Source organism: Cucumis melo, chromosome 1 (genome assembly GCF_025177605.1).
Source record: "Cucumis melo cultivar AY chromosome 1, USDA_Cmelo_AY_1.0, whole genome shotgun sequence".
NCBI classification, from domain to species: domain Eukaryota; kingdom Viridiplantae; phylum Streptophyta; class Magnoliopsida; order Cucurbitales; family Cucurbitaceae; genus Cucumis; species Cucumis melo.
In genome coordinates this window covers 33516224-33659565 of record NC_066857.1, presented here as the reverse complement: position 1 = coordinate 33659565, position 143342 = coordinate 33516224, and the positions used below count along the sequence as shown (strand labels likewise).

The window sequence follows — 143342 nt, the reverse complement described above, 5'->3', positions numbered from 1 at the left end:
CTTTGGAAAGTCCAGTGGAAAAAGTCAAAAAATTGAAAAGACTCCTTCTTTCTTGTTTGACTGGGGCGGATTGGAATTTTTTAAAGAAAAGGGGATTTCCCGGGATTGTGAGAGATGTCTTTAGTAAGTGAAGAAATCCACTTATTCTTAGCGTTGGGAAAGATCTTCACTGGAAGCTGCTCGAACTAAGCAAAGAAAGAGTGACACAAATATGAGAATCTCGGCGCTTTCTTTTCATCTTTTTCAGTTCAAAGGATTTTTGGATCAGAATTGGTGGGACATCTGTACTCTTTCTTATCTATGTATTTTTTAATTTCATTCATTCACCTTTGGCAAGGCTCAAAGTAATAGGTTGAATAGTCCAGAGGACGTCCGAACGAGTATATAGCGTATGAGGAGTCTGATTCCACTAAAATCAATGACATCCATAAATAAATAGGGGAAAATCTCAATTCAAACTAGGCCTACGTTTCATTAATTGCTTAGCACATTCATTCTGAGATCCAAAAGAGAAAGACAAGAACAAGAAAGATAGAAAAAGCTAGAACTACCGAGAAATTGAGTGATTCTATTTTGAGTCGAGTTATTTCATAATATAAGGGCTCCCACCTAATAAGGATAATAACTTTCGCTTCTTCCCTCTCCTCTATTTTGAGTCGAGTTATTTCATAATGCACTCCTTTGAAGAAAATAATGAGTTCGCTTCGCCCCTCTCCTCTCTTTATCAGTCGACTTTCTTCGAACCTCTATTTTGAGTTTAGTTATTTCATAATGTACTCCTTCAAAGTCGTTTTGCTTCGTGCCTTATTCCGCCTCTCTTTCTCTTTTTCTTCTTATTCTGAGTGGGTAAATCAAATTGAGACTTGGGACATTCACATTTGAATCTATTTCAAAGGAATGATAAGGCCTTGGCCGTGTAGTGGGGATCTCATGAAAGAGTGAAGATGATGTCCAAGGAGAAGACCTTTTCTCAACCGTTCGGCCATCAACTTTGAAGAAGAGCGAGGTCCCTAGTAATCAATCCTATTCGCAAAGCTGATTACTCTCCCTCTTTCCACGGGTGATCTCTGGGTCCCCTCGGTTCGCCTTCTTGATTCGCACCTTGTATTCTTTTTATGGGCTAAGAGACATCCTCCGTCCATTTATTATCTCTTTTTTTACTGGAAAGAAAGGGGAGGGGCGAAGGTCTAAAACCCGTCAAGTGAAAGAGGCAGAGGGAGTGGCAGTCTTCCTTGGACTAAGGCAGAGGTACGAAGGGCGGGGTCAGGTGCAAGTCTTCCCTTCTCCTTTGTAAACTCACTCTCACAGCTAACTCCTTCTTCTTACAGTCGAGCCGCTTTCGCTCCTTCTCTTTACAGTTGAACCCTTTTTGCTCCTTCTCCTTCGTCATTCGATGTGCTGGTGGGCCTCTCTTCTACGATCATTATTAGCTTCTGCCGATGTCTTGGGTCGAGTGAAATGAAACTACTGGGGACTTTTTCCTCATCCCTATTTCATCCTCGTAATTGATGAAGAATTAGATCGTCTTTTTATTCACGTCCAAGCCTTTCTCTTTATTAAGAGTTTGCTCTCTTCTGGATTCCTATTAATCAGTCCTACCTTGGTACTTCTAAAAGCTATCACACGGTCTTGGAACCTTTATGTCTAAACTACAAATTCCTATGAGAGACTGGCCCTGATCGCTATGTCAACTGGGATGAAAATGAATGGAGATCGCCAAGGACATCAATTCACGAGCCACATATGCCTCTTCTAGATAGTCTATCTCCTTCTTCAATCTCTTTGTCACATTCGTCTGGTTCGAGAACCTCAGCCCGCCACTTTCTCTTTTTCAATCTCCTCTTCCACTTTTGGCTCCTGAAAGAGGAAGGGATATCGAAGAAAAGGAACAAGATCTTGCCCTCTTCTTCCAGTCCTTTCTAGGGCAAAGAATGAATTCAAATTCCCAAGACTAGGCCCACATTCAGTTAGAAAGGTCGACCTCTTGAATGAAAGAGAAGTAGACGGAGAAGTAGATAAAAAGAAAGAATAGGATCACTCGTAGGAAGAAAACCAAGGTTGGCAGGAGAGATAATATGCTAAGCAACCCCAGATCTCCATCTTGGCTGGAATGGGAGACCTCGATTCAAAGGCAGAAAGAGAAAGAGAAAGCTATCACTCATCTTCCTCAGTAGGGTAAGAAGCCCGGAAGTAAGGTAACTTTCGGACTAGCCGATCTAAGCCCACTACGCACTTGAATAGGCAGGCTACTCCCACTACACGATAGGAGTTGAAGAAAGGCGATTTCATAGGTTGAGGAATGAGGCCGGACAAAGACCTTTATCTTTGAGAAAGAGTATTCCAAAGATTAAGTAAAGTGAAAACTATTAATCAACTCTGCGGTGCAGATCGGAACCCGCTAAACCAGTTTACCTGAAAAGGGCTGAAAGGGGCAAAGTCTCGGTTGAAGAGGAAGCCTTTTTCGGAAGTTCTTCTCTCTCTTGACTGTTGATGAGGATTTCCTAAGGCCTGAGGATAGGCTAATGAAAGGATTTCCTATCCATATCCACCAATCCTCTGACAAGATTGAAGAATGTGATTTCACTGATTTTCATTGATTTTTCTCATGATTTAGTAGTAGAGTATTTTGGATTCAAAAGAAGGGAGAGGAAAATCAAGGCCAAGGTGAGTCTTCCATGCATAATGAGATGAAAAGAAAATCGCGGGTGGGAGGTAAGGAGACTAATTCGTCCCTCCCACAAAGTAGAGACCAAAGCGAATCGGAGCAGAGCAAAGCGAAGAAAGTCGATTGAGCCGCCTTTGCTCTGGCTGAGTTAAGGAAGAAGCCGTCGGGGAATAGTTGAGGATGAAATTATAGAAGAGAAAGTAGAAGAAGAAGTGGGCGAGTCTCTTAATGAAATTTTCTTGATCTTACAGAGGCAAAGATCGGATCGATCTGGTAGGGAATATGCTCGAGGTCTGGCTAGGCCCACCCAGGAGAAGGTTATTGCGAGACTGTATAGCAAAGCAGGACCAGAGGGTCGGAGGAGACAGAAAGGGTCGGAGGAATAAGTATGAGTAAGAGTCCGCTCTCTCCCGTTCTTTAAATTTTGACGAGGAAAGAGCCCATGGAACGGGTTACAGGGATATAGACGAGGGCTAGGTTGAGCTACTCTATCTGAAAGGTATCCCGTCAGGATCGTAAGGGCTTTCTAGATAGCCGAGGAACCCAAGCATCAAATTCAGGTCGTCGGGGAACCTTCTGATCCTGATTGAGTGGGGTCCATCAATCCTTCCTCCTCGAAAGGGCTTACCCAATGCCGCTAACCCAAGTGGAGTGGAAGAAAATAGCGAGAGAGTAGGAGCTCTTTTCTTGAAAGTAGAACTAGCCAACCTTTGTGGAAGCTGTCAGAATGGGGCCGGTATTCAATACGCACCTCTTCTTCTCATTGCCCCAGCTACCCGAGCCAGCGATCAGTTCTTCCATCTCATCAAAGAGTACGGGCACACCCTGGAATGAAGCTGCTCCACTACGTAATAGGGTAGTATAAGAGGCTCGATCTAAGAAGTTGTAGGGGTTGTAGAAGTTGAGATCAGAAAAAAGACCATAAAGCCACGGAGCAGAAGAGAGACTCGTATTCGCTGAAGACCTTACTAGCGCTTCCTGACTCTAACCTCTATCCAGAACTAGTTGGGAAGTCAAAAACTTCTCATGAGCGACCGAATAAGGAAGGATCAGCTGCAGAAAGGGAGAATGCTATCTGGTCGCTCTCTCCCGATTCGTGGTAGTTTAATTCTGGTCTCGCTCGTAAACTAAGAATGAATGAGAATTCTCGAGTGCTTATTCATCCCTCTCTCTTGGGAAACTGATCAGCGATCATATGGATCATATAGTCAATCTGGGGGGCTTCGCTTCTTCCTCTTTGCATGCGGGTCGAGCCTCGATTCCTTTATGCCTCGTGCTTTTTGCATAGTGGGTTACAAAATTTTCTTATCCATCTGTATTTCATCCTATCATGACTAAAACCAATTCAAGAATCTGGAGAATGCTAAATTGGAAAGCCTAAGTCAAGGAATGCCTTCCATCTTGCTTCCGAGTTCAGTATTCCTCCCCTATTCTGGGATAGCTTCTTCTTCTTCTTAGCTCATAACCTATCAATAGGGAAGTCTTCCACTTATTATTAGACACGTGTCTACCTGTATCAACTTCAACAGCTACTGCAAGAAGACTAGATGCATCCAGGATTTCACGAAGTATGTGTCCATATAGCCCAAAGTCTCGATAGTTAGCTCTCGATCTTCCGTTTAAAAGGTCGAGCTTGCTTTCTTCTTTATCCAATTCCTTGATAAGACCTCCTCCTCCGTCTGACCTTTCTTCCTTCTGCCTTCTTGATTGACAGATTTTTCTTATTCAATGGCCAAGCCTTTCATCTGAGACTTTCTCACTTCCTATGAAACTGGGTGGGATATTACGATTAGGTTGAATACAGCTCCATGGGTTCAACTAAGTAGATAAGGAAGAAGAGAAGACCCAAGTCTCGCACCTCTCCCAACCGCTACGTGGGCTCCTCTTTCTCTTCCCGAGAAAACTAGGTCTAATTCATACTTTTCTGCTGACTCGACTAATAAATGAAACTTGCCCTTATTCCCTACTATCTGGGGGAGCCTTCTCTCCTTTCCAGTCTCGCTATTGTATAACCTAATTGGTCTCAGACTTAGGATCTTTCCTAGCCTCTTCCCCCTTTTCATACTAATCTACGAAAAGAGACTGATTTCTACAAAAAGATCATTTCATTTAAGTGGTTTTCAAGTCATAAGAGGCTCGACTGAAAGGAGAGAAGAGGAAAGCCTAGGAAGAAAGATCAAAGCAAAGGTCCAGATTAGTTTAATTTGAGGTTATGAGCTTTCTTCTTGATTATCCTGCTCCCTCTTCCTATGGTCAAGCTACTTCCGTCCGTCCTCAGTCATAGTCTGAAAACCTTTACCCCTTCTAGAAAAGTAGGACCAGTCTTGTCTTCTTCTTCTTCTTTGAGATATTATGTCCTTCAAGACTAAATAGGAGGTTAACGAAGATAGGCTTTCTTCTTCTTCTTCTTCTTTTTTTTTGGGATTTGAGTATCATAAGAGGATATTTGAAGAATGAAAGGAAGAAAGCGGAAGACATAGGAGATTCCCACAGGGCAGAATCAAACTCTTAGGTTTTCTTATGTCTTTATGGTTGAGCCTTCAGTTATAATAAGGAATCAGACTCAAGGATAGGCTTTCGGGTAGTAGCTTTTTCGTAGTGGGCTTAAAAGCTTGAACTTCTTTTAATGTAAACGCACAAGATATCAGCCTAGGGATAGGCTTTATCTTCATAACACAGGCTTCTATACGGGCCTTCAAAGGATGAGAGATTGAAGAAGATCATAATCAAGGCCTTTCATTCATTAAGAATGCTCCAAGGATGCGTAGCAAAGAGCACCTTGCGAGCACTCTTGTCCTATTCGTGAGCATGTATAAGAAGTCAAAGGCTAAAAGCTAACTGAGCATCAAAATAGAGAGAAAAGATTAGGCTAGGCGTAATTTAGGAAAGTCAAAGTTCTAGGAGTTTGAAGAGTTGTAGTAGTTGAGATCAGAAGCTCGACACCCACGGGGCAGAGAGGATAGAAGGAGCTCTTCTTGGCAAAGGAAGACTGAATCATCTCTAGGCATTAACCATGCATACCAAGGAGCCGTTGGGAAGGATGGGGTCAGCTCTAAACCTTCTTCCATGGGGATAGAGGTTACAACCGGCACATACCTAGCTATATATAAAAGAAGGGAAGAGAGGAGGAATTCTATCAACCACCGCCCTCACAGATCTAAGGTCAGAGGGAGAGAGAATAGTAGTGAATGTGGCCTTTGTCATGGGAGCCGCAACTTGGACACTGAAAACAAAGACATGTACAGCCGTATTACAGCAGGATCCTTGGCCCGTATCGAAAAGGAATGAGAGTTTTGATTTCAGACTTGGTTGTGGAGACGTATACAGTCAAATGAGGTAATCTCGTCTCCGACATACCTCAAAGGTCCTACTACGCTTTAAGTAGAAGGCTAGGCTTTCCTTCCACTAGACTTACCTTGTTGCGGGACTGATTTATGGAAGATAGACCAAATAGTAGGTTCACATTGAATTGGTAATGAGATTCAACTCAACGAACATTTTTTCATCTCAAATTCGCTCACAAATTCTTTGCGTCTGTCCGAAAGTCTTTAATTTCGAGCCTCTCCTTTCCTAATTCTTTGCTCTTACGGAGCCTTACTTTTCTGATGATAAAAGCTCTTTTTTTCTTGTTAGTGGATCTGGATAGGTTTCTTGAGTTGGGTTCTGATCCCTCATCTAGAGCTTTTGATCTCATTCAACGAGCTTTGATCTTTTCAGGTGAATATGGATTTCTGACTCGTCTTACGTAGCTAGGTTAGTGGAATTTCATGAGTCCTCCGGACCCTCAACTCCTCTCAAATTCTTTGGACCTCAGTAGCTTAATTATTCAATCTACCATATTCATTTTTCTTATCTTGAACCTACTTAAATAAAAGGAAGAAGACGAGAGGGAGTGCAAGCGGTTATTTGATTTCATGCTTTCAAGGGTCCGGCAAGTCAAATCTCGCACTGCGCACCCTAGCGCTATCGATCTCAGGTTAATTCCCCATTACACGGTAAAGAAGGTGGTCTGGTCTATCTTCCAACTTCAAGAGAGACTGAGGAAAGCGAACCACCCCTATTAGGGGCTTTCCCCAACGCTTGCTTCGTAAACAGACAAAGGAGGGATGAAATTCCATAAATCAATGCTCTCTTTTTTATAGGCCTCCTAATCTTAGTTCCCTTTCCGCAAAGATCTAGCTGCCGACCAGAAAGAAGGGAGAACTGAGTCTCGAGCTTTAAAGGTTCCGACTTCTCCAACTTCTCTTTTCAAGTTCAGTGCCACAACTTCAATTCCAGAATTGATCTTCTTCCTCTTGCTGGGGCCTCTCTCCCTCTGCCGGCACTGGGACTAGAACAAGTTGACTATCTTACTCATTAATCGTATAAATGGCTTCAAAAGAAAGGACTCCAACAGGGAACAACAAGAGTAAGCATGGCAGAAACGACACCCACGCTATTTGTCCACACCTGCCTCTTTCATTCTCCCTTTTGGTTTCAAGGTAGCCCTTTAGCTTCGGATCGTAATAGTCATGACGTCTGTTTGAGATCTTTCTCTTTACCTGATTATTGACTGAATTGCATTCCCCACTAAAGTCTACCGTTTCATTACATGTTTTCAACGTTCAAAGATTGATTTTCTTTGCCTCGAGATATTACAAGCGGAAAGAAGGATTTTCACCTTTGCTTGTCCTCAACCAGCAACCACTTATGCATCCTACACTGGGACAGGAAGACCCACAGAGTGGGCTGAATTTCCCCTTTCTTCTCCATCCGAAGTCCTTTACTCAATACCTAGGAGTGGGGACAGAAGTTTGAGTGGTCTTACATCCCTCTTCCTATGGTCGAGCTACTTCTATCCCTCCTTCGAACTTTTTTTAGTGGAGAATAAAGAAGAGGGGGTCAAATCCCTCAATAAAGAAAGTGAATTAAAAGAGCTCAAATTCTTTGAGCCTTAGTTGCACTCCTTCACATTGGAAGAATAAGTCTTTATTCAATGAGCTTTTAACCTCTCCTTTCAGTCGAGTTATTTCATAACATCCGAATGTCTTTCATTTCGAGACCTTTGGACTCAGAAATCCATATGAACCTTATGTGGTCTTCTTGACTCATTTTCTCTGATTTTCTTAGAAATGCGTCTCGAATTCTTTGAGCCTTTGCCGTTGTAGGTGATGAAGTTCTCAACTGGGGCTGATTTACTCTCTCACTTTCAGTGTATTCCCCCAATTTTCTAGCTTTCCTCGGCCTCTAGAGGAAAGGGGAGGGTAAAACTACAAAAACCTCTGGGGGTTGAACTGCACGTCTCAATTCTTTTTCAACTTTCTATTCCGAAAGGAAAGAGAGTATTGAGTTCAGAGCTGGAAAAAAGAGATTGAGCTCCTTTTCTCACTGCACGCTGATAACCTATGCTTTCTCTTCCCTTTCCTATTCCACAGATAAGGGGAGAGGGTCCGAACTGCACACTTGAAATATATCTTTCTGATCCTTAAGACTTGATTTCCCTTGCTGCCGAGACAGACTGGTATTCCCATCCCTATTAAGCTGCCTAAGTCCAAACGTCTTTCATTTAATCGAGCTGCTTGCTTCACTCCTCTCTAAATCAGGAAAGAAGGTTTCCAATTGAGCGCCCTGACCCAAGTCAACTAGGTCTCGTGACTCCTCTTTACTAAGTACCAGAAAGGAAGGGTGTGCGGTTAGCAAGGTCAGATCTCGGAAGGCTCTTAGATATTATGTATCTTGTGTATGAGATCTTTCATATTATGAGAAATAAGGCAAATGCTGACTGAGAGATGTACATGTCCCATTTGTGACTCGATTTTACTCTGTATTCCACGTGCAAAGGAACTATGATACAAGGTCCTAAGCCGCGGAAAAAGTTGGGAAGGATCCATTTTTCGACCCTTAGCTGATTATCTGACTCCAAGTTCTTGCCTCCCTTTCTTTCTTCTATCTCGCTCGTAAACTCAATCTTCCGTTTTGCAAATTCTTTGCGGCTTGTCAGTCGCTTCACACCTTGCCGTAGTAGGTTGATTAAGAGACGAGGCCAGCTGAATTAAGGACAGCAACCTTTGTCTGCCTCACCTTCTTAGTCGAGTTGTTTCTATCCTAAACAGCCTTTTCCCTTTCTTCCTACCTACTTATGGGTTCCTCCTCAAGGATGAAGCCGACTCGAACCTTGAGTCTCCTATCAAATCATAGGGTATGAGCGGGAGCTAACCTGTCTGCCTTGGTCCCTCTTCGAGCTTATCCTTCCCGTCGATGCTTTGTCCTTATGGTTGGGGAGCTTGTCGCAGAAGTCTTCCTTTTATTTCAGGATGAAAGTCAGATAATAAGAAATCTGCACTTGCGCTTGCACGAGTATTCGCCCTTGTTCATTGACTCCTCTCCTTCTCTTTAAGTTTCATCTTTTCTTTAATGGAATGAATGCAAAGCAACAACTTTTGGAATTGAATTAGTCCTTCGGACTACTCCTCTCTTTATCAATAATCTCCTCTCCTTATCAGTCAAGCCTCTATCTGAATTTTTGGTGCGACAGAGGTCTCGACTGCTAAATGAAAGACGTTCAGACTTTCGAAAATATGACGAATAGTCACCTGGACCTTTGTTTTTTAGTATTAAGACCGCTCCTTAAATGACTGAGACTTTCTTTTTATATGCAAGTCATTCCATTCTAGTTCGAGGAGAGGCGCAAAGAATATTGCCCTAAGAAAGACAGGAGAAAGTGCTTACTAACGAGAATGAAAGAAGCGTCTTTCAAGGCAACAAAACAAAGGCAGGGATCTTGTAGTCTTCACCCATTCATTTCGGTAAGAGTTGACTTCGTAGGGAGAAGAAAGTCAAGAAAAGAGAGCTCATTAACCGAAGATGCACATAAAGAATTCCCTATAAAAGAAAATCAGCTCATTAACGCAAAGATGCACAGGTTAATATCTTTCCTTATCAATGATCTTTGGTCCTCCCTAGCTTAATTGGACGGGAGGGATCCGATCAATGAAAACATCCTAACTCAATTCATTTGATAGATACATGTACATCCACGAATTGAAGATAGATAGGAGAAAGTGGCGAGAAAAACTCTTTGAAATAACTTGTTGATCCCTCTCTCTTCGCAAATTCTTTATGCCTCTCCTTTTTGTTTTTGAATTTCTTGGCTTTAGTGGCCTTTAGTTAAGGCTAAGGAATAGGTTTGGTCCCTCTCGACCTATCGACCTTTAGTTAAAGGAGGTCCCTATCCGATCTCCGATCTCGAATAAGGGAAAGCCCACTCAAGGCCTCTTGACCTTTGGGAAGATTCCCCCAAAGCTCCTCGGATCCAGGGAAAAAGGGAAAGCTCACTGCCTATCAGCCTTGACATTCCTTCAGTGCCTATCGAAAACTTCCTTGATTTAAAGAGGAACATTCTCCACACAGAATACAAAAGGGAACTACTTAAAGGGGAAGGTTTCCCCACAGCATAAAGATAAGGGGGAAGACAAAAGCCCAAGCGGATATTAATCTGATCTACGATCTCCTCGGATCTACCACAAACTAAGGTAAAGGCCGTTGGCCGGAAGGAAGACAAAAGAGAAAGCCAGATAAAGTCAAGGGAGAGGATTCCTCCATAGGAGAAAGAAGGGAAGGAGTCGAGGCCTATTGGCAACTTCCTTAATTGAAAGGGGAGGATTCCCAGAGGAAAAAGAAGGGAACTACTTAAAGGGGAAGGTTTCTCCAGAGGAAAAAGAAGGGAAGAAGGCCAAAAGGCCCCTAGGTAAAGGGGAATTCCCCAGAAGAAAAAGGTAAGGGGAAGGTTTCCCCACAGGATAAAGAGTCGAGGCCTATCGGCCCCTAGGAAAAGGGGAATTTTTTGGATGATAAATAGAAGAGGGAGAGGATTCGCCACAGGATAAAGAAGGGCATGACTCTCGGCCTCTCGGTCCCTAAGTCAATGACAATTTACCAGATAAAGAAGAAAAATCAAAGGCAAAGCCGATACCGATCTCCAATCTCGAAGAAGGGAATGACGATACCGAGCTAGTACCTCTCGGCCCCTAAGTCAGTCAAGGGGAATTTACCAGATAAAGTCAAGGGGGAGGATTCCCCGAACAAAGAAGGAAAATCAAAGGCAAAGCCGATACGATCCGATCTACAATCTACTCAGATCGAGAAATCTTAGATAAAGTACTCATAATCAAAGGCACAACCCAGTCACAGTTCAAGGGATCTTTCCGGGAAAGTCGGATAAGGGGGAAGATTCCCCAAAAGAAAAAGAAGTGAATGCCAGAAGGAAGACGATTCAGAGCATGAAATCTCGTCTTCTCGTCTAATCGTCTTGCCAAAAACCAACCTGTGTTAAGTAAAGAAAGATGAATCGGAGGGTAGATTATCACTTGGCGGAAACTCGGGAAAAAGGCTTAAAATGACCTTTTTTGGCTCTTTTCTCAACTCTCTCGTTATAAAGATAATCTTTCTTTCTTGTCTGATTTTTCTTCTTTTTTTGGTGCTAGCATAGGCGAAAAGTGACTCACTCCCTAGTCAAAGAGTTCCTAATCACTTCAAAAGACTGATTCATCAACCAATTTCCAACCATTGAGGATTGAGAAATTCTTCATCAAAGATTTCATGCTTTTCTCGTGAATGAGTGAAATTGAGAATGAAAGGATGTTTTATTACTAGATTTGAAAGACAAATCTCCCTCCGTTAAGAGTCTGAAGACCGGAGGACTCAAGGATTCCTTGCCTCTGGTGGTCTTATCATCTTATCGTCTTACCTACTAATACTAAAAGTCAGAACAACCTATGGCAAGGTACAATGTAATATGAGATTTTGAAGACGATTCGGAAGAGGATTCCATATCATTTGATCGTCTTATCGTCTTATCGTCTTCTTCTTCTTTGTAATAGTCTGACTTACGGTATCTTCTTTTCGCCCCTTACCTCCAGTTCTGTCGTAGGTTTAGTAGGTTGTCGCTTCGCGCCTTAAGTCTTATCTGACTTTTGAGTATGTTCTTCCTTATTGTCGGCTACGACTAATTTTTTGACTTCGGAGTTTGACCTTTCTTTCTTAAAGAACATGGAATCATGAAATAGTCAAATCACAGTATTAAAGACTAACCAACAGGGACATTACAATCCCAAGATTTCTTGTTTTAAGCCTTGATATTTGCCTTGCTTGGGCAAGAGAGATAGCAGCCTCAATTGTCAATGTCCACTACCACTTATTCAACCGGAACAAGAAAAGCTAGAACCTCTCCTTCAACCACTGAAGAAAGAGCAAAAATAGCAACTTCCACAGCAACAAAAGCTGCCACTTGTCTCTTTCTCTCTCGTTCTACAACTTTGCGCAAGATTGACCCTTTCTCATCTTCTTCGTAAACTCAGTATGTGCCCTTGAACATCGAGCTATTACTTCCTATTCCTTTGAGACTAATAACCTCTTGATCGAGGAGACGATTTCAGTGCCACCAGTGGGATCCCTAGCTTCTCATGGAACTACTTCCGGATAAAGTCTGATTCAAGTGATCGTACGCACTATAATTCAACTTCTCATTTCTTAGTTTGCCTCTTTCTTTTCATTTGCCCTCTGATTTCATGACATCTCCTCATTTCGATTCGTCCTACCGAATTATGCTAAGAAGGAGCTGATCTCATTATTAATATTAAGAAACTAACTGCATAAATAAAGAACTAATTTCTTCACATAACTCAAAGAATTTCCACATGGCTTTCTGTTTTTTAGAGGTCCGGTCTTTCGTCCATTTGTGCTCCTCTAAAGTCGTTTGGCTTTGCCCCTTGCCTCCGATTGTCCACTAAAAGCCTTAGAAGGAGTCGTAGTTAGGACTCTGAAGACCTAAGGACTCTGAAAGCCAACTGGTAAAGCTTCTAGCCAAGAAGACAATCAGACGATATGGAATCGTCTTCCGAATCTAGTAATATGGAAGTGGTACCTACGACAAAGAATTTGATAGTTTCTTCTTTCATTCTCTAGGTTTAGCGGGCTCATTCTGCTTGCTTTTATTAACAACACATATACAGGGGAAAGCCTATAAGAAGAAGACAAGTCCGCAATAGTTTGATTTGAGTCCCTCCGCTTCGCACCTTCAGAGGCATAGTGCTTTCTTTTCTCATCAAGTGAATTTTCTTCGTGTTTTTTTAGTCTAGCCTACTGTATAGAAAAGAATGCATTGGATGGATGCCCAGAGATTAAGAAGAAGGACGCTTTCAGAGGCGAAAGGCCATGGGGAGATCTCGTCTGTGATCCATGGATCTACGATCGGGAAACCGTATCCAAGCTCCGTGGCTAGTCTGCGCTTTTTGAACTTTTCAAACTTAGCGAACTGAAACATCTTAGTAGCTAAAGGAAGGGAAATCAACTGAGACCCCGTTAGTAGCAGCAAGCGAGAGTGGATTAGGGGTTTTTAGAAAAAGAAAGACGAGGCTTTGTTCATTGACTGAAGTCGATCTTCTTCGAACCGCTCTGTGGGGTCGAGCGAGTTCCTCAGCAAAGTGTGAACGTGAACTTCTTTTTCTTTTTCGCCAGGTTTCATTCGATTTGTTGTGGATTGGATGATGGAAAAACCAGCAAGCCGCTTGACCTTTCATACGAGGTCAAGGGTCAAAGAATTTGAGTTGTGAAAAGGTTGGAAGATTTGGCCAAAGAAGGTGATAGCCCTATAGATTCGTTTCAATGGTTCGATCCTTTCCAGTTAAACACGGCATGTTCGAATTCTAATCACTTTTACGTGAGAAAGGGGGACCACCCTCTAAGCCTAAGTATTCCTCAATGACTGATAGCGTACAAGTACCGTGAGGGAAAGGTGAAAAGAACCCTATTTAGGGAGTGCAATAAAGAACCTGAGATCTGATGCTTTCAATCAGTCGAAGGAGCGGCAAGCCTTGACTTGAGATTCTCTTAGTCAAGCTATCTCACTCTAACGGTACCTTTTGCTTGACGGGTCAGTGAGAAAATGGGAACTACAGCTTAAGCCATTAGGTGTAGGCACTTCTCAGAGGTGGAAGATTCTCGTTCTTCCTATTTGACCCGAAACCGATCGTTCTAGCCATGAGCAGGTTGAAGAGAGCTCTAACAGCCCTTGGTGGACCGAACCCACGTCTGTGGCAAAATACATGGATGACTTGTGGCTAGGGGTGAAAGGCCAACCAAGATCGGATATAGTTGGTTTCCTGCGAAATCTATTTCAGTAGAGTGTATGATGTCGATGGCCCGAGGTAGAGCACTCAATAAGCTAGGGTGGCCCCATTTTCGCCTTACCAACCCCAGAAAAATTCCGAATATAGGCCTAGATCGTTTGTACAAACAGACTTTTGGGGTGCTAAGATCGAAAGTCCAGAGGGAAACAGCCCAGATCGTACGCAAAGGTCCCTAAGCAATCACTTAGTGGAAAAGGAAGTTCTCGAGCGATGTCAACCAGGAGTGGGCTTGGAAGCAGCCATCCTTTAAATAAAGCGTAATAGCTCACTGGTCTAGTTCCAAGGCACCAAAAATGTCTCAAGGCTCAAGTGAATCACCGAAGCGATGAGACCTTGAAAGCAACTTTTTCAAGTGTCAGTAGCGGGACGTTCTGTCAATCGGGGAAGGTTTTTGGTGACAAGACCTAGAGATATCAAAAGTGAGAATGCTGACATGAGTAACGAGAAATCCTGTGAAAAACACGATCGCCTGCCAGTGGCAGACTTTCCGCGTTCAGTCAATCTACACAAAGTGAATCGGTCCCTAAGGAATCCCCGAAAGGGCTGTCGTCCGATGGGTACACGAAAGTGACGAAGTAGCTTTGACTACAGAACCATGCCTGTTTGTTGGAGCGAATAGGATGATCGGGTCGAGGGCTCCCCATTTTCCCCTCACTCTCCTTTCCTGCTCCGTAGGATTCACCTTGAGTCATCAAAGCCTTTCTGACTCGGCCTGGTACGGTCGCCCTACACAACTAGCCGACCGAAAGGCAAAACTATCGTCTCCTTTTGGCGACCGCTACGTGGGGGGCGAACACCTTTTTTTGTTATCTTAAAACATTGACTCTAAAGTGGGCTTTGACTTGACCCAAGGGGCGAGGCGGGTTCCGGCTCGACGCACCTGCCGACACCTTTTTCAGCACTTGAGAGTGTGCACTTTCGTTTTTTAATGTCTTGTTCAGCCTCACGAGTCTACAAGCCTTTCTCATTCCAGTGCTCGCCTTTAATTAGGGGTCCCAAGAGAGCATACCGCAATAGTCGTGAGTCTTTTTATACTCGTGACTCTTGTCATAGTGAACAAGGTTTCAACTTCCAGGAAAAAACTTCTTTTTGGGAGCGCGATCCTCCCGGTGAACTCAGCAAAATGACCCCGTAACTTCGGCAAAATGACCCCGTAACTTCGGAAGAAAGGGTGCTCTCCTATCTTTTTCTTAGGAAAAAGGCACATACCAAGGGGTAGCAACTATTTATTAAAAACACAGGACTCTGCTAAGTGGTAACACGATGTATAGAGTCTAACACCTGCCCTGTGCTGGAAGGTCAAAAGGAGAAGTGTGATAAGCTTTGAATGGAAGGCCCGATAAACAACGACAGTAAATCTAACTGTCCTAAGGTAGCAAAATTTCTTGTCGCATAAGTAGCGACCTGCACGAATGGTATCACGACTGCCCCGCTGTCTCCGACATGGACCCAGTGAAATTGAATTCTCCGTGAAGATGCAGAGTACCAATGGCTAGATGGTAAGACCCCGTGCACCTTCACTATAGCTTCGTAATGACAACCTTGATCGAATGTGTAGAATAAGTGGGAGGTGGTGACAAACAACGACTAATCCTGAAAGACCACTCTTTCGTCTAAGGATGCCTAACCGCTGCATCGAGTTTTCGGGGGGGGAAGGGGGGACACTGCAAGGTGGGTAGTTTATCTGGGGTGGATGCCTCCTAAAGAGTAACGGATGTGTACGAAGGTAGGCTCAAGCTGAGATTCTGCTCGTGAGGGTAATGGTAGAAGCCTGCCTGACTGTAAGACCGACTGGTCGAACAGAGACGAAAGTCAGCCATAGTGATCTTGGAGTTCCGTGTGGAAGGGCTCTTGCTCAACAGATCAAAGGTACGTTGGGGATAACATGCTGATGACTCCCAAGAGCTCTTATTGACGGAGTCGTTCGGAACCTCAATGTCGACTCATCACATCCTGGGGTTGAAGAAGGTCTCAAGGGTTTGGTTGTTTGTCGATGAAAGTGGTACATGAGTTGGGTTTAGAACGTTGTCAGACTGTTCGGTTCCTATCTACCGTTGATGTGAAAGGGAAAACTGCGATGAGCCAACCCTAGTACGAGGTGTTCAGCGATCTCGTACTAAACGAAAGGACTTGCACTTTCCCCATAACCAAAATGAAAGAAAGTCAACCTATTCCTGCAATTGCGGTCAGTCTCACTACCTCTTTAGTTGCTACCCCCTACTTGCTCGTTCAAATACCACAAAAAAGTAGCTCTTATCTCTAAGGGAGCTTATACCACAAACATGGACATCAGTCCTATTACGTTTGGAAGATCTTGAGGGCTCCTCGCTGGCGCGATTTTTTAGATTAATTAGAAGTCCATTGTCCATTTTTTTCCTTTTGAAATTGAAAGGAGGGAAGGCGAGGACGAGGTTTTGTTCTTGTTCTTGTTTGCATAGGATCAGCTATTCCCCGAAAATGTTGTTTTTCTCGTTGGGGGTCCCAAATCAAATCGTCCTTACGATTCTTCCTTCTTTTTTTTTGTTTTGAGTGTAGTATAACAACCTTAACCGCACAAGTCTGGGCTTGGCCTACCTCCATTCATATGGATTTCTGACTCGTCCTACGTAGCTTAAGACTTCAATCATTCTTTGAGCCTTAACATTTGAAGAATAAGGAAGGAGTTTCGCTTTCAAATTCTTCGATAATTCTTTGATCCTTATCATATTCATATGGATTTCTGACTCGTCCTACGTAGCTAGATTAATGGAATTTCGTGAGTTGCACTTCAGAATAGAAGAAGGAGTTTCGCCTCAAATTCTTCGATAATTATTTGGTCCTTATCATTTGGAGAGTTATTTCTAAAAATCAAGGGCTCCTTCTTTTATTATAATTCAGTCGTTTCACCTGATTGAACCCTTATTATCATCATTGACTCCTTATCACTCAACTTTCTTCAAACCCTATTGTTTATTTTGAGTCGAGTAATTTCATAATGCACTCCTTCTTTTATTATAATTCAATCGTTTCGCTTCTCCCCTCTCCTCTATTTGGAGTCGAGTTATTTCATAACCTCCGAACCTATTGAATGACAAATATGAATTCAGCCTCCGGACCACTCAAAGCCGATTGATATATGGAATTTCATTCTTGCGCCAGAGAATGAGGACTTCCATTGACTTTTTCTTCCGTTTCGGATTGTCGAATTGTTGCGAGATAGGCTTTCCTTTTATGGAATATATTCTTTTGGACTTTTAGAAGTGATTAAAGATCTAATTCATTCTGGGACGGATGCCCCTACCTACCTCTTACTCAACCGATACGGTCCTATTCCACTGAAAGATCTTCTTCTGCCTCTGATGTTCGGGATAAGGACCCGTCCTTTTGAGTCTAAAATCTACCATATTCACGAGCCTCCCCCTATGATGAGAAGTTCTAGCTTTAGGGTAACCCACGGAGCGGTCTACTCGTCTTGGAAATCCTCATTTTCAACCATAGATAAGAGCAATTCCTATCATGTCCTACCTTCCACTAACCCGCAGAGTTGAAGACAAGATTGACTTCGGCCAGGAGATTGATAGAAAAACCATGCCTTTCCTTTATAGTACTTAATGGGATAGGATAAAGATCAACCACCCAGAGGATACTAAACCTTAGATGGAAGCCCTTCTATTCAGCCAGGGAAGTTGGTCAATCTTTAGCCAAAAGGCGAGAGGTAATCTAGCTTTCACTTTTCATATTATAAACCCTCAAACTATTCCAATCTTGGGGATTACATCGCTTCGACCTATCTAGAGCCCTACTTGGTGTAGGGGAGGACAAATGGTCGGCCCATCAATTATCAATTGCAAGCAGGGTAGTAACCCTTCTTTTAGTAATCTATGATTTCTTTTATCTTATTGAAAGCCAACCTTGAGAATTCTAATCCTCGGTAAATAACAAATAAGAAGTCAGTCCCATGTCCAGCCGGAGTCATATCAGAGTGGAGTTCTGGTAAGAGGGGTGGGATCGCTACGTGGGTTTCCCTACCAATTTCCTTCCAATATTTATTTAGTTTAGAGTTCACATTACTGAAGAGAAGAGGTATTATGCGCTTACAGGTAATAGTGAAAGGGAAAAGAGTGAATAAGCCTCGATCCGCCTTCTTTCCTGCACCTTTCCCGTACGTCTCCTGTCTTCGTACCTTGTAAACTACTCAGAAATAGGCCTTACTTCTAACCTTCCCCTCTCCTTGGAGGCTGAAGAATTTTGATATAATAATCTCTATTGCTAGGTCAAGCATATTCTAACCTTCTTTTCTAGGTACAAGGAAATTCAATCTGATCCTTTATGGACTGCTTCAGAGCCAATTAGTCATTGACTAAAGAAGGCGATAACAATTAATTGAGATTCAGACTGATTCAATTCAGGGTACCACTGCAGGTTCTGGCACCGGTCAGGGATTCTACTTCCACTACATCAAATACTACAGCACCTAAAGGTAAGTGCTGGCCGAATCTGCTTCAGTCTCTTAAGCTAGAGAGGAGGATTAGGATATCACAGAGGATTCCCAAAGCCTGAGTGAGAATGGACTATCTTGAACCAGAAGATTCAGCGACTCGTCAAGGGAAGATAGGATTCAGAGTTACTACGCTGTCAGCGGATTATAGCACAGCCGATTCCTACTCTAACATTTTGGAAGTCGAAGGGCATAGATTCACCAACTAAAGCAAGCCAGGAAACCTTTTTCTCAGCCTTTTCCCTTTCCCTCATGGAAGACTGAAATTAGTCAAATTCAAGTCTTAATTAAGTAAAGAGAGTCTACTCTAGCAAGTCCCGGCTGAGACAGGCCAGAAAGTGAATAAGATCATCCAGACAGAAGAGGTAGTAAATACCTCGCCACTGATCCTGGCAGAAAGAGATTCTTTGACCCATCTTTACATAGTAACCGCAGTCGTACTCCCGCACCTCTCTCTTATATTAGAAGAATGGTTGCAAGGAAAAGACCGTGGATAGCTTTTTTTTCCAAATGAGTGAAGGAGAGAGCTGCTCAGTTCTTCCATTTATTCATCAAGTTTGAGTATTCTTTTGGAAGAGGATTTCGCATTTGAAAATACATGCTAATTTCTCATTTCCATTTTTCTCGGAATAGAAAGACCTATCTTTGCTCTGAATCGTCAGTTTCCTCGTATGCACTAAATACGCATATTTCTAACAAAAAAAAGCCAAAAAAAACTTCTATGAAAAAGAATCATCCTACTACTATATTTGTATGTCTATCGGCTGCCTTTCTTTTCTCGATTTGCGATTCTTGTTGGTAGTCAGTGAACATCTGACTGACCTTTTTATTGGACGATACACAAACTACGAACAAAGAGATCGAAGACCAATTCGATTAATGCATCCCGAGAAGGTATCAAAGATCCCAAGGTGGGTCCATGCATGTACTACACGCACGGCGATAACCACCTTCCTACACCCTTCTCGAACATGCAAGGGGGCGCCATATTTATGTCAGAACGGAGAGATTTCCTCGAACGTGCAAGTGGCACGACTGCATAGGGCATGTATTATACGAGACAGAGGGAAAGGGTAAAGCATCTTCGATTTACCGTCCAGAAGAATACAAGAAGGCAGAGATTGTGCGACCAAATCGGATCAGTTACACCCCGAAAGCACAGTGAATATGGATAAAGAAGTCCAGAGGACGTCCTTCGGGAGTATATAGGTAGTGGCAGCTTTTTTAGAAGAAAGAATGGCATCACTAGCTGCCATTTTCACACCTTGCTCAATGGTCACACTTACACACTACGGGTGGCGCATGGCTACATCCAAATGGAAGCCTCCTCGGTAGGGAAGTTAGGTTATATCGTATAGTTTTGACGATTAGAATCTAGCGGGCATAAAGCCGAGCTTAGGATAAATAAAGAGGTCGTACGGAAGGTATGGTAGGTGTTGGGAAGTAGTGGACCCCAATAACCCCATGATCTCTCATGCAAATCGACCTATATCCATACAGCAGAAAAGAAGACTGGGATTATCCAAGCCAGGAAAGGGGCAGCGAATAACTCAACCTTTTCTCTGCCTTTTCCCTTGAAGTATTGCAAGAAAAAGACCATCTCCTCTCCAATTTCCTTAAGGAAAACCTCTCATGCGTGCTCATTCATTACAGAAAGGATGTACGTATTTCTCTTTTCGCGCGCACTCATTCAGAAGAAGGAAGTTAGTTTTTTCACTGGATGAGAAGAGAATCAAACCAAGAGTGGTATTTTTTTCTTCTTTAATTAAGCTAGGGAGGACCAACAAGAGGAGAGACGGCCCTCGCCTCCGCAAGGGATGTTAGGCTCAGAAACTTGTTTTATTGGCTGCTAGGTAGTAGGTTGGCTTTACTTCGGGGCCAGGAGGCAGGGACAGATACTAAGGTCATTGTCGTATTAAGAGAACTGAAATAAAGGGAGAGATAAAGGGGTTGATACTTCTAGCATTGCCCGAAGGACTAATACTGGAGTCATTGCCCTACAGATCTAAGAGCTAGAGAAAATCTCAAAAGCTTTTCTCCCTGCTAAAGCCGAAAACCGGACAACAAAGAAAGAACCTATTTGCCACCAAAGCTACCTATTCGGAGACAAAGAAGAAGAAGGAAAGGAAGAAATAGAAGAAGACTAGCGAAGCACATTTCTCTAAGAAAAGAAGAGAAGATGAGTCCTTCGCTTTCCGAGTCCTAACCTTTATATCCGAAGGCTCGACTGAAAGGAGAGCGAGACTAAATCAATGAACAAGGGTTTGAGACAGAAGTGTACCTATCGTCCTTTCCCACAGAGCGGTATGGGCTCTAGGCCGCCTATCTTCCCCGTCCCTCCTAAGAATAATATGGGGTAGTCATAAGGGTGAAACCTGTCAATCTCGGAGCTAACTCAAGGAATAGGTACCAAGCTAGAAAGGCGGAAACCAGAAAGTCGTATTTTGTGTGACACCTAAGTCTGTCGATGCCTGTCGGATTTGGAATTGGAAAAGTGGAACTTCCAAAATTGCTTTTTGCCCTAAATCCTTCAAAGGTCTAGGGAATTTTCCCGGATCTCGTTCCCGAGCTACAGAGGCCTTCCTTCCGGCCTGAAGACTAAGAGGAAGAATATGGAATGAACGCTTTGCTTTCGCCACTAGGGAGTCAGAAGAGGAAAGAACCATACATAGAGGGAACCTCCCTAAATATGAGCTTTTCTCCCTGCTAAAGCCGAAAACCGAACAACTCCGCGGAAGGAACCATACCAACAGGAAATCTCAAAAGCCAAATCTCAAGCCAGGCATCCAAGTCTTCTCCCTTCGATAGAGATACGAAGACAGCTAAAAAAGGTGTTGGGCTATTTCTTGGATAAAGAAGGAAAAGGGAAAGCCGATATCGAGCCAGTATTAGTGCCTCTCTGCCTATCTTCCTCGATCCCTCTAGGGAGTCAGAAGAGGAAAGAACCTATTCGTCGCCAAAGCTACTTATGAGCCGTCCTTCGGTGTTTATGATGATGAAGACTATTACAAAGAAGTAAATGAACAAGGAAGAGAAGAAGAAGCGACTATATATAAGAGACCTATGGCAAGGAATGAACGAGTCAAAAGGACTCCTACGGATCGATTTGCGCTCCCCCACTCCCCCACTCCTACAGAGTAGTCTTATTCCTTGCTTTAGGTCAACCGGAGCTTCGCATACGTCCTTCGTCCTCTTTCCGCTCCCGCTAAGTTCTACGGAGTCCTTTATTTTTCTCTTATATAAACCAATGAAGCTTGGCTTCGCATACGTCCATCAACTCCTTACGGAGCCTTTTCGCGTAGAAGGAGTTGTCTTTCTTCTTTGTCTCTTCTTAGTAGGTCTTCTTCTCTTCAAAGTAATAGTAAAATAAATCATCAAAACCTTGAATTTGATTTTTCATTTCTGTTTTCTCTCTTTTCTTGTTTCATTCTTTCCTTAACACATTCATTTCGTAAAAAGCCCAGTCAAGAAAGAAAAAAGACAGGCGATGTTACGATCCGAGCTTACTGATTCAACGAAAGCTTCTCCAGCCATAAGAACTAAAACGGATGCTGGAACAACTAAGTATACGGACTCCACTTCCCTGTCTGATCAACTTCAATCGACAACAATTCTTCAGGGATTCGACGTTTGAGCTATCTCTGACCTTTTCAGGCCAATAAGTCGTATTCGTCCCTGTGGTCAAGTAGCTTCTAACCTCTCCGGCTCGAGCTCCTTCTTGTAATAGAACTTCTACTAATTGAAGTGAGTCTGAACGTCTTTCATTTGCTTTAAGCCTCTTTCCTTCGCAAATTTTTTGCCCCTACTCCACCTCTTGACTTGTTTATATCCAGTCCTTATCAATGAGACCACTAAAAACTCGAAATTTCATTATTTTTCTTGAGATATAATGTCCACTTAAACTGACTGAACTTTCTTTTGAGGATAGGCTTTCTTCTTTCTGGGAGTCTCCTAAAGGAGGTAAATCAAAAAAGAGGCATTCATCGACAGCAGTCATAGGGGAAAGGCTTTTTTGCGAAAATTCTTGGAAGTCAAGCCTATGGTCTCGAACGAGAACCCTATTCATCCCACTCCCCTTCCAAGGAACGAGGGTAACTAGTTGGCAAAATGAAGTAAGCTCTCCTCGTGGTGGCATGAATCAGAGGAAGTGGCTCTCGCTGTGGCAGAACTTGCGGAAGTGAAAGCAGTTTTGGAGTCAATCAATAGTGAAAGCAGGCAATCTTGACGATCTAACGATACGATCGATCTACTGACCAACTAAGCAAGATTGATCATTACGCAAAAATCAGGCTACTTCAACAAAAACATAAAAGAATCATATTCCGAAAGAGCTTCAAGAAAGGTAGGCAGAAAGGCTAAGACCTTGAGTCCGTGGCTTAGCTCTTTCTCTTTCATATGTCTTCTTCGTATTTCGATCTTCTTCCACGAATTTAGAAAAGGGATTTTTCATGAGATCTTTTCCTAGTTTACTCGGTCTAAAGCAGATCATAGGGTTAGGAATGGAAGAGCTTGACCAATATAGAGAAGGTCTTTAGGGTCCCCTTGCTGCTGAAGCAGAAAGGCTAAGATCTTGAGTCTGAGTAGGCTTCTTTCGTTCTTTCTGCTGAGTTAGGAGAGTTGGGGAGGTAACTTCATGAGAGTAAGACTAGCCTCTACGAAGAACTCTTAAGTAGGGCGCTCAAGAGGAAAGCAGATTGAGTAGGTTTTGGAGCGTAGTCATTCGACCTAGTCTACGAGGAAGCAGAACTGAAGACTTCCACAGCCTCGTTATCCCGTAACTATAGAAGTCCACAAAGGTAACTGAACTTCAAGAGACTGAGTCACTGATCCCTTGCCGAAGAAAGGAGAGAAGGAGCTCGAGGAGAGGATAAAGGAGCGTCAGAAACAAAGCCTACGGGCAATCAATGAACATCCATAAATCAACAGATCGGAATACAAAAAGAGAGAATGAAACTTCATGGAAGGAGGAGCTCTTGTTGAACCCTTGGAGCCCACGTAGCGGTTGAGTCTGAGTCAGTTTCAGAAGCTAATAGGCTTGAGTAAGTAGAAGTAGTCTATCCTGGAAAGGCTATCATATACTTAGTTCACGAGGGAAGAACCAGCCTCAAGCTTCTTAATTGAGCCTACAAGCGCTATCTTTCTCTTTCATTCCTTTCCTTTGACTAAGTTGGCAGCATAAGATCATTCATCAGAGTTCCAGTTCGTATGAGAAGGATAGGTTGCTAGGTAGGTATTAAGCTACTTTCCTAATATTGAGAGAAAGATGCTCCATAAGAAGTTAAATCACTCATCTTATCTTCTTACGGGAAGATCAACCACTAAAAAAAAAGGAAGAAAGCCTAAAGAAGTTCATATGTCCTTATCAATGAGACGCTCAAAGAATTTGAGAAGCGACTAAAAGTTTGCCTTTGAATGTCTCATCCATGGAACTCAAACTGAAGGTCCGACTATCTATTAGTGGAATTAACAAGTCCTTCGGTCTTGAAACTCCTAACAAATGGGGGATGAAAGTAGAAATAGGCTCGAGCTAAATAAAGCGATCGATAACTATTATCCAAGGAAAGAAGTTAGATCTTGAGTCAAGCTACCACTATAACTGTTGAAGAAGCAAATTCATCAATCTCGACTCGATCCGTTGGAAGCATAACTCTTTCACAAGTCACTCCACATACGAGAAAAAGGTCACTTCAATAGATTAACGGTGTCTTGACCTCCACCCACCCTTTTAGCAGGGTCCGAAAGTAGCTCTTATCTACCGTATTAGGTTCTGCAAACTAGCTCTGACCTCCATCTCATCAATCAGTCCCTAAAGCATGAGCAGTGGATATTGTCTAACCTCAAGCAGACTCTACCTAAACTTTCGAACACTTCCTTCTTCTGAAAGAGCTAATTATTCCTCTGTAGTAGGTCAACTTACTTCATCCCTCTTCTTGCAAGCTACCGCTATTGAGAATACCTCATCTAGACACTGAGAGATGTTTTTGTCCATAAAGAAACTTCAGGATTTAGTGGTAAAGGAAGATAGGCTTTCTTCTAATAGTAGAATAAGAGGATATTTTCAGACAAGACTACTCAGAACCTACTAAAGTCCCCTATCTTTATGGCGAATGAAATTTCATCAATTCATAAGATAGGCTTGAATCTAACAAAAAGATTATTATCACTGAAAGGTTCAAGAAAAAAGCTCAAAGAATTTGAGATGCCGCTCCGTCTTTCACGTAGTCAGCTTGGGGAGAAAGAAAGTCTATCCTCCAGAGGGAAGGCAAGGAACCTACCAAAAGGAATTCAGCCTAGCGAGCAAGCCCTTGTTCATTGAGGCAGAAGTTTGAGTGGTTCGAAGTCCATCCTCAGTCGTCTGAAATCCATATGAACCCGTGAATCAAAATGAAGAAAAGAACATTTGCACTCCGTTGAATTGAATTTGAAGGATAAGTCCTTTCGCTTTCATTCCACAAATTCTTTAGGCCTCGCTCTCCTTTCAATCGCCTCTCCTTTGCTAATTCTTTGCTTCTATTTAGCCTTGCTTTTGATAAAAGCTTTTTTTTTCTTGTTAGTGAAGAGAGTCCTTCGTAAATTCATCTAGTGATTTTCTTTTTTCGATCATTCTTTTCTTTTCTTTGGTGTAATTGGACGTTCATGAGAAGATTATGTCAGTGATCCACGTATTCAGTAGAAGCAATCTCTGAAAGACTCCACTTTGGTGTAATTGGGGGAGTCATCAATCTCTCTCACAAAGGCAAGCTAAGGATGAACATCAGGCTGAACATAAGCATTAACATGATATAATGTCCCACCAATTCGTCTCTGAAAGACTCCACTCAATGCCAAATTGTTCTTGGATGCAAACCAGGGTAGACGGTTTGGAGGGCAGAGCTTAGACCACGACCTGAGTACAAGGATACTGAATTTCACAACCTGAGGGCAGTGGTCTAGCTCGTCATCAACTCGGCTTAGCGTCATAGCCATTCTCTTCAATACTCGAAAACTCTTATGAAAGAGAATTCTTCTACGCCGACCAAGCAGGTCTTATCTTTGAGTAAAGAAAAAGCTAATAGGTCATGTGCGGGCGCGTCCGTCGAATCAGTCTTGACGCTTGGAATCCTTCTACTTCTTCTCCTTCGAGATAGAGAAGATCATTATCTATTATATATATATATATATATATAAGTGAATATACTATATAAGCTTTTCAGAAAAGAAAGAACTTTTGCTACGAAAACGGCAGCTCGAGCAGACTCATTCTAGCGATCCGATAACCTCGATCTCTGGGCTTTAAAAACAGCCTACCGATTGATGCCCGTTTACAATGATGTCCCTAGTCGCGATCTTTCGGTTTCGGGCATACACCATTTTGTTTTCATCAATCAATATATGATAAAAGCAAACCTTCCCTCGCTGGTTGGAGCGTAGCGACTGAATCTACTACTTGGAAAGATAGAGCTACCAGTTTTCCCCTTGGAGTGGAACGACTGAATCTACTGCTTGGAAAGATAGAGCTACCCCGAAAAGGTAGTTCCCCTTGGAGCGTCCCCAAAAGGTAGTTCCCCTTAGAGCGTAGCGACTTCAATAGTAGTTCCCCTTCCTTCTTACTTGTGTTTCTGGTGAAGGTGCAAAGAATTTGTATACCCGGATTGGGTTGTGATATGGCTTTCATCCTACTGACTATCCACTGAACCTCTCCTTGATCATAATAGAAAAGAAAGAAGAAAAGAATAGAAGAAGCATTCCTTCAAGAACAAAAAGAAATAAACAAGGGCTCGACTGAAAGGAGAGAAAGCCTTATCTGACTTGCTCCAAACACGGGTGGAACTATCACTACGTGAGGGACGAGGCTCGGATTTCAGAAGATAAGGCGCTATATCTTCATGCCTTTTAGAGCTAAGCTTGGGACCACTCCGTGGGGACACTTCAATCCTCACCTCGAGAAAAAGGGCTACATACGGGGTAGTTCTCCCAGAGGTAGTGCCAGTCTGAGTTCTTCTTCTTTGAGTTCTTCCTGAAGAGAATGTGAGATCATTCGGTCTTGTAGATGAGGCGGTAGAATACGTAATAGTTGAAAGAAGCCCCTTATCATTCATTCACTCATTAAGTGAGTTATTCATTCACATTCTCCAAACTCAGTCTTAACAAGTACACAGTTTCTCGCCAACAAGCAGACGGACAAGGTGGCTCTGAGTTACGAAGCCAGATCCATTGAGGCGGTTTAATCGAAGAAATCGTAAGCTTGGACACATAGTGCATAGCCTTGAGACGAATCTGTTTCGAGTTTACTCATCTGAGGAAGAACAAAGAAAGCAAAGAAATTACCTACGGGCCCGGCTAAAGAGGCAGGTTAATAAGGGTTAAACTGCTGGACCACTTTCCCAAAGTTGGAATCTTATATTCGTTCGGAAAAGAAAGAAGAAGAGAAAGAAGAGAAAGAAGAAAGAAGACAAGACAAAATAAACTACGAAAGCCTAGGCTCCGTAGGAGTTGAGAGAAGCTTTCTTTTCTTGTTAGTAGGTTCCCAGTCCCGATCCGTGGTAGCTTAATTAGTCATTGATCTCTTTTCAAGGGATTCCACCTTCAACCCTTCCCAGTCAAATACCGCCATAAGAAAGGGTTTAGGTCTTTCTCAAAGCGCGTAGTGCATTTCCCTGCCAAATGCTTTAACCTTCCAAGAAATAGGATAGAGGATTCGATAAAGGAATGAACCCCCCATTGACTCAAACTAGGGTCAGACACCCGTGGTGGTTGTGGTTGAGGAAGAAATGATAAACCGATAGGGAAGAGGAATTGACTTGCTCAACCTTTTGGATGAGGAATGAACTCTATGTTCAGGAAGTTGACAGGAAAGATGCGCCCATGATAGCAGTCCTTGGTTCTTTCCCTTTCCGCTTTAGTTCCAGTTGCTCTCACTTTTGTAGTTGACAGAGTTTAGGAAGAGGTTAGAAATTGGAGGTTTCACGGTAGAAAGAAGAGGGATGGATACAATCCAAGGATACCGAGTCAAAAGACATGACCTCACTCATTCATTCACGATTCGATCTCAGACCTTAAAAAAGAGAAAGATTGACCATCAACTTCTTCCACTCCTTTGATCGAGAATATCGATCGATGTAAACTCCTTCGCCCTGTTCGAACATCTTTCATTTCGAACTAGCCCTTGATAGAGCACTGACTCCCCACTGAAGACTTGGCTTTTCTACCGCTAAGTGTGCCAATGAGAGGTTAATATGGTAGATTTCAGAGGACTGAGGGCTCAAAATGAAAGATGTTCGGACGTCTCCACTGAAAGGAGAGACGTCTCGCTCTTGAACTATTCTCAAGAGAATGATCTTCTTTTTCTTATGAGACAGCTTACTCGCTTTATAAGATTCATGATTCATAGTGTTTTTTTCCTCTTGATGTTATGAACTTTTTAGCTTCGGGCTTAAAGAAAGAAAGTATTTTGCGAGCCTATCAATACCAAAAAGAATAAGGAGACTCGAGCAACCCGATTCATGGTAGCTTAATTAGTCGAGTTCTATAGCTTTCCCTTGATTCTCGTTCTCGACCCCTGACTTATTTCGCAACGGATACTTCTGACTCAGATGAACTATGACTCTGACTCAAGAAGAGAAAGACCCCTGACGGTCGAGCGCATATCAAATGATAAGAAGATCGATCGGAAAGATCTCAAACTTTCTCCTATCCCGATTTGTTAACTCGGTTTAGACATTCCCGGATGATCTCTTCTTTAACCTATCCGCTTTCCAGTATGGAGCCATCGTTCTATTTTACCCTTTCTATCCCTCCATAGAAGTCTCAAGAAGACAGATTCCTATCCAAATAAACTCTGCTTCTTTTTACTCAGATGAATATAGTATTTTGACTGGTTCGGATCTCTCAAATTCTTTGATCCTCTTGATTAGTTTATATCCAGTCCTTATCAATGAGACCACTAAAAGCCTAGTCAACTCCTCTCAAATTCTTTGAACCTTGTTCATTGATGGACTTGTTCATTCCACTAAGATTTGTGGATGACTCAAACTTGGAGGCTACGCTTTCCTCTGACTTGATCTTCCTTTAATAATTTTAATTAGTAGGTTTAGAAGGAGGAGTCTGAAGGGAGAGAGATTTGACGTGATCTCATTCAATCGAGAGGCGCTCAAGAGGAAAGCATATAAAGTGGTCGCCTGGAGAGGAAGCGAACCCCACCTCTTGAAGGTATCCTTTCCGTCATCGTAGCAGTTGAAGAGGCAGTCGATGTTGCCGTGAAGTGGAGGTTGAAGTTCTTGTGCCTGCTAAGGATGCTAATATTTCGTAATTCTGAGAACGAGTAGGACGAGGAGTGGATTCACTACGGATTGATTCATCAGACGAGTAGTTTACCCACGTAGCGGTACGAAGAGTTCCCACCTTCAAGCAGAAGAAAGAAACTCCCAAACAGAAGGGAGCTCCCCAATCGTACCATAATCAGAGGCATCGGCAACTAATTAAGCTACCACGGACCGAGAAAGCCTAGGATCTCGCCAGGGAAAGGAGGACTGGCCCTAATTCAGAATAGAGTGGAAGCAGCTTTCCTTCCCCGATGCCCTGTCTCAGTCCCAGTTTAATAGGATCAAAGTGAAAGGAAGAAGTTTGAATGGAATTCAGAGGTTGGCTAATATATAGGATGAAAGTAGAACGAGTGAATATGCCCGAAATGGCCAATATCGCAGATCAAAGGATAGACTTTGGAATCGCAGGAAGAAGTGGAGACAAGAGGAAGTCCAAGAATTCAATCTCAGTTGTTGGAATTAAACTACCATAAATCGGTATGAAGCAGGCTTTACCTAGTTTGAGAGGTCAGATAAATAGAAAGCTTTCCCGATCGGTGCAGGTTAGAAGCCGAAGAGGAAGAGTCAGACTTGGTTTGGGCCCCATTCCAGCTCTGTAGATATGGTAGATTTCATTGAGCTCCACTGGAAATGAACGGTGTAAATATTGCGAGACTTGAAGAGGAAGAAAGTAGCTCTTGAGAGTTGGAGAGAAGAGAAGAGGGTATAACGAAATAGGAAGCTTCATTCGAGGAGCAGCTGAGGCAGCAGAGTTGGAGAGCGAAGCAGCTGGTCAAGTTATCACTATTCACTAGTAGACTAGATTAGAACTAGCCGTCAGATAGAGGAATGAGATCTTTCATCAGTCACTAAACTAAGAAGCAAGGGAGAGGTGTCGAGGAGAAAGGGGTCTTTATAGAATACAATAAAAGGGAATTTGTCTCAGTAAGGCATCCTTAGATTCAACTACGGAGGACGAGTAGTCTTCTGGAATATATATTAGTCACCTGGACCTTTGTTTTTCCATAGATTAATATGGTCTTAGTTCATATGGATTTCAGATGTAAAAGGATCAAAGCTCATTGAATAAAGAGAGAAGGGGAATATGAATATGTCCTTATCAATGAGACCAAAAATAGCCGAAAGAATATTGACGAATTTGAGAGGAAGAAAATGAAGACAAGAAAACTCCAGAAGAAACTAAGGAATAAGACTTAAAAGGAGGCTTCCAAACCTACTAAAAAGATTTAAGCCTATTCTTTATCTAAATCTTTCTTAAGTTTCCTTTAAGCCCTTTACAAGGTAAGGACTTCAAACTCAAAGAAAGAAGTTTCTTCACCAAGGCATGAGTCAAAGAAAATGCTTTCTATATGAATCTAATGCAAGATCCGACGATAAGCTCAGGCTAGGAAGGAAGGCGAATCAGTCCATTCTCTTTTTCTTTCGCCTTCGTCCTCCCGTGCAACCGTCGAGGCCAAACCCTATACTAAGATAGTCGGGCCAGAGGTTGTGCAGCAGCTTCCCGTCGAGCCTCCTACGGATCATCCGCCCGGTTGGGCTCAACCTCAGAGAAAGGTTGAGTGAAGAGGAATCCATATAATAAGGCCTTTCGCCGGCTAATCTCTTCCAAAGAGTATCAGGGGGGTGGAAGGGCAAATTCACCTTTTTGAGGCTCGCCCCAAAGTGCTAAAGCAAAAGGCCTTAGAGCTCCTTCATCCTCCTTTCATTCTAGTGGATGAAGAGTCAGATGTGGGGCTGGCAATCAATCTTCTCTTGGAGAAGAAGATAGGCGACCGCCCTGTGGGATTCCTCTCTAGGGGGATTCAGGCGATTAAGAATGGCAAAAGTCGCTTCGCTCCTTCCCTCCAAATCCCCGATACGCTCTCTGGTAGCACGAATGCGCCTTCTTTACTGGCAGGATCAACTCCTACGGAGCTACTCAAAAAGAGGTTTAACACTCTATGGCCTCATCTCATTTTTCAGTTGTCCCATTTTAGTAGTAATTGCAGAAAGCCTCTTTACAGCATCCATAGCCATACGTGCTAGTACTCAATTTCTTTTATATGAATTTGATGAGTAGCCTCTATTTATTCTAATTGATGTTGAGATCCGTGAATAGTACTTCTTCTTTCATCAGACTAGGACTACTTCCCCTTCCTCTTTCGGTTATCTTTCTCCCAGAGTTGTAGAGGAATCTCTCCATGAAGTAGGAATTAGATGGCTGGCCCGCCCAATTCTGACTACTATAACCACGCTTCCTCTAGAAGAAAGAAACTTTGCAGAACCCTTGAACCTAATCGATCGTGGTTCAGTCAGCAATGGATTCGGTCGATCATCCACGTCACGAATTGGATGGCGGCCCAATTCTGATTAGTTGTCCCCACTACTTTTCTGCAGTGAAAATATTTTGATGTCTATTTAGTGAAAAACTGGCAGGCTCTGGCTACCTTGCTCTACAATGAAAACCCAAATCACACTGCCTAGAAAAAAGGACGAACATTCTTTAAGCCTCCTATGGTCCTCTAGACTTGTTAATGGAACTGATTATAGTAGACGAAGGCAAGACTGAAAGGTGCGAAGCAGCTCAACAAAGAAGGCGTCAATGATGATAATAAGGGTTGAATCAGGGGTAAATCAGGGTCAAGACGACGAAGTGCAAATGTTCATTCCTTCATTTTGCTCTCTTGTTACGGGACTTGTGAATGGAACTGATTTTCATAGGACTCAATATTCTTTGAGCCTTATATGTTATCTAAAACTTTCTTCATCGTCTTTTTCCCTTTTCATACCTGCCCTCAGATCGTAGGTGATGACTTCTTTCTTAGCTCAAACTCAGAAAATGCTAGTAAAAGTAAAGGCGCAAAGAATTTGCAAAGGAGAGGATCTTTCGAAATCTTCATTCCACTGATTTGATAAGACTGATTTTGACATATAAAATTTCTTCTTTTTCTTAGCGAAAATGAACAATTTGCTAGGTTTTGACATAGGTTTAAAAAAATTTCAAGTCAAATGCCTTGTTTTTCAGTTTATTATTTTTATATAATTTATCAATCTGATTTTTTCTCACATTTTGCAAGAAAAAAGTCGAGAAAACGTCAACTTTCTAGGACAAGTTGGATCTTTGAGAATTTGCTTAACACATGAAGTCAGTCCTTATCAATGAGACCACTAAAAGCCTTCTATGCCATAAATCAGTCCAAGAAAAGTGAATGTGGAATCATTCATACATTTTGATATGAGTCGGCTTTGAGTGGCACTAAGCTAGTCCGGACCCTTAATTTAATCCATATTCATCTAAAAGGAGAGGTTCAAAGAATTTGAATGAAAGCGAAACTCCTTCCTTATTCTTAAAAAAAAAGGAGTGCAACGAAGTTCATTCCACTAATATTGTCTGGAGGACAGATGAAAGTATAGGACAAGCCCGCGCCCCACTGGATCGACTCTTTCCCCTTTTTAGTAAGGAATGAAAAAAAGAAAGCTCCAGATGAGTTGAGGACGCACCATCCGGTCTTTACCGAGAAACGAAAAACTCACTCGTTAAGAGGTCTGGTGGCGGAGGTAGAGGTAGCCCTTGTTCATTGAGCCGGTAAGAGAAGTAGCTTATCCTCTACCTGCCTCACTCCTTTACGATAGATCAGAAAAGTGATGAGATAACCTAATTGATAACTTTTTTATTTGCTTATTTTCCTCTCCCTCTCCTTACAGTTGAGTCGTTTTCACTCCTTCTCCTTCCTCTGAAACTATGAATTCCTAAGTCTCAGGTTCAGGTCTAAGAACTCTTCGGTAAGTAAACTCCATCGTCCTCGGTCTTCGTCTTTCGTCCCAAGGCGTGTCTTTCTAAATTCATTTATTTCATGCTGAGGATGAACATTCCTCAAAATCTGATTTGACTGGTGGTTTAGATACGATTTGCACTTGAATCACTCCCAAAACCTGCAGGTCGAACTAATCCACGGGGAGGAAGGAAGGAGTTACCCGGGAGGGCGACAACTTGAGTTCTTTTAGCCGTTGTTGATGGACGATAGGTAATTGGAGTGAAATCAAGGCTTCTCTCAAGGCCCACGGGAAAGGGCGCGGTGAACCAACTGGGGAATCCGCAGCACCCATAGCTGTTCTTGAAAAAGCCCGTACGAAGGGCTTATTTATGGTCCTTTTGATAGGCTTTCCTTCCTCAAATTCTTTGAGCCTATTCCCACTCCTTTCTTCTGAAATTAAGAATAGAGCTCCGACCTGATCCCAACCATACTCTGATGAAAGACTAACCCTATCCTTCTCCGGCCAACTAAAAGGCATAAAAAAAAATTTTAACTAGGTCAATCTAGACTTGCTTCTGCCCCTACTCAATCTGATGAATGAAACTCAGCCAGTATCGCTTCCAGTTACACAGCCACTTTTGAAACTGATCATTGATCCCGATCCAAGAAAGAAGATCGGACACATCGAATTCACTGCAAACAGAAAGACCCAACTCCTCCGCAACTGCTCCTTCTTCGATCATTCTTTGAGCCTCTTTCGTCGTGAAGATGAGAGTACTAATTTCTTCTTCTTTTAGAACTTGTGACTCGGAGGCCTCCTTCCTTCGAACACCCACACTGGGGTTTCAATCTCTCCTTGAGATTCAAATACTCACTTCCTATTTCCCAGGGTTAAAGCCCGTTGAACTGCATACAATGTTGCTTTTCCGATTCCCCTATTTAGACCTCTTCTTAAAGAGTAAACTCAGATTAAGAGATCTGACTGTCCTCTCATCTTTGAGCTACTTCACGCCCCTCAAGCTCAACTATCTTATTCTGCCCCAAAAATAAGAAGGAATTCCCTATTTGGTCCAGTGCCAAGGAGATGTTAATATGGTAGATTTCTTCACAAATTCTTTGCCCCTCTCCTTCTTAGACGAGCTGCTTCGCACCCTCAACCCTTGTTCATTGATTCAGCTTGAATCTTGGACTCCTTTCGTAAATTCTTGGCTTCTGTGAAGTCGCTTCTCAAGCCTTTGTTCATTGACTCCTTCTTAGTCGAGCTGCTTCGCACCTTGAAGGTGAATATGGATTTCTGACTCATCTGAAGCTTTCTTTTAGGACTCTTAACTACGAGGTCCTCCACCTTTCTTATTGAGAGCTTTGACCCTTTATTTTTAGGTCTCACTAACTATGAAAGGAGGACTAAGAACCTATCTCGGTTTCTATTTCTAGTATAGAGATTGAGAAAAGAGAGGGAAAGAAGTCAATGAACAGGGGCTCCTTCGCTCCTTTCTCCTCGGGATAGCTCCTACTCTCTCGCTACTTTCTAGCACTCCTAATTCTCGCTGCCTATTTGGGAATACTCAGAAGATCTCCACAATCCTTTTCCTTACCATGTATGGATCTTTGGTTCTGATTGGTCTTTCTTTTGAGTTGTACGCTCTTGGTCGAGTGACTAGGCTTTGATTCTTGAAAGAGAAAATGGGGTTTATAGTCAAGAAGTTGACTCCACTCTCATCCCAACCTTAAACCTGTCCTATCTATCTTGGTCGATCCGTTTGTGACCAATACACACATTAATATATCTACTCCGGAAGGGGAAAGATTTTAACCTCTATCTGATTCCGCCAATCCAGTCTTTGACTTCTTTCATACTACCGAGGTGGAAAGTGCTTTGAAAGAAGAAGGTACTCCCCCGATCCAGTCGAGTTCTTTCATTCCGATTCCTTTCTTTTCTTCTTCGATCTGATTCTGGTCCTTTTCTTAGCAGTCGGCCAGTTACCACTACCCGATCGATCCAATAAGAGATGGATTCAACCTCTCATGCTTGAGAAATGGTATTGACTGATTTCAGCTTAGACGGAAAGATGACCCCTTCGCTAGCTTCGCACCGACCCTCAATCCAGTCTTTCTCAGGCAAGGGATCCCGCAACTCATCTTCGTCATCTGACTTCTTTCCTTTTTTCAGTGAGACCTCCAACCTTGAATGAGAAAAAGACTGAGACTTCTCCGATGTGGAATAAGTCAAAAAAGAGTGAGATTGCCTCCCCAACTTTTGCTTGTTATGCTTCTCCCCGATTGAAAGACCCGAGTTGTTATGCTTCGTCTGTGTCTAAAGGGAGAATGAGTGAAGGTTGGGAGCTGGTCTTTGAGCTGCTGCGCACCGAGCGTACTCTTGAGCTGCGTTTATCGCTTTGTCCTATTCCCCCCTCTTGTTCTGGCTGTTGAGCTACTTCGTCTGTTGACCCGCTTTGTTCGCTCTGATTTCGAGAACATGATGGGTGAGAAGAACGGATTCTGAGAATGAACTGACAATGAAAACCAGAATGAAAGATCTTGAGAATGAAAAAACACCTTGATCTGTTGAATTAGCTCTTTCGGAAAGTGATCCGTGAGGAAGAGATCTTGAATGAACTAGAAATTTCACTCTCAGATTCCCAACAAACAAGATAGAAAGAAATTGAGATATCTTGAGAAATTCAATATATAATTTGAAGATAGTTGTTGCATCCGAAGGACTGATTTATCCATATTCACTGATTCTTATCTTTTAAAACCCCAAAAAAAAGGAAGGAAGGCTCTGTAGGAGGCCTGCTGGAGGTGATAATTACCATTTACTCATTCAAGAGCGGACACAGCTACTGAAAAAACTGGGACATTATCCCTTAAGTTGTAACCCGAAGAAAGAACTGTGCCTCAACCAACGGCTTCCTCTACCCCTGCCTCTGATTCCGATCTGGAGACGGACTCTTTCAGTTATGCCTCATCTCCGACTGATGAGGGAACGGACCTACGCTGCTGGTTCCAATTGACTTTGGTCTCGTGTTTATCCGCGAGCAGAAACCTAGGAAACTGGGAGGGATTCCTATAACGAAAGAAGGTTGAAAGCTCTTTCCCTTCGCCGATCTTCTTCTCAGTAGAGGTATGGAATTGCTTTTATGAGACTTTATTCGTAAGGAGAAATCTCAAGTTTCCGCTCCTCCAAAATAGAAAGTAGTCGACATTAACGCAGCCGGAGCCAAGAAGGTGAGGGTTCTTCTTGATACAGTTAAACGTCGTAGCATACATCATGAGGTGACCACTGGGCATCCGCTCATAACCAATTGAGAGCTCCTTTACCTATCAATCGACCAACTTATCGGGTTTTGAGAAGGGTGGAATCCTTCTCGCTCTATTAGAGAGATAGGGATGGCTTCGTAGGAGGACTCCTTTCTAAAATCAGCCTTGACCTTGACGACCATATCTGAGCGATAAACAAGGCTCTAAAGGAGTTGACTCTCTCATAGGGTGATGAGAAGACCTTTCCTATCTTTATACTCGACCAATGGCAACCTATCCTTTCATATTCCATCCTTGAGTCCTCTGGACTGGGAAATCTTGTTAACTGGGGAGGAAACCTTTTCTGGGGCGAGCAGCCGATGAGGTTAACTTCCACAGAGAATGCTACTAAATACCCTTCCACGAGACAAGGTTCCCTTCTGACCACCTATTTTGGAAAGCTTCCAGGATTAGGTAGCGCACTCACTTATTCCTATCTTCTGAGACTGATTAGTCTTTTTCTAACCTCCTTTTCGTCTGCTTTGCTCCTTTCCTACCTTGAATCAATGGAAGGTGAAAAGCATTCAAACTAGTCTTTTCCCAGACTCAACCCCTCCGTTAGAAGTATTAAGACCGAAGGACTCATTCATCCATATTCACAAACCATCTCCCGCTCCCTTGATCTTTCCTACTTATCTTAGACGAATCTTTCCTACTTCTCCGTCTTCTTCCTCTTTCTCTACGCAAATGGCCGATCCCATTGATGAGTATTCCAAAGATTACTATCCGGTTCAAATCCCTATCTCCCTTATACCGCATGGAGTGGGGAATTGAGATTTGAGGTGAAGTTCCAATTCTACTCAGCCCAGGATGGCAGATTTTGAGTACTCACATTTCCCTCGCTGTACTAAGAGACGAAGGCGAGGTTACGAAGGAGCTCGACGAGAAGAGGTTTAGTTGCCTCAGTGGCCTTCATGATAAAAGGTAATTGTCAACTAGAAATTTCTTTCTTACCTCGTAGTGGACAACCCCTCTTCCCACTCATACAGATATGTCTGAACCTCTACCAAAACGATATTTTCTTGCGCGAGATCTAAGACAGCAGTCCCATAGAAAGTCCTTCCTTTGTTCATTTTTCATGAATGGAATCAATTAATAGAAAGAAAGCATTAACTCATTAAGGAGAAAAGGAATGAGCACATTCACTCATTCCCAAGCATGAATCATGAGAGATAAGAAGTCGAATTCATAATAGATAGTAGAAGTCGGTCGATTTCCCTCTCCTCTCCAGCTCCACCAATGAGTATCGTGATTAAGAGTTTCATCATTCACGTAGGCCTTCCCTCTCTGTCGTCGGTGGGCGGAGTACCTTGGAGCAGTTGAATGGTTCTTCACTCATCTTAATCAAAAGAAAAGCGTAAAGTCGTTTTCGCAAATTTTTTGCTCGGGTCCAGATGTTATGAAATAGCGAGACTGAATCAATGAACAAAGAGAAGCTCCTTACCTTAACAGGAGTGCAACTAAGGATTCTGGAATATGAATATTAGGATAGGCTTTCTTCCTTGCCTATGGTCCTTTTAATAGGCTTTCTCTTGTTTTTCTTCATTCAGTGGATAGTCGGACTTAGAAATCTAGGAATGAATTTCCTTGTTCATTGACCATTCTTTTCATTCATGAATTGAGAATGAAACCTATGACTTTTTGTAATCAACGACGTTGTAATCCTTAGCTAAAATTCTCAATTTGCTAGGTTTTGGGTATGGTAGGCAACAAGAAATCATTCAAAATCAGTAAAAACAAGGTCTTTTATAGGTCCGAGGACTCAGAAATCCATATTCACCTTCGTCTAAAAACTCACATTTTGCAAGGAAAAAACCGAGAAAAGGCAATGAATGAAAGGAAAAAAGGATCTCAGGGAATTTGCTTAACACATGAATTCAGAGAAAGAGAAAGAGAAGAAGAAGAAAGAAAAAGCTAGAACTACCTCCTAATTGACTTCTTCTATTTCATTTAGAACGAGATTTCTTTCTCTTTTCTTTCATCCTTCTTCAAAGAAGATTGAGAAAAAGTCATGATAAAGCTTGATAAATAGGGAAAATCTCTTCTGACGCTAGGAGCAAAGAATTTTCAAATAATGTCTTATGGAACTGAATAAAGAGGAATTGAACCCTTGTTCATTTACTCGAACATTGATTTGACTTTTTTTAGGGAGGGAAATCCCACATTTAGTCACTTTTGGCTATAGCTGGCAGCAACTTTGAAAGTCAAATGGGTGGTTTTTTACTATATTTGGATATAATAAGAATAGGATCATAAATCGCTAAAATGGTCAAAATGCAATTATATGGATAAACGAGTCCGTTGGTTTTGATGATTTGCATTACTATCTCAAACCTGCGACACAACCTACGGCATTTTAGTGGATAAATAAGTCCTTCGGATGGGTGGAAAAGTCCTCCAAACCGTACTCCTTCTACGCGGTCAAACGCAACTTTCTTTCTCTCTTTCATTTTCATCTTTTTTTGCTTAACACATAAATTCCATTCGAATGTTTTGAATAGTGATCCAAATCATCAAAATGCCTCCAATTTGAGTAGGTTCGTTCCCGTAAGGCCAATTGGCCTATTTCTGTTTTGGTACTTGGATTCTAGCCTCTTTTTTAAGACCCCATAGTAGGAGTCTGGAGTCTTCCTTGCCCTAAATTCTGATGAGTCTCATTTTCTCTTTTTTTTCCTTCCAGCCTTACCCTAGGTTTTGAATCCGGTTCTTTCTCTCTTGCTTTCATATCACGATTTGAGTTCGTCGACCTCTCGCTTGGCTTCTTTCTCTTTTTATTGGGATTTTCATGATTGACACGTATTTCCCAGGTCAGAGAAATGGAAGTGAGGCTATTAGCCGACAAGTGACCATCGTAGCGGTTGTAAAGGGAACGAGGTCCATCTATCCTAATTCAACTACCCGAGTGAACTAGCCTCAAGCCTGAAAGTGGGATCGGACTTCATCTTCTTCTTACTTATGTAGTGGAATGCTCACTAAAGGCTAAAAAGGAAATCGATTGAGATCTAAATCAATGCATTTTTCTGATATTCAAGACCAAAAGAAAGCACCAAGAAGAATGGAAGAAAGAAAACCTTCCCTTTTTGAACTCTGACTGAGACTTCCGGAAGAGAGAATACTAATGGCTTTCTCTTTCTCTTATGCCTCCAACTCTCGCTTCTGCTTGATCTTACTAAGGAGTGCTTGCTCGACCTACTTGTGAGGGAAAGGATGGAATCGAAGGCTAAAGGAGTACTTCCTCCTTTTGCTTTCCACAGGGAAACTGACCACATGATCGACAATAGGCATAGACCCAAAAATCAGATTCACTCCTTCAGCCCTCACTTAGACCCCACGGAGCGAGAGAGACCCCAAAGATAGGATGAAAGGGGTAGGCGATTCCTGAACGGATAAGATGGAAAGAAATTCATTATTTCATTTATTATACTGTCGGAAAGGCCGATACGATAGACCATGAAAGACTGAATTTAAGGATTCCATATTAAGCTTTCTGACAAATAGAAGGTTCTCAATATTCTCCTCTCTCATCTTAACCTCTATTCTCGTCTTATTCCTTGCCCCTGGTATTAACAATGAGTCTGATTCCTTTAAGGCTTTCTCAAATTCTTTGAGCCTTTATATAAAGCTGGATAGAGGTTGATTTTGCAGTCATTTTACATGAGTGCAAAGACTCCTACGTCCAAAGGAGAGGGTCGGAATCAATCTCAGTTTCATGATCAGGAGTCAAAGGGCTTGACTGTGTTGGAGAGAAAAAAGAAGAAAGACAAAGAGAAAATGAGAGTTGATTTAAGTTTCAAAGAAAGAGAAAGAGGTGAGATGATACTCGACCTACGGGAGAGAGAGAGAGGGGAGATGAAATTGAGGAGATCTTGTGCAAGGTTTATGAACGAGAAGAAGAACGAAACAGAGTTCTTTCAGTTTCTCTCAAAAGCTCTCATTCATCTGAACCCACGGAGCGGTGTTCATAACTAATTCAGTTTCATGATCTCTTTAATGATCTCCTAATTCTCTCTTTCCTGTCTTCTTATCTTCTTACCGAGCAGGAAAGGGTTCGAGATGATAGAAAAGCATACAATTCAGCAGAAACAGATCAGATAATTACTCTAATTGCAATTAATTAACAAAAAACCCTAAATTGAAAAAAAATTAAAATTAGGGTTTTTAGGAAAAACTTATGTTCGAAGCATTTATTGATGCTTGAACCATCACTAGGGTTGACCTACTATCCTCTAGACTCAAAACCAGGTTGTAGGACCCGTTGAATGAAGGAAATCGGGAGAGAGAAAAAAATGGAAAAATATGGAAATGGGTTGGGTTTGATTTTTTTTTTAGGAAAAAATAGCCCAATTTTGTTCTTTAGAAAATAAGCCAACCTTTTTCCTTGAGGCCAAAAGAGCCCAATTTATAGAGGCTTTTAATGCAAAGTTGCATGTGCATGCAAACAGACCAACAACACATAACCCACTAATCATTAGTGGGCTTAATCTCATTATAGTTTGTTAACACCTAGCCTACTATAGTTAGTGGGTTTATCCAACAAAATGTTGGATTTTCCCACTAACTTTAGTCAAAGGATAAAATTGTCATTTGGTCAAAGTCAAACTTTGACTTTTCAAACCAAAAAGTCAACATTTTGACTTTTTACAATTTTATCCGTTTTGACTAATTTTGACCTTCCAAGCATGAATCCACATTTATTTTCTCAAGATTCAAATCAGATTTGAATATATTGCCGATCAAAGTTTGATTTTTCAAAGTCAAAAGTCAACATTTTGACTTTTTACAACTTTGACTATTTCCATCTTTTTCGAGCTTCCAGATATAAATTCACATTCATATCTTTAATATTTAAATCTAATTTAAGCATGAAGCTCTATTAGTAATCTAAAACCAACGGCTATATCACATATAATTGTCGGTTTCTCTCTCCTCTCCTCAAACAATTCGACTCATTCCATCATATTGTTCTAAGTTTATTCCATATGAGCTAGCAGAGGAATCTAATGGACCTATAGATCATGGGCTCCAACGATCCGAGATTAACAGGCTAAACTCTTTTATACTGAGATAATCAACATTCGTTAACTAACGGATCATTCCAAGTCCCGTAGTTGCACTTCCCTCACTATAGATATATTTGTGTCCATTTGATATAACCATGATCAATAAGTTAATCCTTCATAGGTTGTTCATAACCTCGGCTGGGTCAAAATACTGTTTTACCCTCGAGGCTACATCTTGTTCCTTAAGTCTCATTGATCCACTATTGAACAATTGGTTTAAGGTCCAACCTGTAAATCGAATCTCTCTCGGACCAATGAGAGAGTGGGGCCCCTTTGTTCAAGACTTGGATTCAGTTCTTAAGAGAAGAACCTATCTACTAACCCTAAAGCGAGTAAGAGTGAATTTCGTCTTGCACCTTATGTTCTCATCTATCCACCCAATCTTACCTCTGAAATGGGAGACTTATTAGGCCAACACTAATGAGTTTCCCTCACCTACAGATATCTAAAGATAATCTCGTGAGAACAAGAGTTCACAGTTAGCTTAGGATTAAGATTAAGTTACCTAGGTCATTAATAATCGATATAGTCAATTTTGAACAGTAAACGACGTTATATCGCAAAAGTGACTATTTCATGGTTCTGTCTTATGTAAACCCCTTACATAGGATGCTCTCACTTTCATGTCTCTACATGAACGATTCAGGATTACATCGTTTGTATTAATTACAAAGCGAGTCGCATCCATAATATCTCTGAATAAGGCGCCCAACCTTTATTTATATACTATAGACTATTTATAGTATCTCATTTCCGCAATAGCTTTTGGAAGCACATCTTTATCCACGGCTCCTTGCTACCCTTCATAGAGTTTCGCACCTTTGTTCATTAATTGTTAACAAAAGATGAAAGACAAAGGGGCTACGAGGTGTCAAATAAGTGTCTTTTTACTTAGAAAAACGAGTTGGGAATCCTAGTAGAAAAAAGGAAAGGCATCTTTCCATTGATCGAACAAGAGCAGCGTCTGAAGCATCGGCTTATCGCACCAAGTATTCTCGTATAAAAGGTAGAGCCTTATTAACTTCAAAAACAAGATCCCACTCTGCGGTCTAGGTCGACCTCTTGTTCATTAAGGCGATAAATTCGACTTGGTCCTTTGCACCTTTCAGAGAAGAGTTCTTCCTCTTTTAGTTCCTCTGGAAAGCTAGTTCAAATTTCTCTCCTCCTTCCCAGCCTGAGGCACTAGGTCGATTTCTTCATCGAGCTGAGCTGCTTTAGGTGTCTTTAGTGCAGCGGGTCTTTATATAGGTTAAGTCTAGGAATGGTTCGATGTCCTTGCTCTTTTACCGCATAGTGGGGCAAGAGACCTCTGGTCTCGTAGCTCGAATGGAAGAAGTCAAGGGATAGTTGTGAGGCTGCTTTGTTGACCAATGGACTTCAGGGTTGAATCACGAAATTCACGGTTTAACTGTGTTCCAGGTGTTCTTAATAAAGAAGAATGCATCAATGAACAAAGGCTCAAAGAATTTGAGAAGCAGAAGCCCGTACAGGAGTGAGAGTCGGCTACGTACCATGCGCCTGATTTTTCTTCTTTTCCCAGGCAAAAGTGAGTGTAGAAACTCTGAAGTTTCAGTTTAGTTGCCCTCAGAAATTGATGTTAGGGTTTCAGCAGATGGGAAAGTTGCTTTTCTCAAAGCTATTATGCATAGAATGTATGCATGAGAAGGAATGGATGAAATAGCTCTACGAAAGAATCAATCTGATAATCTGTACCCAAAGCGCAGTAGAAAGGAAAGGCACTCGACCGACCCAAAGGGTCGCGAAGAGGCAAGGGCATTCAATCTCTAGCATACATGGCAGCCGAGAATTGGTCTTTCCAATGGCGGACGGGGGGAGTCAGGTGTCAGAGGGAAGATCAAGGGCTAGCCCTAAACTTTTAGGTTGTAGTCTTTTTGTTGATGGGAGGTCTAGTCTAGATTTGAATTTCACTCCCTAGGAACTTGCTATACTCAGCTATAAATAGGCATGCATTAGAATGTGGTCCCCTTCGGAATCATGATTTTCCACTTTCATAGATGATAGTCGGTCTCTCTAAGTGGAGGTTGCGGCTGGGGAATCTCTCTAAGTGGAGGTTGCAGTCGCAGGAAGAGTAGTCTGGCCTCTTCACCTACGGAGCGGTCATTCTCAAATAAAAAGTATCCGGTAGTCAAAAATGAGAAGGAGAACTCTATCTAGCATTATGAGAAAGATCGACTTAAGGAAGCAGATAAAGAAAATAGAGGTTTTGCCTATTCATGGATGATGAATTAATCAGAATCGGAAGAAGAAGAAAAAGAGGCAGAGTAGGTAGGATTCTTGAATAGGATCTGTCCCCTTTCTATTAATGGATTCGGAGGCATCCTCATCCCCAACAAGGGCACACTCGCCTAGAAAGGTTATCATACTGATCGATACAGAGTCTAGAGAAGAAGGATCAAGAGAAGCCACGAGAGTGGAGAAGAATAGGTCAGATTCATTCTCAGTTCGGTAGGAAATATGCTCAACCAGATGGAAAAGGATTGATTTGAGCGAGACAGAGATTAGTAGCTCAAGTAGAAGACAGCAGCCGATCTCTTTCGATGCCCACGTAGCTCTTCTTGCAGCAGTTCTAGCTGTAGCTGAAGTAGTGCTGGCTGCTGAGGAAGGAATCACAAAAGTAATTCAGTAATAGAAGCTCCCCCTTCTTGCCAACCCTATAGCCTTAAGCCTGATAGCCTGAGCACCCACCTATTCAGCCATGATGTATTCATTCCTTAGTACTATGCTAGTATTTGTAGACTTTTCTCACTATTGGACTACCTTGCTCGACACATCCTTTCTTGCAAATGAAAGTTGGACCAAGGGTGAACTCTTTATATTGACAGGAATCTGTAGGATTTCGATGCGTCAGGCTCAGCGAGAACAGGAAGAGGACGAAAGGTCAGACCTGTAGATTAAACTACCACAGATCGATGCAGAGAGGGAAGAAATAGCTCGGAATCATAGATAGAAATTAGCATGAGAAGGATGTAATAATAAGGACGTAATCTTATTGAGTGAAAAGGTTGATCATATGCTCTCCCTCTTCTACCCCAAGCTTCTTTTCTCCCAGAGCAGGAGAGAAGGAAGAAAGAGAGAGATAAAAAGAAGAAGTAACATTCATTAAAATGCGAGAGTGGGACAAAGCATCAGACTAAGCCGCCGAGTTCACAAGGTGGATAGAATAGGACCCGAGCTAAGGACCGAGACAGGAGTTAGCTGTCTTGAGGAATAATCAGTAGACGGATCACGAAGAAAAGGAGTTTAGATCTTTCCGCCCTCATCGGTCGGCCTTCCTTCATTCGAAGGCATGAAAGGTTTCCTTTCATCCCTCTCTTTAAGAATCAACACCCCTACTACGTGGTCGTCGCCCTCTTCAAACTCTCTTTCCTTTGAATTACATATCCCACAGAGCGGTAGGGGTATTAGACAAATTATCTTAAGAGTTCGCAGATTTAATGAATAACTAAGAAATGAAATAGAGAAAGGGAAAGCGATTATTCTATGCTTGGCCTCAGTACAAGGACAAGGGTCCAAAGGCGAAGAGTCAAGTTCCAGAGATATAAGGATGAGTTATTGGAAGTCCAAGACGGGCAGCCTATGTTATGATAACTAGAGCACAATCTATCTAACTAAGAATCATTAGTTTCACAACATAATAAAATACATAGATATTAGGTATCACTTCATTAGAGAAGAAATTGAGATAAGAGAAATCGAAGTTGTCAGGATCCATACCTCGAGCAATGCTTCAACATGCTGACCAATTTGTTAGAGAAAACAAAATTCATATGATGCCTTGATGTAATCGAATTTGAACTATTTGACAAATAGACCAAAGTGGCAATTTCCATGTTACTTGTAAAGGTGGGGGACGAAAAGAAACAAAAGCAAAATACCTATTTTCTGATGTAACCATAAGGCTCATTTTTTAAGCATATCCTTGAAATTCCTACATACAAAAGAAGTCAAAAGTGAGGTGTAGAGAGATTTATTTTGTAAAGTTCATCACATATTGAAAAGCAACAAAGAAGATAAACCTAGTCGGAGAACAATCAAGAACAACCTCAAGATTTTCAACAATGGCATGAAAACAAACAACAAAACCTATTAAGAAAGCAAGAATTACCTTAGAGTATCTTAGAATTTCCACCGAGAATTAAAGAACCTATAAGATTACCTTAAATGATTAGAAACAGAGAAGAAGACCTTTGTATAGATTCAGATTCTTTTAAGAAAGAGGAATTAATTCCTAAATCCTCATCCCAACATTCCTCTAAGATTTCAACCCCAACTTTGTTCAAACCCATTCAACATTACAAAAACATGAATCAAGAAAGTTTCCAAGATTCAAAAGCATAATTTGAATCAAACAAAAGAGAAATGCAATTTCATCAAAAATTTCAGGTAAAAAAGACAGTTATTTGCATACTCAATCTCAAATTCAACAAACTTAAATTTTTTTCCCAAAACATTTCACAAGTGCATGCAAAAAGAACCAAGATCGAATCTTATATTTGTATCTCTACTAAACCAACATTAAATTAGGAACTATATCAAACTTACTTTCATGAAGTATTCCAAACCTCTCAACTTAAACAGATTAACATTACCTGTCAAGATCGACATTAACATCGATTGCAAAAGTTTCACAAATGGGAGCCATGGAGTCTCTCTCCCATTTCTCAACAAATCCAGTACTCCTCTTGTTATGGTTCTTCCATTTCATATTAGCTCACCTCCTTTTCTAGCCTACATATTTTAGAAATCAAACTCAATCATGCAATTGGAATGAATAAAATTGGAATTCAATTGAGTCAGTTCATTCTTGAAAATTTGACAGTAAAATTACATGAATTTAGACTCACATATTCACATATATATGTATGTGCGTACTGTTTTTTCTTACTTGTTAATGTTTCCCTTTGTTATGTCACGTTTTAAAACTTGAAATTTTGAAACAACGTTCAAGCTAAGAAAGAAAACTCCATAAAACAAGCAAGCAGAAGTGTTTAATCACATTTTTGTTCAAATAGAGCTTACAATGCCCTCCATGCAAATTTGTCAATCAATGCAAAATTGGAAACACGAAAGAAAAATAAAAGCTTCTTAATATCTCAATCAATATTCATGCAAGCTCTTTAGTTGACAAATAAGTCAAATGTGATGTGGAGATTTCAAACTTTGAAAGCAAAAGAGTTATTGAATGATTCAAAATCAAACAAGCAAAAATCAAAATATATTGTAATAAGTAGAGCATAATATATCTAACTAAGAATCACCAGTTTCACAATATAATAAAACACAGAGATATTAGGCATCACTTCATTAGAGAAGAAATTGAGAAAACAGAAACCTGTGTTGTAAAGATCCATACCTCTGGCAATGCTTCGCCATGCTAACCAAGTTAGTTAGAAAAAAAATCAAAACAAAATACCTATTTTCTGATGTAACCATTAGGCTCATTGTTGAAGCATATCCTTTAAATTTCTACATGCAAAAGAAGTCATAAATGAAGTTGAGAGAGAGTTCATTTGGTAAAATTCTTCACATAGATTGAAAAACAATAAAGAAAATAAACCTAGGAGAACCAGTTAACCTTTGTGTTCTTTCTTCCTTCACTAACCTTTCTCTTCATTTTCTTCTACTAATTAATTGCTCTGTCTTCAGAAATCTTCTATCCCTTCTTTTATGTACAACTGAAACGAAAGAGGAAAAATTTTGAGAGATTTGAGATTTGCATGACTGTAAAGTGGAGAGTAAGTAAGTTGAGTCCTTTGCATTTCAAGATAGAGCACTTGTATGGTAAATGGAAAATTATCGTCGAAGTATCTCTTATACAAAAAAATTCACTTTGGGTATGGACATTTGGGTTTTAGATCCAACAGGAAGAATGGTTGATAATCAACCAAGAAATACTCAACAATGGCATGAAAACAAGGAACAAAACCTATTAAAAAAAGCAAGAATTACCTCAGAGTATCCAAAAATTTCCAATAAGAATTAAAGAACCTACAAGATACCACAACTGAAAGGAAACAGAGAAGAAGATCTTATATAGATTCAGATCCTTCTAAGAAAGAGGAATTAATTCCTAAATCATCATCCCAACATTCCACCAAGATTTCAGACCCTAACATTGTTTCACACCCATTCAACATTAAAGAAACATGAATTAAAAAAAATTCCAAGATACAAAAGAAGAATCTGAATCAAATAAAAAGAAATGCAATTTCATCAAAATTTTAAATTAAAAAAGACAGTTATTTCCATATTCAATCTCAAACTCAACAAACTTTAATTTTTTTTAAGAACATTCCACAAGAATTGCATGCATTCTACTTGACCTAACCAGCTGGACTCTAAGGGCTAGGCAGGTCTGGTTTTGGTTAGGCCAAAAGCGAAGTGTTCCCCACACAAGTTCTGATACTGAGGGAGCCCAACGCATTTTACTCGACCTAACCGGCTGGACTCTAACGGCTAGGCAGGTCTGGTTTTGGTTAGGCCAAAAGCAAAGAGTTCCCCACACAAGTTCTGATACTGAGGGAGCCCAACGCATTCTACTCGACCTAACCGGCTGGACTCTAAGGGCTACGCAGATCTGGTTTTGGTTAGGCCAAAAGCGAAGTGTTCCCCACACAAGTTCTGATACTGAGGGAGCCCAACGCATTTTACTCGACCTAACCGGCTGGACTCTAAGGGCTAGGCAGGTCAGGTTTTGGTTAGGCCAAAAGCGAAGTGTTCCCCACACAAGTTCTGATACTGAGGGAGCCCAACGCATTTTACTCGACCTAACCGGCTGGACTCTAAGGGCTAGGCAGGTCAGGTTTTGGTTAGGCCAAAAGCGAAGTGTTCCCCACACAAGTTCTGATACTGAGGGAGCCCAACGCATTTTACTCGACCTAACCGGCTGGACTCTAAGGGCTAGGCAGGTCTGGTTTTGGTTAGGCCAAAAGCAAAGAGTTCCCCACACAAGTTCTGATACTGAGGGAGCCCAACGCATTCTACTCGACCTAACCGGCTGGACTCTAAGGGCTAGGCAGGTCTGGTTTTGGTTAGGCCAAAAGCAAAGAGTTCCCCACACAAGTTCTGATACTGAGGGAGCCCAACGCATTTTACTCGACCTAACCGGCTGGACTCTAAGGGCTAGGCAGGTCTGGTTTTGGTTAGGCCAAAAGCGAAGTGTTCCCCACACAAGTTCTGATACTGAGGGAGCCCAACGCATTTTACTCGACCTAACCGGCTGGACTCTAAGGGCTAGGCAGGTCTGGTTTTGGTTAGGCCAAAAGCAAAGAGTTCCCCACACAAGTTCTGATACTGAGGGAGCCCAACGCATTTTACTCGACCTAACCGGCTGGACTCTAAGGGCTAGGCAGGTCTGGTTTTGGTTAGGTCATGTTTTCAGCAGCACATATTATTAAGTATGTACAGTGTTCACAATATTCATATAATAGATTACATACATTTTACTCATTTCTAAGCTATTAAAGAACATTCCACAAGAATTGCATGCATTCTACTTGACCTAACCAGCTGGACTCTAAGGGCTAGGCAGGTCTGGTTTTGGTTAGGACAAAAGCGAAGTGTTCCCCACACAAGTTCTGATACTGAGGGAGCCCAACGCATTTTACTCGACCTAACCGGCTGGACCCTAAGGGCTAGGCAGGTCTGGTTTTGGTTAGGCCAAAAGCAAAGAGTTCCCCACACAAGTTCTGATACTGAGGGAGCCCAACGCATTCTACTCGACCTGACCGGCTGGACTCTAAGGGCTAGGCAGGTCTGGTTTTGGTTAGGCCAAAAGCAAAGAGTTCCCCACACAAGTTCTGATACTGAGGGAGCCCAACGCATTTTACTCGACCTAACCGGCTGGACTTTAAGGGCTAGGCAGGTCAGGTTTTGGTTAGGCCAAAAGCGAAGAGTTCCCCACACAAGTTCTGATACTGAGGGAGCCCAATGCATTCTACTCGACCTAACCGGCTGGACTCTAAGGGCTAGGCAGGTCTGGTTTTGGTTAGGCCAAAAGCAAAGAGTTCCCCACACAAGTTCTGATACTGAGGGAGCCCAACGCATTTTACTCGACCTAACCGGCTGGACTGTAAGGGCTAGGCAGGTCTGGTTTTGGTTAAGCCAAAAGCGAAGTGTTCCCCACACAAGTTCTGATACTGAGGGAGCCCAACGCATTTTACTCGACCTAACCGGCTGGACTCTAAGGGCTAGGCAGGTCTGGTTTTGGTTAGGCCAAAAACGAAGTGTTCCCCACACAAGTTCTGATACTGAGGGAGCCCAACGCATTTTACTCGACCTAACCGGCTGGACTCTAAGGGCTAGGCAGGTCTGGTTTTGGTTAGGCCAAAAGCAAAGAGTTCCCCACACAAGTTCTGATACTGAGGGAGCTCAACGCATTTTACTCGACCTAACCGGCTGGACTCTAAGGGCTAGGCAGGTCTGGTTTTGGTTAGGCCAAAAGCGAAGTGTTCCCCACACAAGTTCTGATACTGAGGGAGCCCAACGCATTTTACTCGACCTAACCGGCTGGACTCTAAGGGCTAGGCAGATCTGGTTTTGGTTAGGCCAAAAGCGAAGTGTTCCCCACACAAGTTCTGATACTGAGGGAGCCCAACGCATTTTACTCGACCTAACCGGCTGGACTCTAAGGGCTAGGCAGGTCAGGTTTTGGTTAGGCCAAAAGCGAAGTGTTCCCTACACAAGTTCTGATACTGAGGGAGCCCAACGCATTTTACTCGACCTAACCGGCTGCACTCGAAGGGCTAGGCAGGTCTGGTTTTGGTTAGGCCAAAAGCAAAGAGTTCCCCACACAAGTTCTGATACTGAGGGAGCCCAACGCATTTTACTCGACCTAACCGGCTGGACTCTAAGGGCTAGGCAGGTCTGGTTTTGGTTAGGCCAAAAGCAAAGAGTTCCCCACACAAGTTCTGATACTGAGGGAGCCCAACGCATTCTACTTGACCTAACCGGCTGAACTCTAAGGGCAAGGCAGGTCTGGTTTTGGATAGGCCAAGTGTGAAGAGTTCCCCACACAAGTTCTGATACTGAGGGAACTCAACGCATTCTACTTGACCTAACTGGCTGTACTCTAAGAGCTAGGCAAGTCTGGTTTTAGTTAGGTCATGTTTTCAGCAGCACATATTATTAAGTATGTACAGTGTTCACAAGATTCATATAATAGATTGCATACATTTTACTCATTTCTAAGCTATTAAAGTACGCATTTTCAACATATTTAAGATATTTAAATAATAAAACAATCACAAACCCAAGCTCCATGCTTAAGGGTTAGGCAAACGTGTTTTCTACGCTAAAAAGCAAAGTAGGCATGATATTTATTCTAAGAATAGAGAATTTGAAAATTTTTAAAATTTAGGCATTTTTGGCAAAATGAAAATTTCCCAAAGAACATGGAACATGCAAAGCTACAACCCCACCCCCACTTAAAGTTGTCCTCAAAGCATGTTAAGCAAGATTCTAAGGATGGAAAAATAAAAGAAAGGGAACAGAAAACCTCCCCTTGCTTGCAAAGGTTCCAAGTTTGGTTATACTTCATTTCCCTTTATTCCTACAGAAAGAAAACAAGAACTTCTATCAAATTTCATTAAAGAGGTTAAACTAAAAATTTAAAAAAAAAAAAAAAGTTCTACAAAACTTGAAAGAAAGCAGTTTGCATTGTTAAAGATCGATCATGCAACTGTATTTTCCCTAATTTTACACGGATCAATGACCAAAGGTTTCTCAAATACTTTCAAACCTCACCTGGAAAATCATCAAAACTTTTATTCCATAAGTCTTATCTTTGTCCTTATTTGGGCATTGTCCTTACTCCAAGAACAAAATTGATCGTTCAAACATGTCACTTTTAAAAGTTTTATTTGTTTTGTTCTTGATATATCCAATTCGAAGATAGTCTAGTAAAAAAAATTGTATTATCTGTGAAAGATGAAGAACTTTTGGTGCTATTTCCAACCATCACCTAGTTAAATTCTATCTAAAATGCAATGAAGTCTAGCATCAAAGTCAATTTATGATTTAATGCAGTGAGAAATAGTTAAGCTTTAGAATACTATCATCTTACATAACTTAAAAAAAAGAACAACAAAAAACTCCTTTATTTTCAGTTAAAGGAAAACACTTACCTCTTATCACGCTATTCCTTCACTCAACAGCATTATGCTCTTGGTCTGTCCTCAAAGAACAATCTTGAAATTACGAAAAAGAAAATCAAATTCAAATATAAGATCAAAGCTAAAATGAAAAAATTATTCGTAGAGATAAAAATTTAAGCATCTTCTAACACTACAAGAGCTGCGAAAGAGCCCTTTTCAACCTCTACAATAACTAATTGAATGCTGACCTTCCTACAAATGTGCATATAATGGTTCAATTCAACACAAGCGAAGCTTTTCTGGTATTTTTAAGCCAGTTTCTCAACCTAAGTGGAAAAAAGGATTCATTTCTCGAAATCAATTTATATCTAATGTTTTATAGAACTCGTCAACACTATTATGTGTTAATATCATTCTAAGAGAGGTTACACATGGATGATGGGTCAACAGAACTGCAAACAGTGTTGCTGAACATTCTAACGTCTAAAAAGATAGATTCACATACGACTGCAGATTGTGTGTCTATATATACGTACCTATTTAAAGAGAGAGAAAGAGAGATTTTATTTGTTAATGCACTGTATGGAGTTCATCACTCAGTTCTTAACCAACATGCAAACTTTCAACTCATAAAAAGTAAACCAAATTTTATGTCAAAGTTCAATCTCTCCTATAACAATTGCATAAATTTCTCCTTCCCCTTCTTATCGAAAACTATGATACTTGCTCTCAGTTCCACCCATCCATAATGTAATTTATAACATTTAGTACAGGAGATAGATAAGCCATTACCTCACTTTCTAAGAGTGCAATCTTGTTGGTTGCCTTTTCATGTATCATTTCAAGTTCGTCCAACATCAATTCCATCATCTTATGCTCCTTCAAAGCAGCCTGGAATTGTTTTTGGAGCTCCTTTCTTTCCAGCAAAACATTATCAAACTCGATTTCCAGAAATTGAAAAAATTGTTGCAACTGCATGAAATCAACCATTATCAAGTATAACAAGGGAAAAACAAATTTTGTATAATCTGTCCAAGTAGCCTATGTGATACTCCAATACTACAATCACTTATTGACTGAAACTAGTAAAGTTCCCAGAAGCCACCAACCCATGTAACCAGAGAAAATTCAATTGTCAATCATATGAACTTTCAACTATAGTCACTTGAGACTGATGAATGAAAACGAACAAACAAAATGTTGAACTACACTTGTCCAACTGATGGTAATAAGTAAAATAGTTCAAACTATTGTTCAATAACTCAGGCTGCAAAGAACTCAATGGTACGATTCTGCCTTTCGAAGTCTTAAACAACTTACTAACGTAATATTTTATGCTTTAGAATATTAAGGATTCTCTAATCTTTACTAGAAACACCGTAATTATTTGATCGTTCCAAACTTTTCACTTTAATATCATACCCATTTATGGCTAACATACTAGTTAAAAGTAGTTTGAGTACTCAGTTAACTCCTACTTGCAAGCAAATGAGAGTCATGGAGATGTTGTCTATAAAAAATCTACTACCGTAATTTGAAGAATATTTTGCTTTATACATATTTTCCACAAAGACAAACCTATGATAAAAAAAACAGAGAAAAGAAACACAAACAAAATATATCATTGTTGAACAAGAACAGATGACAATCAAGAAACAATGGAGCGAGAGGGCTAACCTGCCTTCCCCTTCGTAAAGCAGCTAAAATTCGTCCAGGAAGAGAGAATTGCAATTATCCACACAAAGTTGTCCAAAATATGTTTAAGTGAAGACTGACCGAGGTCTTCAACAGCTTCAACCAAGTTTGAACAACAACAACAAAGGTTTTCAAGATAAATGAGCATGTACGCATGAAAAACGAGAAAGGCCTCGTGACCAATAATATTGTAACATTAAGGAATTCTAAAGAAAAGCCATTGAACCCACCAGTACCACTACCTTTGTTGCTGAACTACATGCCAATGACCTTTCCGAAGCTGTAACCAGATTTATTGAACCCAGTTCTGCAAAACAAACAAATCCCTTCAACCAAACTGGACCGAGGAAGCCATATAATCAATTGAGCAGGTAAGAAGTTGATACCAAATTTTCATGAAAAGCTATTCACTAAGATAAGAACTTCATAACAAAAGGATGACAATGAACCTTTTTACTAACTGAATCGTAACATAAAAGACGAAAGAATAAACTAGTATTAAGAATAAGCATGGTTATGACATTATGTATTATCTCACCTTGAAGCATGGTCAAAGATTGCTTTTTGAAACCAGAATACGGATCGATCTTATGCTTTTTCATGTTTATGACATTTTGTATCTTCCCTCCTTTTCTCTTACAAAATTCTAACTAAATCAATCTTTGAGTGTAGTGTAATCCATCTAAAAAAGATGAAAATGCTAAAACAAGCACAAAAGTGGCGATTAACGTACATGGCTTGTAGGCATATAAAGGAAGAGATTGAACGCAGCAAATAGCCTTTACTGTAGATGTTCCTTTGGAAATGAATTCATGGTTCTTAGGTAGGTTAGCTTTCTTCGAATTTACTCTCCTTGAAACTTCAGAACTGGGTAGCTTATGGTTTTTATTTTATCATTTGGGTGGAGTGTTGAGATTTTATTGTAATTATTTGTTTCTATCTTTGGGATGTTTGAATTCCTCGATTGGAAGTTTTCCGTAACTTCCTTAGTTCCTTGGTAATATTTTCATTTGATCAACAAAAATTTTCTGTTTCGATGTTAAAAGAATCAAGGTAATAATGGGACAAATGCGGATAGGGAGAAATGCAAGAGTTCTTATTAAAAGAAAGGGGATGGGGAGAAACTATGGCCTCTGTCAAGGTTCCACCTTCAGTTTGGTGAACTTTTTCTAACTCACGAGCCCCTTAGTGCATAGGATTTTAGAATGTTTTCCCTTCTCTTTTTACTTTAAATAGTATCAAAGAAACTTTTTAGTTCTTTTTATGGGGGAGAAACTTACCTAAAGAGACTTAACAGAGTAACAAAAGAATGCAGCACTAAATGGTGGTTATAACGGAAAGCATGCAGCATTTTCTTTGGCGATAACAACCTCCACTTTTAGAGATATTCCTTTGTTTTACTTGTAACTTTATCCTTTCCCAGCAAGGGTTTGTGTTTTATTTTCATGTATGGTTTGCCTTCTACTTCCCTTTAACAAGCCCTTTTGTAGTCCTTTTAGTGCACTCATGACCTCACGTTAAATGTTTGTTTTCTCCAAATTAAAGTTGTGCCTTCATTAATTCATTAATGAAATAGTAATGAATAAAGGAATGGAAATACCTTATACTACATAAAGCTTAGGGTTTAAAAGCTGTGTTTCTATCTCATACACACACAAATTACCTCAGCACATATTCTACTAACGGTTGAAACGGTTTCTACTGGATGTAATCCACACAATGTCTCAGCCCCAAGAAGAATTGCATCACTTCCTGCAAACTCATGAGAAGACAGGTTATAAAAAAACGTCATACAATCATATCCCCTGTCAAGAATGGAACTAAGAACCCTGATTCATACTAAATAGAATGATACAATTGAACATAAAATAGATAAATTTTAAAAAGTTCAACCCAATCTTCAGCATCATTAAAAAGAACCATGACTTAAAAAATCCCTACATCTTCGGTCTTTAAACAATAGAGATTTAAAAATTGAATAACTCACCATCAAGTACAGCATTGGCAACATCAGTAGCTACTGCACGTGTAGGTCTCAAGTTGTTAGTCATGCTGTCTACCACACGAGTTAAAACAGCAGGCTTTCCAGCCATATTACATCTATAAAGGGCAGTTTTCTGAAACAAAAACACCTGTAACAATGTAGAAAACAGAAATAATCAATCCTAACGTAACCATGGTAAAGAATACGAGTAAAAAGTGAGCTGACAATGACTTACCTCTACACTTTCAATCTTTGCAAATATTTGAGTTTGGTTAAGGTCACCTAGCTTAGAAAGAAATTGTCGAGCCTACATAAAAATTTAATTTAGCAATCAATATCCTCTATTGTAATAATCAACATAGTCAAATCACCCACAATTGATCATTTGTTTAAAGTGAAGACTCAATGCAAGGAAATAATACTTGTCAAACATCTTCCACATGTCTAGCATGTGACAGAGAGAGGAAGTCAATCTTGTTTTTTACTCCCCACGTAGCTATGATCTAAAGTCACCAGTCAGCATCAAAAAATACTATGAGCTACCAATCATGTTAAGGTTGTATAAGCTAATTGCAAGCAATCAAAGAGACTTAACAGACATAACAAACAGGAAACTGAAGAATGTTACTCTTTGCCTTTCTCAGTAAGTGTTGGAAGATCAATGTGAATTTCAGCAGCATGCAAAGTGTACATTGTACCAACCAACGTGGCAGAGTTCTTTACCACACAACCAACATCATCTCCTTTCACTTCGAAAACCTGATAAATCCCCGACAGACATAACTCAGCATAACATCATTTACCACGATTCCTTACAGTGAAAAAAAATTTGAAGATCCCTACCAATATGCCCCATTACCTCCAACCAGACAGATGTTTCACTTCCAGTAAAGAGGTACTGACCAAGAAAAAGGGTGTCTCCTTTCTTAACGACCTATATAAGAAAATTTCAAGTTTAGTAATATGAAGGAGATTATTGTATAATCAATGCAGTGAATGAAAGAACGCCCATCTTTTATAAACTTTAACTTTGCAAAATATCTTATTTGCATAAACTAAAGAATATTAAAATCTTAACCTCTTATCAATTTTTAATGAAAAACTCACGTGTCTTGATACGATGCAATTTTGACTGAGTAAATTGCATCAGGCAACAGACACGATGCAGACAAGTAATTAAATCATTAGTATAGTCAGTTAACATTAGTTTAGTTGATGATTTTAGATTAAATAATAGTTTGGATTTATTTATTTGTTTGTTTTATTTTCTTGTATAACAACAAATAGCCACTTCTAGAAATATACGAGGGGCTTTTCAATATCAATTTAAAATAAAACTTTAATTCATAGAAAGTTTTTCCTGAACTTCAGGGCTACAGATTTTCCTTGTTTGGCTGTGGATTTGGCATGATCTAAAATGTTCCACAAGTAGTATGAAGTTTTATAGTATTTCCCAACCTTTGAAAGTCCACCATAATTTGTAGGTAGCAGCTCCGAAGATGCCTCTAGTTCTTGATTGGGTGTTAGAACAACAAACCCATCTTCCTGAAGAGAGATAGATTTCTCACTTTAGTAACCAACACCTCAGGACCCGCTGTATCCAGCATAACCTGAAAAAAGCAGAAGAATTAGCTTACTTATTCTTTGGCCAAGTTACTAAGAAAATGGTAGGAAAGTTCAAATGATAAAATATACACTCAAACGTATTAAAAACGAACGTACAGCACAAAGTTTCTTGGTGCTTTTAACAGCAATCTTCAAATTTTCCAAAGTCTCTTGATGGTAATCTGGACTGCCCCATGAAATGTCGAACCGAGCAACTAGCAGCCACCAAAGAAAGAATAGAAAAACAAAAGTTCCCTACTATAACTCAAACGCATTACCCACTAGAAACAAAGGGAGAGTTGCTAAGGAAGCCAACCATACCAGACATTCCAGCCGTCAAACAAGCAGAAATAACTTGTACAGATCGAGAGTTAGGACCCAGAGTACCAACAATCTTAGTCATTGTAGGAAAGAAGCTCCAGAAAACAAGAGGGCAACAAACAACAAAATTTCAAGGGGCCTCAAATACAAGAAAAAAATGCAATCTTTTCAAGATATCCCAAACCTTCACTCCTAACTTCTCGATCAAATCTTATGTTTCCAAAACTCGTAAGCTTATCAAAACTAGTAGTAAAGCTTGTTGAAATTGATCTCAATGTTCTCATGAGCGTGTTTCTTCGATAGACGAAGGTTTGCTTTCACTGTGTTGCAGGTGAAAACTTTCTGGACTCCTGGACAGGGGACAAAGCAAGTGGAACAGATGAACCAACAAATACTTCTACTATTTGATTTTGAAGAAGAGAATCACAGGAGATGGGGTACATCAGAAGAATTTCAACCGCACACAGAAAACAGATAAAAAATAGTACAGTTGACAACCCAAGAGCCATTTAACTGAAATATTTCCTAAATGATTAGCTGGTAATTATTTTATCTTAGAAGAGAACTAGAATTCACCCTGGTCTATAGACAATACATAGAGAAATGACAATATGATGTGAGCAATTGTTACTAAAGGAAAAAAATAGTTTACTGACAATGAATTGAAGTAGTCTTTCCTTTGTAATTGAATAATTTAAAGAGTGATCTAATGAATGTTATAAAAAATAAATGAGGGGAGAGAAACTCGACCATGGAGAGAAAATGGACAGTGAATGAAGTACCAAAAAAAACAAACTAGCTAATGCAGTCATTAGTTAAAATAAAACCATCTTCAAAAGTAGTCATAACTCAACCAAATGGCACTATATTTTCTATAAACCCAACTTCTTTTTACTTTAGAAATGTTCAATTTGTGTTAGTTCCTACACACAAAAAGGTTTCGAACTCCTGAAATGGATAGAATTACAGGGCTACAGGTTATAGTATTTTTGTGAACCTAAAGCAATTATGAAGCATAACCAAGTAGCAAACACAAACACAAACACTTGATGAAACTTCTAACAGTCACAAAAACTTTGGAAGTTAGTAGTGCAAAGAAAGAAAGTGAGAGGAGTCAGTTCTGGCTTAAAAAATCCCTTTTGACGCCTTCCCAACTTCCCGGATGCAGTTGAACCCCTTGAAAATGACCATAACTGACTCAAATTACAGTAAAAAATCAAATTGAGTGAACACATGGCAAGTGGGTTCAATTCCTTTTACCACAGAAAACTATAATACAAGTTCTTTCACTTCTTAGAACCCAAATTCCACAACCACAGTTATGCAAGAAGAAGAACAACAACAAAAATGCCTCTTAAACTCCAACGAGAAATACAGAACTTGAATTCCAAAAGGGAAACTTACCTCCGTACTTCCATGGATAGGGGTGCACTTAGGTGCGCATATTAGCACGAGGAAGATAAAAACCTTCATTAGAAGCCGAGTAACGTCTGCCATTGTGGATACACACTCCTCTGTTAAATTTTCTACACCAGATTTTACATCTTCTCTAATCTGTGAGATGATTCAGCATAAGACGAAATTAATTTTTCATATTACAGGAAAATATCATTTCACCACCCAAATTAAAACAAAAATATACCAAAACCCCAATAATCACACCACGTAAACTACCTTCGCAATAGAATCAGACAACCCAGGGATGGAATTCTCAAGAACGGTCTCCATACTGAGCTTCCGCTTAAGTGGGTTAGAAGAGAGAGCAGGCTCTTCAACTTAGTCGGCGAGGGTTTGAAATCGGGAACCATGAATTGGGATCGGACGGTGAATCATTTTCTTTGGAAGACGATGTAGGTTTCCGAGGGGTCTGCCGCCCTTGATTCCGGCGCCGTTAGCGCTAGGAATAGAAGATGGCAGTGGATCGGCGACATGGGTATGGGTTTCTTGGGTGCATGCTTCATTTTAGAGAATGGAAATTGAGAGATAGGAAGAGTGAAGACGAGGAAGACGAGGAAGACGAGGAAGACGAAGGAGACAAGAGAGCGAGAGAGAAGGGGAGGAGGAGAGAGAGGGAGAGGGGAGAGAGAGTGCCGTTGAGAAGAAACGTGAAGAAATTATAAATGAGAGAAGCTGTGAAGGGAGGGTTTCAAAGGAGAGAGAATAAAGGTTTTTTTGAAATTTGAAATAGTGTTAATAGGACTTCTACCGTATAAAGAGCAAAACATTTATTTGTAAACATAAATAAATCTAAATGTTCTGTGATTTTTTTGTTTCATAAAACGCTTTTAAATTTTAATTCAGAATTTATAGGAGCAAATGTAGAACTAATTTAAAATAAATAATTCTAAATATTCTTAAACTTTTAAAATTATTCAAAAATCGTTACTTTTAGATTAAAACCGTTGAAGTTTTATTTCAAAAATACCCTTAGAACTTAAAAAGAGTTCAAGAATATTCTTCTTAATTTAAATTTTATACCAATTTTCTCTCTATCTAAAATAAAAACTTAAATTTTAAGTTAAGATCATAGTCTTAATTTAATTTTTTTATAATTATTTTCATAATTAACACAGCTAATTAATTGTCAACTAAAAATTATATTTGACTATTAACACTCTTTTTTGTTTGACTAATTATAGTATGTTTTAAAGGAAAATTTTCGTTTTGGAAATTTACTCTGATTCTATATGAATAAGAAATACTTTTCTCTAAATTATTGACTATATAATATCAAAGCCATTAGGGTTTACAATATCGTAGTGGGTGGTTTCCTTTTCCATTAGAGTTTAAGTTTAGGACATCGTTGAGTAGTCGGACTCATAATAATGTCAAAACTGCTAAAAATATTTACAAAATAGAAGTCTATTTGATAGTTTTGAGATCTCACTTTCATGAAAATATTAATTTCTATGAAAATTTAAAAAAAAAAGTGATGTAAGTTGTTATAATTAATTAATGAAACTTCTACTGTAACTTAATTAGACTATATATGATTGTCATTTTTAATCACAGTTTCTATAAAGTACGATAACATTTAGATATCTGTTGTAAATGGATGCCTAAACATTGATACAAGAACATAATTTGAAAAAATGGAAAAATAATTATATTACAAAACAATATAAAGTTTAGAAATATTTGAAGGTGTAATAATGAGAAAATTTCTTTTCTCTCTTACTTCCTTCTTTTTATGTACAGTTTTTTTTTTTTTTTCTAAAAAAATTTGGTTTATTCTTTGTATTTTTTCGGATCAACCATGCATCAATTCACTAGGTGGAATGTAAATAGCAGATGTTTCTTTATTATTATTACTATCTTACTTCTTCTTGTCCATAAGTGAAAGAATACACACTAGTTACATATCATATATGTAACCAGAGAATAACCATAATGTTGGTTGTATAATAAGTGTACATATAAAAAGAAGATGACCACTTTCGTTTTGTTTTTTTTTTTTTTTTTTTCTTTAGGATATTTCAATAGGAATTTTCATCGGAGTTAGACTTCGCTTACGTGAATTGTTATTTTGTGGTTTATAAAGATGTTAAAGCATAATTTGTCTTTATTTGGTTAAGAATTTATACTTTGTGTTATATATTACAAAAGTTATCCTAATATTATTATCGTCAATACTAATGTGTAGACTTGTGCATGCTTTAAAATGATTTTTTTTTCTTACAAGGTTTTACAAGAATCCATTGGACTCTTTGATTGAATTATAAGAAATTTCGTAAAGTTAGTGGAAAATTTTTTATTCCAATGTATTTATTTGAGGCTTGTTTAGATTGTACTTAATTACCGAACTTTAGTTACTAATTTGATTGTATTTGTCCCTTTGGGAACATTCCATAGGCTATTTGTACTTAAAAAAAAAACGTTATCTATGTTATATATAAAACGTTATCTATCTTATTGTTATATATGAAACTTTTTATTTACATGTTAATCAGTTGAGGGTGAAAATTATGTGTGTAATGACAAGATTTAAAGAAACTATACAAAACATGTAATACGACATTATAAAAGTTGCATGTATGGATTATGTGACAATAAGTACATGTCGTATCGTGATAGAACATTTGTTGACAAAAAATATTTGTCGTGATTCAAATATTCTTGACAATAAAATGTCACGATTTCCATATTCTCAACCGAAAGAAAAAAAATCATTATATAACCTTCTTTAACGTTTTATAATTGTCATTAATAGACATAATAGTACAAAAAATATTCAATTTTGAATCGATTGATGACAATTATTATATATCATAATATATTTCACAAAATTTTATAATTATCGATAATTATTTTTTTTATGATACTTATTTTTCATCTTGAGAAAACTAATTGTGAAGTTTTTTCTTTTGATAATCCTACCTTTACCAGTGATATAATCATAATGAATGCAAAGAGTTCCCCACACAAGTTCTGATACTGAGGGAGCCCAACGCATTTTACTCGACCTATCCGGCTGGACTCTAAGGGCTAGGCAGGTCTGGTTTTGGTTAGGCCAAAAGCGAAGTGTTCCCCACACAAGTTCTGATACTGAGGGAGCCCAACGCATTTTACTCGACCTAACCGGCTGGACTCTAAGGGCTAGGCAGGTCTGGCTTTGGTTAGGCCAAAAGCGAAGTGTTCCCCACACAAGTTCTGATACTGAGGGAGCCCAACGCATTTTACTCGACCTAACCGGCTGGACTCTAAGGGCTAGGCAGGTCTGGTTTTAGTTAGGCCAAAAGCAAAGAGTTCCCCACACAAGTTCTGATACTGAGGGAGCCCAACGCATTTTACTCGACCTAACCGGCTGGACTCTAAGGGCTAGGCAGGTCTAGTTTTGGTTAGGCCAAAAGCAAAGAGTTCCCCACACAAGTTCTGATACTGAGGGAGCCCAACGCATTCTACTTGACCTAACCGGCTGAACTCTAAGGGCAAGGCAGGTCTGGTTTTGGTTAGGCCAAGAGTGAAGAGTTCCCCACACAAGTTCTGATACTGAGGGAACTCAACGCATTCTACTTGACCTAACTGGCTGTACTCTAAGAGCTAGGCAAGTCTGGTTTTAGTTAGGTCATGTTTTCAGCAGCACATATTATTAAGTATGTACAGTGTTCACAATATTCATATAATAGATTGCATACATTTTACTCATTTCTAAGCTATTAAAGTACGCATTTTCAACATATTTAAGATATTTAAATAATAAAACAATCACAAACCCAAGCTCCATGCTTAAGGGTTAGGCAAACGTGTTTTCTAGAATTGCTCAGCGAGGTCTAAAATCAACAAAAGTTTCAGAAAATCACAATTACTGAAAGCTCGAGTTCAACAACATAATGGAAAAAACATAACCCTTATATAATATAAATCTTTAACAAACAACGCACGCAAGGAAAAGACATAGAGAGAGGGGCGGAAAGACCATGGCCTCGTTGTGGCAGTGGCGACAGGTGAAGATTTGGTCGCAGCATGGAGCTCGGATTTTGCACCGTCTCCTGTAATGCTCGCATCTAAATGAAATCGAAAAGAAGTCACAAGTGAAGGTAGCAATGAAGAAGAAGAGGAAGAAAAAGGAAAAAGGAAAGAGATTGATGATACCCATATTGCAATTTCCCGAAATCTTGTTTCATGGCGGATTGGGGCAGAGGGAAGTGTTCTTCCATTGGAGATCGTCTCCTTGTTTGAGTTCTTCGGTAATAGAGAACAGAACAATTGGAGTATTAACAGAATATTTATTAATTAATTCTTTTACAAATAATTTTTAAGGAGTAAATAAATAAAAAGACTATTTTCGAATATAGACAATAAATTTCTTTTACCTCATTTAAAGTTTTTTTTTCTTTTTATTTTTGTTATTAAAAAAAAAAGTTTGAGGTCTTTTCAAAAGTATAACAAGGTGGCAAGTATTTAGAACAATTTCGAAAACAAAAAAGCACCGACACGCACCGTGTAAAATACAAAAATGACCCATCAATCACGCGTTGTAATATATTTACGATCGTTTAGCGATTGTTTAGATATGACTATAATTTATCATTTCAATTATATCGTTTAATTTTGTTACTCCAATCTAAATGATTTTTTTCAAGATTCTTTAGAGGAAACGAAGAAAAAAGACAATGGAAAGATTAAACGACATAAAAAAAGAATAAAAAAAGAAGAAAGACAATGAAAAGAAATCATAGCAGAAAAAAAAGAGAGAAAAAGAAGAAATACGACGGAAAGAAATCGCAGCAAAAAAAAAAAAAACGAAAGACTACGAAAGAAATCGCGAGTAAGAAAAAATGATGGAAAGACAAACCTATAATATTTAAAAAATGACTAACTTTATGCGCTCTGTAACCGTAAATAGTTTGATGTTTTGTTACATGAAAGTTTTTAAAAAAGTTTCTTAATAAAAATTAAGAAAAATATTAAATTTTTAATAACAAAAAAAATACTAATTTATAGTCTCACGTTAACTTATTTAAATCTTAAATTATTAGACACATTTTCAATTGTATGAACCAAATTTTTTATAAAATATTTACAAAATATATTAAAATTTTTGATTTTATACATTAGTGACATTTATAGAATTATCATTGCTAAATTCATACATTTTATTATATTTTGTAAATACTCTTAGCAGTTTTATTATTTATAATAATTTTTAATTTATAAGTATAAATTTATCCTATCTTCTTCATTTTATTTTATTGGTTAAATTATAAAAAACGCTTATAAACATTATATTTTATATAAAAAATATCCTTAAATTTTTAAAATAAGTTTAAAAAAAAGGCCTTATTGTTAGCTTTAGATTAAAATAGTTAGTGTTCTATGTAAAAAATATTTGTTAACTTTCCAAAAAGTTTAAAATATAACTTTAAATATATATATATAAAAAGAATGATAAGGTTTTCTTTATAGTTGTTTTTTTCTTTTTGTGTTTGGTACAACTAGTCCATTAAAATAGTTTTTGGATGTTAAAATAAATGAAAATGTGATTTGGTAGATGGAAAAATAATTTATTTTACCAAATAGTTTAGGGGTTTTTTAATTCTAAACATGACCTAATTTTCTTTGAAAAAAGTCCCTAAATAGCCGTAACAATACACTTTCTTTTTGTAAAACCGATCTTTGATGAAATTTATATTACATCAATAATTTTAAACTTTGGAGTTTAATTTAGACAAAATCTTAAATTTCAAAACAATATTTGAAAAGAGTGTAAATCGATATATCTACGAACGTTTAAAGTTTAAACTAACAAATTAATAGTTCGAAATCTTAATCTATACAACTACTAAAGTTTAACAAGTTAATGCAGATAAATTTATCGATATTTCTTTTTTACAAGAATAGATATTTTATAAATAAAAAATAAAAAATGTTATTAATAAATAAACATTTTTACAAAATTTCAATCAGTCAAAGAAAAAAGAAATAGTTTATACTATATTCACATCAGTGATTAGTGATCTTTGTTGCATGTTTTATATGTTTCACCGATCGATAATCTATTAGATTGTTGTCGTAGAAATATCGATAAAAATTTAATTCTACAAAATCTGAAAAAATGGATGAGATAAACGGTAGTTTGTATTATATGATGAAAACAACGGTGGAGGTGAATTGTCAAGTACATATCGATATTATTTTTTTTTTTCAAAAAAAAAAAGAGAGTCACCATCAATTTAATAAGAAATATTTGTGACATTATAAGATGACTTTTTCTATAATTTTTTTTTTTTTGTTTTCATATAATTAATAAAATATAAAATCACAAGAAGCAGCCATTGCAAAGTTGTAAGTTTTTGCCATTAAAAAGGATTTGACTTTGAAAAATAAATATAACTTTTTTCCTCTTTTTGCAATAGGCAACACAAATTAATTTTATTTCTTCATATTTTATAAAAGAATTAGAACAATATAGATAAAAACTGAAAAGTGAAAAAAAAAAAATTTGTGGGTATCTTTCTTTTTCAACCATTCTTATTTAAAAAGATCCATATTTGTAGTAACTTCTAAGTTTCACTTTCGATTAACTTTTCACTCTTTATTCTCTTTCTTTTTTCATTATTTTATGAAGTTAATTTACGAAAGATAGCAAAATTATTATCTAAGAGAAAATAACAATTTATACTTCTAAGTTTTGAGGTTGTATAAAATTAAAACTCCCAAATAAATAATTGTATCAATTTAAAGTTTAAACTTTCATAATAGTATCATTTACGTTATCCTAAATTAAATTGGACTAATGTCATACTGCTTATAATTTTAGTTAATTAAATGTTTAGACTTTCTTAAGAGAATAGCTTACAACTTTCTTTATGTTACCTTTATGAAAAGTATCTATGACCTAATTCTCAAACATGTGTATACTTTTTTGATTAAATGTTAATTTTACAAAATGGGTGATTAAACTAAATGTATGGATAATTTCTAAATAAAAATTTGCCTAAGAATCTAAATTTATTGATTTACTAAAGGTTAGGAGTTTAATTAATACAATTGTAAGCTCTATCCAAGATTTTTTCAAACATAATATATTGAAAGGAGTAAATTAATATACTTAAGGAAAATTCAAATTTATTGGAAGAACCTTATCATTTTGAAATTTCGATTAATTAAGGTTTGGAATCTTTTTTTTTAAGTTAATAAGTATTTTTTTATTTGGAAATAATTGGGGAAGTTTTTATTAAACTAAAGTTTGTTGGTTAAGGGAGAAATGTGGGGACCTAGTTGGGGTTAATAAGGAAAATTTCAAGAGATTTGGAGACATAGGAGGTGGTTGGTTTTCAAATTAATTAAAGGAAATAGAAAAAGAAAAAGAAGATAATTTTCTTATATAAAGCAGCTTTGGGACCCGTGTATAAGAAAAACAAAAAAAAAAAAGAGAGGAGCAATTAAAGTCCTTCTTGAAACCCTAGCCGCCGACCCACGCCACACGCCCAGCCGCGCCGGAGATTTCAAACCGAGTCAAGCCACCGCACGCCTAGGAAGAGCTACGCACGTCGCGCCGTGTCTGCAGCCGGAACTCGTCGCACCGCTTCGATCTAAGGTAGAGCAGCCGAGCCGCGTCGCGCCGCTTCGATCTAAGGAGAGCAGCCGAGCCGCGTCGCGTCGCTCCGATCAAGCGCTGAGGAGCCGCAGCTGATCCGTCAGCCAGCCGTGTCCGCAACGCCGTCGTTCACACGTCCAGCCACGTCGCGCCGCTTAGATCCGACGCAGCGCAACCGGAACGTCCGTCAGCCAGCCGTCGCGCCGTCGCGCCGACTGAAGTCCAGCAGCCAACGCCTCGTGCGCCTCCAGCCGTCGAACCCGAACCCGGAACCGCTCCACGCCCGCTCGCCCGAACCCGAAACCGAACCCGCGTCCGTGCCCACACGTGCCCAGCCCTCTCCGCGTGCAAGCCGCGCCTCTTGGCTGTCGCAAGCCGAGCCGCACGCGCAAGATCCCTGCGCCAAGCCGAGCCGAGCCGATCCCTGTTCTCTTTCCAGCCGAGCCGCCAAGACTAATTTGACTCCTTCCACCTAATTTTTGGTAATTAAATTAATTATTTTGGTATTATCCAGTAAGACTCAATGTTTTGGACACTAATTAATTTAATTTGGGACTAAATTAAATTATTTTCCTTAAGGGACGTCTTGGACCAAGTAACTGCTGCAGCGTGGGATTTCTTCAGTAGGAAGTCTTGAACCGTTAGTCGTTGGTGACCTAATTACGAATATTGGCGTATTAAACAGTTAGGACCTCGTCGCTTGGAAAGCATACTGCCTCGCGGTTAGGACTCGTCAAGTAAATCTCCAGGTAAGAGATTCTACTACTAGCTCCATGTTTAGAATTATGAGATCACGTATACCTTCAATTGTGCATGTTGAGGACTAGACTGCACGATGCATGAAATCAGTGATAGTATGATGCAAATGATGGTATGGTTATATTATAGCATGTTGTTGTGATAACGAGAACTATTATGGCTGTACGACGGGTGTCGAGATGGAGAGTGTAATGATGATTTATCTGTTATGTTATATGATGACGCCATGTGTATGTATACTGCGATTAGGGTACCTGTTAGAGTCGTACCTGCATGGGTGTCCTTCGGGATCACCACCTATTTAGGACTGTGCGGTCCGACGGGACACCAGTCTAGCATGGATATAGATATGACTCGAGTGACTCGACGGGGTCCTCGCATCCCGATTGTCCTAGGTGTCCCCCGGGGCACCGAAGACCAGAGTTACGTTCCTACGGGAGCGCATGTTGCACGTGTTCGGGAACGTGCCAGAGATTGGGTACCAGTTACAGGACTCTGACAGGAAGTTAACAGTCACCTAGTGGGACTAGTAGTGGGTCCCTTACTGAGTATTTTATACTCACTCTCTTCATGTCATGTTTTCAGGTAGAGGACGAGGCAAGGGCAAAGGCAAGCTGGCGAGCGACCCGAAGTGACCGTGGCGAGCCATAGGGACTTCTGCTTCCGCTTATTCTTGTTTTTGACTTCAGTACCTGAGTTTGAGTATTCTTCATTACTTACCATCTTTTTATGTAGATAGGGCCCGAGTAGGACTTTAGAACGCATTTCATTTTTTTGCATAACTACCTTGTTTGGATTTTCATAAATAAAATTCCTCAAACCATATGCGTTTTACTAAATCTTATGACTTAAACCACTTGTTCTATATTTAGTAATGACTTCGATTCAGTATAAGAAGTTGGGTCGTTACAGAAAGGAGTAAATTAATATACTTAACATAATTGATACTATTGTTTAAAATTAATACAACCACCTGATTATTATTATTATTATTATTTGAAGAGACAAATTGATATTTTTTCCTAAATATTATTATTATTTTTGGAGTAAGTAAATCAAACCACGAACCTGAATTGATAGTATAAAGCAGTGTGCAATAAATTGAATGCAATTGATTTTATTGTTTATTTCATTCTTCCAAGTACATTTTTTAGTTTGATGAAAAATCAAAAGTCTGGAGTCATTGGTTTTTTTTCCCTTTAAATCATTATCTTAGAGCTAAAATACACACACCACAAAAAAGGAAAACAAAGAGTCCAAAGTTTACATAATTCACAAGAACAATCCCAAGAAAATGCAGATACACAACATAGATCCAACTTCAAAGGACGCTACTCGGCTCCGATTCTCTGCCGATTTGTGATGCATGCCGTTGCTGCCGCTGATTAGTATCGGTCGAATCCGCCTTCTATCTTTTGTATGAAGCTTATTCGACTTCCTTTGGTAGGAGGACTCAACACTGCCATTGACAATCCGATGCGCCACGGTGTGCAAGATGTTCCGGTGAGGAATTCCGGTTAGAGAATGGGAAGTGAGTAGGGATTCGGAGAAGAAGAGAAGAGCCAAGAGAGCTATGGAAACTAGAGGTCTAATGGCAGCCATTTGGAAAATTGAGTTTCCGTTTTTTGGTTGCCATTTCATTTTGATATTATTGTTAGGGTTTTGTCTTATTATTTTCATTTTAAGCTCTTTCATTCATCCACCAACCATTTTTCTCTTATCTTTATCTTTTGTTACTATTTTTTCCTATAGTTCAATCATTGCAATATTCTCTTTTCAATATTTACTTTATTATAACCTTTCACATTAAGTAGGTTATATAGAGTTGGATTGAGTTTAGAATATCGAAGTTTTTTACATCTGAGTTCAACTAATTAATTAAAGCTTTGATGAATGGTGGTGAATGAAATACTCAAAGCAAGATTTAAAGCCGACGACTTAGCCTAGACTCAAATAAAAAAGACCTGAATTGGGATTCACGTATTCTAAAGGTAGTCAAATCTTAAGATTTCGAGTCGATCAACCAAAACAGGTTAATCGGTTCACAAAAAGGGAGAAATGTCAGTTGAACTTGCTTAGGACATCTTGCAACTTTGAGAGAAACACCCATCTTGACATTATTATATTGTATGTCATTGCACATCTCTATAAGAAAGTATGTTATAGTAGACCCATCCAAAACCACCTCAAAGGGTCTAAGTGAGAATATTTAATTTTATTAATATTTAAGCTAGAAGGTAATCCACTTGTCACAATTACTAAAAACTCCCACGCTAACACCCTCCCATCCTTTCCATGTGATTACTCAAACATTTTGGGCAATGGTCACCATTGCTGGGTTGTGTTTTGTCTCCTTTTTATTCTTCATCTTTTTGGGTTTTGATCAATCAAAACAAATGTTTGGGACTTATTTTAAAAGGATTAAAATTATTTTTTTTCAGAATTGTACATAAAATTATTTTAATTATGAAAAATGTATTCAAAGTTAGTAAAATTAATCTTAATAATGATGAAAATTAAGAACTTAAAATTTAATTAATTAATAATAATCTTTTAATTTTTTGAAATTAAATAAGTAGAAATTAAAGTGATAAGTGTTGTGAAGAAAATATTATATTATAAATGTAAATCTTGAAAGTGTGCATTTGTTGTAACAGAAATTAAAAACTTAAAGAATTAAAAACATAATATTTTAAAACTTAAAGGAACCCAATTAAAGAAAAGAGGCCCAAATTGTATATGTATATAAAATCCCATATCTATATAATCTTTTTTCAACAAATATGGTATACTCTATGATTGTCATACTATGATATCGCTACATATGTTTTCTAAAGTAAAAGTACATACAACTATTTGAATAAATATAATTGGTTTAAACATATATGTTCTCAATAAAAAAAAGGTTCCACATACTGTTCAACTCCAAAAAAAAAATAAAAAAATTGTAAGCATAAAATTGGATATTTCTTGCTAACCTATATATAAAAACATAAATCCTAAATTCATTACATCACTTTTACAAGAAGAAACGTACAAAGACATATCAAAGACACGACACCAAACGACGTTCTTCGGTTCCAATGTCCCGACGATTGACCTTGGACCTTTGGTGCTCTTTTCTTAAACTTAATTCTTCTAATTAAATTAGAGTAATGGCCCAATTATTACACATAATATCTTCATGGGTTATACTCTCAAATCTTTTGGTAGAAAAACAAAAACTTTCATAACCATTGACATTTTTTAATGTGAATAGGACTTTCATTTTTTTCCATCTTGAAGAAGCTAACATAACAGTCTTTCCTGCGAATGTGCACTTTTGGTGGTTGAAACTTTAAAATAGATCCTTCAATTTTTCATGTTTACAAAATACTAGACCGTTATGTATATACAAACTTAAATGTTTGAAGGAAACACAAATTTAAATGTCGATGAGAACCATTTAGAAGTACTTTACAAATGTGAAGGATTAAAGTGTCGGTTGTGAAACGTCGAAGATCAAATAGACATAAACGCTTCTAACATCATAGATCAAAAGTGTATAAAAAATTTAGGAGAAAGATTAGGATTAAAAAGAGAATTATCCTACATTAAACCATTTATATATATACTTGCCAATAATATATATAGTTTTATTTTTTAATACATAGAAAACAATTACAATAATGAAATATTATTTTTTTCATGACCAAAAAATTCTAAAGTCCAATATTATTTCCTTAATTCACTTCACCTTCAAAGAAAGAAACCATAAACAATACTAAAACATAGCAAAGACCCAACGCCAAATAACATTGTTCCACTACGATTGGCCAACGATTTATTATTTGGACAATGAGCTTTTTTTGTAGATTTTTTATGCTCATCTTTTTTGGTATCTTTGTCTTTAATAGAGTATTGATATCCATTCCCAACTTGATGACGATCCATTGTCTGAAGGAGACTTCGACGAAGTATTCTATTATTAGAGTTGGAAATCTCATCATAATCGATATCGGCTGAAGTCGATATAGATTTGGAAAGCAAGAGAAGAGCAACTATAAGTGCTATGTAGACTGAAAATTTGATTATTGCACCCATTTGATTTGATTTGAGTTTGGTACTTTTTCTTTCTTTCTTTTTGGTCAAAAGAATTTGAGTGCATAAGACCATACATGGTTTAGGTATTTTATAGGTAAATAATGGTAGGATTAACAGAAATAATAATTATGTCTATTGGCTGTTTTTTTTTTCTAATTATTAATTTGTAATAAATGACAATATGTAAGAAAAAATTTCACATTTATGAATTCAGATTTCTATAAATGATTTTTCTTTTTACCAAAGTTCACTCTTTAATATATTTTCACTCCATATTTAAGAATTGGTTTTAACACGAATATTTGATTAATTCATAAGTTTTTTTTGACTTCATTTTCATAAATATAACAAGATATCAAAATATCCATGTAACAAAATAAAAAATTCTTTGGAGTCGGGAGAAAGTTTTCATAAATGTTCAAATTTATCCTTCATATTGCAAATGATTCGTCATTTATCCTTTTTCTTTTTTCTATGTGATTTATTCATTTTCCCATTTGTTTTGTTATTTTTGTTATTTTTATTTTTGTTCTAGATTTCTTCAGCTTCTCTGTTGATACCAAGTTGGATCAATTTTAATTTGATTAGTAAGAGCATAACTTAAAAACACTCTTAAACTTTATTATTTATTTAAAAAGCGTTCATATTCCTTTAAAATTGACAATATTATCCCTTAAATTTCACAACGTCTCCAACTTATGAGAGAAAAATGCTTTATAAGTATATAAAAGATATGAACTATGAAATGGATCGATAATAATAATCTCGAATGAAAATTTAGATCATCATATCATTTTAGATTATCACCGCACAATTTAAGTCTCCGTTTCCATTCGAAATTCTTAAAAGAAATTTTACTTCACATGTAACTTTGAAAGTTTGTATTATCCATTTGGATTTCACACAAATAATATTTAAGAAAGATAAAAACACTAATTTTGCACTTAGTCGTGGTGTTGTTCGTCACCTACGGGTGAATTTAGGAAAAATCCGATAATAACAACTCGTCTTCCTCAGCTCAACTGTTCTTTCGCGCTCTAATGGTGCTCAAAAAAATGAAGCAACAACGATCTTCTTCCAATTCATCTAATCAAAATCCTATTGGATTTGTACCCATGTGATGAAATTAGGGTTAATGCAACATTACTCTGTCGGACATTCGATTTCTGAAACTCCAGTTTCCCGGCATTGCCAAGTAGAAAGAAGCCCTAGAATTCGGGAAGGGAAGGTCTGATTATGGATGCTAAGGATATCTTGGGGTTGCCCAAAAACACGCTGCCTTTACCCCAAGAGAAGAAGCCTAGGGCTCAAAAAGATGCCCAGAGAAAGCGAGATGGGATTTCCCGGGAGGTAATGATTTTCTCTGTGCTTCTGTGATTATATGGTTATTGTAATTTGGTTTTGTTGGTTATAGTAGTAATGGTGAGTGGGGGGTTTCTTGAATTGTAGGTTTATGCTCTTACTGGTGGTCTGGCGCCTATGATGCCCGCAATCGATACGTCTGAACTGAAGAAGCGACCTCCATCTGATGAGAAGGTCTTTTCCTCTTTTTTTATGCAATATGGGTACCTGGTAGTATGTTGTAGAAGTGTGGATAATGGTGAATTGAATATGGAAGTTGAAGACTTTGTTTGGTTTATAGTTCTCTGTACTGATATGAGAAATTTGGGAAACTAATCGTATTTGAATGCTTAAATGTGTTACTGAGTCGGAGTTTTTTAATTACTCGGCTGGCTTTTCATGTATTACTTGATTTCTTGGATCATAGTTGGGTATCTTGCGTGTAATTGATGAATTTAGATGGAATTGGGTCTTTGAATTGTTCAGGTAATGTTTGGGGCAAGGAAAAACTATTGCTCAATGCTAGGGGAGGCGCTGATGCCCCTCTGGGACTAAGGGTGGGTTTTGTTTGGCTTTGGCAAGGTTGTTGCTTTGCTGTTTCATGAAGCGTTTAGCTCGAGAGAATTGGAAGAATATTAGAGGTGTCGAGTGGTCTTGGATTGAGTTGCAGGATATTGTTAGATTAAATGCTTTGTTGTGAGCGTGACACTGTGGAGTTCCTCCATCTGTCTTTCAGAGAGAGGCTTGTCTCCGTGGTTTGTCTGAGTGTATGACTTGTTTTGAGATATTTGAGGGGAGAGGAACAATAGAGTTTCTAGAATTGTGGGGAGGAACAATAGAGTTTTTAGAAGTGTGTAGAGGGACCCTTCTGAGGAGTCCTTAGTGAGGTTCCATGTGTCTCTTTGGACTTCATGCTCTTTTGTAATTTTGTCTAGGAAATACCTTACCCCATTGGAAACTCTTTCTCTAGGTTTTTTTCTTCTTTTTATATGCCCATGTATTCTTTCATTTTTTTTTTCTCAATGAAAGGAGTTGTTTCTTCAAAAAAAAAATGTTGTAGTTATCAGTTTGGTATGATTCTTTTAGATTGGATTCTCTCATGTTTGAATTCAGATCATTCTTATAATGGTCTAGTGGTTTTCTTTCAGATTACGTGGCAGTGGCTTCCTTTTTCAAATTCTGCTAGAAAGGATAATTTGCAGCTTTACCATTGGGTAGGCTTTGGCACCTCTATGAATCGTGAATATTTTAATTGATTTTGTTCTTATTCAAACTCAGTCACTTTTCTCTCCTTCCCTCTCAATTTTTCCGTTTGTAGGTTAGAGTTGTAAATGGCACTCCACCAACAGGGGACTATTCTTTTGCAAAGTACAACAAGGTAAGGCCCAGTCCTTTTTATTTGCTGATGGGTTGTATTGTGTTCTTTTAAGTGGAAATTTGAAGTTAAAAATGTTTTCCATGCTTAGATGGAAACTGGAAGTTTGATATGTCATTGGCATCCATTTCTTTGACCTTGTCATTTATTATGCTGTATACTGGTGTAAAAGTTCGAATCTTTTTGCTACATACTCATATGCATCCCTCCTTAACAACTGAGTTAGCTTATTGAATACCATGAATTGTATAACACTTCTGTAATTTTATACATCAAAGAAAGTGTTCCCTATAAAAGAAAAATAATAACAATAAGTAACTCCAAGTCTCCAACATACCAGTAATTTTCTTTTTCATATATTAGTCATTTTGTAATCTACATGTATCGTTAAAGCTCACTATGGTTTTGAGCAAGAAGTTAAGCACCAATGCTGAAAGACTTAAAGTCAATTTCATAGTAAAATATTGACATTGATGGATTCTCATCTTGCTCAAGAAAAAGAAAGGTGATGGATAATTCTGAAACAGAAGGAATTTACAAATTATAAATAAGTATTCCACACCTTTATATTCACATCCTTATCATTAGTATTTATGTTATTGGTGATATTTTTGTTGACACTTCTGATGTGTCATTGGCTTTTGTGGTGCACTGAAAATATTATTGACCCCTTATGTGCGGAAACCTTCTGAGTATGAAATATCAGTTAGATTCCAAGTGAGGAGAAAAGATCCTCCAATTCTTCTCGCATTTCCACTCATCTTCCGGTTATAATTAAGTCAGAATCCTCTTGATTTTTACTCTAGTAACTTGGATAGTATGGTTTTTACTCTTTGGGATACTACTAGGATAGACCGAGGAATTAGAGTATTGAGAGTATAATACTAATTAGTTATGGATTTAAGAAAAAAAAACAGAAGTTGTTATGGTGATTTGTTGTAAATGGAGTGGGATAGAGGTGCGCATTGGTTTAGTTGGTTTAGGCCGAGCGATCTCAAGAGATGATGATCCAAGTACCTTGAAGCACGATCTCCCAAAAAATCCTTTGTCAACAGATGATCCTGGAGTCTGAACACAATCTGAATGGTAAACTTGGTTCTAAGATCCCTGGCCGTAAAGCTTCTCATTCTTTTTTAAAAAAGAAATAATTTTATTGATAGTATGGAATTACAAAAGGGGAGACCCTAGAAGTTGTATGACCAAAGGCCTCCGAAGGGGGAGAACTCCGTGAGATGTATGACAAAAATATCTCCAATTGGAGAGGGCTATGGAAAAGCTATATAAGTTAGGCAGAGGAGCATTTATGGCAAGAAACAACCACATTAACTGTAGATTCAAGAAAATTGTATTAGTTGATTCCTTTGATTTTGCTTGCAATTAGAATGTTTCCTAGTACTCTCTGATACTTCTATATTTTTAACCATTTATTGAAAAATTAAACACCAATATCTATATTAATTATTCTTAAGGAAACAATTTTCTTCTTTGAATGTTGTGCAGTCTGTTGAAGTTGTCAAATACACGGATGAGGAATACGAGAAGCATTTGAAAGATGCTGTGGGTATATTTGTCCTGTATTTTTAATGAAGAACATAAAAATAGCTATCTTTCTTGTACACCTACAAAACACTAAGTTTCCTGATATGTAGCATTTTTATGGTATTATGGTAAATACTCATGCCTTGAAGCTCCTTTTTTGAGGGAAAATTGGCCATCGGGACTCTTTAGGCTTACAGCTTAGAATTTTAAATTTTGACACTGTCATAGTTTGCTTGTTTATATCCTAGATAATAACTTATCCTTCTCTTCATAGTCATACCATGCCGCCATATTTTCCGTCTTTATTGTAATTTTGTTAAAGCCCGTTGGATGAAGTGTTTCCTCTGAGAAATTACTGTTTGTTGATTTTAACATACACACTTTCTACAGTTACTTCTAATGTCAATAGTGTCTTTTTACTATATTTTTTAAGATATAGTAAAATAGAAGTTCAAAGAGAAGAACTACGTGGTCAACTTTAAAGAATTTTTTTTTAAGAAGGCTATTCAACAATGTTCAAGCATAAAAACGAGACCATGAATCTAAATTTTAGAAGCATCAATTCTTTCACTATTGCATATATGTATTAGACTCTAGATTACTCTTCCATCTTCTTTTTTTTTTTTTTTTTTTTTTTTTTTTTTTTTTTTTTGTGGTTGAGATATTTACTTTTAAAACGTTTTCAGTCGTGGACAAAGGAGGAGACAGATCAATTATTTGATCTGTGTGAACGGTTTGATCTTCGCTTCATTGTGATAGCCGACAGGTTTCCATCAGCAAGGACAGTGGAGGAACTGAAGGAGCGGTATTATCGTGGTAAATATAGCCTTTTTTGGTCTATTATGGCATGTACTTCTTGTTTTCACTTAGGTTGTCAATTTACGCTTTTGATTTATATACTTGTTTTGGATGATTTGCAAATGCACTTGTGATTATTCAAAACTTATACTGTTTATAGCATCAAGAGCAATTGTGGCTGCTAGAGGATCAATATCTCGGGAGAGTTCAGGAAATACTCCCGCCAAGGTATGCACTTTTTGTATTAGGTCTATTTTGGATGTTACCTATTTAGATTGGAGTTCTTGGATATCAATTTCCTTTGAACGATCAATGAAGTTGCTTTGCAAATTAACATTCTGCATGATTTTTTTTTTCTTTATATTAAGGATCCTTACAACGTCTCACAAGAGATTGAGCGCAAACGAGCATTGTCCATGGTTCTCTCCCAAACAAAACAGCAAGAACGAAAAGATGCAGAGGTCTTGATTCTCTTAATATGAATTAATGTATATATATGTGGTTAAATCTAAATCTTTTCTACTTCTTATTGTCCCAGGTTCTTGCTGAAGCGAAAAAAATAACTGAATCACGCAAAGCTGAAAGAGTAAGTTAGCTTCTATATAATAACTTTTTTAGGTTTAGGACATGAATGCTCAAAGCCGATCACATGTCCATTTCGGGATTGAAATTGCAGGATTTCATGGCTGAAAGAAATTGCATTATTAACCTCTAGGTTTTACTTTTGCCATAAAAGTGTTACTATTATGAATATGAGTACGGATAATTACTTCATCGAATTTTTGCACTACTTAACATTTGGGTACAAGCTGTCAAAGCTAAATTTTTCTCTCTTTTTTTACCATCATGCCTTTTTCTTTTTAAGTATACCCGCACTATCTTTGTAAATGGTCTATACTCATTATTTAAAATAATATTTAGTTTAGGAACGCAAACACTGTTACCTTCTGTTAGGCGTTTGCACGTAGATACTTTCACAAAACTTTATTGTAGTAGTGTAATTTCTTAGTGGTATCGGTCTCTCACAATATCCACTTCTCCTACTTATCTTTCATTAGTTGCGTTTGCAGTTTCAAAATGGATTACAAATTTAGTTAAATTCTACATAATCTTGTGGATGATTTTTTAGAAAAAATAATAATTCCATATTATAAATAGAGCGGGTTTATAATCTTGGTTTCATTAATTTTAGGTGGCTGAAGAATCTGAGTTGCCTGTCACTTCAAATGCTGTCCCAGAAGTTACTGAAAGGGTTGTTGTTCCTGGAGATAACGTACCATCTATATCCAATGTGCAGCCCCCTCCTCCAGCAGCTGTACCTTCAACCGTAGTGGCAGATAATGCCTCTACTCTTGCTTCTCTTCGCATGGTATACAGACTAAAGGAATATCTTTGCGTTTCTCTGTGTATATCTAAAAATATCTTTTGTTTTTTGATTTTATTTTGATATTTCTGTCAAAGAGGTTTTTGTGCTGGAGTTTGCTCTCAGAGCTTTGTTGATCTAGACCAGTATATGAAATTCGAAAATGTGGTCCTGATGATTGTCCCTACATTTCAGCTTCCTGTATACTTGAGAACATATGCACTCGAGCAAATGGTACAAGCTGCAAGCTCATCTGCTGGCCTTCGGACCATCAAGCGAGTTGAACAGACGTTACAAGATCTTTCGGTTAGTTAAGATTCTGGTTTTTGTTAAATCCAAATACTCATTTTCTCATGAAGTAATGCACTATGGAAGAACTAATATCGATATCAGTTTCCTAGCAGCTCATGAGAAGAAAGAAACGACAGAGCAAACTAAAACATCTCTATGTTTCAAATTTTTACTCTTTGCTATTATGAACACCTAAGTAAATATTGTCAATATCATATTTTTTTATATTTTTTTTTTTTTAAAAAAAAAAACTCGTTACAACTGGAAGCAAGTGTAGAAGAGAATAATTTCAGAACTCTTTTGGTTCTCAGAAATACTTATGCCTGTCTCTTGTGTTGAATCAAGCATATTGTGATTTTTGTCAGTATGTTAGACTTTCTTCTGTAGTCATTTCCCAAATGCTCATGTTCTAGAGTTACAAAGTTACTATATTAATCACTCACAAAAGTTAATTTTTTTAAATTTCTTTTATAATTATTATTTGGAAATAGGTTAATTTAAAACCCAGGGTTCCAACAAAAGCTGTCTGTGCAGAGCATCTTGAATTAAGAAAAGAAATATTGACTCTACTGAATCTTCAAAAGCAGGTACAATTATCTTTTTTCCATATGCATGTTCCAGCGGTTGCAAATTTATGCACATCAAATTTGCATTAACATCCCAATCACAGAAACAGTAGATTTAATAATTTTTTTCTTTTCATTCAGAGAGAATTCTGATGGATGGAATCCTTTGATGATGCTATATGCCTTTAACATAGTTAATTTTAATTTTTGTTGTCATTTCCTGTTTTTTTCAAACAGTTGCAAAATAAGGAGGCAGAAGGCTCTTCTTTCCGTGACAGTCCATACACTGAGGCACCTGGCACACCTAAGGTCAGTAGATCTACTCAGCTTACGTGAGCACTGTAGTTTCTCATATCTGTGAATCTGACTCCTCAGCTAACATCACTCTTGTCATGCTCTTGTGCAGGATCGCACTTTTATTGCTGATTCTGTGAGTTTTGGAGGTAAATGGATACTCTAAATTGGAACTTCTATATCACTGCATGCTGCATCTATTTCAGAGGGTTCTTTCCCCTCTTGTCACGTTCACGTTTATGAAGCTATCTAGTCCTATTCATTGTTTTAAAAATGTAGATTTGATTATTTGCGACATGATTCTCACTTCCCAAGAGAATTTAATTCTTCAGTGGTTTCCATTTTTTTCTGGGAAAAAGGAAAGAAGCAATTTGAAACGTACGTTTATATTCAGGGATCTAGTTCAATACAAGCAAGAATAATAAATGAAGTTTTTATGTTATTTTCCTCAAAATGGAACTTGAGTACTTTTGTTGCGGATGGAAGTTCACTTAAATGTATGTTTTTCTTCTGCTAGGGGAAAGGTTTGGTAAACGGGATCAAAAACGCAAGGTATGTTTGTCAACTATTATTCTTGTTTTATGTGACAAATTATTTTTCTTATTGATTACTTTTTCTTCCTATCATTATTAGGCCACCGGAAGATTATCTGAAGCTCCATCATCACCAGCTCAATCTAAAAGGCCAAGAAAACAGAAGGGATCCGATCTGTGATCCTCCAGGTGTGTTAGAACTTCACACATATGGTTATATCTCCAACATTGCTAAAATTCCTTCTCCTTTTTCTCTTTCCTTTAAGCTTTTGAATGAAAAACAAAAAAGAAAAGAGGCCCATGAAGTAGAACCTCATCTCCACTCGATTGGTGTATTTGATTTGGAACATTAATGATGTTTTAGTGAATGTAAATCTAATAAGATGGCTGTTGTATTGTTTCATCATCTTTACAATTTTAATTACAATGATATGCATCTAAAAGGAGGTTGGCGGCTTTTGCTGGAAGGCTCTGAAGAATATAATTTAGCTTTTGAAGCATCATTATCTGAACTGAACTTTGATGATGGAGTAGTTAAGAGGCGTGATATCCTCATCTGTGGAGTCATTAGCATCTGTGGAATCGAGTTAAAGCGGTCTGTTTACTTCATTTTATCAGCCAAAGCTCTGGTTTTCTTACATCTATTAGCTAGTTTTGTCTTTCCGTTCGCAGAGTCAGCAGGATAGTTCTCTTATATGATGGTGTATTATATGTAAATGGAACCAGAAATGAGGAAAAACAGCCTTTTTTTTCCTTTCATTACTTCCATTTCTGTATACCAGTATTCGTTGGATCATACCCTTTTCAGTAGATTTAAAAGAATGATGATGTAAATTTTTTTTTTAAATGTTGAACAATCTACATATTAGCAGGAGTATGTTGCCAGAAGGATGTGAATCTGCTATACAACAAAATTTTGTGTGAACAATGTCTTCCCTTGTAAAATAAGTGTACTTTCTTTCTATGAGCATAAGACATGGCTATCAATAATATAAGTAATATTTATTGGAAATGAGATCATTACATGCCTATTCTGAAAAAGATGAGCACGAACTTTTCAATAAATGAAGCAGCTATACATATTCTCTTTGCTTCAAAAACCTGAGGAAAGGTTAGCTTGAAAACACAACGTTTGTAATATCTGGGAATCTCTCCTTAATGGCTGCTTTAACTCCTGTACCAATAGATTCAGGACCCTCATATTTGACCAGGCAATTGCCACCATTGATCGATATTACTTCCACGCTCCCACCGTAGTTCCTTATGGCTGGCCTCAATATGTCAAGGTGATTGTTTACTGCCTGCATTAGTGCAACATCCAAGATTAATACTAATTACCTAACTAATTCAGCTCACTTTGTTTTTGTTTGAATTTTGACCCCAGCCAATTTTGTATCTGCTCTTCTATTGAAAACTCACCTCAGGTGTAGTCTCCTTTGGCTCTTCATCATATACTTGGCATATTTCCTTCACTGAATCTCCAAATTTCTCCTTTAATACACGTTCGATCCCCATTTTCATGGTGGTTGTTGAGCTAGGGCAGCTACCGCATGCTCCTGAAGATCAATTCAAACATTTTTAGGGTTTAGGGTTTAGGGTAATAATGATAAACATTTTTAGTTAAAAAGTAGTATCGATTCAAAAAGTAATAATGATCATTATTACCTTTTGTTCATGACTTCATGGGAATACAAAGCAGTAAAACATCAAATCAACAAAGTTCTTACTCACACCCTTATTCGATGAATGTGAGGGTTATGAGACTTCCTTTTGCCATTTAGTTCAAGGACCTTTCTCACCCTACTTGATAAGAAACAGATAAAACTCACCAGTAACATGTACAAGATGATGGCACTGTCCAAACCTGACCTAGACCAAGATAACAAAACAAATGTACTCCAACTAGTCTATGCAGGAAAGAAACCGAAAGGCTACATCAGTCTACAGTCCCTTCAAATCGAAACCCCACCCATGTCCTGATAAATATTCCTATTAGGTATATACCAAATCTCCCACAAGATTGTTCAAAAGTGTTCACAGACAAGTGATATTAAGGTTCCTTTTCGTGGTTTTCTTTAAAGATAGATATTAAATCATCTATTTTCTTCTCAGGTAAATCCTTTTCATTGGAAAGACCCTCATAGAAGGAAAGGAAAATCATATCCATCTGCCCAAGTCTAAACTGTTTCAACTTTCCAATAGATTCAGTGCTAATGGAGGAAGATTGTACTCGGGAAAGTTGAAGATTGTAAATAGAACTGCAGCACTAATCTTGATCTTGGGATTCCTCATGGGAGGAACTTTTCTTATTCCTTCCTTTTCTAGTGGAGCCTTCTTCAGTGTTGTGTAACAAACAAGAGATAGAGATCTCTCGGAGACAAGCTCGTCAGAATATTAAAGAGGTTGGGATCAGATCAGCAGACTACGGATGGATCAAGACATCGAGTAAAGTCTTCGTTGTCTCCAAAAGCGAGATGATTAGTTCCGAGTCTTCATCAATCGGGTGGTCGGACAGGGGTGAGAAAAGCAAAATCTCTGTCATCTCGCTCCTTCCACACAAGACGACTAGGATCAAATGGTTTACAGTAATATTAAGAAAGTAGATCGAGACCATTCTTTTTCAGAAAAAGGAATCGCTTCTATCGGGCCAGCGTCGAGAAAGCGTACACCAACTATATGGCTATGTAAAATGAGAGCACGCTAAAGGGGCATATTCAGACCGAGAATCACAAAGATGTCAACTTTGTCCTAAGCCATACGGTCCCAGGATTGTTTCGATGAAAGAAATGAATTAGACTCAAATCTTTCAAGTGCCAATACTACTAAATACCATAATGTGTAACAGATATTCAACACAATTTGCTAAACTATAGAAACACCAAAGAAAAGAAGCCCCCGCACATACCAATTGTTAAGTAACAAAAATTTCAACCCACAAAGTTAAATTAACAAGGGAATAAAACAAACCCATTCAATTCAACGAGACAAGAAATCTACTCACCAACAAGTTTGAGGGAAACTACTCCGTCTTCAACAGAAACAACATCGACATTTCCTCCATCTGCAATTAGATAAGGCCTTACGTCCTCAAGAACCAAGTCCACGTTACCAATGGTCAGTTCAAATTTCTGAGCGGAGTACAGCCCTGGTGAGGAGCTCGTGGATGGACCCGAATTCGAAGGTGAAGCTCTTACGGCTCGTCCTGGAAAAGCCCTTTTGAGGGAAACAGGTAGTTGATGTTGCCCATAAGCAAAAGGAGGATATTGGAAATAATTCGCAGGAGATTGGGAATTCTTAAGAGGGGTTTTGAGGAGGCCGGAGGTAGTTAAGGACGCCATTAGTGAAGAAACGAATAGGAATCTAGGCGATGATGAGGTTGTAGTTGTTCTGCAGCACTCTCCTTTGGAGGGCTTTCTGTGTAAAATTGGTATTTATTAGTATTTTAGAGACATTGCAATTAAAGTATATTTTTTGTTTTTAAAACTTGGTTGAGCTTTTTTTTCTTAAAATATATATACACACACATATATATAACAACAAAGAGAAATTTATATGGGAAAGTGGAATTTATAACTACATAAACTAAACTCAATCAACCAATAGAAATTTATATGAGACCTGTCGTTGTTAATTCTTTTGAGTTGAATTAGATTGTGAAAATAAAATTATTTTATATTGGATTGGCTTGGTTCATGAATTCATCAAACAAAAATAACTTAAATCAATCTTAACTTTTTATCGGTTCTAAAAATATGTTTTTTCTACTTATGATACTACTATATATATGTATATTTATTTATTTCTTAATTTGATGAGTATTTTTAAAATAAACTTTTCACGATGTAAATTAGGGTTAAGTTGTTAATTTTAAACCTTGCTTAATTTTAGGATAAAAACTTCAATAAGTGACCTAACTAAACCGGACCAATCATTCATGGTTGGATTCATCATTCAATAAAGGTTATTTGGGTTGAAAAATGTACAACCCGACTTTCATAATAGAAGAAGCCCACGGAGAGGTTGCATGAAAGGTTAGAATAGCTTAACTGTCAAATAAGAGGGAGAATGAGACAAAACAAGAGTTCACACTCGCTTAATACGTGGAGTTTCTTCTGGATGCATTTACGAATACCAGTTACTATGATATCTATAATAACTGTTAGCATCTCATATCATAATTCGATCAAGTAAGAGAACTCAAAATAAGTTGAGTTTAAAAAGTGCTCAAATCCAACCCACGAACACCCCTACATTAACCAATATATACTCGAATTTATCAGATGACAAATATTTAAATATTTGATTAGGACACATGTTTAGTTAGTTGGACTCTAGAAAAGTTCAAAAAATAGTAGAATAGATATTGATTTTATTTTCAAAACTATATTTTTTATTTATATATTTTTTTTTGGTAAACCCTTCCCCTAAAATTGAATATTTAAATTCAAGTTAAATTTTTGTGGCACTTTATATAATCAAAACCTCCCAAAAGATTCTCTCTGAAAGTCTCAAAACAAACCAAGGCTCAAAATGTAGTATAAAGAACAAAATAATACTTGAACCCAATTCAAAAAATTTAATGGTGTTCATCCCTTCTTGTAAAACAAAGCAAGTCAGCCGGATATTTCCATAGCTAGTCTACCCCTTCCCAAAGAGACTGTACTATCCATTTCCTTTTATCCAAAAATGGACAGCAATGGATTTTAAACGCAAACCGAATCCAAAAGTCCAAAATTTCAAGGGTTTTTGCCTTTTTTATTTAGAACCGCCACCACAAAATGGGGGAATTCGGATCCCCTGCAACTAACACTCACACTCATCACCACAACAACCACCGTCTTCATCAATTCCCCTTCACAGTCGGCTCTGAAATCGAGGTCTCCATCGATGAAGAAGGCTTCAAAGGTGCCTTATTCAAAGCCACCATTTTGAAGCTACCCACTACATTTTCTCCTTCTAAGAGGAAAAAAGCTTTAGTTGAGTACAAAACCCTTGTCACTGAAGATGGATCTAGCCCTTTGAAGGAGCAGGTTGATGCTCTTAGTTTGAGGCCTTTGCCTCCTGATACTGCTGATAAGGATTTCGAGGAATGCGACATTGTTGACGCGACTGATAAAGATGGATGGTGGACTGGTGTGGTTTGTAAGGCTTTGGAAGATGGGGGGTACTCTGTTTTCTTTAAGAACCCAATGCATGTCATGGATTTTCAGCGGAACCACTTGAGGCTGCATCAGGATTGGGTTGATGGCAAGTGGGTTGTTCCCCGAAAGATGGTAACTTATCTGGGTTACTTTACATTCGAAGAATTATTCATTTGTTAGGATCATGAATGCATTAGGGTTTTTTCTTTTCTTTCTTTTTGCCTTTTCTAGGTCAGAGGTCTTTAATGCTGACTACTTTTCTGAATTAATGAGCTTAAATGAGTTATTATTCAGTTACAAGCTGTAATGGATTCTGCTCAGTTAATCTTGGTAGTTGGACGAGATCTGTTACAATTCTGCAAGTTCTTTTATATTTGCTAGAAAACTGATTGAGGAAGAGTATTACTACGGTTCATCTTGGTAGTTGGACGAGATCTTTCTTTTTTTTTTTTGGGTTGGTTTTGTTAAAGATTCCTAATTATCGTAGCCTAAGTTAAAATGGTATCCGAGCACCCAATTCCAGGTCCTCTTTTGGCCACTGAGAGTATCTGGTGATCCTGTTCCAACGATGGTAAGTTTGATCGTGCTGTAGCTAAAACTCCAACAGCAGATTCTTTCTCTTGAAGAAAGATTCATCAATTTGCAATCAAGGAAGGTTTAGTGTGAAGTTTACATATTGTCATATGCATTAGTTAACGTAGGATATTTTGAAAGTCTTTGGAGGGTTTCTTAAGGAAATAGCCTTTTCTTTCTGTTGTTGGAATTTGGAATGCGGGAATAGATAGCAATCAAACATGGTGGGGTTGGGGATGGGACGGTGAATATACTCATGAAAAACATACGCGACTGCTCTGCCTATCTGAGGATAAATCTCCTGTATCTATCAAAATACTTTTATCTGAGAGTTCAGGCTAGACACTCCAATTTGATAATTTTTTAGATTTAGTTATAAGTTTTAACTGGTGACAATAGACCATTAGGCTACTGATTGGCTCAAGACTAGCAATCATGTGTAGTTGTGAAACTGGATGGTGTGTGTGTGTAAAACAGAAGGATTATTAACTATAAAAAGATGTCTATTGACATATCTGATTTAGAAGGTCCAAAATTTCATTTTTGTATGATTAACATGTTACTTCCACCACTTTGATATGTTCTTCCACCTTGTCATTTATTATGCTATTTCTTGGTGTAATGGTTCAAATCTTTTTTCTTCATACTGATATGAATCCCTGCTAAACAACTAGGATAGTTCATGGTAATATCATAGACCATATATCCTTTTACTCATTGCTTGAAGATCATTGGCCTCAAAAACTTTTATTCCAACTTTTTCTGGGAGTTGTTATGTAGAGGTGGTAACATCTGATATCTCTTGTTGTGCAACAGTTCTGCCTAACTGTGTAGTCCATGCTACCTTTTTTTCTCATTCCTTTAGTGTGCTTGGCAGTTTTAGTGACATCCAGTTCTATTTTGTTCTGCCCCTAGATCATCTTTGAGAACTTAGATATCATGATGAAAGCCATATGTTCATTCAATACATTTTATTTGAGGTTGAAACAATTTCTTCCACTTTAGGACGCGTCACTCTTGAGAGATCAATTGAGTATCATTTCTGAGGATGCTAATGTACCTGAGAATGTCGAGCACGAAAGCTTAAAAAATAATGAAACAAACAATGGAAAAGAAAACTCTTATACCGTAAACTCAAGGAATGATTTGATGGAAAAGCCGAGTATTTATGATGAAAGTCCTGCCTCATTTGCCTTGACCTCAAGCAAGAGAAGAAGAAGTCTCACTTCCAAGTCAAGAGTTTCAAATCCTTTGAAGAGGTTGAGAGAAGGAGTTATTCTTGGGACACCAGCAGCAGATAGGTCGAGGATGATAGACAAAACATCGAGAGGAAAAGCATTCAGTAAAAGTGCCACACCAAACAAAGATCGCAGAAGAAGAAGAAGCTACCTAAATTTTCATGGTGATGATGATAGTGCTTCACCTAATAGATCTGGGATTCCCAAAGGAGGCAAGAAACCGGTAATTTGTCTCTGTGCTTTGAATCTGGCATTACCTTTTTAATATTTATTGCAATCCAATCATTACCATGGAATTATAATATTTTAGTCGAGGGAAATCTTTCTAAACTGTTGTGTCATTATTGAGTGCAAGCATGTCAATTACCTCTGCCTTTGATTTACGTATTTTTGTATGTACCAAAGTGGTATTCCTAAGAACTTATACAATCACTGATGTGGATGTCCCAACATTTCCTTAGGCATGAGTTCCTCATCCTTTCCTTAGTTTTTTCTACTTCCTATCACCTATAATATGTTCCACTAAATGAGTTAAAACTATTATAGGGCATTCTGCTCTTCACTACTTTCCTCATTACGATGACTAAATTATTGAAGATGATTCAATTTCATGTGTAGAGAACTAAGGAAGATGTTGATGGCAGCGACAAGTTGAAAGAGCAAGTATTAAGTTTCATAAATGGCAACAAAGGAAACACATACAAAAGAAGCCAACGGACTCAAGTTACAGGTACACATTGCTCTTGATGGACATAGGCCGTTAATTTTTGCTTGAATAATTTCTTATTCTGCAACTCAGATAAGGAGAGGAAAGAAGGTTACGATGTCATAGACTTAGAGACCATCTCTAAGGACGTGACTACAAACAATGAATCCGAAAGGAATAAACATTTAGCTCCAGATGAACAACAGACACCAGTAAAAATTTCTCTTGATGTGGTTGGAGATGGGGAGGAAAATTCAAATAATCAGACAAAAGAGAAGGGCATGGTAAGCAAACTAAAGCAATTAACCTGATATAAGTCGAATGGATTTTCATAGTGAGTATCTCTTGTGGTGGTTTCTAAGATGGTTTTTCTTTCTTCGTATATTTTTTCCCCAAAGACTAAGCTTTGTTACTAATGTATTTCTATGCGCGATGTCAAGCCTTCAAGATCAATAGAATAAATGCCAGATGCTAGGCTTGAAGAATAATCCTGATAAGGTGAGAGAGTGGGCTAATGTAGTGTGGCATGAGTTGGGTATCTTTTCGACAATGTTGCATGGTCCTCCTCTTGGAGATAATACAAGGTAGATTTCTTTTTAGGTGAGAAAGATACTAGTCTCCTGCAAGAGAAGCTACTTCTCAAAAGGAGGGGGACATACTTTTATTTGTTTAGTTTTAAATGGTATCACAATTACTTTTTCTCCCTTTTGAGAGCCTCGTGAAAGAAAAATTTTCTTGGTCATCAGTGCAAATTTTAAGGACATGTAAGCATTACTCATTAGTGGTCTAGGAGTGCAAGCTAGAGGTTGAGTTAGATACAGCCTGGGAGATGATGAGCAAGCATTGGTGGAAACAAGAGTTACAATCATTGAGTTTAGGGGTGGGTGTTATTTTGCACCGCTGAAATTTGTTGAGGGAGCTTTCTTCTTTTTGTGGGTTGGTTTTTTGTATGCCCTTGTATATTTTTTTCTTGGTGAAAATTATTTTTTTCATAAAAAAACACATTGAATTTAGGGGTAGAATAACTTCTCCCAACGCAATAAAGCTCAAAGGGAACCAAATATGGTTATGAATTATGATTGATTGTGAAGGCTGGAGCAGCATAAAATTTTATTTCAAATGAATGGCTGATTAAGCTTCCCTACTGAGAAAACTGGTGGGATTTGAGAATGAAAGGCATTGAAAAGGGCATTTGAACCTTAGGTTGGGCGTGGAACCTGGTAACATGCAGGTTAACCTAACCTTGAAGGTGAGCCATACTGACGGATGTTCATGGATTCGAGTTTAGGGGCAGTTTTAATGAAGAGCTAGCAAGCCTTATCTGTTTTACTCATTTATAAGATAGCTTGTGTTTACTAAGGACTCTGCTGTTGCTACTCTATGGCCAACCACAATTCGTCATTCAACATAATGACACAATCTTTTTCACCACTGTGATTTTGCCTCCCTTGCTTGGAATTGCATTGCTAGTCTGCTGTGCATTTCGTTATTTCTTCCTAAGAAGATGGATAGTTGGCTCATACAAGGGCTGTGCGGATGGAGGATGGTCAGTAGCTGTGCCTTTAGAGCATTCTTAGTGCATCTTTGGAAAGAAAGAAACACTAGAACGTTTGCAGATAAGCCTTTGTGCTTTAATTTCTTCTGTAACTCTGAACAAAATGTAGCCTCTTGGTGGATTGGCTTTTACAAAATAATAATAATAATAATAACAAGAAGAAGAAGAAAGAAATTGTTACCACAGCTTATTAATTCTTATTAACAAGCTCTCAAGTTGAAATCTATGTCTATCTGGGAGATGGCTTTCTTCTTATTTTTCGGAATTATCCTTTGTTGACATGTCTAACAGCACAATCCTCACCCGTGTTTCTTGTACCATTGTTGAAACCTGCATTGGTTCTAATATTGACTCCACACTTTATTTTCAAGGCTTTCAACATTTTTGGAGCTCACGTTGTAGCTGTCTGCAGTTTTGGATGATAATGGAAAAATAGGTTGGCCTATTGGCATGCTCTGGTCCCTTGTTTCTTATAGTTCTTTCTTACACAAATTTTAATCAAAATCATGTTCGCATTAAAGAAATTGTTCCAATTAAAATACTATTTGGTAGTAATACTTTTGGATCTTTTAGTATTTAATATTGGCAAGAGGAACACCATCCAAAATTTAGCAATATTGTTGGGGTCTCAGGTTTCAGCCTTTTAACTCAGTAAGGTTAACCTGCTCTGTAGTTCAGGTGTTTGACGGCTTCTGAGATTTGGCATATGTTTTGATTTACCTCTTCTTCAGTGTGCTTAGAGTTTGATAGGATTGATGATATCTATTCTTTATCAGGAACCTGAGCAGCAAGAAGCTACTGAAAACAGTGATAGAAGAAAGCGGGGAAGGCCTCGTAAAATCACGCAGGTAAGATGCCAAGGAGGTAAATAGATCTTCAGTCTGTTTGAACCTCATAAAAACACCACACCTCTAATGTCCCAGGAAACCTCCCTACTGCGACTATACCAAATCTCCCACAAAATTGGTAAAGTGGTCAGTTGAAGCAGTAGATCTTCAAACAGCAAAGAGGCCAGCCTAGATAAAAGGATTGTGTGTTAGAGGTTTCTCCATAGACTCTAGACAACGAACATCTTTGAACTTCAAAAGAGTATCTCATAAATCAGGAACGTAGACTAGGCAAAGAAGGAATGAGAGTGATAGATCTTGACATGCCTTGCCCCAAGAACAGATTTATTAGGGTTGAGAACATGGACGGTAGAAGTGTACTATATCTTCCGTGGAGCTCTTTCATAGCTATTTCAGCTTCTAATTATCTAGACCATAGAACTAGAAGTCCTTCAATGACATTTTAACTTGTAGGTCATCTTTGAGATTTCATATCTAAGGACCTTAGGACTCTGTTGCCAGGATATTCTCATGGTATGTTTCTAAGGATTTGGGAACCTTTTCCTCCAATTATCTTAGGTGCATCCCTCAAGACAGTAAAATTCCTTGAACGACCTCTCCATATTGAAGGAGATGCGAAGAATAAGATTATTAAAACATTAAAAGAAAGTTAACAAAAACATTTTGGTTCTTGAAATTTCATATAACAAGTTAGTAGTTGAAATTCAGTTTGTAATAATTTCGTCTGGCTTTCAAAATATTATAGAAAGTTTACAATTTATTTTCCAAACTTCAATAAAAAACACTTTAGTCCATACCATGCACATTCTTAAGATTTAAAAAAAAAAGTTACACATGAAGATTGATGGACTGCTAAGGTATTAAATTTGCAAATTTGTTTATAAACTATAAAGATTAAGGCATTGCATAATAAATTTGGCAATTAACTTTGATAATATTTACAAGTTTGAAAGTAAAGAGATTAAATGGTTACAAATTGAAGTTAGCACTAAATTGTTACTTTTATGAAAGTTTGGGATCTTTCAATCTTCCACCAGTTTGTGAGATTTGGCAGGTGTTCTGATAGGATTTATGTTCTATATCTTCATTAGGAAATTGAGCAGCAACAAGCTAGTAAAAACAGTTACAAAAGAAAGAGAGGACGGCCTCGAAAATTAATGCTAGTTCCAACAACTGCAGAAGGTATCCTGTCCTTACTCGTGTGATCCTGTGTTCCCTTGTATATATATATGTTTACATTACTTATAACTGTGTTCAAGATTTGAGTTTTTGTGTTACAGATTCAAACCAAGATGGAAGTCTATGGAAGCCCGAGAAAGCAACTTTAAAAAGTAGTGTAACTGGTGAGGCTGCTTTTCTTTAATGTCAAATATCCTTAGAACCCATATAGTAGTATTTGTTTCACCTTTCTGAAATTATCATTTCACTAGCCAAAAGAACCAAAAGAAAAAAAGGCTTTAGGAAAATGCCAATGTATTTTGTGGATTTTCAAGATCTGAACAGAAGGAACGGGAGCGAAATCTCAGCATACAAGACGAATGGCTCTGGAACTAACAGTGTCGACGACGATGATCGACCACTGTTAATGTGGCTTGGAGGAATACAAGGTTCAGCAAACAACAATGCTTTGAGTACGTATGCTAAACTTACACTAGCACATGAAAACTGAGTATTGTTTGTGGAGATCTTGATTCTATTTATTCCCATTTTAGAATTAGGACAAGCATCTGGTTCTATTGCCAAGCGAAGAACAAAAGGGAGTGAACGAGTAGATGCTATGAATGAGGTGAGAAGAGTTGATCGAATGCCTGAACACGAAGTGGACAAGAATCGAGATTGGCCTTTTGTAAAGAATTCACCCGTTTGGAGTGCAATTGATTCATTAGAAGTCTTCAAGCATATTCCACAAAAGCCTCATTTCCAACCTTTGAGTACATACAAGGAGGAATGTCGCGAAGGATTGGCCATTGGCTGTATGGTAACTTTCGCAAGTTTGGTTGAAAAGGTAACCAAACTTCAGTTCAGCTATCCAAGACACATTTTCGAAAGCACATTGGCCAGTCTATATGAATTGGAGCAACATGGATTCAATATTTCAATGCTTTGCAATCGAGTAAATGAGCTACTATTCATCAAAGACTCTGAAGTGAGATATGCTGAGGAAACAAAAGTAGCTGAGAACAAAATATTGGAGTACATTGAAAACAAAACTAAACTAGCAGAAGAGAGACACGCTATTGAACAGAAGATAACAGAGCTGCAGAAGAGACAAGCATCGATCAAACAGGAAATGGAGACTACAGACCACGAGATTGATGCTTTGCAATCACATGTGGAGACCATCAGAGAATGTACCACGAATACTAAGCTACATTTTGAGAACCAAATTGCCCTCCCCTTGTGGCCAGTTTGAACCATCAGTTCTTTATGTGAATATATGACACTAAAACTCAGTTAGTCTCACTTACTAATGATCCTCGATCATTTTGTTAATGGTAGTTCTAGACTAGAAGTTAGTGCTAACTCACACCTGTTTGTATGACATTGATGCTTAAAATGCAACATTTCCATAAGTTTAGTTTCTGCTTGGTGTAAAATCTCATCAGATCATGTACTTGGTTTGTCTACAAACATGTGCCATTGCACAATAGAAAAGTTGGTAAATCTGGATATATACTGTTTCTACGAACATAACAATTACACATTTATGAAAAGTTTGTTCGGAAGAGTTGAAATGTTAGCTATGGTCACATTGGCTTTTCAGATTTCATACACTAAAATAACATAATAGCAAAAAACACCATAGCATTGAAAAATCAAAATCTAGCGAGTGTGTAATGTTTTGAGACTATATGAACCCTAAGAACACTGGCCTAATTCAACAGTATAGAAATACAACCAATTTCTTCCGCTCCTCAGCTAAAAGTTATCTGCCATGGACGACCTTGGAATGAAGAATGAAAGAACGATTAAGGTTCTGGGATGCCTCCCACTTTCATCACGCCTCGGAAGAAAATTGATGCTAAGTTGAAACCTCCAAGGGCAGAACGGCTGGGGAAAAACCTCATTTTCTATTCCTGCTTTCTTCACGATCCTTTTCCCGCTTCTTGTACAGCCTTTCAAGAACACGCTTGGCCTCACATTGGGGGAAGTTCTCCAGATCATAATAGTGTGATGCTATGTCCACCAACCTGTTGGAAAAAGAAATTCGTCAAATATCCGTCAAGTCCTTCAAATAATGACAATTACTCAGATGATTATATCAAATATTGTTACCCAACTAGTTAGTAGGGCAAGTAAACAAAACGTTGCATCACGTGAGGCAAAGTATACGTATACATGTATACAAATAACATATATTCTGAACCCAAACATTTGTTGAGAGAAACTAACCATTCACCCCGGATATCTGTCACTGTACGGATGAAATTCCTACTTGTTAGGACGTATTCATTGTAAATGACCCACTCTGGCTTATGATCCAAGCAATTCGACGGATGCAAGTGTACCACCTATAGAACAGATTTGTTAATCGCAGATAGGGGCATTGGAAGTGCAGAATACAGCATGACCTAGTACACCAAAAAACATTCTAAACCAACAGGCAAATTAAGAAACATACCTGGTTGTCCTTCACTGTCAAGTAGTGTCCAGTCCGTTCCAAATGAGCTACTTGCATGAAATACCCAGATAGCATGGCCTTTCTTATGTTTGCGTAGTAGTCACGGCTGTTGAAATCTGTGCTGCACAATTTGAGGTTAAACCTAGACATGATGCGGACTAGTTGCTCTCTCACATTATCTGCAGCCTTCATTGCCCTGTGATTGATAAAGTTCTCGTAGCACCATGACTGGTCCTCATCTGTAAGCACAATAATTGGTTTAGGAATCTATCAGAATTCGATCTGCTTAATTGAAAAGGTCAAGGTGAGAACCATAAATACTTACTATTTTGCTTGTAAGCATGGTACACGTTCAAGAGCGTAAGATGATCTCCATCAATGTGGCCAAACCTAGCTTTTGCTTCGTCAGCAGCCTTTTGAGCCTCCCTAGGCCGGACAAAGCAATTGGGTACTAAGAAAGAAATTGGTAATCACACACAGAGGAGGCCCAGGGAAGGTCAGCAGATGCATAGATGCAAGACGAGACCATTTGCTTCATGAGATAATACTGAGAAACTGCAACTAACTACATCAGCACTGACTGAGAAATCTTATGGTGCATGCCATCTGAGGACATGGAACCAGAGAAGATAGTTGCTGATGACAACCTAGTTTGACAGAATAGTGCTCTAACAACATGCACGTGAAAACACATACATGTCTACTAGTTAGAAGACATGGCAGATACACTGCAAACATGCCACGCCAATAAAAATGCATCGGACTTTGATGCATTCTGCCCCTTGATTAACAACCATGGGCATTTGGCGTACACACTACATAGAAACTCGATAGAATAGGGAAAGGGAGGAGGAAAAAAAAAAAGCAAAAGCCAAAGAGTGCTGAAGTACCTGAAAGCATGGCAGAAATTGATAATATTTCATTGGAACATTTGAATTCTGGACTAACAACGAGCATCTTTGACATCTGAGGATCTAATGGAAATTCACTCATTATTTCCCCAAGCTTCGTTAGATTCCCATCATCATCCAATGCACCTAAGTAATTCAGAACTTCTAAAGCCCGCATCAATGTCTCGGGAGCAGGTGGATCCATAAAATCAAAATGCACAAGGTCATCAATTCCCAACTTCTTCAAGGTAAGAACAGTATTTGCAAGGTTTGATCTCAAAATTTCAGGATATGTCTGTGGTTGCAAATCATTCTGGAAACTCTTTTCTGTGTAAAGTCTAAAACATTTTCCAGGCTGAGTTCTTCCAGCACGACCAGATCTCTGATGCGCACTAGCCTTCGATATAGGAGACACCAATAATGATTCCACACGTACTCGAGGATTATAAACCTTCTGTTTTGAAAAGCCAGGGTCAATAACATAAACAATGCCATCTATGGTCAACGAAGTCTCTGCAATGTTTGTGGAGACCACAATCTTCCTTCCAGCAGGTCCATCCTCTTTTACTGGAGGAGGAGCAGGTTCAAATATCTTCTGCTGCATCGCTGGAGGAAGAGTTGAATATAAAGGCACCACTTTCACAGGCCCAACCTGGTCGCCAAGGTTTCCGATCTCTTTATTTATTTTGCGACATGCATCTTCAATTTCCTCCTCACCAGTGAGGAAAACAAGTATATCACCAGGAGGTTCACACAAATGAATCTGTACAACAGTCCGGATAGCAGCTTCAAGATAGTCCCTTTCAGGTTCCTGTGTGTAAAATATTTCGACTGGATGAAGCCTACCAGGAACCTTCATAAGTGGAGCACCATAAAAATAACCCTGGAACTTTTCAGCCTCAAGTGTAGCACTCATGACCACCAGCTTTAGGTCTGGCCTATTTTTCAAAACTTCTTTCAAAAGCCCAAAAAGAACATCTGTTGCCAATGTTCTTTCATGAGCCTCATCGAGAATAATTACTTTATACCTTTCTAAAAGAGGATCTGTCATCGCTTCTCTTAAAAGCATACCATCTGTCAAATACCTACCACCCATAAAAAGTACAACAAATTTACAATCAAGTAAAGAATAAATTTTCAAATTATATACTGAAAAGATTGGTTGCAATAAGCAGGCACAAAGAAGAATGATCTTACTTTAAGACGGTTCGCGCACTACTGCAGTCTTCAAAACGGATACTGTAACCCACCTCTTCTCCTATAGTCACATCCATCTCTTCGGCAACACGTCTAGAAACTGACATTGCTGCCACCCTGCGAGGCTGAGTGCATGCAACCATCATCTTCTTCCGTTTATCTGGACTATCCAGATCGACAGCTTCTAAAACAAATTGAGGAATCTGAAACAAAGAAAATCACAACATTAGAAATCAGAATAGGCAAGGAGACAATTTCAAACTAAATACCCATCAGACAGTTTAACCAACAAGCAAACATATTATCTAGAGACTCCACACCCAGACTCCGAAAACCAAGTTCAAACTATCTTTAGATAAAAATGCCACAATGAAAAGATATACATCATGTTCCATAAATAACTAAAGGTAGTTAACTTCTAAATCCAATTACAGCTTCGTCCCATTCTGAAGGGAACTAAGACCTTAAACTGAAGAAATTGGAGAACTTTCCATGCTGCCTTAAACACGAATCTCAATCCAATTGCAACAACATGTGAAGCTCGACTATCTTTATAGTCCGTTCCCAGCTAAATTTTTTCCTAAAGAGAACTAGATCAAATTGTGTGCAACCTCCCAAGCCGTCCAATGTTTTGTTCCCTTCTCAAGAGAGGACAAATCCAAATCTCCTAGAATACTTGAAAATAACTAAAAAAGGATAAAAAAAGATATAATAACACAAGCATTTAAACAAGAAAAACCGAACCACAATATCCTAGATTAACATTTTTAGGAATACTTTTGGCCTAGATTGATGAAATATGTAATTCCTAACCAAAAAACACTACCCCTCAATCAAAATACAGAGAAAAGGTCCACCTAAAAATAGTGCCCCTAATAAAGCCTGACAATAGCTTGATAAACAAAGTACAGAATATAAATAATCACAATAAAAAAAATAATCGTCCCCTAGAATCCAACTAAAAGGGAAAAAAAAAAAACCAACTACGTGAATCCAAGAGAAAAAGGAAGTAACGAATAATTCTGAAGTTACTTGCAGTCTCAACAACAAACAACTACCTATACATCAAGAATTAGAAGGCTTTCCGCACTAACCTGAGTAGTTTTACCACTACCAGTCTCACCAACCAAAATCAAAGTCTGACTGCTCTTCAAAGCCTGAAAAAATTCCTCTTTCTGATGCCAAACAGGCAAGGTCTTCCTCTTCTCCAAAATCTCATAGTACCTCTGCGAGAACTGCCTCCCAGTCCACCTGTTGATAAGACTATTCCCCGCATTTCCACCGCCATTGTTCAACGGGGCTACTCCACCATTCACTTTGTTTAACTTCGCGGAGACCGAGGTTTCATCCACCACATCAAATAAACTGACCTTTCTCTTCCTCTCCGCACCCATCAAAACCCTTGGCAGTACAGAACAATAGAAATAGCTGAAGAAAAAAAGCTGGTCTCTACCTCAAGAGAAAGACGGAACCTGGACGAAGCTTGCTTGGAAAAGCGATTGAAGAGGCTTTGTTTTGGGGCTGCAATATTCCGAAACCCTAATTCGAGGGAAGGAAGAGAAAGACGAAGGAATTTTCCTTCGTTATGTTATATAGAACTTTCCAAATTTACACAATCAGACCCCAATTTCTGATTAATTTCCTCGGATGCCACTTTACTATTTTAATCTTACGCCACACGCGTAAATTGCTTTGGGTCTGGCCCAATTTATACGGGTTCAAATACGGCCCAATAAAAGGACACGCGGCCCAATCGGAGCCATTTCTCCTAAGCCCTAACATTTGGGTCCATGTAGAAAGAACAATAGAGAATGAAATATCAACTAAATTTCTATATGGTTAGTTTGGGGTGAATTAACATTAATAATCTCTTGACTTCAAGAATGATTGGAGTACGTAGATTCTTCTAGGTTAATTAGACTATATTCATGTTAGTTGAAATATTGATTATTCCATACATTAAACTTTTTACGTACAATATTACAATAACTTCAAGAACGTATTATGGGGAGAACTTCGAGGAAGGAATAAATCATTTTTCCTGAAAAAAAAATAACAAGAGGGTATAAGGAAAATATATTATATATGCAGAATCTTCTATCTGTCACGTTACAATGACTTTAACAAATTCCCAATGTTTTCAAGATATGACCCGTAGTATAGGAAGTCACCCAACCAAACATGCACCCCACATATCAACATCTACGAAACTAATCTCAAAATCAACATGATCACCACAAAAACCAAGTTGTTCAAGTTTTGCAGCTTAACAAACGCTAGTCCACTGAAGTAAAAAATAATAACAATGATTACATAATTGGGAATAAGATCAATACAATCAACATAATCATTGATTAATAATGTTTGTATATCTTATATACAATACATCAAATATATAAATTAAACTTACAAAACATCAATCTCATGTGTAAATACATCAAATCAATTAAATAACTAATCGATCATCTCTTACACATATTTTTCCCTTGTATATACACACATACACTATTTTGAATGTACAATCCCTTCATTGCCAGCCAAAATCAAGTACTTATCTCTTCTAGTAAGCTTTGTACACTCAAATCCCAAAGCTTTACCAATCTCACTTTGCACAAAATTAGCCACATCAAACCTCGAAGAACAATTTTGATCATCATTTGATGATCCAAACAATAACCCATCAACCATATCCAATCTCTTAACAATGTAAGATGGTTTAGGATTCATCAAGAAGAAGAATGGATCAAAGCACTTGAACCCACTTGCAGTTGTGCCATAAAACATAGTAACATGTGTATCATTTGCAACAGGCACAATTTTTTTACTAATCTCAGTGAACAAAGGGCTAAACCTAAGGAGATACGGCTCTCTACATGTGGTTCCTTCAGGACAAACAATCAAGTTTCCATCCCCCTTGGACAGCAACTGCGCCATTAGGGTTGCGTCTTGGTTCCGGTTTCGTGTCAATCGAACGGTTCGAATTGGCGATAAGAATTCCGAGATTGGACTTAGACTATAGGTCACAGCTGTAGGTTTGTTGATTCCTAATGCAGCTGAAATGTAGAGAGGATCAAGGAGTGTTCTATGGTTACAAACATATAGAAGGCCTTGATTATTATTGTTATTGGATTTGGTTTTATTGATGGGGTTTGACACAGTGACGTTCATTCCACTTAAAGCATTGATGGGGTATGATAAAATAGGAGGCAAACACATGTAAGCAAATATTCTAATGAAAGCAAGAATTGGGGCAAAAGGGAGCCAAATGAATAGGGCAAAAGTGTCGAAAGGAGTTGGGTTTAGGGCTAATCTTCCATCATGAAACACTAATGGCTTTGGAAAATTGTCTCTAGGGAGTTGCTTCCACCTTTTCTTTTCTGCTTCACCCACTGTATAGATCTCCTGTTTGTAGACATCATTGATCCATTAGTACTTAGTACATATAATGATTTTGTTTTTCTATTTTGACAAAATTATATATTTACATGAAGATCTAGAATGATTTAAAAGAAAAAATTATTAAATAATCAGTTATTTTTACGATATATATTAATCATTGTTTTGGGTTCATTTACAACATAAAAATGAATGAAAAATCCTTTTATGTTCATTAATGATGATTTGACTTAGAGATGTAAATGTATATCTAAACTATTTATGACAATATCTATATATATATATATATAATATAAGATAATATATAAATATTTTTTCATCAAGCAACCAACTACCCTAATTTAAAATAAAGAAGAATAAGAAAGAAAGAATTAGTATATGTTTGATGATTTTTGTTGTTCAGGATATAGATTAATTAAAAGCTTTGTTAACTCAATATTTCCAAAAAAAAAAAAAATATCAGAATTCTAATTAATATATATAACACTAATAATAATTATTGAGAATGAACAATTTTCTTTTCCTTTTGAGTTCTTATGAATGTTATTTATGTGTTATTTTCTGTTTTAATCATATTTTTTTTTGGAAAAAAGAAATTAAATCAGAACCAATATATTTTCTTTTTGAAGAAAAAGAAAATAAAAATCCATAAAAATCAGAACCAACTTGAAAATGTATACAACATAAAATTCCTTATTAGTCCATTATATACATGTTTATTATTTGTGATAAGACCTTGTAGATGTTAATGTATATCTAAACTATTAAAGACAAAATAGGAGGTACTAGATGATTTGATTTTTTTTTCTTTTTTTTTTCTTTTTTTTGGTAATATATCCTTGTGATATATCAACTTATTAAAGAGTCAGAATGTAAAAAGGAATGTTTTAAATATTTTAATATATTTCTTCATCATTTTTTATGTGTATATATAAGTAAATACTGATTGATTGATTGTTTTTTTTTAATTAAACATTATTTTATATAGGAATACATAATTAGATATTGGTTTTTTTAAAACATATTAATTTACGAGTTGATGAATTTAGGCTAGTTAAATAATTAAATAATGTTCTTTATAAAAGATGGAAAAAGAAAAAAAAAAAAAACTATTCATATTAATGCATGATAGTGATTTATTTAACACGTGTATCCATTCATCATTGTTTATTTTATATCTATAATTCAAATTAATTTTCTAAACAATTTTCTTTTTCTTTTTTTCATGACTTATATGATTTTAAAATATAATTTTTTAGTCTTTTTATGTTAGGAATATGTTTAAAAGATTAAAAAGTATTTTTGTAAAAAGAATTAGGCTGAGGGACGTAGAGAGAAGATATAGGTTTTAAATTTTTGAAAATATATAATGTGAATATTAAATGAAGCTAAGTTCTTATTTATTCTATCTTAAAAACTCAGTTGAAAACTCAAAAACTAAAAGTTAGTTTTTATTTTTATTTTTTCCTTTCTTTAGGTTTGAATTCTTGCATTGAAAATCAAATTTAATTAACTTTATTAGAGGAAGGAAACATTAATTACTTGACTTTACTTAGCTACATAAACTCATTATCATCCCTACATGTGTAATCATATTATAAGTTTTAGATGATAAGAAGAAAAGAAATAGAAGCTTAAGACCACCAATTTTTTTTTGTATTAAGAAAAAAGTCTCTCTAAGGGATAACTCAAAAGTTTCAATCTAAAGAATAATTGAACATATATATACACATGAGCCAATATCCAAAGACTTATTTGTCAATATAATTATTATTTCAATAGATTTATTGATTCAAATTTCTTTTTCAAAAGTCAAAAAATTATTAAAAATATATATACCAAATTAATTATCAATATTTTCCCATACTACGTACCATATAAAATTCTAGATTATTTGAACCTATGTTGATAATGTATTTTGGGTCCCATTTTATATATTTTTTTAAAATAATACAAATTAACTAATATATGTATTTCAAAAAAGAAAAAAAAAACTAGTATATGTTTTTCTTTATTTCCAAAACTCCATCTCTAAAAGGAAAAAGAAATACAATTACTAAGTTATAAAACAAATCTCAATAGCTAAACAAAAATTTCAAAAGTAAAATTAAGAGATTCATAAATAATTTTAAATGATAAAGCTACCAAGAGTATTTACAAAATGTAACAAAACTTTAAAATCTATCGTGATAGATTCTAATTCCTTTTTTAATATTTTTATTGATTTTTCTATATTTGAAAACAACTTGTTGAAATAGTTTTTAAACTTTTTTTCTAAAAAAGAGTTCCGACAATGTTTAAGAGTTTCCTTGGCTTAATGATTGATTTCCTATAACAAATGTAAATTAAAGTTTAAAAATTCAATTTGATAACCATTTTACTTTTAGTTATACATTTTTTAAAATTAAACATATAAATACTACTTTCTAAGCTACACTAATTTTTTTTCGTTACCAACTTTTTAAAAACTTGATATTATTTGTGATATTATAATACAAATACAAACCATTTTCTAAATTAGAAAAAAAAAAGGTTATCAAGAAGGGCTAAAACAAACCAAGGGCATGAGATAAAATTTTAAAAAATAAAATAAAAATTAGGGTTTAAGAAAAGGGAACTTACATTGCAAATGGAAGAAAGTAACTGAAAATCATAACCCTTTTGAGAGCCACAAATCCCAATCAAATTGCCATTCTTATCAAACACATCACTCTCTTTTTCTTTTTCTTCTTCTTCTTGATCATGATTAATCAAATTAAACAATGAAGAAACCTTCACCTTTTCATCCATCAAGCCCACAAAATATCCACAAAAAACCTTCAATTCTCTCCCAACCACTTCCTCAACCTCCAAATAATCTCTCAAAAAGCTCTCAATCATAACTTGAGGAAAAACATTACTAAATCCAATTCTCTTCTTCCCTTTTCTCAAAGCCTCGAACGCCTCCAATCCAACGTCGTTTAGAAAGAATTTAGGCAAAACTGATGATCCAATTCTAAAGTTTTCTTTTTTCACTCCAAAAAATGATATCATCACCATAATCTTCAACCCCATTTCTTGGCCGACAAGTCGGATTAAAGGGTACAACATCAATAAAGCTGTCGCACGGAGTAGTCCACTTGCTTCAAAAGCGACCAACATGAAATATGAGAAGAAATACGGAGATGAGGGTTTTAATAGACCTTCTTCCACGTTAAAGATCATAACTTTGCCGTCGCCGTTTACAGGGAGTTTCGTTGGAGATGGTTGTTTTTGGTGGTGTTTACGGTGAACTGCGGCCATGGCTCGTCGGAATTTCTTGGAGAAAAATCTGTGGAAGAAGAGGAAGGGAGCTTTGAGGAAGAAGAAAGGAGGAGAAGTCATGTTTAGTTTTCTTTCTTGGGGGGGCTTTTTTTGGAATGGAAATCAACTGTCTGAAAAAACATAGATTGAGGGTGTGGTTTATTTATAGGATTTTTTTATTGGGTATTGGCCTTGGTCAAGGGGTTAATTACGTAATTTGCCATTATATGTTGTTTGTTTTTCTTGAGAGCTAGGGTACTAAGCTAGCCAAGTCTCTCTTTTACTTCGTCTTTTCCATTTGTGCAATTAATGTCACACGTAGTTTGACTATTATTTGAGTCAATAATTTCGCAAAGATATCGGCGAAAAGGCTATGGCTAAGAAATTTTGAAATTGGATATATGGAAATTAAATCATGTGCATTTGCATATACTAATTAATCATTTTGTATGTACCTTTGGGACAAAGAAAAAGGTAGTGGACCGAGGGGGTTGTTCGAAATTGTGTCAATGATTCATATTAAAAAGACAAGAGGACCTCAAAAAAAATTTATTTTGTCCATGCTAGTATAAGACACTCACTGTCATACAACCAAATTCAATATATACGATCTTGATGCAAATCATCTATATCAACTGTTTTCTAAGGTTAGCACAACATATCTTGTGTATCTACACATTTGTAAGAAGTAGGGTAATTAATTGAAACTAAGTATTTGCTTTATATAACAAAACACTACAAATAAATAGAGGGAAAAAGATGAATAGATCGGGAAGAAAACATTTCACATAAGAGACACTAAGACAATTTTAGATTTGAAAACCAAATAATAGTACATTTGGACAAAAGGAGAGAAAAAATAAAGTATTCTTTTAGTGCGGAAATAGTGTAGTTATCCAAACTTGCACGTCCAATCGAACGGATGATAATGAGTCCGCATGAAAAAGATTTTACTATCACCACTTTATTCCACCCTTTTACAAGCATCCACGAATTTTAGTATACATTATAGTATGACTTTTGTCGCACAACTCAAAAAGTCATGGATTAATGATCAAAATAGTATATTTCTCACTTATACTAATAATCGTTTTCTTTATCTAATTAATGTAACAATTGTGATTATAATGTCCTAACGAATGAAACGATGTTGATCAAGTAATTAAATGGCAAGTAGATATACAACACGTTTTTAACCACAAAGTTTAATCATGTGTAATTGGGCAATACATCAACACCCTAATTTTATAGTACTTTTATTTAATACCCAATTTTTAGAACACCTCAACTCCCAAAGGTAACTAAATATGTACTTTAAGTTGTCAATATCTATCCTATAACAAAGATGTAGCTTACTCATGAACATGTATGAAAAGTCACATTGTTAGTACATGATAGGTCGAAATACAAAAGGCTGTAAAGTTTAAATATTTAATGATGGTCCCATTTCTATTAGGATTTGAAAGAAACAAATTGGCTTAAGAAATGAAAAATCTCAGATATCAAATATGTGTATGCAATTGCAACAAATTTAAAAAGAAAATTGACCAAAATTTTGAAGAAGAAGAAAACCTAGAAGTGGGACATATGATGATGGGATATGCAATGAAGAGTGTTTTATAAAGGCTGGCGCTGACCATTTCATTCTTTTTTTCCCATTGATACCAAGTTGCTTGGAAAGTATCGATTTGGGGTTTACATTTATGCATTCAGAAGAAAAAGAAAAATTAAACCAGACCTTTCAATTCAGTTCATCGTGTCGGTCGCTTCCAAAGTTTGAAAACGTTGCTATCAGTTTGAACTTTGGTCTATTTTGAGTGTGACTTATTGGTTAGGTAATTAGGTATACCCTTTTTACCCATATACGCCACATGCTCAAATCATTGTATAACTTGGTGTTGTTGAATTAAAAATGTTAAACAAATGATTGTATTAGTTTAAATTTTAAAATTTTCTAACTAACAAATGATCAAATCAATTTTATTTCTAAAATAATAATTGTTACGGGTGATTTTGGATCGAAAGATATAATTGACATTAATTTATAACGACAAAATCAAGAAAAAACATGATATAAGGTTGAAAGTGACACAACTAAAAACCAAAATAGGCTAGAAAAAGGGAATCGGGTTGAGCCTGGTCCAAGGCAATGGTCAAGGGCAAGCCTAAGGCCGACCCTTGCCAAATGTCCAACATGGTATTTTTACCTATGATTCAACCTATAATCACTTTCAAAGCTCAAGATATAGCCTACTGAGGATAATGTTCGGTTGAGGTAGCCAAATACACAAAATTGAGCATACTTTGTGGCCCGATAGATTATCTCCTTGTCCCAAAGCAATTTGGAAATCCTAGTGAACAACTTATAGATCAACTTTCTCAATAGATATAGATATATACTCAATATTGTTACCACATGGAGGTTATCGGATATATTTTCTCTAAACCACAATTAGACATCAACAATAATAATAGTTGTATCAATTTATATTCCATTTGTATTTTGTTTTAAAACAATTAGTACCTTTCATGCGACACATATAAGATTTTCCTAAATGGAATAGATTAATATCAATAAAGAGATAAATGTATATATGACAACCAAGTAATAGGATTTTGAGCTTATATATTTTAAATAAAATCGAGTGAAAATAGCTAGAATTAACTATTAAAGGATCCAAATTGATTCAATTTTGGAAGTTTAAGGTTTAATTTAATAAAATTATTGGCTTGAAAATTTAATCCATATATTGTAGACATTATCTTAAAATATTCAATAAATAAAAAATTTCTTTTATTACTAAGGTTTATCACATAATAATAATAATAATAACAATAGATGGTGTATTGCTTTGTGACAATGCTCTCTCAATTACTATTTGACTTTGAAAACATTGGGAAGTTTATATTAGTCACTTCAGCCAAAGAAAAAGCACACAAATCTAATAAAAGTACAAAAATCAAAATTATTAATTTCAATGTAAGATCCTAACAGTGATATTATTGTTTCAAACTGTTGTACCCCCAGAATTAATTAAGTGAATCTAAATTTGATACTAAATCCTCTCTTTTTTAGATATTAAGATTTGAGGGGTTGGTTATCAATTAATTTAATTAAAAAAAAAAAGTATCAATACACAATGTATTTGACTCAAGAGTTCTATTAGCATTTTTGTTATGAAAAATGCATTTCATCGAGAGATCATTAATAAATAAATGGGGGTTATGAACAATATTGAACAATAATGGATATAGATTATTTGGGTTAAGTCCTTATATCCACAATAATTAACTACTTTAATTAGCATCTTTAATTTGGATGATATTGTGAGAAAAAGAATGGATCTTAATTGGATCTTCTTCTTGTTTGTTGTCGTGAACTCGTCAAACGCTTGACCCTCGACCCATTTCTCGCTTTTCTAGCGGTCTTCTTTACTAGAGATCATCACACTCATGTATAGAGTATAAGGGATGTATATATCAACGAAAGCATGTGAGAAGTAAGGTTCGTTCTCTGGCACTCAAGGTTGTAGGATGTTATATATTAAGTGCAAGCTCAATTGTGTCAAAATCAAGAAATATTTACCAAGTTTGTTTGGTCGACCCAAAGTCTTGAGGTGTGAACTTTTTTCTGTTGGGACGTGATTTCCTTTGGCTTTGCCTCGAATAAAGGTATAAAAATGAATATAAAATTATTAACTTATGATTTTTAATTCAATATTATGCTATATATGACAAAACAACGAGAGGTAAAGAGATTCAAATTACAAATCTCATGGTTATCGATGCACTCAAATATCATTTAAGTTAAGCTAAATTTTTGTTAATAAAAGAAATGGTGATTTAAAATGTTAGAAGTGAAGGAGAAGAATTAATTAGGAGTTAAATGCAAACTTAATTTAGATTTTCTATTCTAAAAGACCAAAAAAAATGAAAAGCGAGTAAAATTGTTAGGATTGAAATTAATCAATTAATTGAGTTTACCTAACAAACAACATTTACCCCTAAAAAATGATGGATTAGGGGTTATTTGTTGTAATTTGGCAACAGACGAAAGGAATGACATTTTTGTGTAAATATATCGGTTTGGTTTGTCAAAATAAGTATAACTCTATGGTATAATTAGTAAGTTTTATTTTTTATGATTGATGATTCAAATTCTCATGTCTTTTGCTTATTTGTATAATAATATGATTGGTGCATATTAATATTATTATAACATTAATTAATGTCATAAATTTGCCTTTACAAAGTTAATGCGATAATTAATATAATTAAACTTCAAATTAATCCCTCTACGTAATTAACTTCTTTTGATTTTGGATTTTTAATACCATTTAATTTTTAATTTTAAAATTTAAGTCCGGGGACAACACTACTTTCACTTCTAAATTTATTTGTTTGGTTATATCCCACCTTCTATCAATAATATTTTTAAAAGAATCGAAAAATTTTGAAAAAGAAAAGAAGTGTAATTTTTTTATGCCGAAAAAATTTTAAACAAGAAAATCAGTAGAAAATTGAATGTAAACTAAAAAAAAAAAAAAAAAACAATCGAAGAAACTGCTCCGTTGGGTATTAAATTGAGTTTTATGTTCTTTTTAATTTTATGCTCAAAGGATTAGAATCTCCAAAAATGTATAGTTTTTTTTTTTATTCAAATTCTTAAAAACTTAAAAGCTAAAAATGTTTTTCAAATCCTAAACTAAATAGTTATCAAACTTAAAAACTGCAATTTGACGATTAGGGGAGAATAATCAATCCGATTGAATTTAAAAATTGCATCTTATTGTTATTTCATTTGGGTTATAGTTACGATTATTGTTATGCTTTCGAGAATAAAAAAACTTCATTTTGACATTTATTCGTATGCAAACCATAACGTAATAATAAATTTGACAAATTCACGGTTTTAGGTAAACACAATTCAATTACATTTGCGATTGCATTTAATTATGATTGACCTATGAGTAAAATTTTCATTACAAACCCGTAAACATGGGTTTAAATCAAACAAATACATAGACATATCTTTCCTTCCAAATTAATTAAAAATCAGTCTATTCCATTTATCCCTTAAGATTTTTCAAAATTATTGTAAAGTCGCTTTCCTAATATTTGGGTTCAACAACGAATATACAAAAGAAAAATAATGATATTTTTCTTCTATTTTCTAGCAAAATAATGTGAATATTATACATATGTATGCATATATATATATATATATATATATTTCTTGTATTTTACAAATATTGAAATATTCTGTTATGGACTAAAAAATCTTTGTGATGCAAATTTGTCAAAGCTAAGCTAAAATTTTCAAATTATATAAATGCTTATCCATCCCATTGAAATATTGATATGAAATCAAATTATATACTTCAAACCTAACCATTTCAATTATCCATCATAATAAATGTTGAACAATACAAGTCAAAGACTCAAAGCCACCCATCATAACTCATATATGTATGTACCCAAGTACTCAATTTTACAATTATAGAATAATTTTTCATTTTCATGAGTTGTATAGAGGTCAATGTTTGAGGTATTACGGTACGTGATTGGCTTATTAAGCCTCTCGATCATAATCAACTTATATCTCATATTACATGTTAAAATCTAATTGTTAACAAGTGGTTAAATGATCAAACGAGAATGAGATTGATATATAACAACAATTTTGTCTTTATTAAAGAGGCTAAAGATGTAACATATGTTTAGAATTAGAGGACGTTTCTTTTTCCCACGTTCAATTCGTTGATCTCACAACGGTTTAGCACACAACTTGTGTTTAGGCTATAAGTAGATAATTTCTTTTACATGTTCTTCTTCTCTTTATTCAAAATGATTTTCTTTACTCATATGTTTCATGTATTTCTTTAGTTTATTAGGATTTGCTTCTAACGGAGTATAGTTACATTTTTTAATGATTATTAACTCGACGACTTTAGGGTTGACCCGTTGAGGACTAAAAAAGCCACTACGCCCTTCCTCGGCCTTAGTAGAGGGCGCGCACCATCCCCGCTGTTTACGCTGAGACTAGCGCCGGTGGCCCTTGCCTTTTTGTAGCTGGATTTTTCAGTCTCGCATCTAGACCTCTTATAATTCTACGGGCTCCGGACTCTCAAATTCGCCAAAATCAAAGTAGAGGCTCCGTTAGGAGTCGAAAGCGAAGTCCTGATCCCTGAACTATTTTCAGGAGTGCATTATTCTTATATGGATTTCTTCCAAAAGGTCTGAAAAAGTCGTCCTAATATTGGTGGGGGCCCATTGGAATGGGAATGAAAAGAGTTAGAGAGTAGGATTGAAGATATCACTCTGAAATTTAATGAAAAAGTATATTTACTAGTACCCCAAACTTAAACAAACTATTGATAGGAAAGGATCCTTTAAGCGCCAAAGTCTATTTGTCTACGGAAATTCTCTGAATCACGAGATTGATCGGATCTGCCGTAGACACCCGAGAGACCTCCACAAGGCAGACTCAAAGAGTCAGAGGACAAGTCTTGCTGAGTTCTTCTATTCCGTCATTGTGACAAGTGCAGTTCTCAGATCTCTTGATACATTGTTATATGAGTCCTCCGGACCCATAAAAAAAGAATATGATCCTTCCGTCCTCCGGACTGACGGCTTTCCTTGAGTTATGTTTCTCTCTTTAAAAAAATTGATTTTTTGTGAATATTTTCATTACACTCAAGAATCTTTTTTTATAAAAAATAAAAATTTTTCCCTTTTATTTTTAATTTAACCATTTTTTCGCGTAATTGATTTTGTTGTATTTGTTCTTAAATTCATTCACTTATTCAAACTTTATTTAAAAACTCGAGTTTTTAAAAATTGTGCTTATTTACTCTCATTTCTTATCCAAAAAAATTTATATCTTCTCTATATAAATATTTGAATATATTTTTTAGTCAATTTTAAAATTTTGAAACAATTTTTTTTTTAATTTTGGTTTTGGATTTGAAACCATTCCTAAAACCTAAACAACAAAACATATAGACTAGACGGTGGAAGTGAATGTTTATGTGCTTAATTTTCAAAAACGAAATCATTATCAAATGGAGAGTAAAATTATTACACAAACAAACAAAGTCTAAATTACTATAATAGTTTGAAAATTAACAAGTTCTTTTTTCCTTTTCTTAATACGGCAAATAATTAAAGGGGATAGAGGATCAAACCTCCAACCTCTAAATAAGTAAGTCATGTCAATTACATTTTGAGTTATGTTTGCTTTATCATGAACAATTTCCTTGGACCTATGCGATTTGGAAATAGGTGAACTACATAAATTTATGTTTCAGTAAATATAACATGTGGAGATGAAAGTTTCAAATGGAAAAGAAAGCTACAATTTAAGAAAAGTTGAAAACGAGAAAAAGTAGCTCGTTGACTTGTCTTTCCTAAAAAATGAGAATCACATGTGAGACCACACAATTGAACCATAAAATTGTAAAAACTTGACTTAGCCAAGAAAGTTAATTCTTAAACTAAAACTAAAAACTTTCTTGAAACATTCTTGATTCAAATGGGAGGAAAACCAAAATATCTCCCACTGAAACTTTGAGGTCATCACAATACCAAATTTTGATCAAGATATTGCCGAAATTGTTTGTGGAAGTTGCACATTCTAAGGAAGGTAATTTAGGATACCTTATTCTCTAGTTTGGTTAGAGGCGAACATCTAGTCCGTTAAGGATATTTTGTTGGAGTTCTCATGTTGTGTGAATGAAAATGATCTTGTCAAAGTTCGTACTACAACTTGGACTATCAATTCATCGGAACAAACTCATCGAAGATGGCCGGTGGAGACTACTAGATGCGAACGTGGTTCCAATTCATCTCTTATCGAACAAAGTGTCTGTTAGACAATTCTTTTAAGACTCCTGTCAATTTATCCAATCAAGATCTTAGTATTGTCCATGTCGATGCTACATGTTGGGGTGGATCTATAGTTACTAGATTACGGGTTGTAATTGGTTCGCTCTTGGTGAGTATAACTACTTAGCGGCTGTAGAGGCTTTCTAAGGAAATATAAGGTTTAATTAATTCTCCAAAACTGAAGTCATTTTGTTCTTAAATTTAAAATTTTGACATTATAGTCCCTCACCTTGAGAAAATAGTTCAAATTTTCAATGACAGAGAAAATTCCAAAACACATGCTCAGAATCCTACTCACTTTAGTGTGTTGCGTGTTGCTTTGTGTACCACAATATTCAATTAACCGAATTGGACAATTACCATTTTGTCATCCAACCCACAGATGATCATCATTTGAGAATTTAGAAACAATACAAGCAGAAATTTGAGCAAAGCATTTCACAGCAGAGTACCGTGATGTCAATGGCTGTCCCCATACCTTTTACTGAACGGCTCCGTTGCAAGCCTCGACCTCCCGAGCTACATCCATGACATTACAATCTTGTACTCCTTCGACAAAAAAATGTTGCATTGAGCTTTAGATCGTGGTAGTGGTTACAAATCAACACATTGCAGGCAGGTAGACATTCCTTAAACTGCGAGCAAAGATTTCTTTACCATTCGCTGATGTTTCTTTGAGGGTGATCTCAGCTATACTCTTCTTTTCATGTGAACGAGACTCGAAATGAAGAGGTCGACATGGGATGCTTTTGTACATGTATCTGTAATGATATTGCTGCAACTAAAGATAAAGTGTTAAGATACGTCCCGACAAGAGATCTAAAAAACACAAAGAACACAAAGATAGATTTATAGTGCAATATCAATGAAGAAACTACAACATACCATAGCCTTTCGAGAGAGTTACTCTCTCCTAATATTTCCCTAAAGAATTTCTACAATATTCTTCGATGTCTTGCTCTCAACCCATTCCCACTATTTATAACTATTAGAATTAGTGATCTTGGCACAAGGAAAGATTTACCTTAGTTTTCTTTCCTTTTTTATCATAAGCTTGCTGTCTAATTTCCAAATCTGGTACCAATTAAGATTTATGGTAGTGATTTTTGAATCCCATCTTATGAACTAAATATCATATCATCAGACTCCGTATCTCTCACATTCACATAAATATTTTTAACCCATTTGATAACCATTTGGTTTTTTAACCCACAAATTTTCATGTTTTGTTTAACCTTCTCTCTACTCTTTTTATAAAAAAATAAAGTTTTGAAAAATAAAAAGTTAAAAACAATAGTTTTAAAACTTTGTCAGAATGGAGAAGAAACAAACATAAATTTCAAATATAAAAACTAAAAACTATTGTTAAACCTTAAGGCTCTATTTGGCAAGCATTTTGCTTTTTATTTTTTTTTTTGTTTTTTTATTTTGTTCTTGAAAATTAAGTCAATAAACACTACTTCCACCTCCAACTCTCTTTATTTCTTATCTATATTCTACCTGGTTTAAAAATCGTCCCAAAATTTGAAAACTAAAAAAAAGTGGCTTTCGAAGAGTTGTTTTTTTTAATTTGGAATTTGGCTATAGTCAATCACTGTACTTAAGAAAGATGCAAATCATTGTAAGATAGAGAGAAAAAGTAGGCTTAATTTTCAAAAACAAAAACAAAAAACGAAATAGTTCCCAAACGAGGTCTTAGCTTTCAAAGTCAGGGACAACAGTATATACAAACAAGCAAATCATTTTACTGCCAAATACCTGAAATCTTGGAAACTTTGATGTTTCATTGATTAGAAACTCGAGAGATTTGCCTTTAAATCTAACTAATGTAACTATGTAAGAGTCTGGTCGTACCTGTTTGTTCTTGAAGAGATTGGATGTCGTTTAACAGCGGCCAATCAAAGGTGCAGAGGGTTAAGCATCAGCCAATCATATCATCATAATTCTGCAGGTTTGTTATCAAAATCAAAAAGGAAAAAGTTCATAATTCAATTCAACGAAAGAAAGCCTGGAAGCAAGCAGGATTGTCTATTTAACCTTTAAGAAGGTTAGCTACTGACATCCTAGAACGTCACCATGAACTTTTCAGTATAAATTATTAACATAAAGTTAAAATACAAAAAGCATTTGATCACGAAAGAAAGAAAGAAAAAACGATGTTCTTCGTATTTATGTACAAAAACAGTCAAACGCAACTGCGTATTAAAATAGCTATTCAAAAATCAAGGCCATACGAGCCACCAAGCTGGCACCTAGGATTTCAACTTCCAAAAAACTCCTCAAATCAGCCACCCTTTTGCCTTCTAGAGGAACAAAACCAGTAACCAGCTATGCAGCAGAACTGCATCAACAAGATAGAACAAAATTAGACTAGGACTACTTGGCTATTCCATCCATCAATCACAACCATTCAGCTAAAAATACGCACTTAAACGAGGGGGGATTGGATACATCGCTTTCACTTGGGGGAAAGCTTTTAATGTACTGAACGGAAATGAATCCACTACTACCACCAACAGCAGGTTCAGGTGACCCCTGCAATATCGAACTGCTTCTGGGGCTTATTCCTGAAAAAACAATCAAACAAAATGCCCTTAAAAACATAATGCTAAAAAGAGAGATAAATTAACATCCAGATTAAAGAACCCAACAATAAGAACACCTTCCGAACCTGCAGCTCAGATAAAGCAGAGGCTGATAAATCGAAGCAGTTCAAGTTTTTAAGACCAAGCAGTTTCTAAAAGTAAAAGTAATACTGTAATAGGACCTATAATAAGCTTACCTTGAATGATGATGACAAGGAAGAAGAGGAATGTGATAATCAAGGCAGGTATACAACTATTGAAAGAAGATGTTTTCTCTGCTTTTGCCTTCTTCAATGCTTTCATTCGCTCAGCTCTTGCACGTTTCTTCATGGCAAGCACTGCAAGTTCCTTCACCATCATTCTGTCAGCGGCATCAAGTGAAGGACCTTTGGGAGGCCGTGGTGGTTTCAGAGCCTTTTTCTTATTCTTATGCTTCCCTCTAGCATTACTTTTCTCCATGTGCGCAAAAACTTCATGATCATCTTCTCCTTCCAAGTTCTTATTTATCAACAATCCTAAGCTCTCATCAGCAATGATGTCGGCAACAGTATTAGCAAAATTACTGTTTGAGGCTATGGCTCGCTCATCTTTTAGCAGTGAATCCTCTGTCAACCTACTCCAAATATTCTTTACATCTCTTTTGGTTGAACTCGGTTCCCCACTTCCATCCTCTTCAACGATCTTCCCCCCATTTTCGAGATCAAATGTGAGATCCCTTTCTCTTAAAGCCATGTACTCAATCTCATAGCCTTTTGACTACAAAAGCCAAAATTCACCCTACACCACAAAAGAATAGAGAAAAGGGAAGTCGAACACCACAATCGAAGATGAACGTTCAATCCCAATGCAAATTTCCTAATCGCTGTAACATAACAATGGCCATAAAGCTATGAAAAGAAGAAAAAGTAAAGCACTCAGCACTTCAATAAGATGAAATTTCCAACATAGGCAAGTGCAAAATTTCAGAAGTCTTGAAATAACTGAAACATACTCAAAGTCAATCTCAAGGACATCAAAGGGACCTCCAAAGAATCTAACCCATGAGTCACCTAAATTAACACAAAATAAGCAAGAAAACAAGAATCAAAACAAGAAGAAAAAAAATCAAACATATAAAAAGTTAACAACATAACTAACATAGCATAGCATTGGTTAAGGGGAAAAAAACCATAAAAGCAATAGTTGAAAAAGAAAAAGAACAACAAGGAAATGGGTCGACACCAATATTTAGGTACTAATGACCAAACAACAACTTTGGTAATGCCAAAACAAACTTAAGAAAACACTCCAAAAAAATGATAAAAACAAGAATACACAAACACCACCACCACTAAAATCCCCCAAAACTCATCATTCCAGACATGCTAATGAAAAAACTAAACAAAGGATCCAAGCAAACAGAAATTAAAAACAACCCCATTAAACACAAACATAAAATGGAAAATAACCTAAAATGAGCCAAATCGAATAACCCAGAAACCCAATAGCAAGGATTTAGTACAAACATACCCAAATCCAAACGTTTACCTGCTCAGACCGACAAATTCCAAATCGATTTCGATATTTTTCTTCTGATCATCTGAAATTTAAAACAATAAGAGAGAGAGAAAAAAAAAGTATAGTTTAATGAAATGGGTCATCGTAAAATAATGGAAGTAAACCTTTCTTTCTTTATCAAAATCTGGCGTGAAAAATTGTGCTGATCGGAGACGGCGACCAACGACTGAGTCAAATCCTTAGACGATATTTATATTCGCTTGAAACCGGTCAAAAACCAATGGAAACAATAATTTCCCATCAAGTTTTGATTTTGAAATCGTCGGCCACATTTGGAAATTTCTGGAACCGGTAAAGTTTGTTTTTTTAGGTTTTTTTCTCTTTAAGGGGAATTCTTTAGTTTGGGTGGAAATTATCTTTTTTTTTTTCAAAATTATTTTAAAATATAAAATGATCAAAAATATTTACAAATATATCACAACGTTACCGATAAACAATAGATTATTAAATATAATCTATTTTGACTCTTTATTTTGCTATATTTAAAAATAATTTTATATATTTATTGTTTTGTTGAATAAAAAATAGTTTTAATAGTTGGAAGATAGATTTCTTTTTAGTAAAAAGAGAGGCTTTTTAGTTCAAAAAATTGTTTTTTTTCTCTAACCTAGAATCTTATTTTTTCAAAATAGAAAAATAAAAATTTATTTTTCTTCCCATTAATTTATGAGTGCACTTTGACTTTGAGGTTTGTTTGTAATTGGTCTCTTGAATTTATAAAATATTCTATAGTGAATGATTTCTAATCTTCTAAATTATTCTAATAGGATTAGAATAAATTCATAAAATTTTAAAAATTATTTCATAGTAGTCATTAAAATTTTAAAGTTCTAGTTAGTCCTTTTCCAATCCATCTCTTTTAAGAAATGGATGTCTTTGACTGGTTCCAAATTTGAAAACGGATAAATCTATTAAATATTTTTAATTTAAGTTTAAAAACCTATTAAACACAAAACTAAAATTGAGAATAGTAGCTTAAAAGCTAAAAAGGACCTAAGTTTGAAAGGTAAACGACATATTTCTTTTATGTTTTTGTGAAGATTTTTTTTTTTCATTTGAAGATAATAAAAAAAAAGTTTAAAATATAAAATATTAGGATTTTTTTAAAAATATAACAACCATAAAATATTTTACTGTATAGAACAAATTTAAAAATATAAAAAACCCACCGACGAAAATACCAAAAATATCTTAGTCAACAAAGATTAATGAGACACAAGCATGTGTAAGTAATTTTCTTATAAATGATAGTGTAATACCATATAAACGAATGATCTACGATCGATTTAGATCATAATACACGATTATGTAGTTCTTTCTTAACAATAGGAAAAAATGCTTCAAATTTAAATGATTATATTGACCTTGGTAAACAATCGTGTTGATTATGGTAAGTGATCGTGTAGTCGAATGTAAATGATCGATAAAAACTTCAAATATAACAATTGTGTTGACCATACTAAATGATCGTGTTGATTATGGTAAATGATTGTTTAGATCATGATACACGATCATGTAATTCCTTTTAAACGATGGGAAAAATGTTTCAAATTTAAACGACCATGCTAAACGATCTTGATATTCTCAAATATGAGAAAAATGAAGAAGATATTGAAACAATCGTGAAATAGTTTCAAAGAATATCGTCGAAGATGATGAAGATGAAATACAAGATTTAAATAAAAGAATAAATCATTTAAAATAGAAAAAAGAAAATCTAGAAAATAAAATGAATAAATCACAAGAAAAAAAAAGAAAGAAAAAAAAAGACAAATCGTCTACCATATTTAAGAACAAGTCTGAAATTTATAAAAATAAACGACTTTTATTTTCTTTTTTATTACACATCACTGTAAATGTTTATATTTTTATATTTTGCTACATTTATATAAATTATCCTAAAATATCTCTCGATCAAAAGAGAGTTATGAGATGAGACGAGTTAGGTTTTAAATCCAACTAGGTGTTTGGGGCCCAAGTTTAGTCACCAAGACATGGAAACAGTAATTCAATATTATCATCAATTTCTAGGCTTTCTTCCAGCAGACATCTTTTGCTCTTCCCTCATATAACATTTCTTCTCCCTCTCAACGAATCTCAAACCCTACCTGCTCCTTCCCCTCGAAACATCAATTCTTCCTTCCACCAAGCTTTCTCCATTCGGATTTTCATCTTCATAGTTCTTTAAGATAGGGACAGTTCAAGAAAATATTTCTTCTCCTTTTTTTTGGAAAGAAAAGTACAAGAAAATTATTTTGTTAAAAGTGAATCAGTTAATGAAATGTCAAGTGCATCATTAAAATATAATTTCTCTTGTTGTGTTAATTGAACTTTAATTTTTTTTTCTCTCCATATTCACAAAATAAAATATTCATTTCCAAACGGTAAGTGAAAAAAGAAAAACCATTTACTTATGTTGCGGCGAAATTTGAGAATGTTGCTTTTCAAACATCTTTTATATGTATATATATCACCATGTTTTTTTTTGTATAATAAGTAAAGTTTTGAATAAAAAGAATGTCATGTCAAATATTAGTTTGTCAAGCAGTCCTTGTCTATCCCATGTCAAAGAAATGCTACTGTTTGATGAACCAAAGATGTATAGCAAGTGTCGGTGGGAGATTGTCCAACGATCCAGCAAGCTAAGTAGCCAAAAGTAGTGGCGGTTGAGATTGGTCGATGACGATTTGTGATGATCAAAGCATTAAAAGATCAAGATAAAACCATTGAACACTCAAAATTTATAATTTTTTTAACTTAGTGGTAAGAGTTTATATGTTCTAACCCCACGAATCTTTTAATTTAAATACTTAGAAAAAGTATTGCAAATACCTTGTTTTGAAAAGTAGGAAAAGGGTAATATTTATGGGTTGGTAGAAAGAAGGATGAGATGAAAATGAGTTGTGAGGGGGAAGTGATGGAGGAAGTGAGAGAGATGAGGTCAGTGTCCATGCCTAATTAAAGCTCCTTCCTTATTCAATGAATCAAATCCAATTCTCTCACTCTTCACTTCATGAATGAGAGGGAGAGAGAGAGAGAAAAAACTACATGTCGACAAGCTTAATTAAAGACGGTATGCAATTGTCGACTCTTATGTTGCATTTAATTAAACCTCCACTCATCTAAACAACAAATAATATTGTAGATGTCTCCATTTTATAAAAATATATCGGATGAAAATTTGTAAGAAGAAAAAATATATATTATTTTATTCTCTAAAGCATTCCCACTTTGAAACGTGGAGGTTTCTTCATATATACCTATTGATTGACCAATAGGTTTGGACCCTTAAGACACCCAAGTTTTGGAAGGAGATAGGCAAATGAGAATATGCCTACATCTCCACGCGTCGCGGTCGGTCGGTTGACCGTGGCAAGGTGAAAAGAGATAAAATAATATATAATGTTGACTAGAAGAGTCGCAGAACGTCTTAAAGAGAGCGTGCTCTGCGACTCAGCCGTACTAATCTCTTTCTATTTTGCAGTTTTTTCTTTTGTTCCTCAACCAATCCATCCTACCATTGTTGTTATGCCTTTGTCGTACCAATTGCAAAATCTGAACATGTTGTGTATTGGAAGATCGAAGTGCAACAACAAAATATCAATAGAAGAATATAAATATGTTGAATTTCCAATCTCACACGCTCTTTCTTATTGTTTAAAGTAAGATATACTAAATATATATTTGAATCTACCTCACATTTTGTTACATTTAAAAAAAAAAAGTGTTGTATGAAAAAAATTATTGTGTATCCAATATATCATAATTGAAACTTATCATCCATCGATATTTTTTGCTAATCCAATATATGATAATTGAAACTTCAAATTAGAAAAGAAAAAAGAATTATAAATTTGATTACTAACTCAATAGACAAAAAAAAAGTGTTTGATATTATAAAGGTATTTAGATATATAGATGAATCATGTGATATTGATAACTACACTTTCTTACTATATTTTGTGTCAATTAAAACTTGAAATGAAAAAACCAAAGTATTTAAAACAATTTTTGTTCACCAAAATTCTTTATAATTAATCTCTTGTTTTCATCGAGTTTCTAGACGTTTAAAACAATTTTTTTCTTTTAAAACCATTCTTTTTAATTTAGAAAGTCTTGTAGAATATAATTATATAAAAAAAAATCAACATTTAAATTAAACCAATGTTGGGTTTTAGTGAATTCAAGTAGACGTAAAAAAGTAACTAAGAGTAAATGAAAAATTTACAAAATCTCTAATAATGGCCCTTGATTCTATTTAGAAAACATTGGACGAAACCCATAGACATACAAACCATGTTACACGTTATATATATGTATGTATAATTTTTCTAAACATAACCAATCGAGTTAGGTTGAGTTGGTTCAGATTGAACCATCTTATCTCCATACCAACTCATTATATTGGAAAGACATGATATTTTGAAGTAGTCCATGATTAATGGTGGCACCAAGCAATTGAGTGACTCATAACATTTGAATTATGACTATTTTGAATTAAATAATCATCGTAGAGGGTGACTGAGATGGGAGGAGGAAAGAAGGTTGGCCGTGCCATAATGGGGCTAGGATGAGTGTGTTGACCTTCGTAGGTTGTAACGACAATGCTTGGATCTTGGAAACATCTCTCCACTCGTTTTTTTACCTGACATGCTACACTAGTACAACGATAGTAACTCCTGTAACAAAAACCATATGCATTGCTAAAGTGAGGATATAACTCAACAATAAGCGACAAATATATTTTCATGTCTTCATTTATTGTACTTGAAAAAAAAATACAATCTAAAAATTAGGTTTAAACATATATTATGAACTTTTTTAACTAAGGGTTTATTTGACTGACTAGAGAAAAAATATTTTTCAAAATCATTTTCATTCAAACTCCTTCGATAAAATTGGAACAAAACAAAAATCACTTCTTAACAAAAAGTCAAAACCCTTTCTTAATGATTGATAGGTAAATATGAAAGTCGTAGAAAGTGAATTTGTCGATAATAAATATGAATTAGGTAAATTAATAAAGGGAATTAATCCAAAATTAATACAACTCCACAAGATATATATTATTGATCAACTAGATAAAGAGAAGAAAAAATAAACGTAATATATATTTGGTAGATGCAATGACAATAAATGACGATTCTGGTGAGCATATTATATATTTTACCATACCAATTTGGTAATTTGGCCATTTCTAAATATTGGAAAAAGGGAAAATGTATAATTTTGTAATTTTATTATATACTTGAAGGAAATATTAAATTTGAAAAATAAAATAAAAGAAAAGTTAATTTTCTCTTGCACATACTATTCATAATTATAATTTCTCATTTATTAATCCTCATTTAATAACTTTTTAATTTTATTGACATTCGGTATATATGGTTAAAGACATCTTATGTCTCCATCTCTATTGCTACTAAACTCCTATTTAAAAAAAAAAAAAAAAAACAAGAGAGTAAACTACTAATATTATTAATTTTTTTTAATTCACATTTGTCGTTACAATGTTGAATATATTGTGTTACATATGAGAAATTGCATAAGATCGACAATTTTTTTAAAAAATAGTCCATAGCACATCTTTTTTATATATTGCGAACATGATACAAATATGACAAGTAATTAATGATATCAGACGGTTATTAGAGGATTATTAAATGGCTAGCAGAAGGTTATCCGCATTTAAATTTGCTACTTTTGCAATTCAAAAAAATATAGCGACACGATTTTTTTACTATTTTTGCAACAACCCTATTAAAAATTTTATATCTGAAAAATATTTCAAGATTCTTACGTGACAGATATTTATTTTTGTCGATAAACCATGTTGAACCATGCATGACAAGAGTTTCTACTCATGCAAAAAAAAAAAGTGTGGGCAAAAGGTCTTTTTTTGCCAACGTCAGTTGCGTGAGCAGAAAACGCTTTCTGTTCATGCTTTTACTTGTGTGGACTTACATTTTTGCCAACGCAACATTTGAAAGCATGAACAAAAGAAAATTAGACGATGGGCGTTCGATCATGCTATCTGTCCACGCACAACAAAACATCTACAGAAGTTTTGTCTACTAATTTTTTTATTAGGATCTACTGACGTATTTATGTATTGGCCGAGACCAAAATTGTTGTGTTGCGATCACAACAAAACTTAATCTAAAGATAAGAGTATAAATGCAATTAAGCTTTTATGTTAGAAATTTTAATTACCTAGGATGAGGGCTGTTTTTCACAGCTTTTTGACCATACTTTCTCCATCTATATCCATCTTCCAAATGATCCACTTCACTCTTTGTCATAAATGCGAATCGTGGTTCCACACCTTTCTTCTTTGGACTCCTCTTCTTTGTTTTTAACCTATATTTACATCACCCAAAAATCAAAAATTATTTCCCCTTATATATTTTCAAAATTTTAAAATTTTAAATTTGGCTAAAATATATCTCTCCAAAGATGAAAACCAAAATATAGAATTTAACAAAATACATAAATGAGTCATGACGATTATCCAACGTTTCAGTTCATCTAAAGTATCAAATCATTATATAAATGAAACTATGGTTTATTGATTAATATTCCATTTTGTGATCTCTTAATTAAGTACTAAAATAGCACTGATCATAATAATCAAATTGAAGAAAAGTCTTGTAAACTTGAACTTGAAACTATACAAGAAAAAAAAATCATACAAATTAAAACTGACGAGTTATATATATGTATACATATAGGGTTCTTAGATTTTTTTTAAACAAAAAAAGGTTCTTAATTAAGTTGAGAAAAAAACCAAATCCAAAACCCTCTCCTGCTTTAAATTATTCTGTCTAATTTATTTCTTTGTTAAAAATATATTATTTTACCTACAAATTAAACTACTTTATCTAATTTTCATTATAAATCCCATTATTAATTCGATCAGAAAATAAAACACTCACTGCTTGTCAGTTTTTACAGTTGGTTGCCGATCTTGTTTCTCTTCTCCTCCCTCTAGATTCGGCTCCGTCAGCTCACCATTAACGATCTCGCTCGAAGTTGATGAGATCGACGACGAATAATTTGGCGTGGTAGGCCATTGATTCCAAATCTCCAAGTTCTCAGGATTTGAAATCAAAGAAGACGATAAAGACGGTGATGATGTTTCAAACACATCAAATTGGGATGAAAAATCTCGATCGACTTCGAGAAGCTCCATGAACCCTAGACAACTCTTGCTCTCGTTGCCATCGAGAAATGGGTACCGTAGCGAATCGGCTGCCACCACCTCCTCCATCGAAAGGGAAATACAAAACGACCTAGAGAGAAGAGGGTGAAGAAGAATTGGAATTTTATAGAGAGAGAGAGTTGGGAGATGGGATTTTGAGAGTAATAATGGAAGGGGAAACGGAGATTGTGGGAAGTGGAGGTGGAGGTGTGACCGGCAATTGTAGGTCATAGTTTTGTACGGAACGGACAATGGGAGTGGAAAAAACAAATACGTAAACCGACAGAAGAGAAGAGAAGGTGTGAATACAACGTCGTACTGGGCCGGTAACCGGTGGGTCTGAACGGGGTTTTGACGCACGTGAGGTATATCTAGATGAGGCGAAATCATAAATACGGCGTCGTTTTTGTAAGCATGCGTAATAATAATAATAATAATAATAAAATGTATTTTTCTTTTTGCTTTTCTCAATCCCGATATTGCTTCATTTGTCTCCACATATTTTCACGATCAATTTCGGTCTTTTTTGTTTTTTAATAAAATAAATAAAAGGTATTCAAATCTTTATTAAAATGAATGTTATTTTTGTTTAATTCCAAGGGATCAAAATCATTATAATCGAGAAAGTTTTGGGATGAATTCAATTCATCTTTCACAACAAGACGTGGATAAAGATTCGGTTTGGATGGATGATATATACCTTTTCCTTTTTCTTTTCTAATTTTTACTTTTTAAAAAAAAAAATTGTATTTTTCTTTAACTAAAATATATATATATATATATATATATATATATGTTACATAAAAAATAGGTTAAATGATAAGAAAAATATCTTGGAATGTTGTTAGCTAAATTCAATTGTGTTTCAAAATTATCAATGAACTATAAATTATTTAACATTGGAAATAAAGAAAAAAAGAAGTTAGAAACATGTGTTAATATACTTAAAATGATATTATGATTCAAATTTTTGTTTGCTCGACCACCCTTTCATATCTCGACCATTGCGTTTTAATTTTTAAATATTTTTTAATTGTATTTTCGAATATTTGTGGCAGTTTATTGGTATTGATGCAAACTTTAAAACTTTTTTAAATATTAGTTTTTTAATAATAATAATAAATATAAATGTTGAAATGTTTTAATTAAAATTAAATTTCATACGTTTAAAAAACGTATATTTTTTATTTAACTATTCATATAATTTCTTTCCATCTTAATTTTTAGAGAAGTGTTAATTTGTTTTTATAATGAGTTATGTTGTTTGGTTGTTAAGTCTTGTTAGGATTAAGAAATATGTGATAAAACAAAATTAAACTTGGTATAAAAGTCCAAAACTCATTTGAGACTTATCTGTATGTTTCCATGAAAAAGCAGCTGATCCCATCGGGAAACCAATATGAAAAATGGTTCTTCATTCCTTCCATCCTAAACTAAATCGATCAATCTTAAATGAAGAACACATCTTTCTTATATATGTTTACTTTTTGTCATTAACATACAAATATCAGGATTGAACGTTGAATTGATTGAACTTAAGAAAAAGAATTAGCTACTGCAGCGATCCTATAATACACCTTTGCATTTCGGATAACGGCTTAGACTCCTCGACTTAGTGGAAAAGAACTTTGTAGACTTTAATTTCTTGCCATTAGAAACTATTTAAGATCATTGGATATAGTTAGGGATTGTGAGTTTTAAGTTTGCATACAAAATCTATTAGGAAAATTGCATCAGATGATAAAAAAATTTAGAGAAAAAAAAACAGCTCATAACTAGCACTTCTTTTTTGTATACTGCAAATATGACAAGTAATTAGATATATCAGACTATTATCATAGGATTATCAGCTTTTAAATTTGTAATTTAGAAAATGTAGTAACATGGGTCCTAGTATCACAAATCTTTTTGTAAACACCCTAAATTATTGTCTCACTATTTTAAATTATAGTTTGAACCATGCATGGTATTAAATTTTTGTCGACGTGCCAATCTATATATGAGTTGGACAGGACATAATCAATGTATCACATTTCAATAAATCACTAAATTATTTTTCATTTTTAATTTTCATAATACATATACCAATTTTTATTGGTGTTACTATGTTATCAACTTCATTATAGATATTTTTTTGAAAATGTGATAACTATATTTCCACCATCGATTTTGATATTTTAAACTTTGATTTTAATGATCAAATTGGACGGTTACGCCCTATATTTATATCTTTACAAAATTAAAGAAAATGATATAGTTGAAAAGTTATAATAACAAATAAAACTTTGGAAGGAAGATTGGTATCTTCGGTGATGGGATTATTTTGGAGGAAACTTTCTTTTTCACACATCATTCCAAAATCCCAATTAATAAAAGAAAATCCCAATCTAATTCTCCTTTTTCTTCGGCTTTTTGGGATATAATCCCTAGAAAAACTCGCACGTGCGATCGAGAAGTTTCGTGCGACCTTACCCAAATTTCAATAAGTAATTAATAATGTCACCTTCACCTACCCAATATTCATTTCTTTTTATTTTATTTCATTTTATAATATATTTTCCTTTTTTTTCCTTTTAATTAAAGTTCATCACATGGTTACACAGTTTTTTCCTATCATTTCACACATTTAAACAAAATAATTGTGCATCACATTTAATTTAAGTAAGTTTTGAAATTACTAATTATTTCACTTTTCAACTTCATTCAATTTATGTCTACATTTAGCCTCCTACTTTCTTTCTTTTTTTTTTAATTTTATTTTTGAGTAATTGTTTGACCTAAATTTACATAAATTTTATTGACAATAGCTCTATAGTAAAATAAAAATAATTTTTAAAAAATATAGAATATGAGACTCGAGTTCAAATTAGAGACCAATTTACCATTAACTCAACTAATGACATTGATATAAAATCATTATATATATTATCCTTTTTGATGTTTTTGTTTGAATTCACCCTTAAAAATATAATTAAATCGTGCTTTAATACTACTTTTTAAAGTATGAACAAAAATTACAATACTAAATATATTAAATAACTATGGTCTACGCAATGATACTAAATTGAATTTTATCAAAGTACACATAACAACAAATGGATATAGCTAAAGTTTGTCTCTATGATTAATTAAGTGATTTTCTTCCTTTGAAAATCATTGAGTAACGTTTAAAATTGTATTGTTTTCATATTACATGAGAATTAAATGAGGTTTGTATGATTAATCTTCAGGTAAATTTCAATATTATTTTCAAAAGGAAAATATGCATGAGAACAAATTAAAACAAAAATAAATTTCTCAAGAAAAAAAATTAGAAATAGTATGGATGTCATTTTTTAAAACTATAGTTCCAGAAAAACCATTATTCATAGGTTGAAAAATACTCTTGGTTTCTAAATTTTTTTTGGAAGTAATAATTTAGTTTATGTATTCTCAATTTTATAATAATTTAGTTTATTCTATGGATCTTAGCATGAAATAATTTAAATATTAAATTTCAAGTTATTTTATCAATTTAGATATTTTCATTACTATCTTCAACTCTAACTCATATAATAGAAACTAAATACAATGATTAAATCATTAAATTATTACAAAATTGAAAATATAAAACCTAATTATTAAGCAACGAAATTAAGAGTAGATTTTGTTATTTTTTTTCAAAGTTTAGACACCCAAAGTTAATTTTAACATATTTCATATTGGAATATGAATTAGACATTACAGTACAAACAAAAAAATATTTAAATTTTCTTATGGAATAAAAAGAAAATAAATAAAGAAAAAGGAAAAGGAAAAGGAAATTTCCGTTGAAACGGCAAAAAAGGAATCGGACCGAAAGGTGTAGCCGATGTGGGACCGAATCGCCGATCAAAACAAACGCAACGGGCAACATTCACGAGAATTTTAATTTTCGAAAATTTAACTTTTTCTTTAAAAGAAAAGGTACGGATCCACGTCATAATCCGGATTCTGAGCCTTATCGGACGGTTGGTGGCCACTCATGAAGAAGGCGTTGGCCTGCACTCATCCGTCGATTTCAATAACGAAATGTCGTACGAATCCCACGTGCGACATATGAATCTTCTTATAATTTGATTTTTCTTGCATGAGTTTTTGTTATTAGAAATAGTTCTATAAATGGATGATATTAATCCATTGAATCATATCTTCAACTGAATGTCTATATAAAAACTTTAGTTGAGTTGTCATTATATAATATAATTACCTCATGATTTTTTAAAAAATATAAAAGAAATAAGGTCCTTTAAAAAAAATATAACAAAGTCGCAAAAATATTTATACTATATAAAACAATTTCGAAAATGGAAAAATCTTTCGTTATTATTTGATACACGATCGTTTAGATTTAGATGATTTATTTTTTAAATTCCCCGTACACAATCATTTGATTTGGTTCTACAATCGTTTAGATTTGATCGATTTTTTTTTGAATATTTAGTACACAATCATTTAGATTTGGTTAAACAATTTTTAAAAGAAAGATTTTGTACACGATCGTTTATTTTTTTAGTTTAGATCAATCTTTTGTATTTAGTACATGATCTTGAACAACCAAATAAAAGTTAAAAAAAAAATATATTTTTTATTTGATACATGATCTTGAATCAAATAATAGTTTGGAGAAAAAAAGAAAAAAAATATTTGATACATGATCTTGAACCAAATAATAGTTTAAAAAAAAAGATAATAAAAAGAGAGGAAAAAACAAATGACAATAAAAGAGAAAGATAAATCTAAAATATTTAAAAAAATTGGTAACATGCTTTTATTGCACATAAATATTCGATCGTTTCCTTATATTTATGAAATTTCTAAAAAAACAAATTAAAAATTTATTAAAATACAAAATTTATTACTAAATGTAAATATTTTGAAAATATATTTTAATCTCGACGTTTTATAAATTAAACAAAAGAAAGAAGAATAGAGAAAAGAGAAATGGAGAATTAAGTCTTTAAAATTAGAAACTAGAAAAACAATAGGATTGAAAGAGCAGTTAGAAAGAAAAAATTGAACTTACTAAAAGGAATGAAAGTGAAAAAAAGAAAAAAGAAAATTGTGGAGAATAATTTGGAAAATGTTAGGTGCCGACACCTTATTGAAGAGTCGACAACTAAAATACATTTGAACCACAATGTCGGACCATTTTCTCCCCTACTCTTTCCTGATCTATTATTATTGTTCTCATTATTATTACTATTTATTTTTATTTATTATTATGAGAGAGTGGAAAAGTTAAAATGAAAAGGAAAATAATAATAATAATAAAACTAAAGAACGAAAAAATTATTTTTTGATAATGGTCAATCTATAATTTAAATTGTATTTAAATTCATTTTTATTTAGAGATTATTAAAAAGAAAAAATTTCTTTACATTTTCATCCCATTTTTTTTCCTTCTTGAAAACAATATGATAGGGATTGGTAGAAATTGGAAGGTGTAGAAGACTAAAACATAATATCTAAACTTTAGGAGATATTTAATTTGTAGTTTATATATGTATATATATATATTTGAGAGTTTGGATTTTGTATGTATGATAATCTTAGTGTACAATTTTGAATAAATTATTTGATTTTGATTTTTGTTAAGTAAACTTTTATCCTTAGGTTTATTGATTTTTTCGAATGATTGAACTTTGAGTTTGATTACCATCTTGAAATATTGACATTTTGAACACGTTGAACTTTCTTGCATAGTTAGTCTTTCGACTTGTCTATTTCTAAGAAAAGTATGACATTGTTTAATTTTTTTCATATATTGTCTAATTTACGCATTCTTTCCATTATTTTTTAAAACAATTCACTGTGTACTTGAATTTCTTTTTGTTTTCTTTATTGAAAAAAGTGGACGACATTTAATGCATACATTTAAGTGATTTTATGAAAAAATTTACCAATTCTTTTTTCTAAATAACAAAAAGAGTAGAATATTTCGAGATTACTATAATAATTCACATATTATAGAAATATTTTTAAATATAACAAAATTACAAAAATAACAAAAGTTTTCTTCTACCGATAATATCCAAATACAAAAAATAAATATCTATTTAGGAAAAAATTTATATATTTCTAAATATTTTTAACAAATTTTTCATTTTAAATAAATTTCATATATTACGAAAAATTCTAGTTATTTTACATTAAATAAATTTGTAAAAGTTAATTTTCTTACGATCAAAATAAAAATATTAACATATATAGGGACATCTTAAAAGATTTACAAGTATCGATAAACTTATGTCGCTGATGGATCCCTCGTAATATTGCTATATTTACAATTTTTTAAAATAGACGGTTATACACTTTATTATTATTTTTAAAATTCATCGTATTTTGGTAAAAAAAAAAACCATAATGATACAAAGAGTTGGCCGCAACAGAGCCCAATTACTCGAAGGAAATAGATATTGGGCCGAAAGCCCAAATTCGTATAAAATGGTCCAAAACGTAGGATCTTACCTGACTACGGATGCATTGAGATCGATTTACATTGATTATACAATAATCATATCTCCACTTTAACTTGGTGGATAGTACTAAGTTTTGTGGATTTTTTGTAAAATAATCTTACATATTTTATTGGTTAATCTACGTATAGAGAAAAAAATTAAAAATATTTACGATCCGTATAACAAAATAAAAAATGTCATGAAACCCGTCTAACTTGAGTTAATTTTTTATAAAGTACAGATTTGATCTATCAAAATTTCATCATCTTCTTCTTTAGAATTTATTCCTTCTTCGTCATCTCTCATCTTCGATGTTATTTTTTCATAAAGACCATATTTTTTTTATTCTTCTAGAATTTATTCCTTCTTCATCGTCCCTTTTCACTACATGATCGTGTAATAATATTTAAATCCCAGATAGAGAGAGCATCCGCGTGTGTTGTTGATTAATCGTAGGGTATTTTTTATTTTTTTATTTCACGTTGTGAGCTTGCGAGCTTTTTCAATTATCTCTCAAATATTAAGAGTTAATTTTTTTTTTTTTTTTTTTTTTGAAAATGTTTCATACAACAACTTAGGAGTAAGGATTTGAACCCGGGACCTCTTGTCCATAGATACAAACAGATGCTAGTTGAGTTGAACTCATGTTGACATTAAAAGTTAATTTTATTACTTTTCTTTTCTGAGGAATTCTTTTTAAAATATTCAACATACATATTCACAATCACTACAAGAAATTTTAGCTATATCTCAACACACTTTATCACAACCCTATTAACATGGGGTGGGAAAAATGAACTTTTTCGACGGTTAAAATATCATCGAGATATGTCATTATTTCGAATGCTGCTAGGTTTGGCGTTGGACAAAATGGGGTGAGAACAGTTTTTTAGAATTTATCGTAAGAGGAAAAGAAGCCAACTTATGTGCAAGAGCGGGAGGATCGAAACTCATGGCTTATAAATGGAGAGTATATGTGCTTGGCCAGTCGAATACTATTTAATTTACTCTTTGACAACAAAATTCAAGCTCAACAATAAGAAACTAAACTCTAGAAATCTCATCTAACAATCATGTTATCCGATGATTTGTTTTCTTCAAATATTGATAATGTTTTAACGATTGAGTTGTCACATTATATGTTGGATTATAAATTTAGGTTCCTTCATATATTTACTCGAACAAAGGATATGATAATACATCCAATAACCTTATAATACACTCTTTCCATTTATATCCTCCTCCCAATCATCGTAACCATAAGAAAGAACCAATCAATAGAGGACCAAAAAAAAACCCCAATTAAACAATCTATATCAATAAATTAAAGAAGAAAAATTCATAATAACAATAATACACAAATAATATTACAAACGAAAAGAAAAAAAAAAAAAACAGTAGAAATTCTTAAATTAGCTAACCCCAATGTCCCTAAATAACTTCTTATAATCAAAAGTCAAATCTTTTCCACACACCCAAAGAAAAAAGAGTTAAAATTCTCTCTCTAAAACTACAGAGACATTTCAAAGACAAATGATCAATAAAGCAAAAGTAAGAGAAAAAGAACCAACAAAAAAAAAAAAGAAAAGCAAAAGAATGATATATATAAAATCACATATATCAATCTTTACAGAAGAGAGATAATGATATAAGTTTTACACAAATTAAACACAAATATATATATAAAAATAAAAAATAAAATGAAACTTTCTTTTTTTTTTTCAAATTCTCTCACTCATCAATAGAAGAAGAAGGATCAGACAAGACATCAACCAAAGTCTTCATCAATCTGACTCTTGTTTGTAATGACAATATGTAATCAGCTGTTTGAGTGAAAAGCTGTTCTAATGATCCGGCAGTACAGCTTTCGTCATCGTCCTGGTGGTTGTCGTTGTTTGGTACAAGATTTCTCAAAATGTTGACCCTTTGCTCTATTCTACTTGTTGATGATGATGATGATGATGATCTTCTCGATCTCTTCTTCAATATCAATGAATTGCTTCTTGATCTTCTTCTTGTCGTTCTTCTTGTGTTAATATTATTGCAAGTACTTTTGTCTTTGCCTTTGCTATTAATTTCTTGATCTTCCTCTTCTCCTACTTCTTCTTTCATTGATTTTTTCTTCCATATGGATTGATCATTTGAGCTGTCGTTCCTGATCTCTTTGATGATGATGATGCGATCTTGTGTTGTTTTATGATCTTCCATGTTGAGTTGAATTTGCAAAAGGGTTTCTTGGGAAACTCCCATTTGGTTTTGTGGTATTTTTTTTCCCTTCTTTTTCACTTTTGGTTAAGAAACTAGAGAAATAGAGAGAGAGGGGAAAATGGGGTTTGGGATTGAGATTTTGAATGATGAAGGTAGTGGAGGCTAGAGGGGTTTTATATGGGGGAATTTGTGAAATGGGTTTGGTGAGGAAAGAGAATATAAGTTGGAAAAAAATTGATAAATAAAAAGAAAAGAGAAGGAGCCAAGAAAGAGGGAGAGGCTAGGGAAATAAAATTACCAAGAAACGTTTCTTTTATTCAACATTTAACACGTCATTAGATAATATATTATTTCATTTTACAAACCTTACGTTATTCCTATTTTTCTTTCGAAATTTAATTAATGAAAGAAGTGCAAAAAATAGTTCAAAAAAAGTATGGAATAAATAGATCGTCGAACATAGAAAATTATCGATTAACTTAAAAGTTACCTTGGATATGATGATTATAAGGAGGAAATAATAACTTCATTAATATATAACTTCTCCGATGCATAATATTCCATTATATTTCTCACAAATAGAATATGAAATTCACCTTAATCTATTAACTAAAACTTTTAAATACACAAGACAACAACATAAAAAAAAAAAAGACTATTACGTCAAAAAATTTTATAGCGTTCTATTTACACAAGAGGTCACATAAAGAAGTTGAAAGTATAATTAACCGGAAATAAAAAAATAGTTGGAAAAATTATTCACATTAAATGATCAAAATTTTCCCTTACATACATGAGAAACTTACATAACATACCTAACCGTTTTTTTACGGTCAATTAAATTTATATCTAGTAGTTATTTAGACGAGTACAATATATTCTCACGATTATTATGAAACGCACACGTCGTAGCGATTTCGTTGAATAATAACAATTCAAAGAATGAAGACGCCCTCTTCCACTATTAAGAAGATGTTAACCACGTGTCGAAAGAACAAAGTTGAATAATTCACATTTTCTTTATATATTAACAATATAGAAGAAAGGAGAGAGAGAAAAAGAGAAAGAATTAAGTGTACGCTAAGAATGGTGGCGGTTTTTAGCTTTAAGGGCATGTTGTTTCAACTCAAAGCACATGGCACCCACATGATTCTTCTTCTTTTCTCTCATCTGCATCACCTCTCTATACTCTTTCCCCCCAGCCCCCCATCATCCCCTTCATTCAATCACACTCTGGATTATTCCTAACTTTCCAAGTTCAATGGATATATATATATCTATATCTATATAACTTTACTATTCATCCAAATTAAACATCATATATATATATATATGTAACTAACGATTCTATTGTCCATGAGTTTGTCGGTTTATATTTATGCAATCATATGGTATTAGAGTTAGAGTGCGTTTTATAAATTCATTGTTAGGTAGGTATCTTTTTCGTCGAATATTGCACAAACAAAGTAATGTGAATTTGTGAGATATATTATAAAATTATCTCAACAAATTTTAAAATTTACATTAAGCAAAAGTAGTCGCCAAAAATTTCTTCTTCTAGGGTTCTTTTTTAGGGTTGCATGCAACTTGCCACGTTGCATTGCATGAATTACAAGGCCACGTTCAAAACAGGAAGCCCTTTTGTCTTTTTAAATGGATTTTGGGATTAATATTAGATAAACAAATAAGAAAAATAAAATAAAATTCGGTGCATTCCATGCTAGTAAACTTCATCTAATTGTCCAACTACGGTTTGTCATGTGAAAAAACTTTTTTCTTTTTGTATGTGAATAGAAGAGTTTGTACATATGCATAAAAAATTATCAATTTATATCTTTAAATTACGGTGTTGTATTAATTTAAACTCTAAAACAACAATTATTTGTATTAATCTAAACTATAAAACTTTTGTCAATGTATCAAATTAGTTAAACCCTTCTATTACACTCTATTTTCATAAACATCCACGAGAGATATCAAACTTAAACCTCTCTAAACTTTTCAATACTTAACATCAGATTTCTTTAAAAATTGTCGATGAATGAATAATTATTATAACAATCAATTTGGTTAAACTAACATTTAAAAAGTTCTACATGTACACATTCAAAAATTAATTGTATTTATCTAGTTCAACATTTCGATACATAAAATTATTAGTTCACGGTCTAAATTAATTAATTTTTTTTTGACACAAATGAATAAAATAAAGGGTATTTTGGGGAAGTTGAGTTGTCAATATTTTTGGCAACAAAAGTTAGACAATATGGATATTATGTGTTGGGATATTGTTTCTGACATTCATGAATCTCCAAGTTTTTAGTCAACATTATTACTCTTTTTTCTTTTCTCTCTTCTCCTTTTAGGGAATTAAGGAAGAGAGACTTTTCATATTTTTGTGTACATGATTGGACATGTTTGCTTCATTCATTGTACGGATGCCATATTTTTTTCATTATCAAACTTTTTATTTCCAAACACAAACATAAATCCATTATTCATTTTTTTTAAGATCATAACCTAAAAAATACAGATTAAATTCCATGTATTAATTTCTCATTCATCTCTCTCAATGTAAGAGATTATTATTCTCTACTTAAACTTGTTTCAAGAGTATGTATATATATATATATGATATGATAATATGAACTTAATGAGCCAGAGTTTAAAATTAGGTGGGTATATGTGTGTGTATATTATAATTGGGATGTATTTATATAATTATAATAATAATTAGGGCATAGTTGGCCATAAATGGGGTTAAAGGAACCTACCAAAAGGGGGTCACATGCATTACTTGATCAACAATGAACTTGAAAAGAGAGAATTTAAAGGTTAATTAATGGGATGTTTTTTTAAATTTTTAGTTTGTGGTGTATGTGGGAAGTGATAGAGAGAGCGAGGGAGGGGGGCATGTTATTTTTTAAACAAGAATTCTAGCTAGCTAGGGTGGCCATTTCCATGCTTTTTAGTAGGGTTAATTTATCTCAAGCTAATGCGAAAAATTGCATGTAATATGGTAGAGATTCGTTGTCGAGAATTCCATATTTAATTATAAGATAGGATGGGTTATTTTAATTTTGTTGTATCAATTGCTTTTAGATGGAATCTCATGTTATATATGTCTAATAGTGGTGTTAGAGCCTATGAAGTCTTACCATGGTTTTGATTTAAAAATGAAAAATTTAGAGGATGGTTCAAGAATAACGATGAAATTCAAAGTGACATCATCTTGGTTGGGATTTCATATTGAAAAAGGTAAAGGATCTTGTAATCTTTATTAGACAAATTAGTTACTCATTTCATCGACGGTCGATCATTTTACAATGGAAACACGAGTTTAATTATATAATATTCATATAGTCCGTCAATGAGCTTGTATTAAATAACAATTTTAAATGTATTTAAATGAGAATTAAAGCAATTTTGTTTTTAAATGTCATAGGGGGTGTTTGGTTCGATCCTCTAGCTAGATTGGATTAAGTAGGTAATAATTAAAGAGGTTTATTGTCTCGTTATTTATGTTAACTTACATTTTTTTATCTTATTATCCGTATGAAGAATCTCTCAATTACTCATTTTTATAATAATTATCAACTCAACTCAACTAACTTTATGCATCAAATATCGAATAAGAATTTTAATGGTTGGCCAACTTAAATCTCGTCAACATTCAAATATTAACACGTATTCCAAAAACTAGAACAAAAATTCTAATTATATTTATTGATGTTGCCAAATTAACAATTAATTAGAGAATAAATGGTTTTAAAGAAAGAAAAACAACAGATCATCTATGCACATGTGATCTAAGTTTATATAAAAACATATGTTTACTTTTAATTGGCGAAGCCATTAATTCCCTAATTGTTATTATTTAAAGAACCATAAAGTGTTTATCTAAGCACATGTAATCTAAAAACATATGTTCACAATTCATTGGTGAAGCTATTAGTTGATTTAGTTTATTGAATTGAAGAAGCCACTTAACTAAACCATATTGGATACCACATTATATATAGTTATAACATATTATATATTGACCAAACAAATGTACTCTTTTTATTATTATTATTATTATTTGTTATTTAGGGAAATTATTGGATCTAATTAAAAAGGGGTTTATCATAATGTTTGCACTTAAATGCTAATTAATAATAGTCATGGGGGCTTAATTAAATTCCACGTGGGTTCTTGACTTTATTTGATGGAATGATGTGGTCAATCACATGGGAATAATGTGCCAATGGGTACAAAAGAAATTTTGGGGAAATTTATTTATTTGTACTTTATAGACATGTGAAATCTGTTATATATATCATGTTAATGGATGATCCTTGCTCTCTCTTGTTCTAAATTTGTTTAAATTATCCCTTTAAAGTGATTAGTTATTACATATTGTTGAAGACTGTCTAAGACAATATCAAAAAGTTCATAGGATTATTCCGTGAAAAGACATAAGAGAGTGCATGTGCTTTCAAAAAAAAAACGTAATTAAGTGCCTCGAGGTTTTGGTCAGCTAGTAGAACTGGCCGCAAATAAATATATGATGATTAGAAAATAGCTGAGTTGGGTCCAGATGTCACCTTGCACTTCTTGAGAATAAAAAATGCTTTTGACATCGCTACCGTCACACGTAACTGTAGATGTGTGTTATAGGGATCGACTTATGAGTAACCTAAATGTTCAATAATCACCCCAAAAGGAAGAGACCAGTAAGTAATAATCATCAAATGAGAGACCGACCTTACTTATTTTTGTACTTAATAGAATTAGTTACTTTTCGTATTAACTTAAACTTCAAAGTACGAACACCGAAGCAAAGATCTACTACACAGGTCAACTTCATAAATATCGAAACAAAACCATGAAGAAGACAATGAAGTCCAACGTCAACAAGATTCAAATGCCAAACACATATTTGAATATAAGTTCTAAGAAATTAATTTGTTATTAAAAGGAAAATTAAACTTAAAGTAATTATTAATAAATCATTTTAGGCTCTCGAGCCAACAACCCTTCCCCCAGGTAGCCGATATGCTCATTCCTATTTCCATAAATTAAAAAACAAAATAATTACCAAATAAGTTAAATTTTTTTAATTAACTATCAAACATATTTGTTTTCTCAAAGCTAAAAACAGAAATGAAAAAAAAAACCTAATTGATTAATTACCAAAAAATTGTATGACAAAACACAAAAATATTTTATAATTAATTTTATAAGTCAACATAATTTTAGTTTTTACTTATTTTATTTTGAAATTTATTCCGACATAATGTTATATATTAAAATAAAATATTGCTTGACATATTATCCGATGGTTCATACTAAATAAAAATTAGTGTCTATTACTAATACACTGTGACATTCTTCTATATTTAAAAATATCTTTAAAAAAAGAAAAATTTTAAAGATTAAAATTAAAGAAGTTAAAAAAAAAAAATAAAGAAAAAGAAAAATCCAATGCTTTACCTTTCCATAATATCATTGGGCAGTTGGAGTAGTACAGGTAAAAATGGTTACACTGGAAAACTCTCTCCCCAATTTGAAAACCAACCGAACCCCAAAAAATGGGCCGTTGGGTTTAAGGCCCAATTTGACCCAACCCAACCCCTCAAAATTGACTAATATAGGTGTGACAATATTAAATTAATAAATTTCAACTTATTTATATATGTTATTACTACGTTTTCAACGATAAATGTATTCCACCTATTTTGATATATTAGTTCATGACACTTATGCATAGACTTTTCTTTTAACAAATTGTAATTAATGAGATACTGAGTTAGTACTTCACATCGTTTGATTTAAATAATTGTAACTAATTGAAAATACATTTTAAAGGAAAAAAAATTAAGTAATTGTCGTTTAAAACATATTTCAACGGTTAGATTGGGTTGTGTCATGCCTATATAATTTAAACTGAACCTATACACTAAAAGATACACCACTTTGACACGAATAGTTATAATAAGACAAAAGACGTGTGTGTTGATTAAATCGTGATGCTTCATATTTATGATCTAGATCACACACAAAAAGATATACTACTTTATATGAAAAACCATTAGACCCGATAATAATTATAACGAGCCAAAAAACACGATTGTTTATTCAAACATATCTCCATCGTTAGATCATGATGCTTTATATCTATGGTCTTAAATCAACACATCCATACATAAAGTGACATACCATTTCATTGCATTACGTTATTCAATATGAGTCACTAATTTGTCACTGTGTTCGTGTGATATCATTTTTAACCAACGTTAGAGGGCCAAATTCATAAATTTGGTTAAAATCAACATTTTGTTAGCTATATTTAGTATTTAGTAAAGTAATTATTTTGTAGGAATAAATTAGGGAAATGTTGGTGGTGAAGACTTAGGGTAACTTTTCTTAGTGAGTCAGTTAAGTCGGTTGGGTAGTCAAATTTTATATTTGATTTTGGTAGTTTTATAAATAACAATAAATTTAAGGTTGAATTTTAAAGGGATTTCAATTGATTGGTCCACCTTCATCTTAGTTTTAGTCAAACATTGGCTCCACTTTTAATTTTTTTAATTTATCTTTTCTTTCCTTTTTTTTGAAGCTAACATTAAAATAATTTGCCTTAGCTAACATTAAAATAATTTTTTTTTTCTGGGGAAAATCTTGATTTGGTTGGAAGCTTTGAGAAATCCCATTTTCTAATCTCAAACATAACGTATTCCATAATCAAGTATGTCGGGGAGGATAACATATTAAAACATTGGTTGATCGAATATACTAGAGTGAGAATTAAAAAAAAAAAAAGAAAAAAAGATCATATCATGAATAAATAAATAAAATAAAATATAAAATATTAGTAAAGAGATTTTTATGGAAAGCAAAAAATGTGAAACTATTTACACACATAGAAAAAAAACTAATAAACTTCCATCCATTTTTACCAATAATAGACTTGTATTCGTTTTTATCCCCGAAAGTATAAATGATAAACTTCTATTAGTTTGTATCATTGATATATGTGGATATTGGATAGACTTTTATTAGCTTCTACCAAGTATCGGTCTCTATTAATAATAAACTTTTATAAATTTCTATTATTAATAGATATTAATGAGCTTTTATCTGCCTCTATCAGGACGGTAAGAAATGTATAAAATTTTGTTATACCTTTTTTGACGCATTTTTCTATATTTTGAAAATCTCTAATGTTTAAATTAACTCTACGTCAATTAAATAAATTAAATCTTTGACCAAACAAATGGGGATTGAATTTTTTATTTTATTTTTGACGATACGTGAAGTGTAGCTCTCAAATCTATAACATTTGAAGTTGATATCATAACATTTATATATTTATGTCCAAATATACTGTAATAATACAAAAAAAAGGTTAGAGATTCAAATATGTGCGTAAGTGTTCATTTTAGACTTTGTGTCTTTACATTTTGTTCATTTTTAAACATAAATATTTCTGTTGTATATAAATTTAAAGTTTGAATACTACTTTGATCTTACACCTTCCATTTTTATTCATGTAATTTAAAATGTTCATTTTTATTATTAACTGATATGGGATCGTTGCCATATTATGGATTTAGAAGCTGTTCCAGAAAAGATATAGGTGAATAGTTTTCTTTTAGTTAATATCTAAACTAAAAAATTTGTATAATGCCCTGAGTTTAAGAGGGGACATGGATGTGAATGATTTGATATCACATCCAGATGAGATTCTAATGACATGAATGTAAGATTAAGAAAGACTTAAAAGAATTAAAATTACTACTTATACCAACAATGTGTACCTTTCAAGCATGTTGAAAGGACTCGTGTTACTCGTATCGTAAAGGATGCGGGAGAATATTGAAAATCTGAATTTCGAATCCTGGACCTGGAGCTTCACATTCTTCGACCAATCGATTATTCCTAATTTTTATTTTTCAGCGAATTTGATTGGAAAATTTCATGCATAACTTATAAGAGCAAAGAGGTTATTTTCAATGTTTACATTATATTCACAAATAAATACCATGTATCTATTTTCTTTTAAATTGACCATTCCCTAGAACAAACCATTGTTCAAAGATAAGAATTATGACCAAAATTACAATGGCCATAAAGACACATTTATTTAGTACAAACAAAATCCAAAACATAATTCCCTCTTTCAAAGGAAAAATCCTCAAACAATCTCAATAAAATAAAAGAAAAGGTTGAAAAATATAACAACAACAACAATGTTGATGATGATAATGATAAAAGCCTTTTATTTAATTGACATGGCTATTCCTTAGCACACATGTCACTTAACACAAGACAACAAAATGCATAAAATTAAATAAAAATTCAACTTAGATATTAACTTCTTTTTCTCTCTCTCTCAAAAGAAAATATCCAAATTAGAAATTCCACCAGCTTCTTCAATCCAATGAACATCAAAACTCAGCTTCCCATCGGAATTCCATACAAATTTCAGTTCAGTTCCATTCGACAGGCATTTCTTCGGTGACCCACTTGAGTAAGCCAAGAAATTTCCTCCTCCTTTCACTTTCAATTCTACTCCATTTTCGTTATACTTCAAATGCTGAATGGTTCCTGAACTGTTGAACATGTTCGTCAGGCCAATGGGGGCGAATTTGATGTTGGAACCTAGCTTTCTTAGCGGAATGAAATTGAAGAGTTCGAATGTGGATGGTTGAATGGTCGCTTTTAGCGGTTCGGATTTTGGGGTCGTGTGGATAATTTGTTCAGCTTGGTTCAGGTACACAATGTATTCGACGAAATTCCCCATTGGGGCTGCTTCTGGTTTTTGGTCCCATTCTATATCATTGACATGTACTGTTGTGGACATTGGTTTGTAGCATTCTGGATGTCCCTTGATTCTTTGTTCTTTTGGGTCCCACCCTGCTCCTTGGCAGTTGAAAGTCCCAATTACGCCTCCATACTGTAATTAAATTTTAACCAAGAAGATGAAATGGTATGTCATGTTTTGGAAAGATATGAAGAAATGGATGTTTTAGTTAGTAAAAAATAGAACTTGGATGTAGTACCTTGTTAAGGTTCCAGATCTTTAGAACAGTTTTGTTGTCAAATAATGGGTTCTTGAAGAGGCAGTCTCTAGTGGGGAGGGCAAAATGTTGGCATCTAGGAATAGTTCCATCAGGATACACGAGCTGCTTTATGAGATCAAAGTTATGGCCGCCCACTGAGTCACTCACATACACAGGACCTCCACAGATGGCTCTTGATCCTGCATGGAATTTGGCACATAGATGGTCTGATTGGAACATGTCCCAATCAGGCTGTATGATTTGCCCCATCCACATGCTGTTGTATGCACAGTGGATCATATGGACACCTTGTAACCAGTAAACACCCATGGGATCACCATTTGGATCTTGGAACCAAAAATCATCGCCTGTACTCCAAAATATTTATTGCAGTCAATTTTTAATAACTCAAACGACTGAAGAACAAATGAATGGAAAAAGTTGAAATTCTTACCAACTCTTCCTATGGAGTTTTGCTTTGTGCCAAGGTAGAAGAAATCATTGCATTGTTGCATACTAGAGAAAAGGCCGGTCCCTTTGAAGTTTTTAAGAAGAGAGTTGGTCAGACCCTTATAATAGGCTTTTGCAAGATCAACTCTTCCTCCATATTCCTCTGAGACATATTCTAGAGTCTGAATTGAACAAACAGTAAGAAGAAAAAGTTGATAGATCACTTATTCATCACACTAAGTTTAAAAAATTAAACTGAAAGGCTTTGTTTTCAAGATACTTACGTGCATCACATCAACTTTGACTCCTGTAATCCCAACTTTAGAAAGATAAGAATGCATGGAATCGAAGAAGTCGTCAGCTTGATCAGGATGAACGAGTCCAATGCTTCCTTCGATGATCTTTACAACAGCAAGATCAGTCATTGTGCCATCGAGCCCAGGAGAGAGCTTGCAGGGAATTATCTTGGAGTTCAGATGGGTAGCACCAGGCCTTACACCACCCCAAGCACCAGCCAGAGCGTGCCAAACGAAGATATCGTCCAAACCTTTGAATTTTGTTCTCAAGTCCCTAGTGAAGGCCTTCATTCCAGAGTTATCTGCCTTGCAAGAACAGCTTGTACAACCTTTGTTTATGGCAGTACTTTCTTCTTCTTCTTCATTACCAAAAATCTCAAGCAACTCTTCCTTTAGCTTCTGAATTTTGGTCTCAAACTTAGAGACATTAGTGACTCCGGAGCCAATGGCCTTGTCTCTTTCTTTCTCAGCATGCTCAATCTCGATTGCCTTCGCAATCAACAACTTTGGCTTTTTTGGATCAAACGATGGAGCATTTGGACCCGTCAAAGATCCACCTTTGTACTTTCTAAACTTTTCACACTCATCAAATCTATAGAGCCTGGCAGTCATTTGAGTCCCACCAAGAACAAGATTTTTTGCATCTCGAGTTGGGTCTTCACCATCCAAATTGATGCTTTGCCATCCATCATCAATGATGAGAAACCTTGGCGAGATTCCACCTTCAACAAAATCATTAACCCCATTCCAAATTCCAACAGGGTCTACTGTTAAGTAAAAAGCATCCCAGGTGCACCAACCGAATTTGTCCACCAGATGTGTGACAGGCTTCTCTTCCAAAAGTCTAAAAGTATTCAAATGGACTCTAACAGCAGCATAGGCCTCTTTCATTAACCTGTAGGGGTTATCAGACACATGAACGTAGGCTATGGCATCAAAACTCGATGCTTTCACATGAGTTGAGCCACTTTCAGCACAAATCAAGACTTGCCCATCAGTCCCAGGATGAAGGGCAGACCTGAAACTTCCTTCAATAATGGGAATGATAACGACATATGACTTTATTTCAGGGATATTTAGCATGACCCATTGAGTTTCCATTTGTAAATCCGACCCAGAATTCCCAACCCACATGGTCGACCACCATGTTTTGAACCTGAAAACACTCACAAACTCCCTACCCTTGAATTTTCCCAAAGAATTCGTCAGCCTATCAGAAGGCTGTGTTTGGTCGAAACCAAGAAATCCGCCCTTATAGGACAGACTATGCACACGTTGGAGCAAAGGAAGTGGTGCATCAGAGGATTGGCTTATCGAAGAGAAAGGACTGAAAAAGACATTGTTTGGGACTTCTGACAGCACTGGAACTCCTTTAACACTGATCTTCCCATCTGAAAAATCAATAAGATTTTCCAAACCATCAGATTTCAGAACAGAAGCGTTTAAGGCAGCTGGGTCATTTGGAGGTGCCATGGCAGATGGTTGACAAAGAACTTGGAAATAAAATAAACAAGGAGATATAAATCTCTAGTCACTCAGAACTTTGGAAGCTTTCTAACAAGTTTCAATGAAAGACAAACAACCCTGTGACCATACAGGGACAATGTCAAAGCCAAGTGGTAAGCTCGAAGAAAAAACTACGCTTGTAATGAGAAGAACAAAAGAAGGTTGGTAATTGGTATTTGTAATCTAGTGTAGCTAGAAGGAAAGAGAAGAATGATATGCAGAGAGAGCTGAAACCTTTGATGGGTTTTATAGAGAAACCATGCAAACCATCAGAATGAAGTAGGTGGATGCGAACAAACAGTTGCACAAAGTAGAATCAAAGAAGTTATCCAAAATTAAAAAGGAAAAGTTCAAGTGGGAAGAAAAAAGAGAAAAACTTCACCTCATTGAAGACAGAGAATCAATTTAAGTAGTAGTTTGTTTATGACTGAAGGGTATGAATAGGTAAAAAGTGAAAAGACCTTATCTTGATCAATTAGAAGCCAAATTTACCACCTGAAAATGATGACATACACCATGAGAAAACAATCAACAAATTGTGTTGAGTGGACACTGGAATTTATTCAAATCCAAAAGCTGAAACCAACAAGGAATAAGGTTTGATGATATAAAAGTAAAAGGCTTTGAAGAATTTTGGTTGAGGTTCATCAAGCTAATATAACTATGACACTTGCGTATACAAGGATGTTCTGGAATTTGTGGGAAGAAATATATATGTATCTTTTTTTTGAGAAGTAGAATAGTAGAGTCCAAATTTGTCATGTTGACCAAAAGAAATAAAGAGCTTTAATTAAATTAGATAAGGGGGGGTTGGTTAAGTTAGTTATGTTAGTCGGTGGTTTCACTTTAATTTTGTTTTATGCATATATTTCTTTTCATTTGCTACTGGACCTACAAATCCCTAAAATTGCGAATTGAATGGATAATCTTAGTAGCTTTTACATGTCTTAACCAGGAAGCTCCATGTAAATCTCATACTTTGACTATTTGTTCTTCCTTTTCAAGTATTACTATTCAAATATGGTTGGTGATTTCTGCCGACTTTCAAAGGATCAGGGGCTTTTTTTTTTTCACTAAGTTTTAAGGTTCTAATTTTTATTTGGTAATTAGGTTTTAAGATATAACATTTTTAGTAAAGTTTGAGTTTGATTTTAATGTAGGTTTTTAGGTTAAAATGTTACAATTTTATTTTTTATATTTGAATTTTATTTTGATCTAAATTTACATTTTTAACCTTTATTTTTTATTAAATACTCATTTTTATCATTAGTGTAAATGTATTTTAAATAATTATAATTAATTAAGTTACACTCTTTTTCAACACCATTAAAATTAAATTTCAAATTTCATTTCATAATTACCTTAATGTCAAAAAAGTTAGTATGGAGTGAAAATTAAGGTTAAAAATGTAAATCCTAGGCTTAGAGATCAAATCAAAACTCAAATTTAAAAATATTAACATTTTGAAACCTAAAATCTAACCGAAAACCGAAAACTTTAGGACTAGAACCAAAATCTAAACCAAAAAATTATCTTCTCAAAAAAAGAAAAATAAAATTTTGATCTATGAAATTTTACTTTTGTTGCTTTTTGGATTCTGTTTTTAAACCTGGAATTTGGTATAATCTTCTTCTTTGTTCCTACTCTTAACACTAGATATTGTTTTTTTCTTTTGGCCAAAGGATAACTCTTTTTATTTTTAATAACACTTAATTCTTTTGTCAATTTTTTAATATATAGTGTTGTTTGGACAAAATTTTCTTAATATTATTTTCTAACTGATGTGGCCTAAACTTGTCAGTCTTATATTTGTTAACTTGTTGATGTGGTCAAGACTTTTTTTTTTTCCTTCTAATTATTGAAAATATGAAACCAGAAAGAAAAAAAAAAAAAAACTTTAGAACAGTATCAAAGTAGCAATGTTAAAATGGAAAATTTTGAAAGCTACTTTTTAAGTGTATTTAGCATACATTTTAGTTTAAGCATTTTTCTTTATATATTTTTCATAAAATTATGTGCATAATATTTAGGGACATTTTCAAATATAATAAAAGAAAATTATTTGTCATAAAAGTTCGTCCATGTTTATATTTTAATAACATTTGAAATTGAATTTTGCTATATTTTGTAAATATTTTTAACAGTTTTGTCAATTACAATAATTATCTTATTATCAGTTTATTTTTCTAAAAAAAGTTCGTTTACAAATATGTTTTGATTTTTTATTATAATTTTTTAAAAAAGTGTGAAGTTTTTTTTAATTTAAAGTCGTTTTTTATATATTTTTCATAAAAATATGTGCATAATATTCGGAGGCGTTTTCAAATATAGTAAAAAAAATTATCTCTCATAGAAGTTCATCGATGTTTATTTTTTAATAACATTTGAAATTTTGTTATATTTTGTAAATTTTTGTAACATATTTATTACAATAATTATCTTATTATTTATTTATTTTTCTAAAAAAAGTTCGGTTACAAATATGTTTTGATTTTTTATTATAATTTTTTAAAAAAAGTGTAAATCACTCTAAAGTCGTTTTTTTTAAAAAAAAAAACCAAACTACTATGTGTTGTTAAAATTAATTCAAGTTTTTTGAAAGCGCTTATTATTTTCATAAAAAAAAAAAAAAAAAACTGTTTTTAGTTGTCCAAAATTGCTTAGAAAAACTGTACTAATCACAATTTTAATTTGCAATTTTTCAAAGCGATCTAGAAAAAAAAGGTTTTATTTGGGATAATTATTTTTTATAAAAAAATAGGTTGAAATATTTTTAAATATAAAAAATGTCGTTATCTATTAGTAATAGAAAGCGATAAATACTAATAAACATCTATTAGTATGAATGAGAAATATCGATAGATGTTTATCAATGTCTAATGTTATATTTGTAAATAAGTTGGCTAATTTTGCTATACTTGAAAACAACAATTTTATTTATTTCAAAAAACATTTTTTCACATTATCGATATTTGATCGATGTTTTTGTTATGTTTCATTGATTTTTCTATAACATAAAAAGAAAAAAAACGTAATAAGCATAGTTGAGCAGTATTTGTATCATTCCTTTTTTATAAGTTTGGTGACTCAAATTTCTATATCTTTGTCGTACTAAACAAAATGAAAAAGAAAAATTAGATCCTCCTTTAGGTCGATATTGAACGTACGAACGTAAGATTATGTATATATATAAAATGTCTAACATCTTGACCGAGCTTTTAAAACTGTATACTAAACCGAAATCCCAAAACATATACATAAAAGAGAGTATCAA

At 35.5% G+C, this 143342-nt stretch overlaps 8 protein-coding genes, 2 long non-coding RNA genes and 1 pseudogene across 32 annotated transcripts; 2 read left to right on the top strand and 9 right to left on the bottom strand.

The window, feature by feature from the left end:
• Positions 1-50846: 50846 nt before the first annotated feature.
• On the bottom strand, positions 50847-58571 carry LOC127150323 (pyruvate kinase 2, cytosolic-like; annotated as a pseudogene).
• Positions 58572-61679: 3108 nt separating this feature from the next.
• On the bottom strand, positions 61680-62148 carry LOC127150322 (uncharacterized). The gene is made up of 3 exons (XR_007822562.1): positions 62015-62148; positions 61839-61926; positions 61680-61692 (listed from the first exon to the last, which is right to left on the bottom strand). It is a non-coding gene; the product is annotated as an uncharacterized LOC127150322 (long non-coding RNA).
• Positions 62149-65178: 3030 nt separating this feature from the next.
• On the bottom strand, positions 65179-66810 carry LOC127150321 (uncharacterized). The gene is made up of 2 exons (XR_007822561.1): positions 66491-66810; positions 65179-65934 (listed from the first exon to the last, which is right to left on the bottom strand). It is a non-coding gene; the product is annotated as an uncharacterized LOC127150321 (long non-coding RNA).
• A 4415-nt stretch (positions 66811-71225) lies between these two features.
• On the top strand, positions 71226-79251 carry LOC103492736 (SWR1-complex protein 4). The gene is made up of 17 exons (XM_008453219.3): positions 71226-71654; positions 71754-71840; positions 72794-72859; positions 72964-73023; positions 74521-74577; positions 75246-75375; positions 75518-75585; positions 75726-75818; positions 75896-75943; positions 76550-76726; positions 76916-77026; positions 77503-77598; positions 77815-77886; positions 77984-78020; positions 78389-78423; positions 78505-78593; positions 78849-79251. Exons 1-16 carry the CDS (start codon positions 71541-71543, stop codon positions 78583-78585), a joined length of 1332 nt encoding a protein of 443 aa, XP_008451441.1. The 5' UTR covers positions 71226-71540; the 3' UTR covers positions 78586-78593; positions 78849-79251.
• A 32-nt stretch (positions 79252-79283) lies between these two features.
• LOC103492737 (nifU-like protein 1, chloroplastic) lies at positions 79284-81844 on the bottom strand. Its single transcript, XM_008453220.3, has 3 exons — positions 81406-81844; positions 79824-79960; positions 79284-79705 (listed from the first exon to the last, which is right to left on the bottom strand). The coding sequence occupies exons 1-3, from the start codon at positions 81740-81742 to the stop codon at positions 79517-79519; spliced, it is 663 nt and encodes a 220-aa protein (XP_008451442.1). The 5' UTR covers positions 81743-81844; the 3' UTR covers positions 79284-79516.
• Positions 81845-82922: 1078 nt separating this feature from the next.
• Positions 82923-91048, top strand: LOC103492739 (DUF724 domain-containing protein 6-like). Of its 7 annotated transcripts, none has more exons than XM_008453224.3 (9): positions 82923-83677; positions 85124-85579; positions 85975-86086; positions 86156-86346; positions 88394-88465; positions 89557-89647; positions 89746-89808; positions 89959-90096; positions 90178-91048. In XM_008453224.3, exons 1-9 carry the CDS (start codon positions 83183-83185, stop codon positions 90876-90878), a joined length of 2319 nt encoding a protein of 772 aa, XP_008451446.1. In that variant the 5' UTR covers positions 82923-83182; the 3' UTR covers positions 90879-91048. The 7 variants fall into 7 exon arrangements, with proteins under 7 accessions (XP_008451446.1, XP_050943722.1, XP_008451445.1 ...); XM_051087765.1 differs by having other exon boundaries at positions 82924-83677; positions 89725-89808; positions 89896-90096; XM_008453223.3 differs by having other exon boundaries at positions 82925-83677; positions 89896-90096.
• A 73-nt stretch (positions 91049-91121) lies between these two features.
• Positions 91122-95941, bottom strand: LOC103492738 (probable pre-mRNA-splicing factor ATP-dependent RNA helicase DEAH2). Of its 3 annotated transcripts, XM_008453222.3 has the most exons (7): positions 95269-95941; positions 94175-94377; positions 92978-94062; positions 92413-92538; positions 92088-92326; positions 91859-91977; positions 91122-91656 (listed from the first exon to the last, which is right to left on the bottom strand). In XM_008453222.3, exons 1-7 carry the CDS (start codon positions 95566-95568, stop codon positions 91530-91532), a joined length of 2199 nt encoding a protein of 732 aa, XP_008451444.1. In that variant the 5' UTR covers positions 95569-95941; the 3' UTR covers positions 91122-91529. The 3 variants fall into 3 exon arrangements, with proteins under 3 accessions (XP_008451444.1, XP_050943745.1, XP_050943740.1); XM_051087788.1 differs by lacking the exons at positions 91122-91656; positions 91859-91977 and having other exon boundaries at positions 92177-92326; positions 92413-92513; XM_051087783.1 differs by lacking the exons at positions 91122-91656; positions 91859-91977; positions 92088-92326 and having other exon boundaries at positions 92413-92642.
• Positions 95942-96503: 562 nt separating this feature from the next.
• On the bottom strand, positions 96504-100996 carry LOC103492740 (probable glycerol-3-phosphate acyltransferase 3). Its single transcript, XM_008453226.3, has 2 exons — positions 100193-100996; positions 96504-97576 (listed from the first exon to the last, which is right to left on the bottom strand). The coding sequence occupies exons 1-2, from the start codon at positions 100931-100933 to the stop codon at positions 96680-96682; spliced, it is 1638 nt and encodes a 545-aa protein (XP_008451448.1). The 5' UTR covers positions 100934-100996; the 3' UTR covers positions 96504-96679.
• Positions 100997-108969: 7973 nt separating this feature from the next.
• LOC103492741 (uncharacterized) lies at positions 108970-113170 on the bottom strand. Of its 15 annotated transcripts, none has more exons than XM_051087743.1 (8): positions 112986-113170; positions 112834-112903; positions 111522-112101; positions 111168-111306; positions 110992-111080; positions 110594-110684; positions 109397-109514; positions 108970-109288 (listed from the first exon to the last, which is right to left on the bottom strand). In XM_051087743.1, exons 3-5 carry the CDS (start codon positions 112054-112056, stop codon positions 111068-111070), a joined length of 687 nt encoding a protein of 228 aa, XP_050943700.1. In that variant the 5' UTR covers positions 112057-112101; positions 112834-112903; positions 112986-113170; the 3' UTR covers positions 108970-109288; positions 109397-109514; positions 110594-110684; positions 110992-111067. The 15 variants fall into 15 exon arrangements, with proteins under 15 accessions (XP_050943700.1, XP_050943692.1, XP_050943716.1 ...); XM_051087735.1 differs by adding an exon at positions 112316-112373 and having other exon boundaries at positions 108970-109520; positions 110974-111080; positions 111522-112211; positions 112852-112903; positions 112986-113169; XM_051087759.1 differs by adding an exon at positions 112316-112373 and having other exon boundaries at positions 108970-109514; positions 111522-112211; positions 112852-112903; positions 112986-113169.
• A 3945-nt stretch (positions 113171-117115) lies between these two features.
• LOC103492743 (WRKY transcription factor 23-like) lies at positions 117116-120255 on the bottom strand. The gene is made up of 3 exons (XM_008453243.3): positions 119817-120255; positions 119095-119241; positions 117116-117560 (listed from the first exon to the last, which is right to left on the bottom strand). Exons 1-3 carry the CDS (start codon positions 120149-120151, stop codon positions 117320-117322), a joined length of 723 nt encoding a protein of 240 aa, XP_008451465.2. The 5' UTR covers positions 120152-120255; the 3' UTR covers positions 117116-117319.
• A 16751-nt stretch (positions 120256-137006) lies between these two features.
• On the bottom strand, positions 137007-141005 carry LOC103492745 (stachyose synthase). Its single transcript, XM_008453246.3, has 4 exons — positions 138551-141005; positions 138271-138448; positions 137817-138184; positions 137007-137710 (listed from the first exon to the last, which is right to left on the bottom strand). Exons 1-4 carry the CDS (start codon positions 140033-140035, stop codon positions 137147-137149), a joined length of 2595 nt encoding a protein of 864 aa, XP_008451468.2. The 5' UTR covers positions 140036-141005; the 3' UTR covers positions 137007-137146.
• Positions 141006-143342: the final 2337 nt, after the last annotated feature.

Coding starts and splice junctions, on each gene's coding strand:
- LOC103492736 (XM_008453219.3), top strand. CDS start 71,541: ATGGATGCTAAGGATATCTTGGGGTTGCCCAAAAACACGCTGCCTTTA. Junction 75,586..75,725: donor CAGGAAATACTCCCGCCAAG/GTATGCACTTTT, acceptor CTTTATATTAAG/GATCCTTACAACGTCTCACA. Junction 75,944..76,549: donor AATCACGCAAAGCTGAAAGA/GTAAGTTAGCTT, acceptor CATTAATTTTAG/GTGGCTGAAGAATCTGAGTT.
- LOC103492737 (XM_008453220.3), bottom strand. CDS start 81,742: ATGGCGTCCTTAACTACCTCCGGCCTCCTCAAAACCCCTCTTAAGAAT. Junction 79,961..81,405: donor AGTTTCCCTCAAACTTGTTG/GTGAGTAGATTT, acceptor ATTGATCTTCAG/GAGCATGCGGTAGCTGCCCT. Junction 79,706..79,823: donor CAAAGGAGACTACACCTGAG/GTGAGTTTTCAA, acceptor GCACTAATGCAG/GCAGTAAACAATCACCTTGA.
- LOC103492739 (XM_051087765.1), top strand. CDS start 83,183: ATGGGGGAATTCGGATCCCCTGCAACTAACACTCACACTCATCACCAC. Junction 85,580..85,974: donor CCAAAGGAGGCAAGAAACCG/GTAATTTGTCTC, acceptor TTTCATGTGTAG/AGAACTAAGGAAGATGTTGA. Junction 89,809..89,895: donor TTTAAAAAGTAGTGTAACTG/GTGAGGCTGCTT, acceptor TCATTTCACTAG/CCAAAAGAACCAAAAGAAAA.
- LOC103492738 (XM_008453222.3), bottom strand. CDS start 95,568: ATGGGTGCGGAGAGGAAGAGAAAGGTCAGTTTATTTGATGTGGTGGAT. Junction 94,378..95,268: donor GTAGTGGTAAAACTACTCAG/GTTAGTGCGGAA, acceptor TCTTTGTTTCAG/ATTCCTCAATTTGTTTTAGA. Junction 94,063..94,174: donor AGTGCGCGAACCGTCTTAAA/GTAAGATCATTC, acceptor TATGGGTGGTAG/GTATTTGACAGATGGTATGC.
- LOC103492740 (XM_008453226.3), bottom strand. CDS start 100,933: ATGACTTCTCCTCCTTTCTTCTTCCTCAAAGCTCCCTTCCTCTTCTTC. Junction 97,577..100,192: donor TACTTTCTTCCATTTGCAAT/GTAAGTTCCCTT, acceptor GTCTACAAACAG/GAGATCTATACAGTGGGTGA.
- LOC103492741 (XM_051087737.1), bottom strand. CDS start 112,056: ATGGCTTTAAGAGAAAGGGATCTCACATTTGATCTCGAAAATGGGGGG. Junction 111,307..111,521: donor CCTTGTCATCATCATTCAAG/GTAAGCTTATTA, acceptor TTGTTTTTTCAG/GAATAAGCCCCAGAAGCAGT.
- LOC103492743 (XM_008453243.3), bottom strand. CDS start 120,151: ATGGAGGAGGTGGTGGCAGCCGATTCGCTACGGTACCCATTTCTCGAT. Junction 119,242..119,816: donor ACTGTAAAAACTGACAAGCA/GTGAGTGTTTTA, acceptor ATGTAAATATAG/GTTAAAAACAAAGAAGAGGA. Junction 117,561..119,094: donor AAAAACAGCCCTCATCCTAG/GTAATTAAAATT, acceptor TTTTTGTTACAG/GAGTTACTATCGTTGTACTA.
- LOC103492745 (XM_008453246.3), bottom strand. CDS start 140,035: ATGGCACCTCCAAATGACCCAGCTGCCTTAAACGCTTCTGTTCTGAAA. Junction 138,185..138,270: donor AAACTCCATAGGAAGAGTTG/GTAAGAATTTCA, acceptor TTTGGAGTACAG/GCGATGATTTTTGGTTCCAA. Junction 137,711..137,816: donor AGATCTGGAACCTTAACAAG/GTACTACATCCA, acceptor ATTTAATTACAG/TATGGAGGCGTAATTGGGAC.